Source organism: Staurois parvus, unplaced genomic scaffold (assembly GCF_062004578.1).
Source record: "Staurois parvus isolate SC_StPar_1 unplaced genomic scaffold, SC_StPar_1.0 ptg000624l, whole genome shotgun sequence".
Taxonomy (NCBI): domain Eukaryota; kingdom Metazoa; phylum Chordata; class Amphibia; order Anura; family Ranidae; genus Staurois; species Staurois parvus.
Window position 1 is genome coordinate 1716274 of NW_028318420.1, and position 144179 is coordinate 1860452.

General features: G+C 41.4%; 2 protein-coding genes across 2 annotated transcripts; both read right to left on the reverse strand.

Moving 5' to 3' along the window:
- Window positions 1-9295: 9295 nt before the first annotated feature.
- On the reverse strand, window positions 9296-118298 carry LOC149449370 (potassium voltage-gated channel subfamily A member 3-like). Its single transcript, XM_089693325.1, has 2 exons — window positions 115154-118298; window positions 9296-13244 (listed from the first exon to the last, which is right to left on the reverse strand). Exon 1 carries the CDS (start codon window positions 118029-118031, stop codon window positions 116448-116450), a length of 1584 nt encoding a protein of 527 aa, XP_089549451.1. The 5' UTR covers window positions 118032-118298; the 3' UTR covers window positions 9296-13244; window positions 115154-116447.
- Window positions 118299-130211: 11913 nt separating this feature from the next.
- Window positions 130212-131042, reverse strand: LOC149449371 (protein ZBED11-like). Its single transcript, XM_089693319.1, has one exon. The coding sequence runs from the start codon at window positions 131040-131042 to the stop codon at window positions 130212-130214; it is 831 nt and encodes a 276-aa protein (XP_089549445.1).
- Between the last annotated feature and the right edge of the window lie 13137 nt (window positions 131043-144179).

A 144179-nucleotide genomic window follows, 5' to 3' on the forward strand; every position in this document is an offset into this window, starting at 1 on the left:
AATTACTATGGGAGATGAATTACTACGGGGGATGAATTACTATAGGGGGGATGAATTACTATATGGGGGATGAATTACTATAGGGGGGATGAATTACTATGGGGGATGAATTACTATATGAGGGATGAATTACTATATGGGGGATGAATTACTATGGGGGATGAATTACTATGGGGGATGAATTACTATAGGGGGGATGACTTACTATAGGGGGGATGAATTACTATATGGGGGATGAATTACTATTTGGGGGATGAATTACTATATGGGGGATGAATTACTATATGGGGGATGAATTACTATATGGGGGGATGAATTACTATAGGGGGGATGAATTACTATAGGGGGGATGAATTACTATAGGGGGGATGAATTACTATGGGGGATGAATTACTATATGGGGGATGAATTACTATAGGGGGGATGAATTACTATGGGGGATGAATTACTATATGAGGGATGAATTACTATATGGGGGATGAATTACTATGGGGGATGAATTACTATGGGGGATGAATTACTATGGGGGATGAATTACTATATGGGGGATGAATTACTATATGGGGGATGTATTTTCAGTTTTAAAAATGTTTCTCTCAAAATAAATTTCAATTGTGGTTTTGGCGAGATTTGGCTCAGTCGAAAAAAAAGGTTGCCCACCACTGACCTAAGGCTATGATTGTGATTATGACGGTACACTGTGGCCCTGATTAACCCTTTGCTTACTGGGCCCTTAAACCCCCTTCATGACCAGAGCGTTTTTTGCAATATATGCAGTGTCAGATTTGTTTTAAATGTTGCAATGGTTTTGCGGCTCCCAGTCTTTTTTTCCCTCTTGGAAACGGGTCCAAGTGGCTCTTTATGTCTTAAAGGTTGCAGACCCCTGATCTAGAGGAAGGCGAAAAAACCCCCAGCAAATTCCTTCCTGATCCCCTGAGAGGCAATCGGATATTCCCTGGATCAACTTTACCTATGTTAGTGTCCAGTTATATTCTGTGTATCTAAAAAACAATCCAGGCCTTTTTTGAAGCAATCCACTGTGCTGGCCAGAACCGACTCTTGAGGAAGTCTATTCCACATTTTCACAGCTCTCACTGTGAAGAAACCTTTTATATGTTTGGAGATTTTCTTATCCTCCAGACGTAAAGAGTGCCCCCTTGTCCTCTGTGATGACCTCAAGGTGAAAAGCTCTACACTGAGTTCACAATATGAACCACTGATGTATTTATACACGTTGATCATATCCCCCTTTAATCTCCTCTTCTCAAGAGAGAATAAATTCAGTTCCTCTAATCTCTCCTCATAGCTGATCAACTCCATGCCTCGTATCAGTTTGGTTGCCCTTCTCTGTACTTTCTCCAGTTCCCCAATGTTCTTTTAGTGAATTGGTGCCCAAAACTGAACTGCATATTCCAGATGAGGTCTTACTAATGATTTGTACAGGGATAATACGATATTTTCTCTTTGGAGTCTATACCTCTTTTATTACAAGAGAGGATTTTGCTCGCAAAACCGCAGCTTGGAATTGCATACATTTATTAAGCTTGTGAGATCCTTCTCCACCATTGATTCCCCCAGTTGTGCTCCCCCTAGTATGTATCATGCATGCATATTCTTAGCCCTAAAGTGCATAACCTTACATTTATCAACATTAAACCTCATTTGCACATAGTTGCCCAATTAAACAGTGCATTGAGGTCGGCTTGTAAGTTGGGGACATCCTGTAAGAAAGTTATTCCACTGCACAGCTTGGTGTCGTCTGCAAAGGCTAAAATGATTTGTAATCTCAGACCCTATATCGTTTATAAATATATTAAAAAGTAAGGGTCCCAACACTGATCCTTGGGGTACACCACTGACAACACTAGACCATTCAGAGTATGAATCATTAACCACTACTCTCTGAATACGATCTCTTAGCCAGTTTTCTATCCATTTACATAAGGATTTTTCCAAGCCCGTAGACTTTACCATACACATTGGCCGTGTGTGGGGAACTGTGTCAAATGCTTTTGCAAAATCCAAGTATGCCACGTCCACCGCCACCCCTCTGTCCAAGGTTTTGCTCACCTCCTCATAAAAAGAAATCATATTTGTTTGACAACTTCTGTCTTTCATGAATCCATGCTGTCTGTTGCTTAAAAACATTTTTTCCAGCAAGAACTCATCTATGTGGTCTTTTTTAAACTCTTCAGTATCTTCCCAACTATAGAAGTTAAACTAACAGGTCTATAATTACTTGGTAAAGATTTTGACCCCTTTTTAAATATAGGCACCACATTGGCCTTACGCCAATCCAGTGGTACTATGCCAGTCATTAAAGAGTCCCTAAAAATTAGAAATAATGGCTTTGAAATGACAGATTGATTGTTACTAATTACTAACATATACATTGTGACCTGGATAAATGAGAATCTTCACTGACACACTTTCATGCCACTCTTTTCTTCTCTCTGGAGAATGCTTTTGTGTTTGCCCAGTACTACATTTGCTCAGTTGTAACCATTTATAGCTGTGTAATGAGAATTTTGCAGCTTTCCCAAAACAAACCATGCAATAAGATAATCCCAAAGAGCCCTTTGTTTTGTTTAAGGAACAACCTTTTTGTTTACTGCCTGCTCACATATGATAGATCAGTAGTATTCAGCTGGGTAATAGATCTGTGAAGAGCGGAAGGCATTTCCACAAACAAAAACAATAAAGATTTGAAATAACGTAACAACTGAAAAAGCTCAGGAACATTGTTTATTTTGATATGACGCTGTGAATACATTATTTAAACACATATAACAGTTTATGTTCAAACATTCCTGCATAAACATAAAAACAAGAAAATGATTCATGATTTCATATGAGGCGCTGTAAAAAAATAAATAAAAATGTTTCCCATTTAAGAAACAACCCAGGGATTGAAAACTGTAGGCCAATATTCCAAATATCTCTTAATGGAGAAATGTAGTTTAAATATATCTGTATAATACATTCATTATTTCTGTGACATCACAATTCATGATATTTTCACTACCACGCTGAACCAGACATAATAATTGCACTGAAATGTGTCCATATAAAGTTAACCTGCTACCAAGGCTGAGCAAAAAACTGGGGAATAGAAGATGGTTTGCCATATACAATATGGTAACTGCTGGGATTTCTAAGGGACACGTAAGGCTGTAACATTAAAAGTTACTGCATTGCTGGCTAAGTGTACTAACATGTTTTTAACAAGAGCTATTGAAAAATGTTACTGGATACAGGTTACATCATTAGATATTTAAAGGAGGACGTTTTTTTAAAGTGGAGGGAGTTAAGTGGATGATAGAAACCTGCCACCTTTGTCTGTTGCTCTTGTGATTTACAGTATCTTAATGTTGAGATCCCTTTTCTCAGTCGCTTTGCAACCAGAGCTTGGAAACAAAGAGACCTGTAGCAGAAATGAAGGCAGAGAAGCTTGATAAAAGGATGTCCATATCAAATGACAGAATCAAGCGTGAACAGGGTTGTCACACCACCTAAAGGTGTTCCCTGATGCCTTGCTCTAAACATTGAAAATCATTGGACTGATTCACCCACCAGAAGCTTACGCCCCTAAAACATGGTAATGACACTGATGTAATCACTTTACCTATGCTCTCACCATGAAAAATAAATGCCATAAGACACAATAAACAAGTTAGGTTCTACCAACCAAAGCCATCCATAGATGGTTCGAATCTTGGATGGTTCGAATCTCGGCCAGTTCAGCAGGGATTCTCCGCCAGCACCCAGTGATCGCTGAGTAACATTGACAGGGGAGAGACCTGTGAGCAGACAACACAGGTCTCTCTCCTGCCAGCAACAACATGCTGCTGTGTATTTCTCTGCACAGCAGAAAAATACACGGCAGCATGTTTTCCTAGTATAACACACACAGCACATGTTGTAAAACAGCACACAGTTAACCCTTTGATCACCCAGATGTTAACCCTTTCCTGCCCAGTGTCAGTGCTTTTTATTAGCACTGATCACTGTAATAGTGCCATTGGGATGTCAGTGGCAGTTAGTCAGTTCCCACCCAGTGTCAGAATGTCTGCCGCAGTCCTGCAATAAGTCACTGATCACAATCATTACTAGTATAAAAAAACTAAAATTCCAGTATATATACTGCCATTTGTAGACGCTATAACTCTCACATAAACCAATAAATTTACACATATTGGGATTTTTTTTAGCAAAGACATGTAGCAGAATAGACTTTGTCCTAAATTTATGCCGAAATTTGATTTTTAAAATTTATTTACTGGATATGTTTTATAGCAAAAAGTCCAAAATATAGTTTTTTTTCCAAAAGTGTTGATCTTTTTTGTTTATAGCACAAAAAATAAAAAATGCACCGGTGATCAAACACCACCAAAAGAAAGCTCCACTTGTGGGAAAAAAAGACATACATTTAATTGGGTGCAGTATTGCATGACCGCGCAATTGTCAGTTAAAGTACTGCAGCACCGTATCGCAAAAAATGGCCTGGTCAGGAAGGGGGGTAAAGGGCAAGTGGTTAATGGTAAACAATAATTTTTAGATCTGACTGTATATAACAATCTTTTTAGCTTTTTGAGTTAACAAAGAAGAAATGGATTTGATCCATTTTGACTGGTATTTTCACTAGCACTGACTGTCTTATTTGATGAAACATTTATTAAATAAAGCTGAACGCCAGGTATGATCTTTATGGCATACTTGCATTTGTCCAGCTTGGCACAATGCAGGTATATCTCATACCTGAGTAGCTGCTGGGGAAGCTGAAAATCACTGTAGTAGTCAACGATACTGCAGATATAGATGCAATCTCCAGATCCTGCTCAGATTCTGTGCAATTGGCTTCTCCTCTGCACATTGACCAATGAGGGTCACTTGCTTGACACTGCCATTCTTAAAACGCCTTGTGTTTTTTAATGAACACAAAGCATTCTCTCATTGAAAAAGGTAGCAAGGAAGAGAGGTGACGTGTTCTTGTGTGCAGAGAAGCAGCCGCCCATATAAAACCCAAGAAAGACCCGGAAGATCACAGCTATCACTGTAGTAGTGCCAACCACTACAGTCATTTTCAGCATCCTCAGTGGCCCATCAGGCATGAGAGTTGCATACACATGGTAAATTGTGCCAAGCTGGAACAATGCAAGTATGCAATACAGATAATTCCTTGAAGTCAGCTAATGGCCTAACGGGTGATGAGACACATAAAACGTGAATAAGGCATTTGTTTATGTGGCTGGAACTGCCTGAAGCTGCATGCAGGCAGCCGATGACAGTGAGTGTAGTTGCAGCATCTATATGGCCACAACCGCATGTAGGCATGCAGGGGCTGGTGTGCAGCTGTGTCTTTACAGCCACTGTCTGCATTCACTTACATCCAGCTCCAACCACATCAACAAACACCTCATGCAGGCGGTATGGGTTTCAACACCCATGTGTCCTTAAGCCACCTATTTTGAAAGACTTATTTCTGAAAAATTATTCTTTCATATATTGAATATTGCTACTTGTATGGCCAGTGTTAGACTTGTGATCAAGTTTACAATCTGCTTAGATTTAATACAAAAACTTGTTTTATCACTTTTTATACAGGAATAGATTGGATATTATGTACGTCCTAAGAGATTTAGAGCTCCATAAATTTCTAAAATTAGTAGATTGTATAATTAGATTGTAGCATACATAGCCAGCTAAAGACTGGTCATAGAAAGACAGATGTTTCCGAGAACACATCTGGGTCCTGGTGCATATAGTCTGACTTGCTCAGCAAAAGCAAACAGCACATGTCCTGTCTACCATTTCCAATGTTTAGCAAGAACAGCCAGAACATATCCAATGGTTCACATAGGTTTATCAGGTTTGGGGGTGAAAATAATTATTCCTCCATCCAGAGAGGCCAGAAGCACATTTTTGCAATGTTGTATTCCACATTTGCATGAAATCAACTGAAATGTCACGGTTCTTATTGGCAGATTAACAACCAAGACGTGTTTATAGCAAGCCTGACATTATTCATAAGATGTCATACGTGCAAAATAGAGCCTCAGTGTCTGTCAATACCGTATTTTAGAGCTTATCAACATGAGAGGTATTTATTGCTATACAGACTGAAGAAAAGTTACCAAAAGTTTACCATGAATTAAAGTTATGTGAACTTCAGTATAAAAAGCTAAGTTGTGCTGCTAACCAAAGCTAGGCTCTCCACAATTTGAAATGGCTTTTAAAATAATTGTCAGGGTCCAAAAACTATAAAAAAAAACCTGACAAATGTGTGCACATTCATTAATTAGGTAATGTAATCTGGGTGGGAGAGGAGATTTATATATCACTGAGTCATGGAAACCAGATAAGTAGGAAGGACACACTTGATGTTGTATGGAAAAACATACCACAGAAAGGACTGCCTTTTACACCCCAGTCACATCAAAGCCAATTGTGAAGTCACACGAATTCAAAATCAGATGACCTGCCAATTTCACTGCGATTTGCAAGACATCTGACACAGATGTCTATGCAAACCACAACAAAAGTAGTGCACACACTACTTTAGAAGTTGGTGTGGCTCTGATCAAGTTGTAACAGCACCGATATGACCGTTCTAATAGCAGACAATAGGGTGCGACTTGGCATACAATTTTCAAGTTGCACAGCATGCAAATTGCATGCCAAGTCGCACCTGATGTGACTGTGGGCTTAGACAATGTAGATATCAAGTGCTAAAGATGCTGGAGCACAAAGTTAGCAACAAACCAGAAGCTGGAGGGCTCCAAGCTCACAGATGTTCAAGGCAAAACTCCAGAAGGGGTGGAATCAGGGAAATGGCACAAGACATTTATGTCTGGTGCCAAAGTCTTTCAGCAATAAACCAAGAAAATGCTAAATATCTGTAATATACTGAGGGCTGAGCCCCACTTGTGATGAGTAGATGGTAAGGGCTGATTACTGAGCTCCAAGGCTGACAATCACAGGAATCATCAGGTTATTTGTATGTGATTCATCACTACTGGCCACATTATTTAGGAATCTTACATTATGCTAATTCGCTTGAATATACTGAATAAATGGGGGTAAATGAAATGTACATATTCACTCAAACCAAATTAAAAAATTCTGAGACATACACTTAATGAAATGTTTATTGCTTACATTTTGCTGCTTGTATAGTCTAATGCCACTTTATCTACAGGCATCATAACAGAGCACAAATAAACAGTACTGGGATTGCTTATGTCTAATGAAAACAACATTCACCATGCTGGGCTCAATCCTATTGGTCAGGACCCCTTTTTAACATGAGACAAGGACCCACTGGCATGTACCTACTATGGCAGGATGTGGGGGAAACAAAGGCTAATGGCTCCTGAGAGTGGATGCACTGAGAATTTAAACTGTCAGACAAAAAAAAAACCCAAAAAGGTTTTATCTATATTCAACACTCAGCCAACACAGCTCCACCGATGTGAGCTACAGTATGTGGAGTCCTTTAATCCAGTACTGTGAACACTGCCAAATTAGCAGAGAACTTTTCAATTAGTGTATAATATATGCCAACATCCCAGCTGCATTCTTCTGTGCTATGTTCAAATGAGCTGTACTTGCATATAAAACAGAAGGTCAGTTACAGCACTAACCATGGCTGTCCCAAATATGCAAGTGTGGGGGCAAAGTTTACCTAAGGTAATCCAAACAGTAGCTTACTCAAACAGAAATCCCTCTTTTTTATGATTGCCATGATCGTGCCCTATTAAAAAATACTTACTGTAAAAGAAATATACAGGAAAAAAATTGGAATTTTTGTTTCCCTCTAATTTCCAGCCTAATATAGAGATTGCAAGTTCAAAAAAATATGAGACTGGATTGGTAGTATAGGGAGTGATGCATGTAATTCAAATAAAACACCTTGAAGGTAAATGAAGTCAAGGATACAATTGGTTGTTGGACTCACCCTTTCCCTCCCTCCTACCGTGATGATCTAAGCCCCCCCCCCCCCCCCCCCTCCACTGGATACTCACAATTCTGACAACCAGTCCACCGGTGTTCTTCTGCATTGTTTATCAGGTTAGAGGAGGTCAGCAGCAAAGTAACTACTCTGTGGGTAGTGCAGAGTCTTTGGGATAACCCAAAATGTAGCCAATACATGGCACTTGTGCAGTAGTGGCAGCAAGGTAATAACATTGTGTTATTATTTTGACGTTTAAATATAGACCAGCTGCACCCACAACAACATTTGGAGGCTCAGAAAGCTGTAATTTACTTGGTAATGCAGGTGCTGATTTCTAAGCAATGATGTTACTTACTGATATAAGCAATAAATTGTTTAAAAAGGTACATTATATTCACAATTACTGTTTGCTAAGCAGGACTTGGACACAGGTTCACTTTAAATGTATTACAAATGAGGTGATTGTCAATAAACAACTAAATTACCCAACAGCATGAATTAAAATTCCACCTGTAGATTAGCCCTAACAGTTAGGCTAAAATACATTTGGGTAATGTATACAGTTTGTGAAAAATGCTACATGCTACATACACCACATTGACAATCCTATGCACTATCTTATTCCGTGTTCTAAGTGCCAGTTACAAAACAGTTAAGAACTTTAAAGCAAAAGTGTGAGGATAGACATATAAGAGCTGTCATTACTTATTTGTTTTTTTAAGGCACAGGCTCCTGAGCTGCAATTGCCTGATACTGACTTTACCAATTAGTGAGTTATGCTGCATTCGTGTACTATCATAGAGATTGAGTTTCTGAGTCAGACGTTCCAACAAACTTAGAGCTACAAGTTGGAGAATTTGGGGAAATTGTGCTTCCTTGATTCTCCGACCTGTAGTTCCAAGTTCAGCATATTATCTATACAACAGCACATGACATCGTCATAACTGACCTGAAACAATGCAAGACATAAGTTTGGACTTCATTGCTTGCTTATCTCAGTGACTCACTAAGAAGTGAAGTCAGGTTTAGGATGACATCTCTGAAGCCTTTACCATTACAAAAATAACAGCAATGGTAGCTGCCATATTTCTTCACCCACAAATTCACTTTAAAGTTGAAGTTTAGGTATGATTTTTCTTGCATATTGTCATTGGTTCAACTTGGACCAATGCATGTATTCATATCTCATACCTGACTGATCCCTGTGGCAGCTGCAAATAACTGCTTTAGTTACAGATACTACAGTGATAGCAGTAGTCTGCCAGGTCCAGTCCAAACGGCTTCTGTTCTGCAGAGTAGCCACAGGAGGTTGCTCACTTGGCACTGCCAGCAATCAGGGAATGTCTTGTATTTTTTCAGTGAATACGAGATGTGACAATTTAGTTCCCGGTATGCCCACGAGAGAGTCACACAGCCATTCACACTTATATTCTAACTTGTTTGCACTCACTGTGCACTTGCTGATTTGACTCGTATGTGTGTTACACTGTTTGTGGAAAATGAGTGACAGGAATCTGGAGCAGCACATTAACATCAAATTTTGCATGAAAATTGGCAAAAGTGCAAGTGAAAGGTTAGCTTCATGATGAAAGCAAGTGTTTTTAAATGGCATAGGCAGTTTAGGGGGGGGGGGGGAGATGTCCACGATGACACATGAAGTGGGAAACCAAAACTGCATCGCATCGTGGACAGAGTGTGAGCCCTCGTATGCTCAGATTGAAGACCGAGTGTGCGAATGATGCAAAAGAATTGAACATGAACAGGCAAACAGTGCAGCAGATCCTAACAGAGGATTTGGGAATGAGCATTTCTGCAAAGATGATACATCGAATAGTGACAAAACAGCAGAGAGAACGTTGTCTTCGCATTTCATCTAAACTTTTGAAGAATGCAGAGGCCTTTGACAGGGTTCTGGGAATTTAATTGTCACACCTCATACAAAGCATTCACTGACTAGACAAAGCGGAGAGGGGGTGATGATGTCATGCTCTAAAACTCTTTCAATCAAAGGATGCCTTGGATTTATTGAAAAAAATACAGAGTTCTCTGAATGGTGGCAGTGGTGTTCTAGAAGCCACTCGGCAATGGACCGGACAACTGCTGCTATCACTGTAGTAGGCAGGGGCGTATTTACCACAAGCGGAAGGCTCTCCCAGGTGGGGGTCAGGGGTGTTGTTGGTCAATGTAAGGCTCTCTCCATGGGAGGGGAAAGGGGGGGTTGGTGTTGGTAGGTGTCCGTGGGAGCAGACGATTTTTGTGTTGCCTAGGGCAGCACACAACCTAAATACACCAATGGTAGTAGGGGTGACTAGAGTGATTTGCAGCTTTTATAGGGATCAATCAGATATGAGATATACATACTTACATTTGTCCAAGCTGGACTAAAGTAACTATGCAAGATAAATAATACCTAAACTTAATTGTTTTGTTCTCTAAATTAGTACAGTAGGTCACAACCAGAAACTGCTTACATCCATTACAAACACAGGCAAGATACGTTTTTACTGACAACACATAAAACTTGAGTATTTTGTTCAAGCAAAACATAATTTACTAAAGCATTAGACAAAGTGTTTTGAATATCCATAAAAAAAGGCGGCTCATGTAACCACCTGATGAAACACTGATTTGTACACTTATCTTTATAATCTTTGTTGTCCCAATGGGTGCTCATTAGTCATTTGGTACAACCACTGATATCACTGAGCTGATTTAATGTAGAAGTATTTATGAGGGCCAGCAAATCTATGTTAATGTTCTGACAGTTTGGGGTAAATCAACTAAAATAAAGCCAGAGTTTCAGTACAACTTCTACAGTATTTAGAGCTTGTGTTAGATGTATCAGAAGGCAGATATGCCTACTGTATGTACGTACATAGTTCATTCTGTTTCTAGACTGAACAAAAAAGGTAAATGCAGTCTGAAAGTTCAGCAGCCCTTGTATGCACTGCACATGTACTGTAGCTGGTAATACTTGTCTATGAGAGTCTCAAGAGCAGAAGATTTTTGCATGACTTTGCTCTGAATTTTTAGGGAAATCTTAATGGAGCATTGGCAGTAAATAGTAAAACACCTGTCTGCACCTACCCTAAAGCTAGGGCCACGCAGGCGATTAAATTTCAATGTTACTATGTTTCAATGCATATGAGCAGTAGCAATAGCAAAGAGATTTACTCACCGGTGTAGCCGTGTACTAACATGTCCTAAAAACTCAAATAAAGAAAATAATTCCGACTGTTACTGCAGGAGAATGTTGGGAGATGAATCGCTCAGTCACGCTGCTGGTAATCCCTTGTGTAACTGCTTATATTAATGTGGTTGTAAACCTCGGACATGAAATATGAACAAATCACATCCCTCGATAGTGTGTACTCGTCTCAATTCAGAGCACTAAGTGTCATTTCTGTGTGCTGCTTCATTCCTCTGCTATAAGCATGAGTCACTTCTGACAGGTTTTCCTGACACCAAGAGAAAAATTGTGACAGGGGATGGACCTACAGCAGATTGACAGCCCCAGCTCTGTTTCTATAAGCTTGTGTGTGTGTGTGTGGGGGGGGGGGGTCTCTTCCCTCTAATCAGCTCTCAGAGCTCTCCTCACTGAGCTCTGCAGTGTGTGATTTCAGCTCTCCGCCCCCTTTTTCTGAACTTTCAGATGAGCTTTATAAATTCAGCACTTTGAACAGATGCAGAGGAGAGAAATTAAAGAAAAACAGGTCCAACTTATGCAGAAAGATTTGTTTAATCTCTGAGTATCACCTGAGGCTAGTAACTTCAATGCATACACTGTATGTTTGCAACCAGTTTAAATCCCATAATATTTTTAGTGTGTGACTGAGCTATTAAAATCCCCAGTATAGCCCTAGCATGTCAAAATTGTGCAATGAAAAACTAAAATGAACACAAGCGGGCTTATTTAATAAGGCAAACACTAGTAATTCAATTGATGTAGTTCACAGCAACTAGTCGGCATACATTGTACTTGGTTCTGATTGTTCTAAGCCAACTATAGGTGAAAAATGATCAACTGCTATAAGCAAGGTATACCATTCTTGTAAGGTGACCGTCCCTTTCTAAAATAAATTACTACTACTACTAATCAGTAGGGATGAGCTCAGGTATTTATGGATCCTATTCTGAACCCACATGAGCGATCCCACCAGGAAGCTGTCCCTGTAGTGGGCCAATTATAAGTGGCCAAGGTATTCCCCTACCCTTGTGTACATGTGTATGTGGGGACTGGGAATGCCATGACTGCCTATGATTGGCCCACTACAGTGACAGCTTGCTGGTGAGCTCACTCACGTAGGTTTATAGTAGAATCTGAACACGCCCAAGCTCATCCCAACTAACCACCCCAGCTGTTGTTCTCAACCCAATGAAATAATAAAATCATTATTGTCTCTCTGGAAAGGGGCTCAATCTATTATTAGCAGCAATATATTTCCCAGCATGCTAGGAAACACTTCCTTATTAAACACACCCAAAAGATTAGAAAAAAAAAATATTTTTGTGTTTTATAAGGAACAAAATATTGTGCTTATGGACAAAAAATCAACAGAACTTTGATCCTAAATGTGTCTTGTGTATTACTGCAGTGCAATACATATATATAAATGTGACGGCTAAATGGAGGAAACAGGACATACATTAAAGCCTTTGGTACAGTACACTTAAATCCCAATGTTGCACATATATACGTAAAAAAAATATATATTAAGTAACACGGTAAAAAATAAAGCTTGCAGCGTAATCTGAGATAGGACAGTGATATGATGACAATGCTGAGCTGGTAACTGATACAAAAGGATGCACAGTTTAAATTTTCCCAGTCCATCACAACATCAATTAGCAGCACTGAGACAAGTTACAGACTTCTACTTACAGGATGCCAAAGACCAAAAAAAATATTTTTGCATCTAGATTGTGTCTTTTCCCTCTAAGACATATTGCACTGAATCTGTGTATGTTTCAGATTTTAACAGAACTTCTTCAACATAATGCACTTGTGTAGAACAGAAGACTAAAAACACACTTTTATAAAAATAGAAATCAAATATTCCTAAGAGACCAAGTCTTTCATTGGTCAACGTACTGCAATATCTCTTGATATAGAGTCTTTCACATTTTTTTCACTCCATTCTTCTGTGTAGAGCTGTCATTTGAGGCTTCTTCTACCACATGGATTTCTTTGTGGAGTTACATGTTCCTACATTTTCCAGTTCCTGGAAAATGTCTAAGGCAAAGCAATCTTGCATCTGGTACAATGCAGGCCTTTGGAAATCTTCTTTTGCTGAAAAAAATATAAGACACGTAAGAAAGAAAGAAAGAAAGAAAAAAGGAATGCTACTATCAAGAACAACTGAAGAAATAAATATATCAACAGTATATTCACCGTGCAAAACCACACACCAAAAAAATTTATTAAATAACTAATTTTAAATTGCCTAAACACTTAATGAGTAAATAGCAAATAACTCACATAAATTAATGAATAAATGGAACATGTATAGTGCTGCTGCCTTAGATAGTAAATAACTCAATAATCACCCCATAAATCTTTACAATGACCTATGACCAGTGAAATCAGCGCAAAAAATCTAGTATAACATAGTGACACAAATAAATATACAATTAAATATTGTGTTATAACAGATAAATGTAAGTATATAAAAATCAATGAAATTAAAATAAATTAGAAAAGTCCAATTCATCAAACGCATAAGTCCTCAAAAAAAAAATGTGATTGAATAAAAAGTCCTTCTAATCCACTAAAGTCACCATGTGAGCAAATGAAATAATTAAGTGCATGAAATTTCACTCAAGTGTCACCACGTTCTCCAGAGGAAAACCTCCCCCAATTCAGTGGCACTCACCAGATATCATGGCCCATCTAAACTTGATAGGCAATCGCGCTTATGGTGAGTGTCAGATGTTATAAGGATCCTCAATCACTTAGCTCCTCGGCAATTAGAGGCTGATCAGATGGCTGGACATCCTCCAAAATATTTACTCCTCCTGGGAACTGGTCACCGATGTCATATACATCTGGAAGATGTATATGACATAGGTGACCAGTACTGCCATCTAATCAGTTCCAGGAGTCAGGTCTACTCCTTTCAGGGTGTCAGGAGAACCCCAAATTCATAGGACAGCAGGGCGCTGTGACTAAAGGCTAGAGAGCCAAGTATCCAAGAGAGCTGGACAACACAGTCAGAGAAACTAGTAAGAGGAGCAGCATGATACTGCAGTTGAAACTGAGTGAGCTTATGAGCCAGGTGGCTCTGCATTTTCCAGTGTGTTTATTTCTGCTGAAGTTGCAGAAGATCCCCTGCGTGGGAAGTCTTTCACTTGTGAAATTTTGCTTTCTTTCAAATAACAGCGGGCTACCAAGCACTTAAAAATAGTTCCTGTCTGCTATGGATTCACTAAAATAACGCTTACTACCCCATGTGACTATATAACATATCCTTATCATGAATGTGTCCACATATTTATATATTTATGTGCCACTTACATATCATACAGCAATTTACAGAGTAAAGTAGACATGAACATACAAAAAAAATACTTAAAGCACAACTAAATGTAATATGCAAACTGTGCACCTTGTACATAGTGCACTCCTGAGCCCTGTACCCTGCACATAGCACACATTTGAGCCCTGCACCCTGTAAACAGTGCACTCCTGAGTCCTGCACCCTATATATTGTGCACTCCTGAGTCCTGCGCCATGTACGTAGTGCACGCTGGAGTCCTCCACCCTGGAAATAGGGCACTTCTGAACCCTGTACTTTGTATGTAGCACACTCTTTAGCCCAGCACTCTCTACATTGCGCACTCCTGAACTCTGTACGTAGCACACTCCTAAACTCTGCATTCTGTACATAGCGCACTCCTAAAACCTGCACTCTGTACATAGCACAGTTCTTCACTCTGTACATGGTACACTCCGGCACTTTGTACATGGCACACTCCTGAACCCTGCACCCTGTATGTAGCACACTTCTAATTTTTCCACTCTGTATGTAGCGAATTCCTGAACTGTACACTCTGCATCCTGTACATAGCGCACTCCGGAATTTTGCACCCTGTACACAGCACACTCCTGAACCCTGCACTCTGTACATAGCACATTTCTAAACCCCTTACTCTGTATGTAGTGTACGCCTGAACCCTGTGCATAACACACTCATGGTATTTAACAATGCCTGCATAAGCCCCCCCCCACTATGCAATTTGACCATACCGCAAGTAGTGATCAGGAGCTTTCTGTTAGGCGCCAATAACTGTGCTGGGAGTGTGCAGGCTGCATGTTCTTGACAAAGATTTATTTACATTTGGGTACGCAAATATGCGGCATCAAGGCCCACCCGCCGTGAGGCCACATATTTGCGTACTCTGCCGCAAAGGGGTTAATATTCAATATTAGCATACCAGTACAAAACAAATACATATTCACACTTTCTTCCTTCCTCTTCTCTATTCTGTACTTGGTCCCTTTCATGGAGCACCAGGCCCAGCTGGTGGTGTCCACCATGAAGTTACCTATTGGCATCAATGAATCATTATTTATCCCTGATAAGAGATCACAATATCTTCCCAGTGTACAAAAAGTCAAGTTTAGAACTGCTTTCTTTCAAGAGATGGACAGCTCATACGACGGATCTCAAACCAGATACTTTCGTAATCGGTTTCACAGTATATATGCACACTCCAAATCCAGAGGGGTCTTTGTCACCTTCCATAAGTCTCTGGCTTACCAAATCATATAAACTAAGGTCGACCCAGACAATAGAATTTTGGTTTCTCAAACTCTTCATTGCTGGCAATAAATATGCATTTTCTACTTTGTATATTCTCAGTCAAGACCAAATTGCCTCCAGCAAAAAATATGTTACAGATATGATGGAATTTGCAGAAGGGATAATGATCTTAGCAGGAAATTTTAACGGTACTAAGGATCCTCTTTTGGTATCCTCTACTGCCATTTCTCACTCTCAAATTAATAGATTTAAAATTTAAGTTTGCAAAATATTTACAAAAACATTATTTACAACAATATAAATCCCACGGCTCTATTTATAATAAACTATAAATAAGTGTATGAACCAATAAATAACCAATAAAGCAATATGATGCATATACAGGACCTACTGAGGAAGTCACGTGGTGTGACGACACGCGCTTAGGTGGAGCCGGGTATCAGAATTGCCAAAACTGGAAGTGATGCGGGAGCAATGCCGTCTGTAAGCAATGCTTGCATTTTAGTCTTTTCTTGTACGTGCAATTTAATTGATAAATTTTACAAGTTTTAAATTATACTACACTATGGGGTATTTCTATTTTACATGCGCATAACACCGAAGAAAGGAGATTGTGAATTAAAGGACCAGAGCACTGCATATGGGGACACATTAATCCCAAACCCAAGATCCATAAGAGTACTAGTTCTTCTGGCGTATGGAAGTGTAGCCACCAGGAGAAAATGCGCTTTGAGACCTGAAAGTGACAGGTCATTCTTTTGAGATGAGTATAGTGGTGAAAGGTGGCAGGTATCACTACGCAGGCATCTAAGAATCACGAGAGTTGTGATACAGTGGAAAGGACTGCACGGTTTAAATTTATTGTTAACCACTTTCCCACTACCCTATAGCAGAAATACTGCTACAGGGCTGCGCAAAATCACGTATATATATATACATGATCTTGCATTCCCGGTTAGGGGGCACGTACGTGCCCTACCCGTGCCGCTATTGGGGGCTTCAGCTGTCGATCACCAGGTCCCAGCTGGTGATTCCCCGCCAGCACCCAGCAAGCACCAAGTATCACTGACGGGAGAGAGACCTGTATGAAAACAATACAGATCTCTCCCCTGTCAGCTCTTGCATATAGCTTTATATGGCTCAGCATAGCTGACACAGTAAAGCACATACAGTAAAACAACACACAGCTAACCCTTTGATCGCCCCAGATGTTAACTCCTGCTTGTCCAGTGTCATTAGTACAGTGTCAGTGCTTTTTATTAGCACTGATCACTGTATTAGTGGATGTCAGTAACAGTCAGTTCTCCCCCAGTGTAAGAATGCCTGCCACAGTCACGCAAGTCGCTGATCATAGCCATTACTAGTTTAACCCCTTGACGCAGACGTAACACAAATATGCGGCCTCATGGAACTTGGCTTTTTTCCGTGGGGCCGCAAATTTGCATACCTGTCTTTGAGCAGTGAGCGTGCCGCACTGCTAGCTCCCAGCACAAAGACCACTGTGTCACTGAGAGCCCCGAGTCCCGTTCTAATAATCGGGACCCGGGACTCCTGATTCCGGGTCACATGATCGCTGTGACAGCCTCTGATTGGCTATCACAGTGATCAGTCACTGTGCAGCCCGGCCCCTTGTTTTTTTCTCTCTCTATGAATGGAGAAGAGAGATACATATTATCTCTCTAACTCTTGGCATAGAAAGAAAAAAAAATGTTTGTTTAAAAAAAAAAAAAAAAAAAGAATAAAAAGATAAATAAATAAATATTAAAAAATAAGGAAAAAATACCTAGATCAAGGTTTGATCTAGTTCAGTGCCAGGGTTATTGTTTGGGTCAAGGTCAGGGGTCAAGGTCAAAGGGTCAGGGTCAAAGGTCAGGATTTAAAAAAAATTGGTATCAGTGTCAGTTAGTGTCAATGTCAGTGTCAGTGTGTTTTAGGTAGAAAAAAAAAAAAGACAAAAACATAATGCGCATTATTTTTTCTGGGCTGTACTACGGGTACAAACAACAAATAACATACACATATATGGTATCGCATGATCGTCAAGAGCTGGAGAATTTATTTTGTGTTGATCTTTGGTGGTAGGTTATGGTAGTAACAAGAAACACACAGCTAAATAAAAAATTTTTTTTTTTTACTATTTTGGGCCAGTGTTCCTTTGATAATGAAACAAAATCAGGAGATATCCATTACCATTTACCACCAAATAAAAGCCAAATTTGTCCTGAAAAAAACGCAGTATAATTCACCTGGATGTACAAAGTAGTTGTGATGATATGTACGAATTTACTAACACATGTCAACATTGCAAAATTGTGCTTAGGCATTTAGATTTGTTTTACCCTTAGGCTTGAAGGGGTTAAACGAAAAAAAATTACAGTATATATACCACCATTTTTAGTTGCTCTAACTTTCAAGTAAACCAATTAATTTACACATATTTAGATTTTTTTAGCAACGACATGTAGCAGAATACATTTTTTCCTAAATTTATGCCGAAATTCGATTTTTGAAATTTGGTTTACTGGATATGTTTAATAGCAAAAAGTCAAAAATATAGTTTTTTTCTCAAAATTGTTGATCTTTTTTTGTCTATAGTGCAAAAAATAAAAAAAAACACACAGGAGTTCAAATACCACTGAAAGAAAGCTCCATTTGTGGGAAAAAAAGAACATAAATTTCATTTGGGTGCAGTGTTGCATGACCGCACAGTTGTCAGTTAAAGTAATGCAGTGCCGTATTGCGAAAAATGACCTGGTCAGGAAGAGGGGTAACTTCTCTGAAGGGCAAGTGGTAAAGATAAACACATATTTATATGGACATATATATTTTTTGTATTATAAGTGGACATTTATTCATAATTTGATATTATGCACAGTGGATAAAAGTATTGGATGATTAATATATTTTGGGAAGGCGCAACAATATTTCCTTATATTATAAAGTTTACGTTTCCTTAAGTTTTTTTTAAAATCAGCACAAGGGCCAGTACTTCATTCGCTGCAAAGTTTCTGGTGTTGCTGGATGCTCTCTTAGTTGGAAATCCGAAGTCCTCCACTCCCTCACGCCCCCATAGCCTCAAGCTTCTGCTGCTGCAGGGGTTAAATGATCGGCTGGACCTGTCACAGGCACTTGTCAAGAGTGCCAACTATGCTGCTATTTTTGCCTCCCTCCTCCATTTATAGAAGCTGCACTATACCGCAGCTTCCATCAATGAAAAGCATTCTATGAATAGAGGAGGCTGACCTTTCTTCATTCATACAGCATTTTTTATTTTGATTGAAGCTACAGTACAGTGTTTGTGAGTAAAGGAGGAAGCCAAAAGGGTTGTCATAAGTGACAGGTCAACTGGCTGTAATAACACCAGCACCAGAATATTACAGCTGTCCGGATATAGAGGGAGGGCAGAGGACTTCAGATTCCAACTAAGACAGTAGCCAGCCCCACAAGGGACATTGCACATTGAATATATGTACCATCCCTTGTGCTAATTTAAAAAGAAAAGGTTAAAACTAAGCTTATTTATCACTCTCTTCCTGACCAACCACAATGAGCATGGTCCTGGAGGTTGACAATCAAATAGCGAATCTAAAGAGAACACATAAAGATACTCCGATAATACCTCCTAATTAAATCTATCCAAAGCTAGACAATCTCTTCTACAGAACCTTATCCAGAAGACTCTATAACCGCAGGGACCATACTCTTCTGTTTTTCTATGAAGCAGACAATTGATGGAGAAAATGTATTATTTCCATAGTTATGGCTCACTAATACATAAGAATGCATCCCAATCCTGGTTTAGGCTTATATAGAGATGGTTTTACCTTAACTGACCTAATACTACAGTCAGACCTTTTTTTCTCAGCGAATAGGTGCAGGAACTCAACTATGCCCCCACACAAACAATCTTCCCTCTCACTTACAGGGAGATCATCAAACGGGGTGCATTAGTATCTGGGCACCAAAGAAAAAATGGAGATCAGACAGGGTGCAGCCTACCACGCATCCTTTCCTGCCCATGAGGGCACTGCACCCCGGGCACCTGCATTTCCTTTGGGAGCCACTGGAAGACAAGCTGTCACTTGTAAACACAGAAGCCAGACTTCTTGGTTGCACAGGCAGTCCAAATCCTCCAGGATGGCACATCAATACGTGCCATTGCCAGAAGGTTTGCTGTGTCTCCCAGCACAGTCTCAAGAGCAAGGAGGAGAATCCAGGAGACAGGCAGCTACTCTAGAAGAGCTTGACAGGGCCATAGAAGGTCCTTAACCCATCAGCAGGACTGTTATCTGCTCCTTTGTGCAAGGAAGAACAGGATAAGCACTGCCAGAGCCCTACAAAATGACCTCCAGCAGGCCACTGGTGTGAATGTCTCTGAGCAATCAGAAACAGACTTCATGAGGATAGCCTGAGGGACCAATGTCCTCTAGTGGCCCCTGCTATAACTGCCTGGCACCATAGAGATCGATTGGCATTTGCCACTGAACAGCAGAATTGGCAGGTCTGCCACTGGCGCCCTGTGTTTTTCACATGAGAGCAGGTTCACTCTCAGCACATGTGACAGACGTGAAAGGGTCTGGAGAAGCCATGGAGAACGTTATGCAGCCTATAACATCATTCAGCATGACCGTTTTGGTGGTGGGTCAGTGATGGTCTAGGGAGGCATATCCATGAAGGAACACACAGACCTTTACAGACTAGACAATGGCAAATCGTTGGACCCATTGTCAGACCCTACACTGGGTACTGGATTCCTCCTGGTGCATGAGAATGCCCGGCCTCATGTGGGGAGAGTATGCCGGCAGTTCCTAGAGGATGAAGGAATTGATACTACTGAATGGCCCACATGCTCGCCTGACCTAAATCCAATAGAACACCTCTGGGATATCATGTTTCGGTCCATCCAACACCACCAGGTTACAACTTAGACTGTCCAGGAGCTCAGTGAAGCCCTGGTCCAGATCTGGGAGGAAATACCCCAGGACACCATCCGTTGTCTCATTAGGAGTATGCCCCAATGTTGTCAGGTATGCATACAAGCACATGGGGGCCATACAAACTACTGAGTACCATTGAGTTGTTGCAATGAAATTTCAGCAAAATATACTAGCCTACTGCATTATCTTTTTGCTTTGATTTTTGGGCTGTCTTTGAATCCAGTCCTCTGTAGGTTGATCACTTTCATTTCCATCAAACAATGGGGCATCCTTATGTTCCTAACACATTACCCAGTCCATATCAGTATAGATATCCAGCATGATATGTTTCCCCATTATTGAGATCTGATGTGTTTTCAAAGTGTACCTTTAATTTTTTTTAAGCAGTATATAATATATATATATATATATACAGTGGGGATCGAAAGTTTGGGCACCCCAGCTAAAAATTTGTATTAATGTGCATAAAGAAGCCAAGGAAAGATGGAAAAATCTCCAAAAGGCATCAAATTACAGATTAGACATTCTTATAATATGTCAACAAAAGTTAGATTTTATTTTCATCATTTACACTTTCAAAATAACAGAAAACAAAAAAATGGCGTCTGCAAAAGTTTGGGCACCCTGCACCATTTATAGCATGCACTGCCCCCTTTGCAAAGCTGAGACCTGCCAGTGTCATGGATTGTTCTCAATCATCGTCTGGGAAGACCAGGTTATGTCAATCTCAAAGGTTTTAAATGCCCAGACTCATCTGACCTTGCCCCAAAAATCAGCACCATGGGTTCTTTTAAGCAGTTGTCTAGAAAACTGAAACTGAAAATAGTTGACGCTCACAAAGCTGGAGAAGGCTATAAGAAGATAGCAAAGCGTTTTCAGATGTCAATATCCTCTGTTCGGAATGTAATTAAGAAATGGCAGTCATCAGGAACAGTGGAAGTTAAAGCAAGATCTGGAAGACCAAGAAAAATATCAGACAGAACAGATCGCATGATTGTTAGAAAAACTATTCAAAACCCATGTTTGACTGCACGATCCCTCCAGAAAGATCTGGCAGACACTGGAGTTGTAGTACACTATTCCACTATAAAGAGATACTTGTACAAATATGGTCTTCATGGAAGAGTCATCAGAAGAAAACCTCTTCTACGTCCTCACCACAAAAATCATCGTTTGAACTTTGCAAATGAACATATAGACAAGCCTGATGCATTTTGGAAACAAGTTCTGTGGACCGATGAGGTTAAAATTGAACTTTTTGGCCGGAATGAGCAAAGGTACGTTTGGAGAAGAAGCGGCACAGAATTTAATGAAAAGAACCTCTGTCCAACTGTTAAGCATGGGGTTGGATCAATCATGCTTTGGGGTTGTGTTGCAGCCAGTGGCACAGGGAACATCTCACGAGTAGAAGGAAAAATGGATTCAATAAAATTTCAGCAAATTTTGGATGGTAACTTGAAGCCATCTGTGAAAAAGCTGAAGTTAAAGAGATTTGTAGAAGGCTTCTACAAATGGATAATGATCCTAAACACACCTCGAAATCCACGGGGGATTACATCAAGAGGCGTAAACTGAAGGTTTTGCCATGGCCTTCACAATCTCCTGACCTCAACATAATTGAAAATCTATGGATAGACCTTAAAAGAGCAGTGCGTGACAGACAGCCCAGAAATCTCAAAGAACTGGAAGACTTTTGTAAGGAAGAATGGGCAAAGATACCTCAAACAAGAATTGAAAGACTCTTGGCTGGCTACAAAAAGCGTTTACAAGCTGTGATACTTGCCAAAGGGGGCAGTACAAGATATTAACTCTGCAGGGTGCCCAAACTTTTGCAGACGCCATTTTTTTGTTTTCTGTTATTTTGAAAGTGTAAATGATGGAAATAAAAGCTAACTTTTGTTGACATATTATAAGAATGTCTAATCTGTAATTTGATGCCTTTTGGAGATTTTTCCATCTTTCCTTGGCTTCTTTATGCACATTAATACAAATTTTTAGCTGGGGTGCCCAAACTTTCGATCCCCACTGTATATATATATATATATATATATATATATATATATATATATATCAAATGGATCAGAACCACTGTGGAGAGTAGGAAAGTGTTGCAGGCCCACAAAATGGGCATGATGATGTGATGTGTGATGTTGATCAACATGGTTATGCTGTGGACTATGAAAGAAAGAGGATCAGAGAAGAAAGGATCAAACAGCCTTTTTACACAATGCGGAGAATTAATCCCTGAGGTTCCACAGTGAGTATAACAAGCATGCTTTACTGCATATGCAGACTGATTTTACTGTTGTGGGTTTAGTAACACTTTAATCTCCTGAGTCTAATCGCTTAGCAATCACCCAAACATTTCCTGCTGTAGCACTAAAGCTGTACAATCATTTGGCAATTTTCAGTCAATTTCAACCACTTTACATACATTAGGAAACAAGAATACAATTACAAGCAATTGCCAGAACATAATAAACCACAAGTCTGAATTGACCACCAAATGTCACCAAATGTCAGCTATGAAATAATGCCATCCCCCCTAACTGTAAACTATCCAACCAAAAATTGCTATTTCCTATACCTTACATGAACTAGTGATTTACTAGCAATTGTGGTACAATATACACTGCTGGTCATGTACTATTGGAATGCCACATAGAAATATTGGAGCCCCTTACACAGCTTTAGGCCTGGTTCCCCTCACGCCTGACCGTTAACATTTCCCAGGGTCCGCCCACTGGCTGTACCACCAAGTCTGCCCACTGACCATACCACCTATGTCCTATCCAATGTCCTCTTCCTTCTCCATCCCATATCCTCCTGCTTTTCCTCCTCCCGTCCCATCTCCTCCAGCCCACATCCTCTTCCTCCAGCAGTCCCATCTCATCCATCCTATGATGTCTTCCTTCAGTCCCATCTCCTCCATCCCATGTCCTCCTCCAGTCCCATCTCCTCCTCCTCCAGTCCCATCTTCTCCATCCTGTGTCCTCCTCCTTCAGTCCCATCTCCTCCATCCTAAGTCCTCCTCCTCCATCCCATGCCCTCCTCCAGTCCCATCTCCTCCTTCCCATGTCCTCCTCCAGTCCCATCTCCTACATCCCATGTCCTCCTGTTCCTCCAGTCCTATCTCCTCAACCCCATGTCCTCCTGCTTTTCCAGTCCCATCTCCTTCATATCATCTCCTCCTCCTCCCCCTCCAACCCGCCATCTCATGTTCTCCATACCATGTCCTTCTCCATCCCATCTCCTCCTCCTCCAGTCCCATCCCCCTCATCCCATGTCCTCTTCCTCCTCCAGTCCCATCTCCTCCATCCCATGTCCTCCTCCAGTCCCATCCCCCGTTCCATGGCCTCCTATTCCAGGAGGATAATTCTGCAAAGACATAATGAACAGACACAATCAGCAGTGTATGAGCACTGCGTCAGATCTCAGGATCACACTATAGATGTTTAGAAACCCATAATTTTAAAGTAAAACTAAAACCACATTTTATTTTAGTTTTGGATGGGGCAGTGAAGGGTTAGAACCCCCTACCTATTCTGATGACAGCTACATTTTTTTCCCTTTGAGTTACCAGGACAAAGAGCTCCTTGTCCCAGTGACCCCATATGGAAAATCCAAACCTTTGAGATCTCCCCAGAACAGGAAAATACAGGAAACCTTCCAATGGGGACATCCGTTCTAGTGAAAACTGTCTCCGATGGCATTTCCTTCTCACTTCCTGTTGTGTCTATGGGACTTCAAATGGGACAAAGATGAGGGAAAAATGACATAAGGGAAAATAGCCAGTAATTATATATATATATATATATATATATATATATATATATATATATATTGTATAATATATACATTTCAAGGCAACAATTGCAAGTTATGTCTAAACAAGGAGATTCCCCCACTTCCTGTCCTGGTGACACCAGGACCAGCAGCCTCCGGCGCTTCTCCCACCTCATATCTCCTCTGGCTCCTCTCCTCAACAGGTCAACACTTACCGGTACTTGCCTGGGAAACGCCAAACTCTCTTGATTTGATACCCTGAGATGCGCTTCTGCTGTGATTGTCGGAGGGGGGAGGCCTGCAGTCAGCAGATATAGATACCTCTGGACCCCCTCCATGTGTATGGGCTGTCCCCTCCTGATGGCGGCCCTGATTGTCTGGCTAACAGAAGAGTGGAAGTATCTTCTTGAAGACTGCAGAAATTTTCTATAAACACAGATCAGCATCTCTTGAAACATGAATATTGATAAAGTCAAACAGCCAGCATCAAGAGACCCTCCAGCACACCCCAGCACCCCTTGCCATTACATACATGAAGTGTATGAAGTTCCTGCTGAAAAAAAAGTCAAGTTTATAATACCACTGTGCAAAAAAACCACTGCTTCATTTTTGGCACCGCGCATCTCATAAGTCTGAGAGGAGATACGAGGCGAAGTGCTCTATTTAACATCTTTATAAATATCATGCATTGTAGAACATGGTACAAAACAGCTGTAAAATATGATAATTCCTATAAATTTTCATATTACATCTACAGTATATTTATCAGGATGCCCTAAATGTGTCTTTAGAATTTTCGGGGCTGATTTTAACAGAGTGAATATTGCTCTCTGTCCTATACTCAGCTCAGCTTTGCATATTGCATCCTGCATTTTAAAGGATAAGTTCACCTTGGGAACGTTACATGTTCCATCCATTTTTAGGGTGGAACATGTAACATGTTCTAATAGCTACCACTGTGCCCCCCCTTACAGATAGCACAGAAAACTTCTCCCTATCCTATCTGTCAGATTGGACTACATGTCCACATGGCCGCATCACTCATTTATAGAGTTCTGTGAATGAGTGCCTATAAGTCCCGGCAGCCCTAGTGGCTGTAGGCTGGAAGTCTTTCAATGAGCACCGTGGTAGTTCATTGAAGCTTCCTGTCAGGATATCTGCTTGCTCGTACATCCCGTACGGCAAGCAGATATTCTGACAGATCTGCAGAAGACTTGCATTGCATCAGTGTTGCTTTCCAGGCTCCTGCTGGCTCCTAACAAATGCACATTTGTTTACCTGCAAAAAAATGTGCATATATTATTTTTGTCAAAAAGGTGAACGGATCCTTTAAGACCCATTCATCAAAGGAGCCCCTAAAAGCCTTTACCACTGCCATTGTATATTGCATGTTGTTGGTGCTTGTATGAGCTAAGCACTTCACCGCGTACCTGCACTGACCTTTGTGACTCATTGTGTCAGTTAAAAAAAAATAGAAGAATTGTGACATTATGATTTATGAGTGGTTGGAATTGGATGGCAGGTCTGTAATGTCTTGGAGACTTGCTTGGGTGTTAAGTGTTACAGTACTTGCTTACTGAATGACTGCTTACTCAGCTGAGTGAAAGGTACACTGTTTTCCCCCTTTTCATTCATACATGCAATTTTGAGGCACATGTATTCTTTGAATTTTTCATTAGTCGGTCGTTTTTTATCATTTACATTTTTTTAATTATTTTTTTAAATAAAATAAATATACCTATATTATGGTTGGATACCATTTTATTATATCCTACTTTTGGAGGCTTTTTATTATATAATAATGTTTCTATGGGGATATTTTATGATGTTTTAGCACTATTATCATGTGTTTCCAGCACATTTCTAAATGTGCACTAGATGTCACTGTGGAGGTGCACCAATAACTCCTTAGGGATTGGTACATTAGCATTGTCTTGGGGTTAAAACAACGATCCGCCCACTTTAGTTTCCTTGTCCTATTATGTTTCAATCCTCCCTGTGGTAGTGGCGTGCATCCTGAACCCGATGAAATGTGTAGGGCTGAGCCAGGACGTACGACGCACCACACATGTATGACACACACCTGGCCATCTTGGATATTGGCTTTTGGAATTCCTTTCCCTGTATATTCGTATATGCGTTTTACATGCTGGAATCTGTAAGTGCATTAGTTTAATAAATCTTTTTGTTTTTATTAGGCTCTTCACTATGGAGGGTATTCCTTTTTTCTCCTCATATATGATGTCCGGTGCATGTCTATGATGTTGCTATGAGCGGATGTATTTTTGACAAGTGGAAGATTATATGGCTATCCATTAGACATTACAAGGCTGTTGATGGAAGTGGAGGAACACTGTGGGGCTACAAAAGCCCATTACCATTTAAAGTGTGCACTATACATTAGTGGTCATATACCTCTGGTAAGTCTTTGCCTGTTGCTCCTTGGTGGCATGGTACAAAGTGGTACCAAAGTTTCGAGACTAGCTTTGTAACACATAATAGTACAACATTAACCGTGTTTGGATACCTAAAAGCACCCAGCATAAACTCAATAGATCACGAATAAAGCTCATAAAATATAAACATGCAGCAACAAACAAGCTCTGTAATAATAAATCAAGTCCATATACTGAACAAATACTCTCATCCAGGAGAAAAGGAAAACTCCAGACACCAGCTTGAGAGTGGAGATATTCATACACAACATCACAGTGATAGAGCCAAGAAGCTTACCAGATCCCAAGACCCTCAAATTATAGAGTGGTCTTATACACTTGATGAGATAATAAACTACATGGCTTCACATCACTTATTCCATATCCATCACTATACTCTTCAGATTAAAGGTACTTGTGCCTTATAAATTGATCCTCTTAAAATTCCCACACTATGGCTCAATGAGTGTCACTCTGGGATAATAGCATGAATGAGAACAAGGACAGTCCTCACACAAACGAAATAGAAATAAAAAGAACTCCCATAGTGTAGTATGCTCAATAAAAGTTTAAACTTATTCCAAATATTACACTCATATGAAATCCAAGCGCTTATAGAGAAACATCAAGATGCCCGTGGCATTCAGCATGCTGAACTCAAGAGAGACCTTTCCATTGCAGTAATGCATGCCTAGAATGCACCTTTTATTGCATGTTATCACAATGCACAAATACCCAAAGTACTTATTAAGAAAAAAAATTAGCTGTTATATGCAACTCAAAGGATATATTCAGTAACAAATTCATCAGCACTATAGCGGGACACCAATGGACAGGTAGACGGGACAGAGTTGCATATGTCCTGTATTGACTTCCAAGTCAAAAATTCCCTTTTCTCAATTGTACAGTACCAGACACATGCTCCATAGCAGGGGTATGGGAATTTAAAAAAAAAAAAAACTACGTATCCAAGGACTAAATGGGGGTCCCAATCTACTTGTCCCTCATGACAATCTATTTGTCCTGACAAAATAGAAAAAATGTCGAACCAAGCCATATTGAAATCTGAGGTGCTTTTAGGAATGTCTGGGGCTTTTAAAAACTAAAGGGGCTTTATGACGACTTAAACTTTGAGGGCCAGTTCACACTACATGCATTTCAGTGTGCTTTTTTTTCTGCATCCAAAAAGCACAGAAAATAGGTTATATGGTTGTCAATGTCATGGTTCACATCAGTGCTTGCTTGCAGTTCCAGTGCGTTCCACTTTTTTTCTGCAACCGGAACTGCAAGCACTATGACACCGATAACCATATAACCTACTTTCTGTGCATTTTGGATGCAGAAAAAAAGCAACTGAAATGCATGTAGTGTGAACTGGCCCTGATGTTTTTAACATTGCTGTTGATCTCCTCCTTACCTCCCTGCCTGTCTCTAGCACCGAACCTGGGGACTAGCAGGGAGGAGAGAGACTTTGCAGTGCAATGAGCACCGATTGAGTTCTCATCAGAAAAGGGGAGTCTCGGGCGCTCTTAACGCTCAGCAGAAGCACATTTGCTGAGTAAAGGAGGTGCCGACCCCAATGAGAAAAAACCCCAAAAAAACCTTTATTCCTTCAGGTTACCCTCACATGCGTAAACACTTGGCTGCTCGGTACAAGTGCATGCTGAGCAGCCAGTCAAGCTCCATTGTCTGCTCCATTAAAGGATAAGTTCACATTTAATTTAAAAAGCGTTTTTTTGCAGGTAAAAAACCGTGCATTTAATTTTTTTTTTGTAATAGGAGCCTGTAAAGCATTGCACCAGCGATCCACAGATCACTGGTTCCATGCAGGACTTCAGCAGACTGTCAGTATAATCTGTCTGTCCGTACATTGTACATACGGCAGACAGTTTCACACTGACAGGAAGAATCAATGAACTACCAGATCTCTCAACAGCGTCGTAGTAGTTCATTGAGAACTACAAAATGGTATTCACAAATAATGTTGGTACTCATAATCTATTCATTCACAGAACTCTGTGAATGGATGATGCAGCCATGTTGGCGGAGCCCTGCACAGCTGCACTCTTTTCAAAAAGTGACAGTTTAGTCAGGGAACTTCTCCCCATACTGCTGTCACACAGAGGGCTCAGATAGCTGAATCACTGCAGGAGTGGGAACATGCTACATGTTCCACCTAAAGCGGGTAGAACAAGTAACACATTCCCGAAGGTTAACTTATCCTTTATCCCTTTCGCTGCTAGAGCTATTTTTGTGTTTTTTGCACAAATGTTAAAAAAAATCATTTTAGGCCCCAAAATATTATATATTTTCTGAAAGCAGATGCCCTAGAGAATAAAATATTGGTAGTTCCAATTTTTTTATGCCACACGATATTACCACAAAGATCTAAAATGCAACATTTCAGTAAAAAACACACTTAAGTTAATATTAGGGCACAAAAAGGCAATACATTACCCATTTTTGGTAGAATATAAAAGATGAGGTTGCACCAAGTATATAGATACCCAACATGACAAGCCTTACATTTGCATACCCTATATTTTTTATAGCCGACACTTTTAAAGCCCCCTTTAGTGTTATGGAAGAGGTCTAGTGTTACAATTACTGCTCTCATTCCGGCATGCGTGGCGATGTGTAACGTGTATCACAACTGACGTTTTCATGCGTAGGCACCCAACGTGTGCGTTTACGTTATATATGTGTGTATATGTAGGGGGGCCTCAAAACTTTCGGGGAAGGGGGGGGTGCTTGGGTGTGACTTTAATTAACAAATAAAAAAATTTCTTTTTTTTACTTAACTTTTTTTTCCCCATTATTTTTTGGTGTCTGGTTCTCTTTATTAAGACATGAAGGGTCAAAAAGATCCTGAATGTCTCCTCTGGGCTCCATGTAATGCCGTGCATATTGTATTGCATTACATTCTTTCCTGCCCCTTGATAGCTCGGAATCTGTCAATGGGGACACATCACTTCCAGGTCAGGAAAAGGGGAGAAGATGTGTGTTCACTCAACTCTGTCCCCCCTGACGTTGGCACTTGCTATAACGATGGGCAAGCAGAGCTTGGGGTAAATGCGGGGGAGGGGGGACCTGAGCACATGGGGGGAATGGGGGGGGGCAAAAAAAAGAAACCTGCTTGTCCGCTGCAGGGCTAAAGAAAAAATCCACCCTGCCCGGCGCCCGAAACTACATGTCCTGGGCATCGGGCGATATAAATCCCCTGCATAGTAATAGATAGTGATTGGTCGAACAGCCCGGTGTGCGGTTCGCAAATGAACATGAATCGGGAACTTCAAACTCAATGCAAGTCTAAGGGACTCGAACTTGTACATTCAAAAGTGCCTATTTTGAAGGCTTATATGCACGTTATTGGCCATAACAGGGGTATGGGGACTCAGGTACTGCCCTGAGGGACAGGAATCAGTGAAAAAAACAAATCAAAAAGTACTGTTTTTTTAAAAGGGCAGTCATTTTTGATTGCTTATTGAAAAAAAAAAATCCTAATATTATGCCTGGGGGTTCCCCTTAAAACTACCTGAAAAGTTGCACATCTGTACAATGTATAGAACCTGCTGCAGCACGACTGACAAATTTTTCTTTAAATTTAATTTTTCTAAAAAAAGCAGCATTGTGTCCCCTCCTAATCCATACCAGACTCTTTAGGCCTGGTAGGACTTTTAAGGGGAACCCCACCTCCCAAAAATGGGGGGAGCGCGTGGGATTCCCCCTAAATGCCACTTTTAAGTGGAACCCGATCCAGTTTTGAATTAGGGGAGCAAAGTTGCAACTGGGAGAACCAACAGTGGAGCAGGATTTGGATAACTAGCTGATGTCTAGATATAAATGTAGCTTTTAGTGTTATTTCCCTGTAATTAAAGTGAGCTAAAATTACCTATTCTGTAATGGTCTGGGTTCCTCATTGGCATTTTCTCCTGGGTGCCAGTCTTCACGGATCAGCATGGGATGTCGTTATTCTTGCGCATGTGCAGGAAGCAGTCATCCCTGCACACAGGGGCAGCACCAGTGATATAAGCTGAGCTGCACATACGCAGCTCAGTTTACATGCCAGAGAAGAAAGAAATAGGCAGGTAGGTGTATTTTATTGATGGATATTCTAATTGCACCTACTTTTAATATTTTATAAAACCTTAGGCTTTAAAACCCAGCAGCCACTCTATGTACATCGTAAAATTGCACTCTAAATTGACTAAAACAAAGAAAAAAGAGCAATGGGTGTCAGTGCATGTGATGTTATCTACCGGAAGTCCCACCTGTATGTGTGTCATCAGTAAGCAATTTTTTTTTTGTGTGATTCACTTGCACAGACAGATGAAGTACCGTATTTTTTGCTCCATAAGACGCACCTGACCATAAGATGCACCTAGGTTTTAGAGGAGAAAAACAAGAAAAAAATATTCTGAACCAATGGATTGCAGACATAGTACAGGAGATGACCAGAGACTGCGGACACAGTACAGGAGATGACCAGAGACTGCAGACACAGTACAGGAGATGACCAGAGACTGCAGACACAGTACAGGAGATGACCACAGACTGCGGACACAGTACAGGGGATGACCAGAGACTGCGGACATAGTACAGGGGATGACCAGAGACTGCGGACACAGTACAGGGGATGACCAGAGACTGCAGACACAGTACAGGGGATGACCAGAGACTGCGGACACAGTACAGGGGATGACCAGAGACTGCAGACACAGTACAGGGGATGACTAGAGACTGCAGTCATAGTACAGGAGATGACCAGAGACTGCAGACATAGTACAGGGGATGACCAAAGACTGCGGACATAGTACAGGAGATGACCAGAAACTGCAGACACAGTACAGGGGATGACCAGAGACTGCAGACATAGTACAGGAGATGACCAGAGACTGCAGACACAGTACAGGGGATGACCAGAGACTGCAGTCATAGTACAGGAGATGACCAGAGACTGCGGACATAGTACAGGGGATGACCAAAGACTGCGGACATAGTACAGGGGATGACCAGAGACTGCGGACACAGTACAGGGGATGACCAGAGACTGCGGACACAGTACAGGGGATGACCAGAGACTGCGGACACAGTACAGGGGATGACCAGAGACTGCGGACACAGTACAGGGAATGCCCAGAGACTGCAGAGAGTACAAGGGATGACCAGAGACTACAGACAGTACAGGGGATGACCAGAGACTGCGGACACAGTACAGGGGATGACCAGAGACTGCGGACACAGTACAGGGGATGACCAGAGACTGGGGACACAGTACAAGGGATGACCAGAGACTGCGGACACAGGACAGGGGATGACCAGAGACTGCGGACACAGTACAGGGGATGACCAGAGACTGCGGACAAAGTACAGGGGATGACCAGAGACTGCAGACAGTACAGGGAATGACCAAGAGACTGCGGACCTTTAGGGAGGGTATGGGAGCGGGTACCTGAATTTGACAGGTACCCGCTCCCACTTCCACGGAGTTGTCCTCCCTTTAGTGTGGGCACTCGGCTGTGACAGCCGGGTGCCCACTGCGCATGCACGAGAAGCGCTGCACTTTGTGAATGGCCCGGCGTCTTCTGGGACACGACAGGTCCCAGAAGACGCCGGGCTATTCACAAAGTGTAGCGCTTCTCGCGCATGTGCCTTGGGCACCCGGCTGTCACAGCCTAGGTTCCCACACTAAAGATGCTGGCGCGGGAAGACTGTACAGCGCTGGACTGAGGATCAGGTAAGGTCCTGCTGCAGAGAAGAGCTGAGCGTCCTGCCCGGAATTCTGACACAGTGTCGGCAGCGGAAATACCAGACCGGCCGCTCCATATTCGCTCCATTGGACGCACTGACATTTCCGCCCCCTTTATTGGGGGGAAAAAAGTGCATCTTATGGAGTGAAAAATATGATACTTTTGTTGGATTGTCACATAATATTTTGGCACATATATATATGATTGTTATTTATGCACAGTGCACTTTCATGGATCACAGGCAAGCCACATACTGAATACTTAAAATGTACTTGTTATATATAAAATGTAATTGTTATTTAGCACTTTGGGGTTGATTTACTAAAGCCACATAGACTGTGCACTTTGCAAAGTGCAGTTACACTCTGCAAGAGCAGTTGCTCCAGAGCTTAGTAAATGACATGAGTCTTCACTTTGCAAAGAATACCTAAAATTTAAAAAACAGTATTTTTGTTTGCACATGATTGGATGGTGGAAGTCAACAGAGCTTCTGCTCACTTACTAAGCTCTGGAGCAATTGCCCTTGCAGAGTTTAAATGCACTTTGCAAAGTGCACAGTCCATTTGCCTTTAGTAAATCAACAGCTTTATCCATATCTAGGTAGCACTGCTCTTTTTCTTTGTTTCAGGTGTATTTTATTGCAGAAGACACATTGCAGTGCTGAAGCAAATGCATTCAACTTCCTAAGATGCTAGCAAAAAAAACTGAGGCATGATAGTAGATGTGGATATACAGGGGATGGCTTAATGTTTTTTGTATGCCATTGTCAGTGTCTCAACCTCTTGTATAACTCGACTGTTTAAAAATCCTTAAATTCTTGTGCCCCTCAATGGATAGTAAAGAACAAAAGTCCTGCTTGGGACCTGTAACTTCAAAAACTCTGAAAAGGCCAATACTGAAAAATCAGATTTTGATATGGTACATGCCCGGGAAAATCAAATTATGCATAAGCATAACCCTCTGTCAAAACAATCAGTCAATCCAAAAATAAAGAAAGCTGCAATAATATGCAAATCTCAGATTGTTCCACTAAAAAGTGAACATGGCTGTGCCCTCTTCTACCTTTAGCCTCTTTACTGGTCTATAAGGCTGGCCATCACTTTTTTGTCCAACAAGAAAACCAATGTGGCAGGATCAAGGCCGACCTTTACACAAAAAATCAGAGCAGGTTTTATGACAACCATTAACCACTTAAAGACCGCCAGCAATGTACTGATGATGGGTGGCAGCTACAGAAACCCCCCCCCCCCCCAGCGACCGATGTGTCCACCAGAAATGTGGATCACGGTAATCAAGACCCAGTGGTCACGTGATCGCATAGCGATCACATGATCACAATGTTAGCAAAACTGTTATGAATCTATCTGATTCATAATAGTTTTGCTTCTCTTCGTTGTGAGCTGTGATTATCCCACAGCTCTTACGTGGTACATGGGCCGATCACATCACCCTGTACCATGTGATCAGCTGTAGCCAATCACAGATCACTGTATTTTGAACTGTCATGAACAGAACCCATTCATGACAGTTCAAAGCAAGCATTGCATTGCAGGAGCAATAATCTTTACTGCTCCTGCAATGCAAAGTGCAATAAAAAAAAAAAAACCCTGATCACCACCCACAGTAATATAATGTTACTATGGTAACATTATACTACTCTGATGAAAGCATTTAAAAAAATAGTAAAAAAAAAAGAAAACTAATGTTAAAAAAATAAATAGATATTTTATCTTTTTTTTTTTTTTCTTAACTACTTGTCAACTGCCTGCCCGGGAGAGCGATGGTTCTGGGAAAATGGACATACCCTTACGTCGCTTTCTATTTCCTGGTTTGCCCCCCGCTGCCCCTATGCCAGTCCAGGGAGAGAAGAGAGAACACAACACTGTGAATAAAACCACTACATTGTACACACACACGTTAGATGAGCACATTTAACCCTTTGATTGCCTCCATTAACTCTTTGATTACTCCGTCACCCAGCCAGTGCCATTAATACAGTATCAGTATATAGACTTTTTTACTGATCACTGTATTACTGCCACTAGTGACATCAGATAGAATCAGGGTCTGTAAGCTCCCCTCCCAGCCAGGATCAGCTAGTGTTACAGTGCCCGCATACTATCGCACTCACGCTATAGGTCGCTGATCACCCCATTACTATAAGAGTGTTTGTACAGATCAATATATTGATCACAAACAGAACTATACTAGTGCCTCCTTAGTATAGTCTCCTCAAAAACACAGTGTTAGCAGGAACAGCCCCGTTTGCTGCCAGCACTAACGTTTAGCCCCTCCACTGTTTTTCATGGAAGATTGTGGGCCAAAGCAACTTATACACACACAACAATACATGGCCACCCACTCAAATTTGGCTCTTGCCAAACAATGCGCATGGAAACCTATCCCGGTTTCTGAATTTAAAACTTTTTTGGACTTAACCCTCAACATAAGCATTACAAAAAAGAATAAATTGCAGTCATGTTGCCCAAGTTCTCTGTTGTTACTGGCATTTTAGCACTTCAAGACACGTGCTAGTCAGTCAGAAAGTAAAAGCTGCGTAAATTCCAATATATATACTATAGTTTGTAAACGCTATAACTTTCACACAAATCAATTGATATACCGTATTTTCCGGCGTATAAGATGACTTTTTACCCCTTGAAAATCTTCTCAAAAGTCGGGGGTCGTCTTATACGCCGGTAACGGCATGCTGACAGTTTTTATTCCTCCCACTGACACAAATGATGGGGCACTATTCCTCCCACTGACACCAATGATGGGGCACTATTCCTCCCACTGACACCAATGATGGGGCACTATTCCTCCCACTGACACCAATGATGGGGCACTATTCCTCCCACTGACACCAATGATAGGGCACTATTCCTCCCACTGACACCAATGATGGGGCACTATTCCTCCCACTGACACCAATGATGGGGCACGATTCTTCCCACTGACACCAATGATGGGGCACTATTCCCCCCACTAATACCAATGATGGGGCACTATTCCTCCCACTGATACCAATGATGGAGCACTATTCCTCCCACTAATACCAATGATGGGGCACTATTCCTCCCACTGACACCAATGATGGGGCACGATTCTTCCCACTGGTGTGCACTGGAAGAGGGGTAGTCTTATACGGCGAGTATAGCCCAAACACTACATTTTAAACAGGAAAAGTAGGGGGTCGTCTTATACGCCGGAAAATACGGTACATGTATTGGGATTTTTTTTACTAAAGACATGTAACAGAATACATTTTGGCCTAAATTTATGACTAAATTTGAGTTTATTGGATATTTTTTATAACAGAAAGTAGAAAATATTGGTAGGGTTTTTCAAAATTTTTTGGTCTTTTTTCCTTTATATCACAAAAAATAAAAAACCCAGTGGCAATCAAATACCACTAAAAGGAAGCTCAATCTGTGTGAACAAAGGACACAAGTTGAAATAGTGCAGTGCCGAATAGCAAAAAGTGGCCTGGTCATGAAGGGGAGAAAATCTTCTGGAGCTGAAATGGTTCAACTATATGAGTTATTACAGCTACCCTCCCCCCCCCCCACACACACACACACATACACTTAGCTTTACACATTCTGAAGTGTCACCATATAAAACCCTAGGGAGTTTTTTCTTCCACAAGACCTGGTACAGTTCAAATAAGCTAGAAGGCCTCAGTCGTAGGGTTTCTTTTTTACTTTGTGTTCATATTTTCTTTGTAAAGGTAAGAACAAGTAAGTCCAAAGCACTACGTTAACAACTTAATTGGGAGGGGGCAGTCTCTTCATCATATCACCAGATATATTGCAAAATAAATCCATTGCCATTCCCACATATCCTTCTTTGTAAAGATATGAACAAAACGTCCAATGACCTGAATTTTATATAGGGGTCATTTTTGGAACTTGGCTCTAAACAAATCTTGTATCTGGTATCAGTATGGTTAGGGACATTCTGGTTCTTGTCAAAGGGATAAAAAATCTATTGGGGTTCATTTACTAAAACTGGAGAATGCCAAATCTGGTGCAGCTGTGCATGGTGGCCAATCAGCTTGTGCATGGTAGCCAATCAACAAACTAAATTCATTTTGTTCAATTAAGGTTTGTTAATAAGACATGGAAGCTGATTGGTTTCCATGAGGAGCTGCTCCAGATTTTGAATGCTCCAATTTTAATAAATCCCATCCATTGTGTCTAAAGGTTTCTATAGGGGAATGGGAAAGGTGGGGAGAGCAGGCTTTTTTAAGCATGTTTAGAAGAAAACCTACAAGAAAAAAAAGGTTAGTGGTTGTAAACTCCATGAACAGAATGAATTGGGCAGACTGGGAAAACTGCCAGAAGACCCGGTTTTGGATTACTCAAGTGTCTACATTCTGCATACAATACTATTTTTACATTATGTAATGCTGATGTGGTTTATCTTGACACATAATGGAGAAAAAGTTTGGTAGTACTGCCATCTAGTGGTTAAAGTCATTATGATATCACTAGCAATACAGAAAACAATAATGCACACTTTGTTTAGAATTAGATCAACAATATAAAAGCTTAGAAAATATCACTCCTTGTGTCATTTTCCTATAACGTCATATAAGATGCAAGACCCTAGTTTGACATTTTTTTTTACAGGCAGTTCATAGATAATCCTAGAGCTTGGTCATACAGTTATATCCAACTATTTAAAATATGACTTAGGATTTATAAAGTACCTTAACATATATTGTTACTAACAAGCATTCTATCTGTACTGATTCAATTGCAGCTGAAAAAAAAAATGGTCAGATACAAAGTTCGAGTATACATGTTACTTTATGACCCCATGTTACTATAGACTCAGAATGGGAAGCATGAAGCTGATCTCTCTTTCAGGGTTCATTACATCCTAAGTTAGGGTCCACTGCATAGCACATTAAATCACAAGTGACATCTGAGCACCCTCAGTACCTTATGTTAGAGTAGAAGATAAACATAAAAAGGGTACACAAACCAAAACCCACATACTTAAAGGATAATTTTGCCTTTGGGAATATGTTGCATGTCCACCAGTTTTGAAGGTGGAACATACAATATGTTCCCACTCCTGCAGCTCTTCCCTCCATCCCACCTTCATTGTGACAGCGGGACGCGGATCTTTTCCCCACACTCGCTGTCACTGTTATAGGGTTACCTGTAGGTACAAGCTGTAAAGCCGAGTTTAATACTGCTTTAACATATTCTTTTAATAAATAGTTGAGCATAGGTTTATTTGAAATAAATACATATTCTAAAAAATCAGTAAAATGTATAGCCTTGGTCTAAGGTCAAGGTGGGTGAAGCTTCACAGAGAATGGAAGACTAACTCAGATAGCGGAAGGTGCCTAGATTTAGAGTGTAGCTAAAATAAAAAACAGAAAAATCAGCACAAGAGACATAACTTGCAGTCAGAAGGATGTGTCCCTAGTGCTTATGTCTCTTCTGTTAGTAGAAATCCTCTTCCATTCATGCCCCCCCCTCACAATCTTCCAGTGTGGCAGGGGTCAATACTGCTAAGAGGCTATCACAGGCTCTCACCAAGAGTGCCTGGCTATGCCCAGCCTTTCTGCCCAGCTGCTCCTTTCATAGTAGCCTTAATATAGCTTCTATAAATAAAACTCAATCCATAAAATGGAGGGGGTGGACCTTTTAATCATCCGCCCATCCTCCATCCGTAGATCAAGTTTCATTCATAGTAGCTGTAGTACAGCTTGGGTGGAGGAGAATTTCAACTAACAGAAAGGATTCAACACAAGGGGCACATTCTACTAATTGTAAGTTATGTCCCTTTTGCTGATCTTCCTGTTTTGTTTTATTTTCTAATTTAAGCCATACTTAGGTTGTAAGCAAGTTTTAAAAGTTTTAGGTCAGGTCAGGTTTACTTTAACCGCTTCCTGACTGAGCTACAGCTGAAAGACAGCTACAGCATGGCTCTCCAGTTCTGGGATGATGTCCATGGATGTCCTCCCATGTGCTCGCCTGTCATGTGCCCCCTGGGATGCACATTGGACACAATGATTGCTGTGTCCTTCGGACAGGGCCAATCACAGTGGTCCTTTACCATGTGATCACCTCAGGGCTTTTTTTCTCAGCAAATATGTGCAAGAACTCCTCCTTTCATAGTCACCATTTGTCTTTTCCCCTACCCACCTCTGAGCACAGTTCCTTGGTTCCACCCCCTACCCACCTCCAAGCACCGTTCCTTGGTTCCACCCCCTACCCACCTCCGAGCACCGTTCCTTGTTTCCACCCCCACCCACCTCAGAGCACCGTTCCTTGGTTCCACCCCCTACCCACTTCCGAGCACCGTTCCTTGGTTCCACCCCTTACCCACCTCCAAGCACCGTTTCTTGGTTCCAACCCCAACCCACCTCCAAGCACCGTTCCTTGGTTCCACTCCCTACCCCCCTGCCAGTACCACCCCTTTTAGAGAATACATAACCAATCATCATTTTGTAGTACTAAGTAGTTTGTATGGAATTTGTTAATGATAAAAAGAAAAGCAGTAAATAAGATCCCCTGCACCTAGGAACAATAAACCCCCCCCCCCCCAACAACAATGGAACACCAGTAACAAAATATCCCTGAACAACAACAAACCCCAGGAAGCAACAACAGATTTCCCTGCAGCCAGCATCAATGGATCCTCCAGCAGACAGCAAAATTAGATCCCTCCCTCAACAGTAGATCTCTCCCAGCAACAATTGACCCGCTGCAATATAAGATCCACTCCCAGCTAATATAGACAATAGATCCCCCTCCAGCATTAATAGACCCTGCAGCACACCTCAGTACCCCTTGCCATTGTATACATCATTCAGTGTTGGAGGTGCTGGAACAGCATTCCCCCAATGAAAAAAAGCCCTGACTCAGCTGTGTCCAATCACATGTAAAGAGACTTGCCGGTTATCAGTATTCCTTCCTCACACATTTTCTCTTTGTGAGGAAAGGAGAGCCAATACCTGGCCAGTCTGACAGGGCACAGTGAGTACATTGTTTACACTGACAATCATGGCACGGATCATCAGTGCCCTGATTATCAGTGCAGCCCTACCAGTGCCAATCAGTGCAGTTTATCATTGCCACCTCATCAGTGCCTCCTTATCAGTGCCCATCTGTGCAGCTTATGAGTGCATATCAGTGCCATCTCATCAATGTCCATCAGTGTCACCTCATCATTGCCCATTAATATACATCAGTGCACATCAGGGAAGACTCATCAGTGTCAATCAATGCAGCCTCATCCGCACACACCAGTGAAGAAGAAAATTTTCTTTTTTATTCTTCAAATTTTTCAGCCTTTTTTGTGTTTAGCAAAAAATAAAACCTCACTGGGGATTAAATACCACCAAAGGAAAGCTCTGTCTGTCTCACAAAATGTTAAAAATTTAATTTGGGTACCGTGTTGCATACCGCGCATTTGTCATTGAATGTACAACAGAGCTAAAATCTGAAAATTGGGATGGCCAGGAAAGGGATGAAAGTGTCTGGTATTGAAGTGGTTAATCACTTGTGAGCATGCAAAATAATAACGAAAATGATGCCTCTTTTGCAATCGATTTCACATCAACAAGGGAATATATCTTTGTATGAGATCAACAAAGATGAGGGAAAGAACCCTGCAGATGCTTTGGGTGGAATTTAAAAGGAATATATCATTTTTCACAGCTTTTTTAGTAGGGATGCACTGATACTTGTGAAAATGCTTCCGATATCAGAAACCAATACTATGCGGTGCGATTTACGTCAATACAAATTGCACTGCAAAGATTAGTATGCGATTTGAACAGGAATGCGATTCTTGTCCAAACTGCATGCAGTTTCCCTACTGTTCCTGTGTGAACCCAGGCTTGTCATAGCGTCATAGAGTTCACACAGGAGCAGTGCTGGAAACCGCCCTGTAGGCATGCCATGCTGAGCAGAGAGTGGGCGTGTGGGATGTATACTATGTAAGCAAATGATCCATATTCTCAGCAGGAGAGCAGAGAAAGCAGCGGGGATTCAAAATCCTCCCTGCTTTCTCTCCTCTCCTTACAGGGATGACAGTTCAGGTTACAGAGCTTTTGATTAGTCACCACCGTCACATGGACGGTATTGATCAATCAAATGCCATCTAGCCCGTACGGTCATCGCTGCAAGGAGAGGAAAGAAAGGCGCGGAAATTACAAATCTCCAGACTTGTGAAGTGGCTTTCTCTCCTCTCCCTGCAGTGCTGACAGTACAGGCTAGAGGGCATCTGATTGGTCAGAACAGTCCATGTGGCAGTACTGACCAATCAAAAGCCCTCTAGCCCTAACTTTCATCCCTGCAGGGAGAGGAGAGAAAGCGGCAGGGATTTGAAATCCCCGTCTCTTTCTCTCCTTTCCTACTACTGAAAATATGGAACCTCTGCCTCCATAGTATACTTCCCCACACACCCCCTCTCCGCTGTGGGAAACCTCCCTGCACCACTCCTGTGTGAAATCATGCCATGTATGACAGCCTGGGTTCACACAGGAGCTGTGGAGAAACCACATGCGATTTAGAGAGAAATCGCATTTCTGTTCAAATTACGTGCTATTCTTTGCGATGCAATTTGCATTCACACATTTTGTATTGATGCAAATCGCACCGCAAAATATTGGTAAACAGTATCAGTGAGTACTTGACCAAAAGTATCGGTACTCATGCTCACCAATAAAAAAAGGATATCGGTGTGTGACGAACGCGGCGTCAGACCCCTGACCTTCTCACCAAACTCCTGACTGAAGGACTGGCCAATCTAAAACCGCGATGTCACATGCGTAACAATGCCATGCCCAGCTGCACCCTGCACAATGAGTTTCCAGCTAATTGGACCACAATCGATGTACCAGCAGCCTGGGAGCGATTGTTATTAGGTCAGGTTAATTACGCAATTAACCCTTCACACTGCCACCACCTCCTTTTTGTACAGAGAAAGAGGAAACTCGGCGATATCAGCAATAACACTATAATGGTTGAGATAATCGTCTGTATAACATGGTCACCGCAGGCCGGTTATACAGAGGGTTAGTTATACAGAGACAGCCAGGCGCTCAGCTCAGGGAGGTGTATAGCTCTGGGCTGCTTGCTGGGCTCTGGCCGGCCTATGACACTCCTAACACACAGGCCATATGTCAATGTGTATGAACAGAGAGGAAGGGGGAGAATGAGGGGAGAACATGGAGAATTCTTAAAAAAATGGAGGGTTGGAGAAAAATGGCTGAACCGCGTCCATCTCTGTGTTCACGCTTGTTACACAGTGCATCTCTAATTTTTAGAAAAACATGTAAAGAAGTCAGCTTGACTAAAACAATTTAAACATTTTTAGTTTAATATGCAGCCAAGAGGTGGAGCTTTCATCTCCTTTTGTTTTTCAGCCTTGTGATGCCTGTTCTTTATAGCTCTCAATTCCCCTCCCTCCTTCTCTTCAGACAGTTCCCTGCAAAGTTTCAATCATAGAGACACTGCACTGAATCCTCATACTTAAAAGTAACAATTCTGTGCTGAAAGACCCTAGGATCCAGTTAACAGTAGTAAAAATAGCAAAATTGTTGATACATTCGTTCTGTGTGAGCAGGGCACATTCGATGTACTCAGGAGATTTCCTTTACAAGTCAAATGGTATTCAGTCATGAAAAAAGTGTGTAAAGTATTTCAAACAGAACTATAGGCAACATTTTTTTTTTCATTTTGGATAGAGCAAGGGGGGGTTATAACCCGTCAGATTTTGTTTTTGCCATCTGTGTCCCATTGCAGAGATTTCCCTTCTCTTCCTGTCAAAACAGGAAGCGAGAGGAAATCCCTTCAAATCCCAGGTCACCAGAATTAGTGTCCCCATTGGAAGATTTCCGCTCTATTACTTTTCTGGGGACAACCCAAAATTTGGGATTTTCTTTTCCTTTCAATTTCAATGATAATGGTAAACAGAACAAATGGAGTGGGTGAATCTCCCTAACGGGGGTACAGACAGATGAGGTTTGAACCGTATCCAATTCGTATGACATGTGAAATAACATTGCTTCCCATGGTGCCTTTTCACATGTCTGGTACACTGGCAGTGCAGATTCAGTGCGGATTGAAAAAGTGTCCTGTCCTATTTCTGAGCAAGCCATTGACTTCTATGGAAACTGCTTCTGAATCGCACATGTCATGAGTTGTGAACAGGATTTCAGTTCAGGATAAGGTTTCAGCACAGTTTGCTGTCCTCCCCCTTCTCAGCAAAAACCAAAAAAGTCTTGCAAGACCGCATCCAAACTAGCTCTGAACTAGTGAACTAGTCCTGAACTGGCCCTGAACCCCTGAACAAGTAGACTGCAATCCGCACTGAAATGGGACCTCAAAAGTCGGACTGCAATGTGTGAATTGGCACATAGTATTGGAATGCTGATGGTAAGCCAGGCCTTCTCATCAAAAATCCATAACTCATTTATAAAAAATAATGACAAACATTTTACTGACCAGGACAGAAGGCTCAAACTGAGGAAATGGTGCTAAGATGTGTACTTTGTATCCAGCATTGCCCTAACATCCCAAAGGACAATTCAAACTTTATACTGGCTGTGTAATGAGAACATGAGTTTTCAACATTGCGCTTCAATCTCAAAGCAGCTTATGAGTCCACATTCCATACTCTCAGGACCGATGCAAATAATTGGACCACATTGTTTTGTACAAAACAATGCAAACTACATTCTGGTTATGGACTATTAAAGCAGTCTATCATTTTCAGCACACAAATTAAAATCCTATTTTACAAGAGGAGCATCTAATCATGATGCAAGAAACACAGCTGCCAAACCATGTAACCTCTAAACTAAACTGGGCAAGAAAAAAAAAAAAAGTAATGCAAGCTTTACTTCATCTTTTTAGTAGTCCTTAGAAACTGAGAAGCTGAAAAGCGTGCAGAGAATCTGGGAAGTTGTGAAAAGAGATCACCAGCAGGCAGACAGCATTCAAAACATGAAATGAAAAGATTTCCTCCTCCATACTAGCACATTATGAAAGACTTACCTTGTAGCAAAGACCTCCAGCGACGCGCTGTCACCAGTGCAGAGGCTTCCATGTTCACCTGATCTTCCTTCCGGGTTCACAGGCTGCGGAAACTTGAATGACTGAGCCACGATTATGTCACTCCTTTGCATGCGCGCGGTAGTCACAGCGGCAGCATGGAGCTCTGAAGGAACAGCATGGGTATGCCATTCCTTCAGATCGTATGCGCTGGTGACGTCACCAGCTGTCGCTCATTAGCATGCAAAGGTTCACGTTAAGGAGATATTCATTTTACCTAAAAGCTTTATTATAAGCTTGGCTGTAGGTAAAAATTAAAAAAAATAGAGTTTACCATTTTAAATCTACTCCACCCCATTCTAAGCCTATTCTGCCTACCCTGTAAAAGGAAATATGCCTATACTTACCTATTGGTCACATCACTGGCTTCCAGCACCAGCTTTACTCCAGAGGGAAAGCCAACAACATATAACCCATTGTAAGCAAATGGATGGCGTCATCGACCAGGCTCTGCAGCCATTGTTCGCTGTCCCTTCTCTACACTTCAGCTGCCATTTGAAGCAGTCGTTTGAACGAACCAGAGTGATTTCAGAAAAGTTAAGTATACACATATTTCCTTTTACAGGGTAGATAGAATAGGCTTAGAATGGAAGTGGTAGTAGATGTAAGCTTAGTTAGGTTTTAACTTACCTTCTATTTTAACTTCCTCCCTGACACTAACCCACCCTGTAACTCCTAGTCTAAAACACTATCCTGTCCTAATGTATACTCAGCACCTTGTTTGCATACTCACCTCTCCAGCGCTGGATTTGTCTGCTAAAAAAACAAATATTCTTGCTAAATTTTATCATTGCCTGGATTTCAACAATAGAATTTACGGTTTCACTCAATAAGGTGCATAGAATCAAAGGTCATGTACTGTAGATGTTGATGGACACATTAAAAGAAATGGTCTTTGCTCTCTGTAAAAGTAAAATAAATGTATGAACAATTAAACACCTTTCAATGCTTGATGGTTGGAACAATCCAAGGTAAAATCTCCTAAGAATTAGTATTCCTTACCAACATAGGAAAAGATGCACAGGGGAAACCAAGCATGCAATGAGAGAACATCCCAATGCAATTAAGTAGTTATTTATCATACAAAGTCAAATGAGCAGTCCCCTGGGTTCTGCCTACAGAAGACAGAATGTTATGAATTCATCATTCCACTTGTTATGTAGGTGTCCTGAATAATATACTGTTGCTATACAATGCACTGTTTCTATTTATCAAGCTGATGCAATAAAGGCCAGTGCAACTGGCAATTCAACATTTATTTGGTTAGTATTCAATGTTTGAAACCTCAGTACAATATCCAATCAGACCCCCCTTCCCCCCCCCAAAAAAATAAAAAAATAAAAAATGGACCGAAATATGATATCCCAGAAGTGTTCTATTGGATTTAGGTCAGGCGCGCGTGGGGGCCATTCAATGGTATCAATTCCTTCATCCTCCAGGAGCTGCCTGCATACTCTCGCCACAGGAGGCTGGGCATTGTTGTGCACCAGGAGGAACCCAGGACCCACTGCACCAGTGTAGGGTTTGACAATGAGTCCAAGGATTTCATCTGGATACCTAATGGCAGTCAGGGTACCATTATCTAGCCTATAGAGGTTTGTGCTGCCCTCCATGGATATGCCTCCCCAGACCATCACTGACCCACCAGCAAAACAGTCATGCTGAACAGTGTCAGAGACAGCATAACGTTCTCTATGGCTTCTTCAGATTTCACATCTGTTACATGTGCTCAGGGTGAACCTGCCCTCATCCAGAAAAAGCACAGAGCACCGGTGGCAGACCTGCCAATTCTGGTGTGCAATGGCAAATGCCAATTGAGCTCTATGGTGATGGGCAGTGAGCACAGGGCTCACTAGAGGACGTTGGGCCCTCAGGCCACCCTCATGAAGTCTGTTTCTGATTGTTTGGTCAGAGACATTCACACCAGTGGCCTGCTGGAGGTAATTTTGTAAGGCTCTGGCAGTGCTCATCCTGTTCCTCCTTGCACAAAGGAGCAGATAACGGTCCTTCTGATGGGTTAAGGACCTTCTACGGCCCTGTCCAGCTCTCCTAGAGTAACTGCCTGTCTCCTGAAATCTCCTCCGTGCTCTTAAGACTTTGCTGGGAGACACAGCAAACCTTCTGGCAATGGCATGTATTGATGTGCCATCCTGGAGGAGTTGGACTGCCTGTGCCACCTCTGTAGGGTCCAGATATCGCCTCATGCTACCAGTAGTGACACTGACCCTAGCCAAATGCAAAACTAGTGAAAAACAGTCAAAAATATAAGTAAGGAAAAAAATTTCCATGGCCTCACCTGTAAAAACCATTTCTGCTTTAGGGGTTGTCTCATTGTTGCCCATCTAGTGCACCTGTGAATTTAATTAACACCAAAGCAGCTGGCGGCCATCTTTACTATTGTCTCCATTGCCAGATGTGAGTAAATTACCTTTTATGTATGAAATATACCTATTTAAATAAAAATGACTGCACTATTAGGCACTCTTTCTCTGGCTGGTTCATTTATGAGCCCTTTAAGGTGAATTCCTGGTTTCTCCTATTGCCCAAAACTGGTCCATTTACACTGGATGGGATTTATCCTGGAACCTGGAGAGTAGCAGCCGGATGATCACCTGATGTGCTGATGTATACCAGATGATCCCCTGAGTTGCCTTTAGGATACAGATGACCTTGAGTGGTGTAATGTACTCAAATGCGCATATAATTACGCTTTTTGGTTAGTGCAATATATACTCGTTTTTCCATCCACCGCAGTCACCCATATATGTTTTATTGGACGTTTTACCTATTTATTTATTTATATTTGTGTCACCATTGCACTTTATGCGTCATATTAAGATGCTACTTTCACCAATATCCTTAGCGCTCCACAGCGCACGTTTTTAACGTTTATTAATTATTATAATTATTTTACTCATTATTTGATTAGCGCTGTATTTTACAATTATAGCTGAAACTGATTAACAACCCCCTTAACTGACCAAATCAATATTCCCGGAGTTGATGCTATACTCTGATTAAAAAGTGGTTTCTTTAATTTTTTTGAGCAGTGTATATATATATATATATATATTACAGTAATCAACAACAAAAAATCAGAAATCAACAACCCCGTAGTTTGCTGTACTTTGCTCATCATTAATACTCTTTGCATTTTGTGTTATTATAAAATGGCTCAAATGTATTTGAAAGGAAAAGAGGGGATGATGATCACTGAAACATATTGTATGTTGAGTCATATTGATAGAATATTATGCTTGGCTTGGATCCCACTTTTTCAGCCCATACTGTGTTTACTCCTGTTCCAAGCTGATGGTGTTATGACTGAACAGTGTTGGACTGAGAATCCTGTCTAGGTCCTATGGAATTTCAGAATAATTGTCTTTTTGCATTATAAACAATGCAGAAGGCACTGCCAGACCTAATATAAAGATTTTTCTTACTTATAATCAAATCCATTTCTTGGAGCTCAATAAGAGACACAGTACTCAGGCCCCGTTCACACTTGAGCATTTTGTAGCTTGTACCTTGAAGCTTAAAAATGCTCAACGAGCAAAAACCTATTGTTTTCAATAGCCCTTGTTCGCATCTAAGCATTGTCGCTTGTAGCAAAACACCTAAAAAAAGTACATGAGATTAATTTCAGGTGAAATTGAGCATTTTTATCCCCACAGACCAATTAACATGAGCATTTGCAAGACTTTTTTTCAAGCGTTTTGTGGTGTGTTTTCTGCTCAAACAGCAGCTTTCCGCCACTTTTTCTGCAGCACTCCACACGCCTAGTTGAAAAAGACCCGAAAAAAGCTGCAAAAATGTGCAATTCTGCTCCAAAAAACATTCACAAACACTTGAATAAACGCTTGGAAATGTGACGCTTAGGTGTGAATGTAGCCTCAGAGACAATTCAGTTATAGCGCTGCCTCCAGGTGGATTTGGACACTTGCAACAACAAAAAAAAAGTGACCAGTCTTGCATAACCTTCTCCCACTCCCCGCATGCCTCAAATTGTAGAGAAGCAGTTATAGGAGTAAGATCACAAAACACCGAATTCTGTTTAGGGACAGGATAAGACAGGGAGAGGAGGTGAGGAAGTGGACATTTAGATTGGAAAGGGGCGAGGAGGGAATAGTAGGAAGGGATAGTGGTGTCGGGCAGAAGAGACCAATGTTTGACATGAAGGGCATTAACCTACTGAATTAGAGAAGTACAAGGGGGACAAGGATGGAACAGGAAAGTAAAAAAAAAATGGAATGAAATTAAAATAGGGCCAATAAGTAGTGAGGGCTGAATTAAATAAGGTGTGGTGGGTTATTTGGATATGCATCCCTGTTAGTCTGTTTTTCCCCTTTTGTATCTTGTCCGTGTGTAAAAATACTAAACAAGTGTAAATGTAGGTTGATTGATATTTTTTGTATGTTTACTGGAATAATACAATTTTAAAGATAAAATATACATTAACCTCCCTGGCGGTATGATTATTTCAGATTTTTGGTGCTGAAAGCGGTACCATTATTTTGCATGGAAATATGTAGTTTTTTATTGTAGGCCTGTAATTTTTAGGAATAACTCACTGAAATCTGTCCGAACAAGAGTCTAGTAAACATCCCGGGTAGGATAAAATTTGAAACACGAAATCATAAATTATAATTTAATAAATAATCATAAAAAATAATAATATAATAATAATACATTTAATTCAATAATATAATCAAACCAAAAACACTGAAATTTGAAATAGAGCGCCAAGTTCGCACATTGCTGAGCAAAGTCGCAAAATCGTTTTCAGTGTCTGATGACAAATTTCCCCACGAATCATTATCACTCAATTCTGCAAGTGGTTCTGATTTACTATCGCTGTTCTCTAGCTGATCTAAAACCGCTTTTGACCTAAAGGGACACTTTTTGGACGCCATGGACTTTTCTAAGTTTCCAGGCAGAAAGAACAGTCGAAATGCAGGCAGGGCACAGGACAAAGCAGTAGGGACAAAATGTATGTGAAATGGTTTGAAACAGCAATGTTTTACTATGTAAAATTTGTTTGGAAAAAAATTAAATTTTTTAAAATTTTCAAATTTCCTGCCGCCGGCGGCGCCCGTACGTCCCGACGTCACAGAGACCGGAACACAGAAGCCGGATGCCGGCATCAGCCAGAGGAGATGGCCGGGGACGCTGCAGGGGACACATCGCGGGAGCGCAGGACAAGGTAAGCTCTGCAGGGAATCCCTATGCAGCACCGCATGGTAAGCCCGAGTGTAGCTCGGGGTTACCGCTTTTGGTACTGACATTTTACCCCGAGCTACACTCGGGAATACCGCTAGGGAGGTTAAAGCTGAAAAAACACAGTTCTGTGTCCCATAAAGTAGTATTAAACCCAAAACTAAAAATGTAATAGATTACAGTTTACCAGTCTTTAGATGTGGTGGCTGCATTCGTTTTTTAGGCTTTTTTCTTCTGTTTTCACCTGGTGATATGGTTAGTAACACACCTCCAGGATTACAGTGCCCCTACTCTAGGTGATGAAGCACAGGGGACAACTTTGGACAGCAGCATTGTTAATGGGGGGGGAGGGGAGGAGAGTGTTAGAAGTACTAGTAGATTACACTAACAAATTGAAGCTAACACTTTATAATCAGTTACAGCTGTTTTTTTTTCTTTTTTGGATAAATTGTTTACATAAATAAATATAAATCCAACCATTGTAAGCACCCTTGTCAGTGGTAAATGGTTTTGTTTCATTTCTGTATATATCTGTAGGAGGGCTTGTTCTGTTGAAAAACAACAGACTTACTGGTCAGATCACCAGGCGAAAATAAACGAAAAGAAGCCTGAAAGAAAAAAACGAATGTAGCCATCATATCTAAGAATTGGTAAACTGCAATATACTAAATGTTTTTTTTGTGTGTATTACTGTTTTAATTACTTAAGCTCTGGAATGTTTTACCCCCTTCACGACCAGGTCATTCTTTGCATTTTTTCACACATATACATATGTGTGACATTTTTTTCACACATATAGAACTTTCTTTTGGTGCTATTTGATCACCACAATGAAAATATATATATATATATATTTTCAGCTTTAAAACATATCTAATAAAAATATATTAAAAATTCAATTTCCTCATATGTTTAGGCCAAAATGTATGCTGCTACATGTCTTTGATAATGCAAATTCCAGTTAGTGTATATTATTTGGTTTGCGTGAAAGTTAGCGTTTTATATATATATATATATATATATATATACAGTTGCAAGAAAAAGTATGTGAACCCTTTGGGATTACGTGGAGTTTTGCATGAATTGGGCATAAAATGTGCTCTGAACGTCATCTAAGTCACAACAATAGAAGAACACAGTCTGCTGAACATAATACTACACAAACATTAGATGTTGCCATGGTTTAATTGCACATAACATGTAAACATTCACAGTGCAGGGAGGAAAAAGTATGTGAACCTTTGGACTTAATAACTGGTTGACCCTCCTTTGGCAGCAATAACCTCAACCAAACGTTTCCTGTAGTTGCAGATCAGACCTGCACAATGATCTGGAGTCATTTTGGACCACTCCTCTTCACAAAACTGTTTCAGTGTAGCAATATTCTTGGGATGTCTGGTGTGAATCACTCTCTTAAGGTCATGCCACAGCATTTCAATTGGGTTGAGGTCAGGACTCTGACTGGGCCACTCCAGAAGGCGTATTCTCTGCTGTTGCAGCCATTGTTTTGTTGAATTACTTGTATGCTTTGGGTCATTGTCCTGTTGCATCACCCATCCTCTGCGGAGCTTCAGTTGGCGGACAGATGGTCGTACGTTTTCCTGCAAAATGTCTTCATAAACTCTGGAATTCATTTTCCCATCAATGACAACAATCCGTCCAGGCCCTGAGGCAGCAAAGCAGCCCCAAACCATGATGCTCTCTCCGCCATGTTTTACAGTGGGGATGAGGTTTTGATGTTGGTGTTCTGTGCCTTTTTTTCTCCACACATAGTGTTGTGTGTTCTTCCCAAACAACTCAATCTTGGTTTCATCTGTCCACAGTATATTTTGCCAGTAGTGCTGTGGAACATCCAGGTGCTCTTTTGCAAACTTCAAACGTGCTGCAATATTCTTTTTGGACAGCAATGGCTTCCTCCGTGGTGTCCTCCCATGTACTCCATTCTTGTTTAATGTTTTCCTTATTGTAGATGTGTCAACAAAAATGTTAGCATGTGCCAGAGATTTCTGTAGGTCTTTAGCTGACACTCTGGGATTCTTCTTTACCTCATGCAGCATTCTGCACTGTGCTCTTGCAGTCATTTTTACAGGACGACCACGCCTAGGCAGAGTAGCAACACTGCTAAACTTTTTCCATTTGTAGACAGTCTGTCTTACCGTGGACACATGAACATCAAGGCTTTTGGAGATACTTTTGTAACCCTTTCCAGCTTCATGCAAGTCAACAATTCTTGATCGTAGGTCTTCTGAGAGCTCTTTTCTGCAAGGCATGGTTCACATCAGACAGTGCTTCTTGAAACCAGTAAACCCAAAACAGGTGTGTGTTTTTTAAGGGCAGGACAGCTGTCAGCAACACATCCAATATCATCAAACTGATTGCAGTCAAGGTTGGCTCACTCCTGGCTCCAATTAGCTCTGGGAGAAGTCATTAAGCTAGGGCTTCACATACTTTTTCCTCCCTGCACTGTGAATGTTTACATGTTATGTGCAATTAAACCATGGCAACATCTAATTTTTGTGTAGTATTATGTTCAGCAGACTGTGTTCTTCTATTGTTGTGACTTAGATGACATTCAGAGCACATTTTATGCCCAATTCATGCAAAACTCCACGTAATCACAAGGGGTTCACATACTTTTTCTTGCAACTGTATATATATATATATATATATATATACACATACTGGAATTTTCTTTTTAATGCTAGTAATGGCAGCGATTAGGGACTTATAATAGGACTGAGATAATGCAGAGGGCAATCTGACATTGATGCTGGGTGGGAACTGACTACATGACACTAATACAGTGATCAGTGGTAATAATATACATTATCGCTGTACTGACACTGACTGGGAAAGGGTTAACATTAGGGGCACTTAAGGGGTTAACTGTGTGCCTAAAAAAATATTTACTGTGTGGTGTTTTCACTAAGCAATATGTCGGTTTTTACTCCCTGCTTTGCAGGAAGGATCAAAGCGGCATATTGCCGCTGTCTGTAGAGAGCCCTGGGTTCTTTACCAACAAAGCAGGTACCGGCCATAAATCATTGGTTGGGACCCATTGACTGGCATGTGTTGGAGCAAATGGCAGCACCCCCAGGGCAGTGTGCAGGCCCCCTACCTGGAAAGGCCGGAGCACATACATGTACGTGATCTGGCGAAGTAGGGCTGCTCTGCTGCAGTATACCTGCGGTAGGCAGTTGCCAGGTGGTTACCATGAAAATGTAGAATATGATCCTTAACACCATATCCTTGAAGAAAGGCTCATAAAGACAATTAAGCTATTTTATGCAGAACAAAGATATTTATCAGACTAGGACACTAGCAAAAAAATAAATGCATGCTGGGAATGTAAGGGGTTCTACCTGAACAGCTACTCTTTTTTGTCGACAATGTCCAAATCCTCCTGTAGGCAGCAGTATATGTCAATTTCTCTGAAGCATATGTCCCTTAAAGTGTATCCAAACCCAAAAGCAACAATGTAACATATTGCAGTTTACCAATCCAAAAATGTGGTGGCTCCATTTGTTTTCTTTTTTAGGCTTTTTTTCTTCATTTTAACATGTTGATCCTGCCAGTAATTCAGTTTTTTCCCCAACTTCCATTAACAGACCAAGCTGTCCAGCAAATATAGAAGTTGGAGGGCTGGGAAAAAACATTTGTCCACTGACAGAGATTCTTACAATGGTTAGGTTTTATTAATTTATCTCAAAAAGAAAAAAAAACTGTTACTGTAGATGATTAAAAAGTATTATCTGGAGTTTGGCTTTAATTTATCAGTCAATTCCAACTAAATCTGCTAGTCAACCTAACACTGGCATCTCCCCAGATTGACAATGGTGCTGTTCACAGGTGTCTCTGTTGCTCCCCCATTCAAAGTGGAGGCACCCTAAGAAATTAAATGTGTCAATTGCCAGATCACCAAAGCAAAATAAAGAAAAAAACTTATAAAAGGAGTGCAACCATCAAATTTATAGACTGGAAAGCTGCAATATATTACATTTGTTTGGCGAGTTTAGATATGCTTTAATGAGAAAGAAAGTTAGTTTTATGGTGATACATTTCCTCCTGTTGAAAGCTGCCACCTAAAAACCGCTGATAGGTTGATGACAACCTCCTAGTTCATGGGAAAAGAGAAACATCTTGAATCCGGTGTGTTTTCTCTGTCAGTTTATGTTTCTTCTGTTTTATATTTTACTGTTTGTTGCTATTTAGGTACTCACCCTCTCCAGTCAGTGCTCAATCTGCCTGGGCTAGCCTGTAAAGCCCTGTTCAGATATCGTGTTGTGGGAACGAGCATACCCACTCGTGATTTCAAAAGCTTGGTTTACGTGTGTTTCTGCATAAACCAAGGGAGGCTCATTCACTTCAATAGGCTGCTCTATGCACCTTTATCGCCCTAAAGAAATCCCTGCTCCTTTTTAGGCAACAAACTTGGTGAGATTTTTAAATGTGCATCTTGCTGCGGTTGCCGTGCAATTCTGTCGCACGACAATCATGGTAGAATTGCACAGCATTCTGTATATCATGGTCTGACCTTTTTTTTTACTTCAGCTACTGATTCGGCTTGTCTGTATTAGAAGCAGTCACCCTTTTAACAGCTATGATGAAGATTGGACACTCAAGAGTGAGGGGCAGAGTGACATGGATGGTGTTGCTGGTAGTTTCCAATGCTGATTGCTAGACAACTAGAAAGTTGACAGAAGTCAAACATGGTGCTAGGTGCATATGCTTTATGGATGTTTAATGTTCCTAGAGTAATTACAGGGTGAGCTTCTACTTTAAAGCTAATTTACTTTATACTTTAGATCCATAACCATACAACAGATCTACAGAAAATGCTATTGTGATTGTACTACATAAGGTTGTAGGTCACTTAGAACATTGGGGGAGTTATGGAAGGATGCTATTCATAGATTATAGTTCAGGCTTTAATGCAGTTATGCCACATATACTACTTGGTAAATTGTTTGATCTTGCCCTTCATCTATCCAAATAAAATACTTTGTTATGAATCCCCTACAAGTTGTCCAGATGGACATTCATTCTTTTCACACCCTTATGTTAAAGGTGAATCTGAGTTTTTTTTATAAGAAATAATGTAGCTGCTGACTTTTAAAACACCAGGTACTTACCAATGCATGGAGTCCAGCGCTGTCTTCCAGCCGCGGTTCTTCTTACCACTGCAGGTCCCTGGCACCAAAATCTTGGATATGTGAGCTGACTATGGCTTCCTGAGGAATCACAGCCAGCTCTCCATTGCTCATGCACAAACTCAGAGAGCACTCTGTGAACAGTCCTGGAGCCTTCTGGGACATGTGATGTGCCACAGGAGGTGAGGGGAGGGGTGGGGAAAATTGTGTCATGTTCACCTAGCCAGGGTTGTGAAAGTGCTTCCTCAAATGAAAAAAATATATAACTCAATTAGAAGCTGGTGGAGCAAACCAGTGGTACTTCACTTTTTGAGTGAAGCTTTGCTGTAGCAAAGGCTGTGTGTTGAGTTCATTACTTAAGCTCTTTCCACCTACGACTGTACCCAAATTCATCATTACTCCTACCATCATTAAATGTATGGATGATGGCTGGTCTTTTTTCTGGGGCAGATGAGTTGGCTTACAAAAAAAAAAAAGAGGTTCAGAAATGAATGGTGTGGTGCTTAATAAACACTAAACATCACAAACCATTATTGATCTTGGGAAGCACAGCGTAAATGTAGCCCCACTCTATATTAAAGAGGTTTGCGTGAAGAGGGTTACCACTTTTAGATTTTTACGAAACTGTGTGGACTTATCCTTGTCTGCTAATCCTACTGTAATTATTTAGAAAGAACAGAAGTGACTACATTTCCTGTGAATGATCTGGAAGAGGAATTGCTGGTGTCGTTGTACCACTCTTCCATCAAGAGTGTACTGGCATACTTGTATTTGTATTTCAGTGTGTTATGCCAGTTGCTCAGTAGTATTCTCCAGAAAAATGTTGAACACCACACAATTACTGGTTGTCAACAGCCTTCTCTGGATGATATTTTTGCAGCTCCTGTTGCCAGGGCTTTTTTGTCAGTTGGAACTTGGTGGAACTCAGTTCCACCACCTCTGGCTCAATCCCTCTGCTCCCTGATATCACTATCACTTGTAAACACAGAAGTCCAGCTTCTGTGTTTACAGGTGATAGCTTAGCTTGTCTACCAGATTGGATCTCCAGAGCAGATCACACTGAGTGCAGGGCAGGGACAAGGGAAATGCAGGTGCCGGGGTGCAGTGCAATCACAGGCAGGAAAGGACACTTGGTAGACCACATCCTCTGCGATCTCCATTTTTTCTTTGGTGCCAGGATGCTGATTCCCCCACTGGAAGATTTCCCTAAAAGTGAGAGAGGCACAGTCACCTACAGTGTGGGGGAGGATTGTGTGTGGGAAAGGGGGGGGGGCATGGTTGAGTTCCTGCATCTATTCTTTAAGAAAAAAACTGCCTGTTATCAGAGAGAAAAAAGTATTTTGAAAGACTCTTTGCTTCTGGCTCAATATGTGACCTGTTGCCCTCTGGCAGGTGCTACAGGAACATTAAAATATGGATAAATAGATTTAGAGTTTCTTTCAAAGGTTTAAAAAGCACTTACTGCTACTAAATAGAGAATAATCCCCTTTATGTAATACAATGACTAGTTAAATCACTGCATAGCAATGGGATTAGCGCATCAGTTATATGAAATGGCCTATAAGTGGCATAGTCTAGTACAAAATGTAAGAGTGTTGGTTAGTGTATCAAATATGTATCATTTATTTTTCTTGTTGGTGGTGTTTTTTTTTTTATTATTGTTGTGTTTATTTTTCTTGCGTATTGTCTTTTTAGGTCAGTTCACAGTAGAATGCAGCATGGAAAACTCGTATTTTGTGCACGTTTCCAGTACCACGTTCAAAATGCACTGCAGTTGCAATCTTCAGCAGGTTTCAGTTAAAGACATCTCAAACGTAGGTCAATTTGCCTGCACTGGATTGCAGGGTACAATAGTATAATGCGATCCAGTTCCTGTTTGTCTTATAAAGTAGTAGTGCTGCACTACTTTTGGTGCAGTCCAATACGATTTCAGCCCATTTTTTTAAAATATTTCGAAAGACCACAAACATTGCAGAATTTTGAACAGAAAACAGTCTGAAGTGTTAAACTGTGAATGTTTTAAACATTTGTAATTAATGGTTTTATACTGTGTTAGGGTTGCCTAAAACTGAAGCAATAAAATAAAAAATAAAATGAAAATATATTAAAAATTTTGTTTCTAGTTGGGTTTTTTTTCAGTGTTTTATCTATATAAACAAGTGATGATGCTTTAATTTGTGTTATACTATTCCTCCTATACATAAGAACACCTCATAAGTAAGTCATTTAGTGATAATGTAACACAGAACAGAGACAATGGAGTGTATTCTGGCTCTCAATGGTTGAGAACTGCCACATTAGTTTTTTGCAGGGTGGATTTGATTTAAATCAAACTGATTTTAAATCACTAGTCAGTAAGGCTTGATTTAAATCATAGTTTTCTACGTAAAGACTAATTCTTGCTGGTATAACTTTAATATGCAAGTAGATGAAGATTTTTAGAATAACAACTTTTCATATTAGGTTTTTTATCCCCAGTTTAATAGGTTAATCATTCATATTTGGACAACTTTTCTGTTGTACTTAGGAAAGAGAAAAATAATCATTACCTTAATAATAACAATTTAAATAGATTTATTCAACTGAAACAATAACATTACAGCATATGTTATTTGCTTAAACAAACATCCATGTTTGTTAACTAATTTTATGTTAAGCCCCTTCCTCCTCACACTTAGTTTCACTTTCTTCTTGTGCAGATCTATTCCACTCCAAACAATCAGAAAAATATTGTTTCTATTCTATTCACTGAACTTCTTGAAACTTAGCACTGAAGGGGTTGATTCTGTATTCATAGGTTTGTAGAAGTTAGGATTAAGGTCTTTTTCTTAACTCTGTTCATGTTATAACATTTTTGCTGTGAAGAAGAGGCATGTGATCTCCGCTGAGTCCAATTCAGTTTTGAAAACTGCAAAAGTAAATCAAGCATCTGTGATAATATCTTGTAGGCAGAGAAACTGCCCAATAATCTTACAAAAACCTCTGGAAGAGCATGACATTGTGAATGGATTAATGGAATTTATTTACCAAAACAATTAAACATCTACAGCCTTATTCTACATAATTAACCGCTTGCCGCCCTGCCACTGTGTATATACGTGTGCAGGGCGGCAGTGGAGCGCAAAACCACGTTTTAAAACGGGTTCCGCACTCCCGACACTTTCGCCGGCAGGGGGCGCGCGCGCGCACTCCCGCCGACCCGCGGGTGACACTATTTGATCCAGGAGGGATCAATCATTAGATTTCAGCCAGTGATTTCTGGCTGAAATCACATGATCGGTCCCTGTCCTATCCTGTCCTGTGTTGACATACACACAGGGCAGGATATGATGTCATTCTTCTCTGCCTGGACACATTCCGTTCCAGACAGAGAAGAAGACATCCAAAAAGTGAGTACACAAGCACTACACTACAGTTAGAACACTCTAGGACACATTTAACCCCCTGATCACCCCCCCCCTCCCCCTCCAGTTAACCCTTCACTGCCCTGTCACCAGTGTTACTGATCAGTGAAGCGATTTTTACTGATCAGTGTCGCTGGCGACTTCCGATAGAGTTAGCGCCCCTCCCAGATAGAGCCAGTTTGCCCGCCAGTACACCAGTAATCCCGTTTAACCCCTTGATCGCCCCCCCTCCAGTTAACCCCTTCACTGCCCTGTCACCCAGTGTCACTGATCAGTGAACCAATTTTTACAGATCACTGTATCAGTGTCACTGGCGACTTCCGATAGAGTTAGCGCCCCTCCCAGATAGCGCCAGATTGCCCGCCAGTACACCAGTAATCCCGTTTAACCCCTTGATCGCCCCCCCCCTCCAGTTAAACCCTTCACTGCCTGTCACCCAGTGTCACTGATCAGTGAACCAATTTTTACTGATCACTGTATCAGTGTCGCTGGCGACTTCCGATAGAGTTAGCGCTCCTCCCAGATAGCGCCAGTTTGCCCGCCAGTACACCAGTAATCCCGTTTAACCCCTTGATCGCCCCCCCCCCAGTTAACCCCTGCACTGCCCTGTCACCAGTGTCACTGATCAGTGAACCAATTTTTACTGATCACTGTATCAGTGTCGCTGGCGACTTCCGATAGAGTTAGCGCCCCTCCCAGATAGCGCCAGCTTGCCCGCCAGTACACCAGTAATCCCGTTTAACCCCTTGATCGCCCCCCCCCAGTTAACCCCTTCACTGCCCTGTCACCAGTGTCACTGATCAGTGAACCAATTTTTACTGATCACTGTATCAGTGTCACTGGCGACTTCCGATAGTGTTAGCGCCCCTCCCAGATAGGGCCAGTTTGCTCGCCAGTACACCAGTAATCCCGTTTAACCCCTTGATCACCCCCCCCCCCAGTTAACCCCTTCACTGCCCTGTCACCAGTGTCACTGATCAGTGAACCAATTTTTACTGATCACTGTATCAGTGTCGCTGGCGACTTCCGATAGTGTTAACGCCCCTCCCAGATAGCGCCAGATTGCCCGCTAGTACACCAGTAATCCCATTTAACCCCTTAATCTCCCCCCCTAGTTAACCCATTCACTGCCCTGTCACCAGTGTCACTGATCAGTGAACCGATTTTTACAGATCACTGTATCAGTGTCGCTGGCGACTTCCGATAGTGTTAGCGCCCCTCCCAGATAGCGCCAGATTGCCCGCCAGTACACCAGTAATCCCGTTTAACCCCTTGATCACCCCCCCTCCAGTTAACCCCTTCACTGCCCTGTCACCCAGTGTCACTGATCAGTGAACCAATTTTTACTGATCACTGTATCAGTGTCGCTGGCGACTTCCGATAGTGTTAGCGCCCCTCCCAGATAGTGCCAGTTTGCCCGCTAGTGCACCAGAAATCCCATTTAACCCCTTGATCGCCCCCCTCCCCCCCCCAGTTAACCCCTTCACTGCCCTGTCACCAGTGTCATTGATTACAGTGAACAGATTTTTACTGATCACTGTATTAGTGTCACTGGTGACTTCCGATAGTGTTAGCGCCCCTCCTAGATAGCGCCAGTTTGCCCGCTAATGCACGGGATTTTTTTTACCAAAAACATGTAGCAGAAAACATTTTGGCTTAAATTTATGACTAACTTTGAGTTTACGATATATTTTTTATAGCTGAAAGTAGAAAATATTGTTTTTTTTCAAAATTTTTGTGGTTTTTTTGTTTATAGCGCAAAAAATAAAAAGCGCACAGGTGATCAAATACCACCAAAAGAAAGCTCTATTTGTGTGAAAAAAAGGACGTAATTTTCGTTTGGATGCAGCATTGCATGACCGCGCAATTATCATTTGAGTTAGTGCAGCGCTGTATAGCAAAAAAAGGCATAAATTACAGTATCTATACCATAGTTTGTAGACGCTATAACTTTCACACAAAGCAATCAATATACACTTCTTGGGATTTTTTTTACCAAAAACATGTAGCAGAATACATTTTGGCTTAAATTTATGACTAACTTTGAGTTTACGATATATTTTTTATAGCTGAAAGTAGAAAATATTGTTTTTTTTCAAAATTTTCGTGGTTTTTTTGTTTATAGTGCAAAAAATAAAAAGCGCACAGGTGATCAAATACCACCAAAAGAAAGCTCTATTTGTGTGAAAAAAAGGACGTAAATTTCGTTTGGGTACAGCATTGCATGACCGTGCAATTATCATTTGAATTAGTGCAGCGCTGTATAGCAAAAAAAGGCATAAATTACAGCATCTATACGATAGTTTGTAGACGCTATAACTTTCACACAAAGCAATCAATATACACTTATTGGGATTTTTTTTTTACCAAAAACATGTAGCAGAATACATTTTGGCTTAAATTTATGACTAACTTTGAGTTTACGATATATTTTTTATAGCTGAAAGTAGAAAATATTGTTTTTTTTCAAAATTTTCGTGGTTTTTTTGTTTATAGCGCAAAAAATAAAAAGCGCACAGGTGATCAAATACCACCAAAAGAAAGCTCTATTTGTGTGAAAAAAAGGACGTAAATTTTGTTTGGGTACAGCATTGCATTACCGCGCAATTATTATTTGAATTAGTGCAGCGCCAAACAGCAAAAAAAGGCCTGGTCATTAAGGGGGGTAAATCCTCTGGGGCTCAAGTGGTTAAAAAACTAATCTTTATTTCATGATGGAATAACCTTTGGATGGTAATATATATTCCTCAAAAAGCATTTTATTTTTAAAAATCCGATTTAAATGACAAAAATCCGATTTAAATCAAAAAAAATCCGATTTTTTAATTTTTTGTAAAAAAATCATTGATTTTTATCCACCCTGTTTTTTGGCACTCTACTGCAATTACAGTGGCTCAGAAGTGTTACGACACCAAAAACGACACCAAAATAATGCTTTTTAGAAAGGTAGATCCCTCGGGGCTCCTGGCATGAGTTAAAACTACAATTTTTTAGAATGCACTTGAAAATTTCAATGTCAGTCTTTTTGGCACTGAACTGTATTTGCAATGGCTCAGACGTGGCAGGAGACCTTGTTTCCTCAATGTCTTGTGCAACTTTCTTGTAATGTAGTGGAATAGTAAAGCTCAAAGTGAACACATGCGTTTTACTTTAGGAGAGCTTTATCTCCTTTTCAACACTACATTGCGATACATGCAAAACAATAATTGTAAATTGTTAGTGTAACCTTAAAATGGAACTAAATCCTTATCTCCTTGACAGCCAAAGAAGCTTCCATCTTAGCCTCTGGTGATCTGCACTTGCCATGGAGCTACACATGTGATCAGTTACAATATCAGCCATTTGATGATTTCAGTCTGATTGGGAGTACAAGCAAATGTGACAGTTCTCATTCATGTCATGCCCTGAATTTAACGGTTTTGGGAAACAGTTAAATCGATGCCTTAATATACCATTAAAGTGGTTGTAAATTTCAGAAATAAAATATGAACAAAGCATATCCTTCTATACGGTGTACTTGTCTCTATCCAAAGCACTGAGTGTGATTTCTCTCTGCTGCCTCATCCCTCTGCTTTAAGCATGAGTCACTTCTGACAGTTTTCCCGATACAAGAGATTAAAAAAGGTGATGGGGAAGGAGAGCTCCAGCACGCAGTCTGTGTCTGATATCCTCAGTTCTGCATTTTCATCATGTACTGTAAGGAGGGGAGGTGCGCCCCTTCGCTCCATCAGGGCTCAGCTATCCTCACTGAGATTCGCACTATGAGACATCAGATGCCCACTCCCTATTTTTCAGAACTGTGAGACCCTGTGTAAATTCTGGACTTTGCATGGATGTAGTGGACAGATGGCTCAAATAAACAGGTACAACATATGTAGGAGGATTTGTTTAATCTCTGTGTATCACCTGATGCTAGTCACTTCACTGGTTATATGTGAGAGATTTCAACCACTTTATGTCAGGCTGACAAAGCACAAATTAGCACAATGGTGACTTTTTCATGGGTTTGCAATCACTAGAGATTTAAATGAACTTGTATTCACTTACGAGAGTATCTGATGCTTGTGCGGAGAAAGCAAATGTCATCCCAATCATTCAACATCAGTGTTGTGACTCGGGGAATAATTTGCGGAGTGAATATTCCTATTTAGCCTCATGCTCATGTATGCTTTTGCTTGTACAAAGTAAATTGTGGGTGTTCTTCCATACCATGGAAAAGCAGGTGCGTATACAGATGTCAACAGAAATGAAAGACTATGCACAACTGTATGCCGGTATGTGTCGGTACTTGTGTAAGCACACATATATCGTATAGGCATATTCCCTGAGAAATGAATGGCAGTGTGCAGCTGTATGCAACTATATGCTGGTACGCATGTAAATATGCGTATAGCTTATGGGAATGCGCCTTTATGCTATACTCATGTTTACACAACTACTGGAGAATACCCACGTACAGCGTCACACAGCCATTCATTTCTATGGGCAGCTAGTACTGATGTTACTAGTATAAAAAAGAAATAAATTCCAGTATATATACCATTGTACACTTATTGGGGTTTATTTTACCAAAGACATGTAGCAGAATAAATGTTGGCCTAAATTTATGAAAACATTTCATTTTTTTTTTTATTGAATATGTTTTATAGTAGAAAGTAAAAAATATTTTTTTTCTAAATTTTCAGTCTTTTTTCATTTATACAAAAACAAAATCAAAAACCCAGTGGTGATCAAATATTTCCAGTTATAGTAGCGAAGTGCTGAACAGCCAAAAAAAAATGACCTTGTCATAAAGGGGGGTAAAATCTTCTGGAGCATAAGTGATTAATGTAGGGAATGTATTAAGGTGAAAACCACCAAGGCTTTAGAACGAACCACTTTAATATATTTACCTTTAATATATTAAAAGCAAATAAGGTGAGTTTTTCAGTGAAAAGTAAATTTTTATTTAAAAAGAGCAAGGCAGCAAAAAATAATAAAGGTAACTAGAGTGCCGCATTAATTAAAGTAATACTAAAGGTCCTTTTTCTTTCTTTTTGTAAAATAACAAACATGTCTATACTTACCTGCTCTGTATAGTGGTTTTGCACAGAGCAGCCTGGATCCTCCTCTTCTTAGGTCCCCCGCAGCAAGCAGCTTGCTATGGGGTCACCTGCTGCTGTGTGTGTCCATTCACACATGGAGCCATGGCTTGGCCCTGCCCCCTCTATCTCCTCATTGGCTGATTGGCTGTGATTGACTGCAGCAGGAGCCTACGGCTTCTGCTTGTTGTCTCAGCCAATGAGGAGGCAGCAACTCGGAACAGCTGAGGCTGTCATGCAAATCGCTGGATCTGGGGCTTAGGTAAGTATTGAAGGGCCGGGTGCATTGTGGCACACAGAAAGTTTTTACCTTCATGCATAGAATGCATGACGGTAAAAAACCTTGAGCCTTTACAACTGCTTTAAAGAAGGAAAAAATCCTTTCCTCTGCTTTTCTATCAGATTAATTTATCACTTCCAAATGCTAAACCGAATTTAAATGAAAACTCTGATTAGGATAAATACGACCAATAAAATGACATAATACCAGGTTGTGTACACTTAGCCTCGGTTCACACAGCTGAGACATAGGATCTGACTTGTAAGACCCCAAGTTGGATGACATGTGAAATTCAATGTTTCCCTATAACAGCCGTTTTAACTGATAATACATAAGTCTGTCCCACTTTAGTAAAAGTTCCTGCACTACTTTGGGCCAACTCCAATACAACTTCAATGCCACAGAGTGTAAAAAGTCACATCAAAATTGGACTCCAAAGTTGTACTGAAAGTCATGTGCCTTTGAAGTCGGGCTAGTGTGAAACAAGGCTTAACGCTTGTATGCTGAGCTACAGCTATATCTGGAACCAGCAGCAGGAGGCTAATTTTGCAATCAAGGGATTTTCTGGATTGACATCTGTTTGAGACAGTTCTGAGATCATTCAAAATTTACTGACAGGAGGTGCATTTGACCTAGCATTGACTTTCTTCTGACTTGCATTTGGCCTCTTTTAAGCTGCTTTTGTGTTCCACTGACTTGTACATGGAGAGAAGCAATGCTGACATGAACAAAAGCCTAATGATACAGGTCCTTATAAAGTCTCTGCTTCCAGATACGGTTGGCTAAAGGCTGCTTTCTCCCTGCTCATGGAAACACTGATCGCATCATTAAGAACAGAAGACAAAAGACTGACATAATCATGTTCTGACTTTAACAAAGTTATTTTCTACAAGCAGGAATAAAATCTACAATTACAATGACACGTGAGAAGCATTACCTCCTATAGACAACATCAGTAGCTATTTTTGGTGTCTATTGATAAAATGTTTTTTCATCTTGTGGTGCCAAATAAATCAATGTGAACTTGTAAACTGAAGGTCACATCAATATTAAACCAGGTCAACAGAGCAAACCCCATTTACTTTTAGAAGGACTACTGCCTTAAAATATATAGAACATTATCTATTGTGTTGTTTTTTCTAGATTTTTACTTACTTTTAATGATTGACTAAAGTAGGTAAAACAGGCCTTCATCTGAATTTTAAAGTTATCTTTTTTTTCCTCCTCCTCTTCCCCACCCTCTTGGGAAATAGCAGGTCTTTTTTTCTCTTCAGGGAGAGAGTAGCTTTTTTGGTCTTACCTGTTCCCACTAACTCACCAAGACAAGGAAGACATCGTCTAAAGTCACCTGCAGCCTCCTGGAATAATGTGCCATGAGGCTGAAGGACCATCTCATGGCAGACCGAGTCTCGCACCTGTAGGGAGCTTACTGATGGAGATGCAAAGGACCAAGAAGCCCAGGAAACATTGGCTGCATGGAAAACAGCACTGGACTGCATGGGCTGGGGACTGTTTCTCAAAAATAAGCAGCTACGGTACTTAAAGCTGCTGTCTTTTAAATGTTTCTTACTCAGGAGAAGTTACTCTTTAACCTCTTGGTGCCGGCGCCTCGGGGCCTTTAAGAATTTTAGAAGCCAGGAGTTGTGGCGGAGTTTTAGGGTCACGTGACCCCCGTGATTCGCTGTCACGGCAGTCACGTGATCGGAAAAGGTTCTGATCGAAAGGGGAGATTGTGACCTTTCCTGGAGTAGCGGACGTATGCGCTGGGAGCACGCAGGGCGCGCGCTCTCAACACATATGTATTTTTTAATTGCACGCAAATATGCGGTCACTCGGTGTCAAGGCCCAGGCGACAAGAGGCCGCATATTTGCGTGCAATCGGCATCAAGGGGTTAAGTAATGTACATTTACTAACAGATATAAAAATAGGAAGATTTGTACTGGGACAGTAGGGTTTGATAAACCCTAAACTGAGTAGGGAGAATGGGGAAGTCGTACTGAGAAATGTGCTACCCTCATTTCTCCAAAATTTGTAAGTCAGCAATAGAAACAGTCAAATTGAACTATGATACCTGAGGTGGACAACCAAAGAGGGTAAGACACTTGGCATACCCTAAAGTAGGCCATAGATGGATCACATCTCAGCAGGAACCGGATGAAATTCGATAATCTATAATCAGGCTGATTGTAACCAAGTTGTTCCATTGATTGTCTTGGTTACAGCCTGCATGTCAGATTTGTAGCATGCAATTACTGCCAGTGGCTACAGCTGCTAGCAGTACTCACTGTGTTCTCCTGGCCGGGACAGCTCCCTGCCAGGAGAACACAATAGCCCCACAGGAAGGATTCCCTCCAGTGTTGATGGGGGAATCAAGTGATTTTCTTTTTTGCAACGCATGCTTGCATGAAAGAAAATCACATCATCTTTGGCCTGCCTAAGACACATCTAACAAAACATGAGCATCATAAATCCTAATAAACATTCCATTATCTTTGACAGGACATGGGCAGATAAGAGAAGGTAACATGGTCATTAACCCCTTGACGCCGATGCTTTTTTCCGTGGGGCTGAATATTTGCGTACCTGTCTTTGTGCTGGGAGCACGCCACACAGCACGCTCCCAGTATGAAGACCACAGTGTCACTGAGAGCACCGGGTCATGTTCTAACGATCGGGACCCAGAACTCCCGATTCCGGGTCACATGATTGCTCTAATAGCCTCTGATTGGCTATCAAAGTGATCAGTCACTGTGCAGCCCGGCCCCCTTGTTTTTTTCTCTCTGTATAAATGGAGGAGAGAGATACATTGTATCTCTCTAACTCCTGGCATAGAGGGGGGAAAACATGTTTGTAAAAAAAAAAAAAAGAGATAAATATAAAAAAAATAAAATAAAAAATAAAGAAAAAATACCTAGATCAAGGTTTGATCTAGTACAGTGCCAGGGTTAGTGTTTGGGTCAAAGGTCAGGGGCAAAGTCAAGATTTAAAAAAAAAATTGGTATCATTGTCAGTTAGTGTCAATATCAATGTCAGTGTGTTTTAGGTAATAAAAAAAAAAAAAACACAAAAACAAAATGTGCACTATTGTTTCTGGGCTTTACTATGGGTAAAAACAACAAATAACATACACATATGGTATCGCTGCGATCATCATGAGCTGGAGAATTTATTTTGGGTTGTTCTTTGGTGGAAGGTTATGGTAGTAACAAGAAACACACAGCTAAATAAAAAAAAAATGATTTTTTTTTTTACTATTTTGGGCCAGTTTTCCTTTGATAATAAAATAAATCAGGAGATATCCATTACCATTTACCACCAAATGAAAGCCCAATTTGTCCTAAAAAAAACAAGGTATAATTCACCTGGATGTACAAAGTAGTTGTGATGATATGTATGGTTTTACTAACACATGTCAACTTTGAAAAATTGTGCTTAGGCTTTTAGATTTGTTTTACCCTTAGGCTTGAAGGGGTTAAACTCAATTAGCAAAATATTGTAACACTCTATTAAGCCAAAGTCTTCTAATGGAATCATGTTGTAAATGTCGTGTCTGTTACATGACTCTCAATTGTGCATTTGCGAGCCTCGTAATACATTGTAGCAGTGACGATTTGATCTTTCACGGGCTATCTATGGACAGAGTATTTGTTGCACTATGATTCTCAAGATGCAAGCTAACGGGACAATGGTTTGCAACATACAACTACTGCACAAACTCATTTGACCTACATTTATATGGGAACAACAGCTAGGGGTCAGTATACGTATATCTATTGTATTTACATATGTGATTACTGTATGCTCTTTGCCTCTTTTTTTATTTATGGGGGTATACATTGATTGGCCATAACATTATGACCACTGGCCGTTAAAGTGAATAACATTGATTATCTTGTTACAAAGGCATCAAAAAGAGGGTGGGATATCGGAGGCAGCAAGTAAACATGTCCCTCAATTTGATATGTTGAAAATGGAAAAAAAGGGCAAGCAAAAGGATTTGAGCAATTCTGACAAGAGCCAAATTTTAATGGCTCTTAAAATGTGTTTCTCAACCTTTTTTCAGACAAGGCACCCTTTAAAATTATGGATAATCTCAGGGCACCCTTTAAAATTCTGCACAATCTTAAGGTACCCCAATCTAAAATGTAAAAACCTATTCTACACACAACCAGTACGCCCAACGTTAGAGGTGATTTATTCTTCCAAAGCAAATACACCTTTGCACACTGATACTAACTTGTATTCCAGTGTATCTTTCTCATTTTATCTCCCTCATTCTGCTAATGTCACCCCAGTGCTGTCAGAGAAGGAGAGGGCCAAACAAGATTGATGTGCATGCACCTGATGTCCTCCTTATCATCTGATGATGTCACTGGTTGTTAAGATATTGGCGGCTGGAAGGTCAAAAAAGTGCACAATGAAAACCTGTGGCTTTGTGTACTAAAAGGCAGAATTGGTCCACCTGATGGCTTGTATACAATTTGGGGTATTTTGCCAAGGCACCCCTGAAGAAGCCTGAAGAAACCCTGGTTAAAAAAGGCTCAGCTAGACAAATGCATCGGGCATCTCCAAAACTGCAGCTCTTGTGGGATGTATTTGGTCTGCAGTGGTCAGGACCTACCAAAAATGGAAGGAAAGAAACCAATAAATCTGCAACAGGGTCATGGGCGGCCAAAGCTCACTGATGCACATGGGAAGTGAAGGCTGGACTTTGTAGTCTGATCCAACTGAAGATATACTACAGCTCAAAAGTTCATGCTGGTTCTGATAGAAAGGTGTCAGAACACAGTGCATCGCAGTTTGTTGTATATGGGACTGCATAGCTGCAGACCGGTCAGGATGCCCATGCTGACTCGTGTTCAGTAAGCACCTACAATGGCAGGTGAGCATCAGAACTGGACCACAAAACAATGGAAGAAGGTGAGAATATAAATGTGAAAAGCTCCGCACCAAAGATAGAATAAATAATTATCCAGCTGCAGTCACTAAACTCACTGTGGAGTGTGCAAAGAAACAAATATGTGCATGACCGTGCTCAAAATATCATGTGTCTCCTCAAACCCCCCACACTTCCCTTCTCTTCCTCAGACCACCCAACACTTCCCTTCTCCTCCTCAGACCACCCACCACCCTTCTCCTCCTCAGAATCCCCCCCCCACACACACACACCTCCCTTCTTCTCAGACCACCCCACACCTCCCTGCTCCTCTTCAGACCCACCTCACACCTTCCTTCTCCTCCTTAGACCTCCACCACACACACACACCTCTCTTCTCCTCAAACACCCCACACTTCCCTTCTCCTCAAACATCCCACACTTCCCTTCTCCTCCTCAGACCACCCCACACCTGCCTTCTCCTCCTCAAACACCTCACACTTCCCTTTTCCTCAGACCACCCCACACCTCCCTTCTCAAACCCCCCACAATTCCCTTCTCCTCAAACCCCCCACACTTCACTTCTCCTCCTCAGACCCACCCCACACCTTCCTTCTCCTCCTCAGATTCCCCCCCCCCCCCCACACACACACACCTCCCTTCTCCTCTTCAAACCCCCCATACTTCCCTTCTCATCTTCAGACCACCCCACACCTCCCTTTTTTATTAGGGAGAGCTGCTTTTAGGAATGCCTGGAGCTTTTAAAAATGAAAGGGACCAGGGGCGGACTGACAACTCATGGGGCCCCCGGGCAATAGGGGATCATGGGGCCCCTGTGTCCTTGCCAAAACTCAAAAAAGCCTATGATAAAAGGTACCAGGGGCATCTCATGGGGCCCCTTACTGACCCCGGGCCCTTGGGCAGTGCCCGAGTTTCCAAATGGTCAGTCCGCCCCTGAAAGGAACTTTATGGTGAACTAAACTTTTATTATTTTTAACATTGTACTGTGTATGTCCTACTACCTCCCTGCCTGTCTCCAGCACCGAATCCAGGAACTAACAAGGAGGAGAGAGACCTTGTAGTGTAATGAGCACTGATTGGGTGCTTATAAGGAAAGGGAAATGTCGGTCTCCCTCTCACACAAAGCACTTGGTTACCCAGTACAAATGCATGCTGAGCAAAGAAATCAAGCTTCGGTGTCCATCAGGGTAGGATCATATTTTTAGTTCAATCTGCTGGTTGAATTAAAAATATGACTAATGTATGGACTGCCATGCTGAGCCTACCTTAAAGAAGAATTTCATTAATATCAGCAACTGTTGGGACAATGAGCATCTTAGTCAAGTCTATGTACAGTATACTGTATAGAGTACAGGGGTCAGGAGTAAGTAAAAAAGAACATATGGAGTTCCCAGCATTACCTCTATACATTGGAGTGCACCATTACATCAGACAGTGGTGGAGTGCGCCCTTATATCAGACCGTTGAAGAGTGCGCTCATCATGTCAGACTGTGGCAGAGTGCGCCCTTATATCACGTCAGATTGTGGCAGAGTACACCCCTACATCACATCAACCACGGTGGAGTGTGCCCTTACATCAAACCGTGGTGGAGTGCGCCCTTCCATCACATCAGACCACGGCAGAGTGTGCCCTTACATCAGACCATGGCGGAGTGCGCCCTTCCAACACGTTAGACCATAGCAGAATGCGCCCTTACATCACATGAGACCGTGGCAGAGTGCGCCCTTACATCACATGAGACCATGGCAGAGTGTGCCCTTACATCAGACCATGGCGGAGTGCGCCCTTCCAACACGTTAGACCATAGCAGAATGCGCCCTTACATCACATGAGACCGTGGCAGAGTGCGCCCTTACATCACATGAGACCGTGGCAGAGTGTGCCCTTACATCACATCAGACCGTGGCGGAGTGCGCCCTTACATCACAGTTCAGTTGCTAACTGGACATGCAACAGTTAAGTGTGTGAAGCTCCTAACAGAACAGAGGGGGAGGGAGATAGATGGGGAGAGAAGGGAAGGAGATGGGAAAGCTCCATTAGTGCAGAGGTCATTCACTCCAGGCTGCTCACTGGCCAAAGTTGGATTGTGGGTGGGGCAGACACAGAGGAGAAGGGCGGGAAGAGGAAGAGCAAAAGGATACCCGTTTCCTCTCCTCTCCTGTCTGTGCGGGGAGGGAGGGGGGAAGGGGAGAGGGAGTGTGCTCACTGGACGAGTGTTACACAAACCGCACACAGCTGCAGCTATTCTGGCCATGTTTACCAACAGTCCTGCAGCAGGGCAAAGTAAAAGAAAAAAATAACTTGCCCAGCTCCTCGAACTACATGTCCTGGGTGTCGGGGATTTGCACATCCCTGTGGCTCCCTGGACCGCTAGACTGGCTGCAGTGGTGCAAACAGCTCAGCAACCCCAGAGGTAAGTACAGCGGGCACTACTAATACTTACCCCTCTAGGGTATTACCTAAAACTTTAAGCTGAATTTTTGAATGCTGTAACTCAAAAACACAAAAACCTCTGTCTACCATATTTAAAAACTCTGTTACATTCCTGTCTGGGCGTGGCAACGAGTACAACAGAAATTTCAAGATCAGAATAGCTACAGAAAATTCTGTGAACAGCATGTGTTACACATGGCGGAGACTACCATTTGTGTGTAAAGCGTTAACTGTGGAGCTAACCGACCCCAGTGATGATCACTCTTAGTCTGCTTGTGCCTAGATTGTTGTTCCAGGAACTGGAAAATTTCTGCACAGGGTGAGCCTGAGAGCACAATCATCACACCCACTGCTTTCTTTCTTTAACAACAAAATATCTGTAATTACCTTTATACAGCTTACCTTGGCATGAAATATACATAGTTACCATCTCAGCACTCCAGCAATATGTATAAACAGCACCAGAGCAGATTTGTTTGATTGGGCTTTTTGATTAAGATTCCTTTTGACTAAAATTACTATGCATTTCATCTGCTATCCTATAGTTACCACACCAAAACTACCAATTAAAAAAGGAATAATTGGTTCCTATAGGGACTTCATATATAATGTAGATTAATGTGCTCACAGTCACTGCTGGACAAGACCATAGCTACTAACTTTCCTTTCATTCTGTCATTCATGATTTGTTTCGGTATTTATCAAACACAGAATGGGGCTTATTTATGAAAACAGGATCAGTGATAAGAGGAGCTGTAAACCAAAGCAACCAAATCCCTTCTGTCATTTGTCCTTTGCTGGTAAGTAAAGGACAAACAACAGCTGGTTAAAGGTAAAATGACCTTAATTTTTTTTAATTGCTTTTATTGCTGTCATGAGGAATGTGAACATCCCCTGTGACAGCAAGAGGCAGTGATAGGTACTCTATGGAGAGATCTGGGGTCAGCAAGACTCCATATCCCTCCTCTGCCCTGAAAAAACATTTGATCACACCAAGATCAGTGTGATCAAATGCTTTCCATTTTTAAAATGGCGCTGTTTCCAATAAAATTGAATTGACTGCTATAAGAAAGTGTATTTTTTGCTTTTGCACAAAATTATTATCAGTGAAGTCTACTGGTCCTCTGTTATGGAAACTAGTGAAGGAAATCAGATAATAGCAGCCAATAAGATAGTGGAAGTAATTTTTCTAGAACAAACTAGAAGGCAAAGGGGGGTTATTTACTAAAACTAGACAGTGCAAAACCTGGTGCAACTCTGCATAGAAACCAATCAGCTTCCAGGTTTTATCGCCAAAGCTGAATTGAACAAGCTGAGGTTTGAAGCGGATTAGCTATTGTGCCTGGGTTCACATATATGCGGCGCGGTATATCGTATGTGATTCGCACAGGAACCGCACCGCATTCCTGTGCAAATCACATGTGAATTGTGTGCGGTGCAATTGGCGCCATACATTTTGTATGGCTCTAATCGCACCGCACCAAAAAGTTGCAGGACTCTTTTTTGTGTCCGCACTAGAATCGGATCGCATGGGTATTCACACCCATGCGATCCAATTCTGCACATCACACCATGTTTTGCGGACCACTTTCGGGGTGTTGTTAACTTAACATAAACACACGCAGCGGTTCGCATGAAGGGGGAGCGATTCTGATGGGGTGCGGAATTTGCACAGAAAATGCTGCAAATTCCGCACCGCATCAGTGTGAACAAGGGCTAAATCTACCCCAATGTCTACCTGTTACAGATAACACAAATATTCTGGTCTTTCCAATGGTAAATGGCTGAAAACATTTTTCATTTTTAAGGCTCCATGCACACTAGAGTGTTTTATAAGCTCCAAAAATGCTGGATAAAAAATGCTGGATAAAAAACGCTGGTAGTAGCATTTTAGTAGCGTTCAGGAGCATTAGCGTTTTATTAGCATTTTTACAGTACAGGAAGAAAAGAAAAAAAGTTACAAAAATACTGTTAAGAGCATTTTAGTAGCATTTAGCACCGTCTAGGAGCGTTTAGAAGTGTTTAGGAGCATTTAGGGTTTTTTCTGCTGGAAAAATGCTCCAAAAAACTGTACAAAAAGCATTTTGTTTTCTGTTCCTAGACACTGCAGCTCAAAAAATGCTAATAGCCTAAAGTAGTGGACACATAGGATAACACTATTTAGCTTCTAGGAGCAGAAAAAAATGTGCATGGAGCCTGAGGCAACTTTAACATGAAGCGGAGCCCACTCCACTTTCTTAGAACTCCCAAACATTTTTTTTTTAAAGCAGAAGCCCTAAAGAATTAATTGGTGGGTTTTGCAATTTTTGTTTTCTTTATGTCTCACGGCATTTGCACAGCAGTTTTTTTAAACACAATACAAGCCCCATTTTTTTTTCTTGTCAAATATAAAAGATGATGTTACGCCAAGTAAACAGATACCAAACATGTCATGCTTTAAGATTGCACATGCCCATGCAACGGCAACAAATGGCATACATTTTACTATCCATAGGTGACACTTTAAAAGCTTTTACAGGTTACCACTTCAGATTTACACAGGAGGTCTGGTGCAAAATTACTGCCGTTGATCTGACGTGCACTTTGATACCTCACATGTGTGACAATCACAGTTTGCATGCAGGCAGGACTGATGCATGCATTCGGGAGGACAGGTGTGCTTCTTTTTTTTTTAATTATAATTTATTTATTTTGACACTGTCGCTTTAATTTTTTTAATTGCTTTTATTGCTGTCATGAGGAATGTGAACATCCCCTGTGATAGAAAGAGGCCAAGAGGTAGTGATAGGTACTCCATGGAGAGATCTGGGGCCAATAAGACTCCATATCCCTCCTCTGCCCTGAAAAACATTTGATCACACCAAGATCAGTGTGATCAAATGCTTTCCATTTTAAAATGGCACTGTTTCCATCTGGGAAAGTGATATATGCTCATCGTTTCCTGTTTCCTATATCATGTTTCATATATCATGGTGCTGGTCTTTGTTCGCCTCTAGGATCAGCCAGCAGAAGCACTGCATGGCTGTTCGGGTGTCCCAGATTGGACAGGCTCTGTCTCCCCTGCCAGTGGATGGGACTCAGACAGTACAAGGCTGCAGATAACAATAACTGAATTATAATAACAAAAATTAAAAATGTAAATAAAAAAAAAATTTAAAAAAATTTAAATAAAAATATATAATAATCTGCACATAATAATCAGATACTATTACCAAGAAAAATAATAAGTATATATAAAAAATGTAAGTAAAATAAAAACAACAATATAACAATATTCAGATTACAAAAACAAAAATAAATAGAAAATAAAAATATCAAAATAAATAAAAAAATCAATAAAAAATGTATTAATACAATAATCTGCAGATTACAATAATAAACAAGATTAATTCAATAAAATTAAAAAAAATAAATAAAATAAATAAATAAAAGAAAAGATATATAATTTAAATATATATGTATTTATTCTGCAGAGAACTGTAATCAGATAATGACTACTACAATAAATAAAAATATAAAATCTAAATAAATATGTTTATTTAAAAAAAAAAAAAAAAAAGCCCCGCCTCCCACTGGTCCAGTCCGGCCCCAACCCCCGCCGATAGTAAGAGTCAGATGTTCTCTGTATGGCCGACCAGCCCTGATTGCATTCTTATAGAGAGCTGCAGGACACAGAGGACACCTGCCTCTTGACTGGCGGAGCTAATGGGCAGCAGGGGGGGGTTGTGGACTGGACTGGAGCATGCCTCAGCCAAGCGGGAGAGGGAATTCACAGACGTTCGAACAACCTGCAGCCGATTGGATCCCTTTAGACCGTTGGTTCTACACCGTGCTGCTTGCAGGAATTCAACATCCCTGTGTGTGTGTGTGTGTATATATATATATATATTTATACACATACATACAGGTGAAACTCAAAAAATTAGAATATTGTGCAAAAGTTCATTTTTTCAGTAATGCAACTTAAAAGGTGAAACTAATTTATGAGATAGACTCATTACATGCAAAGCAAGATAGTTCAAGACGTGATTTGTCATAATTGTGATGATTATAGCTTACAGCTCATGAAAACCCAAATCCACAATCTCAAAAAATTTGAATATTACATGCAATCAATAAAACAAGGATTGTACATACAGTTGTGGCCAAAATTATTCAACCCCCACTGAAATTGAGTGTTTTGGCCAGTTTGACATTGCTTTTGATCATTCAGTCATCTTGCTTACATTTACATTAAAGAGGCACTTGTAGGTCAGACAAATATAACATAACAGTTATAATGAAATAACCACAAATGTCTTTTCTGTGCTCACAGCATTATCAGTTTTATTCAACCCCCAAGTGACATTCAATCTTAGTACTTAGTACAGCATCCTTTTACAGTTATAACAGCTTTTAAACGTGAAGCATAGCTTGACACAAGTGTCTTGCAGCGATCTACGGGTATCTTCGCCCATTCTTCATGGGCAAAGGCCTCCAGTTCAGTCACATTCTTAGGCTTGCGCACTGCAACTGCTTTCTTTAAGTCCCACCAGAGGTTCTCAATCGGATTTAAGTCTGGTGACTGCGATGGCCACTCCAAAATGTTCCAGCCTTTCCTCTGCAACCATGCTCTAGTGGACTTGGAGGTATGCTTGGGATCATTGTCCTGTTGAAAGGTCCAACGTCTCCCAAGCCTCAGGTGTGTGACGGACTGCATCACGTTTCCATCCAATATCTCCTGGTACTGAAGAGAATTCATGGTACCTTGCACACGCTGAAGCTTCCCTGTACCTGCAGAAGCAAAACAGCCCCAAAGCATGATTGACCCTCCACCATGCTTCACAGTAGGCAAGGTGTTCTTTTCATCATAGGCCTTGTTCTTCCTCCTCCAAACATAGCGTTGATCCATGGGCCCAAACAGTTCTAATTTTGTTTCATCAGTCCACAGAACACTATCCCACAACTTTTGTGGTTTGTCCACATGGCTTTTGGCATACTGCAGTCGACTCTTCTTATTCTTTGGAGACAGCAAGGGGGTACGCCTGGGAGTTCTGGCACGGAGGCCTTCATTACGCAGTGTGCGTCTTATTGTCTGGGCTGAAACTTCTGTACCCACATCTGACAAATCTTTTCTCAGTTCCTCAGCAGTCACACGGGGACTTCTCTCCACTCTACGCTTCAGGTAGCGCACAGCAGTCGAAGTCAGCATCTTCTTTCTGCCACGACCAGGTAGCGTTTCAACAGTGCCCTTTGCCTTGAATTTGCGAATGATGCTTCCTAAGGTGTCTCTTGGTATGTTTAACATCTTTGCAATCTTCTTATAGCCATTGCCCTTCCTGTGAAGAGAAATCACCTCTTCTCTTGTCTTCCTGGACCATTCTCTTGCCTTCACCATGTTTGTAACCACACCAGTAAATGTCTAGAAGGAGCTGAGTATCACAGTCATTTTAAAGCTGCCTAATTGGTGCTTATTATGCTTGATTGCTGCTCGGTGACATCCACAGGTGTTTTCAATACCTGATGGAAAGCACCTGTATGAACCTCTGTTCTTCAGAGTGGTAGTCTTTAAGGGGTTGAATAATTGTGGCAATGAAGAAACCACATAAGAACCATTTACTACTGTATTACATAAACAATTGATGTCATTTTAGTTGCATTTGGGTAGTTACAACGTCCTTGTAGGATTTGATTCTGAATACAATTCCAAATGTACACTATAGTCCCTAAACCCCTTTACAGCATTGGGGGTTGAATAATTTTGGCCACAACTGTAGAACAATATCGGACCTCTGAAAAGTATAAGCATGCATATGTACTCAGTACTTGGTTTGGGCCCCTTTTGCAGCAATTACTGCCTCAATGCGGCGTGGCATGGAAGCTATCAGCTTGTGGCACTGCTGAGGTGTTATGGGAGACCAGGATGCTTCAATAGCGGCCTTCAGCTCTTCTGCTTATAAACGGCCTCCTGTTTGCGTGCGCTCCCTGAAAGCGCACTCCCTGGGAGCGCGCAGCACCGCGATCCGGTGCCAGATGTGTCCTCCGGACACAGTGGAACACCGATCGTCGTACGGGACCTCTCTGCGAGGTCCCGATCAAGTGATCACTGATTGGCCAATCAGTGATCACATGAACAGTAGTAACCAAGATGTCACTTGTGACATCATTGCTTACTACGTGTGAAATCAGTGAATGATCACAGAGGTCACATGGTACAAGGCTATTCACAACAGCCTTGTACCATGTGACAAGCTGTGACCAATCACAGCTCACACAGTATTTCTCAATGGCTGCAAGAATGCAGCCAGAGAGAAGGAGAAATGATTGCTTTTACAGCCTTTATGGGTGTAAAATCAATCAGTGTAAAAAAAAAAAAAAAATCTTCATCACCACCCACAAGTACTACAGTGTCATTGTGACACTGTACTGCTAGGGTGACAGTATGCAAAAAAAAAACAAAAAAAACAAATAATAATATACAAAAATAAAATATAATAAATAAAAATTAAAAAAAAAAATTGCAAAAAATTATAATTTTTGGTCATAAACTAATTTGGGTTATTTTTTTTTACTATAAAGATAACTGAATACATTTTGGCCAATATTTATGGTGAAATATTATTTATTTGCAAAATTTTATAAGAAAAACACTTTTTTCAAAATTTTTGGACTTTTTCATTTATATAGCACAAAAAATAAAAATCCCAGTGGTGAATAAATACCACCAAATTAAAACTTTATCTGTCTCAAAAAAATGCTAAAAAAATTCATATGAGTACAGTGTTGCATGACCGCGCAATTGTCATTCAAAGTGTGATAGCGCTGAAAGCTGAAAATTGGCCTAGACAGGAAGGGGGTAAAAGTGTCCGGACTTGAAGTGGTTTATTTACACAATTTAATTGCTTATAGCAAAGAATTTATTTGCTATAAGCAAGCATTTACCTGAATGAAATTGATTCAGTCAGCTTTTTTTGTTGTGATTAGCTGTGATTGGCCATGGCTAATCACATGACACAGATGACTGCCCCAGCCTGTGCATGTGATCACTGTTGACCATTCACAGCTAGACACACTTGTATACAATGGATGGCATGAAAGGAAGCCATCCATTGTATACAACTGTCATGTGACCTGTTGTGATTGGTCACAGTGATGGTACTGGCAACGGGGCCGGTACACAGATCTGTCATCGGCCGTGTCCGTGGTAAACAGCCGGTGACAGATCTCGCCACAGCGCGGCTCTGTGGGCATGTGCAAAACGCGATCTGGGAAGGATGTCATATGATGCCCTCCTGAAGGGACAAGAGATATGCCCGGCCATCATTTGACTATAAACTGGGCGGGAAGTGGTTAAACTGAATGGGTTGTTTCACAAGGTGAGGGTTTACAATCACTTTAATCCCAGCTAAGCAAACATGCCTGAACACCAGTGAGTGATGGAAACTAAAACATAAAACATAATCTGTCACAACATATAAATTCATTTGCATATACCAGCTTTATGCGGTTTTAGGCTAGTGTCAGGCCCCAGACTACTGTAAAATTAATAATTACTTTAAAAATACAAGTTTCTTTATATAAAAGACCTGATGATGGCACACATTTTGAAATCAGCTACTTAGCAAATAAGTATATGATTCTGACTTTTTAATTTTTTTATGTTTAGAATTCAAAGTAAGCTGTTGTACCCATGTACTTCTACATGAGATAAAGTGATTGATGAATGTACATTTAAAAAAAAAATAACTGAGCAAAGAAATTGCATAGAGCACCTCCAAACCTCCTCTTCTCGGGTCCCCCTGCCAGAGATCTTGGCTCTTACTTTTCTGGCGCCTTTTTCCTGAGCCGCGATGCCTGTGTCCATAGACACAGATAGCATGGCTCAATCCCGCCCCCCTGCTCCCTTGTCACAGGATTTGACTGACCGCAAAGCCTGTGGGACTTGGAAGTTGGAGGAGAGAGCTGCTGCAGACGGGACAGACCTAGATCAAGTGAGGACTCAGGTGGCAAGTGGTGAGAGGGCAGTGCTGCTACTTAAACATTTTTTACATGAATTTCTTGGTGCCGGGTCGTATGCACAAAAAGTTGTTTTAACAGGGCTGCATATATGCGGCCACTCGGCATTAAGGCTCCCTGCATGCTCCCAGCATGGTATGGTAGCAGGCAGGAATTGGTAAGATGCATACTTACAATTGGGAGCTTTCTGATCATGTGACTGCTGTGACAGCCAATAACAGTGGTCACATAAGCGGAATGCTCAACTCTGCTTCTCAGATTTTTGAACTCTTAAGGAGCCGGAGGCGGTCAGTAGGGCAGTTAAGGGAGGGGTTCAGGACAAATAAGAGACATTCAGGACAGTAATGGGGGGACTGAGGACAGTAATGGCGGAACTCAAGACAGTGAAGGGGGGGGTTTGAGACAGTAATAGGGGGGGCTCAGGACAGTTAAGGGAGAGAGCTCAGGACAGTAATGAGGATCAGAGGACATTAATGGGGTCACTGGGGCAGTAATGGGGGGGGGCTCAGGACAGTACTGAAAGGGGATTAGCACAGTAATGGTAGGGCATAAGACAGTAATGGGGTCAATGAGGACAGTAATGGGGGGGGGCTCAGGACAGTAATGAGAGGCTGAAGACATGAATAGGATCAATGAGGACATTAATGGGGTTGCTGAGGACTGTAATGGGGGAAGCAGAGGACTGGTTGAGAGGTCACTGAGGACAGTAATGGGAGGGGCTCAGGACAGTAATGGGGGGGCTTAGGACATTAATGGGGTTGCTGAGGACTGTAATAGGGGGAAGCTGAGGACAGTAATGTGAGGGGGGCTCAGAACAGTAATCGGGGGCTAAGGACAGTAATGTAAGTAATATGAGGGGGGGGCTGAGGATTGTAATGTGAGAGGGGCTGAGGACAGTAATAGGGGGCTAAAGACAGTAATGTAAGGGTGGACTGAGGACAGTAATGTGAAGGGGGCGGTGCTGCAGCACCTTGTGGTTTGGTGTGCATGAAAATGTGCTGTAGGTGCAGATGTGTGAGGGTGCCATTAAGAATTAATGGCACCCCAACGCATCTGCTAAAGTTCAGTGCATTTCTCTGTGGGTCAGGAACGCATGCAATTTCGCACATGTTCCTCAGCCACAGAGATGTGAACCTAGCCTAAAATGAGATGGGGGCCGTGATGTAAAGGATCTGAGTCATAGCACAAACATGAAAATTCAGACCTATGCTGGAAGAAAAGTTTACTGACTGGACCTCGGTGAATTTTAATCCAATACCCCAATCTATATATTCCCTGAATCATCTATACCAGCATTGTTCATGTAAGTTTATTTCCTAAAAATACCCAAGATGTCCATTTGGCCATACAACAATATTACTATCATACATGATATATCAAATTGCTGCCTGTTTTCTCAATACATAAAAGTTTCGGTTTCAGGTCTATAGTCATTCACTGTGCACTGTATTTTTAGGATCCATTCTGCAAGTCTTCTCTTTCACTTGTTACTCAGAAATGTGAGCCAAAAACTTATGGCAAGTAAGGTCACTTGATACATCACAATAGTTTTTGTGTTTGGGCAAGGTTTTGGAGCAGAGAAATTTGGATATATCTCCTTGGGTATCTTATATTTTATTTATACATCATAAAATATGCAGCATAAGACAGCACTAGAGGAGGAGTAACAGAATTCCATAATGCAACGCTTAACTTAGAATTGCTCATATTTTAATCTGACGTCTAAGTTAGGACCTTGTGTCCTAGGTATTAAGTTCGCTTTATGAGTTTTCAGATAGAAGTTAGTAAAAATGCAACTGTTTTCTAAATTAGAAGAAAGATAAAAGGAATCATGTTTTTTTAAGAAATGACGAAAGCCATTCACTGCCAGAGCTTTTTTTGCACAAGTTTAAAAAATCATTTTAGGCCTGAAGACTGTAAAAACCGCAAAGACATTATATATTTTCTGAAAGCAGACACCCTAGAAAATAAAAAAGTGGTAGTTACATTTTTTTTATGTCTCATTATATTATCACAAAGGTCTAGGAAATACAAAATTTCTGAAAAAATATACTAAACATAATATTAGGGTACACAAACGCACTAAATTACCTATTTCTTAGTAAAATATGAAAAATGAGGTTGCACTGAGTAAATAAATACCCAACATGTCAAACCTTAAATTTGCATGTATAATCAAAGAATAAATGGTGAGCTCAATACAAAAAAGGAAAAAGTAAAGCAGCTAGCACAAAGTGGCAAACCCTTTGTCTCCACCAAAACAAAACACTATATCAATGTACAGGTACAGTGCTAATAAAAATGTGTGTTATAATCAATGATGACCAGTGTGATAGTAAAATAGAAAGGAAACTTCATAAAAGAGAAATAGAGAATAGTGAATACTGCAATGAAGAAACAAAATAGATGGTATAACAAATGAAAATATATAAGTCCTCTAAATATCATAATAGTCCCAAAAATAGTGATGTGATCAAATCAACAAAATGCAGTGACTTCCGCACTGCACCTCCACCATAATGCACTCACCAGAAGTAAGTAGCAAGCAAGCCCAGAGCGGAATGACACTAAGGGGTGTTCCTGCTTGTTCCTCCAGCCAGTGACCCAGTTGAAGGTGGGATCTTTTCAGAAGCCAGTGATACACCAAATGAACAATCAAAAGTAGAGTAGCCAAGTCTCCATCTCCAGCCCATGGTGAACCAGGGAAAGGGATTCCTTCTAGAAGGCAAGCTCATAGACCGAGCCCGGAGACAGTATCATATAGTGTAGTATGTTTTAATAAAAAGATAACAACCACGTGGAGCATAAAATCATCAATGAATAAAAAGCACTTACAAAGATGGCCACGGGACCATCACGTGGACGTGGCAGAGTGACGTCAGCATGTAGGCTCCATCTGACACGTTTCAGGGATCCCTTTGAGAATGTGCGTGCGCACGAAACTCGTCAGAGAGGAGCCTACGTGCTGATGTTATGCCACCGCGTCCACATTATGGTCTGGCAGCAATCTTTGTAAGTGCTTTTTATCCATTAATGATCTAAAAGACCTGGATGTCTCCCTGGGCCCCACTGAATGTACTGCAATGCAGATCGGTTCCGGATCAGCAACAAGAGGGGGAGGAGAGCGGATGTGTGTCCTCTCAGCTCCCGCCACCCAGCGGTACCCTCTATGCCGGTTACAAGCTCGTAGATAGGAAAGCAGAGCCTGGCATACATGGTGGGGGGGGGCTGTTACTGGAGGGTGTGAAAGCAATCCAGCACCTCCGGAGGTACTGGACTGCTTTCATCTGACAGACAGAAGTCAGCTTGTCAAATTTACACACAGTGTGTGTAAACCCCCACTGTCAGGTCCATATGATGTACGGACCTGGCAGCGTAAGCGTTAATGTCTGTCACCCTTCTCTTAAAGTGGTAAAGTCAGTTTTTTTAAATTAAAATAAAAAGGATGTTATACTTCATTGCAAAAGGGTATTGCACAAAGAATCTCCTCTTCTGGGGACCCCCTCCAGCACTCTTTTCTCCGCTTCTTCTTCCACCATGGGAAGTCGATTCCTATGGGGGCATACCTGCAGGTGCTCTCCCAAGTCACGCTGTGTGCATCCCAGACACATACAGTGCAGCTCGGGCCAACTCCTTTTCACTCCCCACAGGATTTGATTGACAGGAGCAGGAGCTAATGGCTCCCATTGCTCTCAGCCAAACTTGTGAGAGCTGGGAGAGGGGAGAAAATAAATGCAGATGGGTACAGAGCTGGATCAATACAGGACACAGATAAGTATTTAGGAAGGAGGGGGAGGAACAGTAACTGGAAGTTTTTTTTACCTCAATGCATAGAATAAGTTAAAGTGATACTAAAGGCTTTTTTTTTTTAAATAATAAACATGTTATACTTACCGTCTCTATGCAGTTTCTCTATGCAGTGGTTTTGCACAGGGTAGCCCCAATCCTCCTCTTCTGGGGTCCCCCATTGGAGCTCCTGGCCCCTCCCTCCTGTTGGTTGCCCCTATAGCAAACAGCTTGCTATAGGGGCACCGGAGCAGGCACGCTCCCGAGCCGCTGCTCTGTGTGTCTATTCACACATGGAGCAGCGGCTCGACCCCCCCTTTCTTTTCATTGGCTCACTGGCTGTGATTGACAACCAATGAGGAGGGAGAGTCCCCGGCAAGCTCTTGTGGACATGGCTAGATCACGATGGGGCTCAGGTGAGTATTAGGGGGGCTGGGGGGACTGTCGCACTCAGAAGATTTTTTACCTTCACGCATAGAATGCAAGAAGATAAAAAACCTTGAACCTTTAGAACCACTTTAAGGCAAAAACCTTTTTTTACTTCAGAACCACTTTAATCTTATTTTCTTCAAAGGGACATTAGAGCTTTAAAGCGTATCTAAACCAAGGAACAAAAAGTGATTGTATTGTAGTACACCAGTCCTTAGAAGTGATGGCTACATTAGTTTTCTTCTTCACACCTTTTTCTCTTTATTATTAATTCTGCCATTTTCACACTTACTCTCTAAGGCTCCATGCACACTGGGCGTTTTAGAACGTTGGTAACGTTAGTTGTGTAAAGTCACGTTAAAAACATGAGGTTTTCAGCGTTTTTGCATTAGCGTTTAGCCGCGTTTGCAGTTTTTAGCGTAGTGCATGAGGACTAAGGGTGATAACCGTATTGAGCAGTGTTATCGCTCTAGGAAAAGGAGTGTGTTAGGACTAAATAACACTGAGTTTGGACTACATAACACCTCCCCCTCTTCTCCATAGATTTGGAAGGTGCTTTTGCAAATGTGGAAGGAAAGAAAATTGCTTGATTTGCTCAACTTGGGTACAACCAGCCTGCCCATAGATGGATCAAATCCTGCTGAACCATCCAACTGTGAACAGCTTTAGAACTGCACTACACAAAGACTTGGTAAGGCAATGCAGCTTCCACCTATATTTGCAAATGTGTGAAACTATACCCTCTGTTTTTAATTTGTATTGTTTGACAGGGTCAATTGTTTTTGCAGGTTAGCTGGTAAGTGTGCTGGGGAATTTTTTGTTTGTTTGAAATATGTAAAGCCCTTCCATGTGCACATTACTGCAAATGCTAGTTAGAGACTGGGGTAGGTGTTCTCTGGTGTGGGCACACCTTCAGCTGTCATTGTGCTTTTTCTGGGCTCCTAATGTGTCCCCACCTTTAAAGTAGTTCTGAAGGTTGAACATTTTTAACCGTAATGCTTTCTCTGCATTAAGGTAAAGAAACATTTTGCCATTTGCTGTGTCCTGCATGGATACAGCACTGTGCCTGTCTGCTGCTCTTCTCTCTCCCTGCTCTCACAAGCTTGGCTGAGAGCAGCGGGAATCATTGGCTCCTGCTGCTGTCAGTCAAATCCTGTGACCAGAAAGTAGAGGAGCCACGCTAAGTGTGTCCATGGATGCACACAGTCCGGCTCAGGAGAAAACCTACATGTCTGCCCCCACAGCAAGTGCTTGCTATGGGGGCAGACACAGAAGAGCAGAGGCCAAGAGCGCTGGCAGGAGACCTCAGAAGAGGAGATATGAAGCTGCTCTGTACCATTGCACTTTTACCATTAAGTATAGTATATTTACTATTTTATAAATGTGCCTTTATAAATTTTTTAAGGAGGGGTGGGCTCCCTCCAGGCATGCCTACCCTCAATTCATCCACAGCTATATATGCTTCAACTTAGAAACTCTCAAACGTTAGGAGTTATGGCCACACTATGCAGACGAGCCTTGGCAAGGCAGTGCAGCTTCCACAGTTGCAAATGTTTGCAACTAATCACTCTGTTTTTAATGTGTATTGTTAGACAGGGCCAATTTGTTTTTTGTTTTTTATGCAGGTTAGCTGGTAAGTGTGCTGGGAAATTTTTGTTGTTGAAATCTAAAAGCTGCCTACGACCCTTAGCGCTGCCTGAAAGACCTTATGCCCAAAGCTGACATCAGATGAAGGCTGAAAACCCACCTACTAAAACTTAAGATAGCGTGTGAACAGAAAACCAGGTGGAAGCCTTGAAAATCTGGGAGACAATTGCCTGATGCCGAAAAGCCCAAGAGGCACTCACAAATCTAGTATAGTGAGTGTTAACAGAGTGTAACCTGATCCTTAAAGTATAACTAAAGGCAAAACTTTTTTTGAGTTGAGAGGGTTAGAATCCCTGTCAGTTTTTATTGCTGCCTATGTCCCCATTAAGGAGATTCACCCTCTCTATTTGTCCTGTTTACTACTATCATTGAAAGTGAAAGTAAAAAAAATCCCAAATTTTGGGCTGTACCCAGAAAATAGAGAGGAAATCTACTCCAAGGGATTCCCTTAATTTGGAGGGATTTTCCTGTTTTGGCTATGGGCCAGGAAGTGAAAGAGTCTCCACAATGAGATATGGATGGCGCAAAAATATTTGATGGTTGTTATAACAATTTCTTGCTCTATCCAAAATTAAAAAAATTAAAAAAAGGTTTTGCCCATAGTTCTACTTCAAGACCATAAGCCTGAACAATTGATCCACTCTATCCAAAACAAAAAAGTGTTGCCTTATGTTATAAGTTAAGGTCTGGACAGTCCACATTGCATTTTTGGTAAAAATGTGTGCGGACTGTTCCCTCAAATGAAGGTCATCCAGATATACCACTGTAAAGCACAGAAAACAGGTAGTGAATGGTGCCCAACTGTTCTAATAAATGTTGAAGCTTCCAATGCTCAGTCCACATGACCCACTCAAGGAAGTCGGTCTTCACAGACTGGGTCACACCAGAGGCTGTGCCACGGCTCTGGACCTGGAAAGTAAACTGTGGCTAAGTAAACAAAGGTCTAGAATATGCCACAAGCAGAGCCCTATGCCTAAAAGTCATATTTGAGGTGGGTCATGAAAATTATGGTTCAGACTCTAAGGATATTGAGAATACACGGTCCTGATGGCTGCATGAAGAGACCAGCTCAAGAAGTGTGCAGATGAAGTCCTAATTGAAGCAAAAAATATTCTTGAAAAATAGATGAAATGGTTAATAAAAAAAAGGTTGAAATTTTCTCAGTAGAGGAAAGACATCTATCCTCCTAGAACACTAGCAAAAAGCTGAAGCATGCTGGGAGGGGTTATACCAGTTGATCACTGTTTTCTGGTCACTGGCAGTATAACCCATTTGTATCTAAATGCTATGTCCTGCATGAATGAAAAACAAAACACATATCCAGTTAGAATTTCTCTCTTTTTTTTTCAAAAAATTACAGAAATTTTAAGTTGTCTCCACTCTATCCCAAACTACAAGAGGGCAATTTTGGTTGGAGTTAGGTCAAACTTTTTTCTTTTATGGATATTGTTGATCTTGATAATGTTAAGAAGAATATACAGATCTATAGATTCCACTGAAAATGTGCCCAAAGCAAATAGACAATAGTTTACTGTTAGTGTTTTGTGCTCTTAGCTTGGAGGTAATCAGATTTAGACAGATACAAGTCCACTTACATCCATGTGCCCATAGACTTACACCAGCCATACATAGATCGAAATTTGGCTGGTTCAGCAGGAACTAGTCAAATTGTATTCCATGTATGGGCAAGCTGGTTGCACACGGGTCGATTTAACCAGCCTATTGGGCTTTTCCCGAACAATCATTGTTGCCGGCTATAGCAGGCAACATTGGTCACTGTTTTCTGCTCACAGGGAGTTCTCCCCGTCGGCAAAATACAATAGTTCAGCAGGAAGGATTCACCCATCCACAACGAATGTGTGGAGGGGGGAATTGGCTCTTTATTTTTTTTTATTTTGTTCATTCCTAGATTGTATTGAACTGTATTGTTGCTGTATTGTCTCCCGTTATATTGTAAAGCACTGAGCAAACTGTTGGCGCTATGAAAATCCTGTATAATATTATAATAATAACCTGCCGGTTGAATAAAAAAAATTATCATGTATAGCCTGCCTAATACACAGCCTCTGATTAGGTCTGCTTGAATAACTGACAGGTCAGGTAAGTGTGAAAAAGAGAGAAGATAAACAGTTAGGCTAGGTTCACACTGTTGCGTTTTGTGCAGCTCGCGTTTGCTTGGGCAGAGCAGTCTATTCATTTCAATGAGCTGCTGTACCTGTGGGAAAATGCAGAATAACGATCCCCATCTTTCTAAACTCAGCTGCACATAAATCGCATGGTAGTTTTGCTTGCAATTTTCCATGTGATTTACTGTTTTGGCTGTGGGTGTCGATGCAAAAACACATGTGATTTACACATTGTCCTGCATCCGCAACAGTATGAACCTAGCCTAATGTTCTGAGGTCAAGTCCTGTCAATATTATGGCTCTTGTGAATCCATATTCTTATAACTGTAATTCATTGTTATCTTATTTTAGCTGGAGTTCTGCTGTAACAATGTACACCTTATAATGTTGTAGCTTTGGCTTTAACTAGAAATCCTGTTTAACTAATTATCTATTTTTTTTTGCTTTCAGAGTTTAGAAATGATGTTATTCCTTTATACGAATGAAATATTAGTAGCAGATAATAATTGTTGTACAAGACTTGTAGAGGGTGTCACCCCAAAACCTAGAGCACTAAAAGTCTCCCACTTTTAAAAAGTGGATCTTTTTTAGATGCACCCCATCACTAATCTGAGACAAATCCCACAATGGGTGAATTAATCTGCCTATCACTGGTTCTCACTTTAACAGAAAAGGCTTTCTCCTTCAGAATCATTATTTTAATCCTCTTTCTGCAAGGGTGCTCCAAGTGCAAGCTGGTATAACAGCTTGCGAGAGCTGTAGCAGTGGCTGTGAGAGATGTTGTGCACTATAAAAAAGAATAAAGCAATATGTTAAATGACTCCGTTGTTGATGAACATATATTTCTCTTAAAGATGCAAAGAAGTGCAGAATATTTTCACATTTCTTTTTGGTCCTCTGATCTGGTAAACGTATTTACAAATACAGATAATAATTTGGCTGGGCTTCAGTTAATTGCCAAATTGACCTAGTTATAATCCACTTCAGTGACAGTCAAAAAAAGAAAGTAGGTTGAAGTAGGTTAATTTTGAATTAATTGCTGAATGTAAAAGCAGATATAGCAACTTTTGTGTTTTTCAACAGTTACTGTAATTCAGAAGGGACCTATTTCATACCAAATTATTTAACTGTTATACACCTGGCTAAGGGACTTGGCACAAGTAAGTTATAGGTGGTAACACCAAAGGGAAGCAAGTATACAATGTTAATAGCTGTATTGCAACTGTGTGATGGCCCATTCATGCAGAGGTTCAAATAGTGCAGCACCCACCCCAAAGTAAGCCAATTACTACAATACATTTCCTAGGCTATTGACAAAACTAAAGGTAAATCACCTCGAAGTTCCACAAACATCTTAGTAGCCTAGAGAAATGCAAGAAACTCAGATATGAACATTTCAACTCAGCTCTAATAGCAAAGTTCTGGCCCTTTCTACTTTTTTCAAGTTAAGTAGTCCTTTTCCACCACATGCACCTGACTATTTGTCCCTCATTTTGATGTTTAGCCTCACTGACTAACATAGCATAACTAAATTGTCTGGATTTCATTTCAGGGCTTTTTAGACCTTCTGGATACTACCTAAATATATTTGCAGGCACTACAAATGCCTGATTTTCATTAACATCTAAATATCTAAATTCAAAACCCAAAAAAATATATATTGCAGCTTACCAGTTGAAGTCTTACCATTCTGAAGTCCTGGGGGGAATGGGGGGTTAGGGGGCTCCCAGTAGGGAATGGGGGGGATGTGGGGAGTGGCAGCTTTCTGGCAAGGGGGGGGTAGTGGAATCAGCACTGTGAAAATCATCAGTGGCTATATAACAGCTAAGCATGACTTTTACTTTACAGCCATCAGCTTGTGCTTAACCCTTCACTGTTTGGCACATATTACATATATCCAAAGAGCTAAACTGGGTAACTGTGTAAACTACTAGTCTCATAAATCCACCACGTAGTGGAGATAAACTAGGGCAAACATGTTTGAAACCCAACCTTTGTGATAATGTTGGCTGCCACCAGAGATACAGTGGAGAGAAAAGCATAGAAATTAATGGACAGAAGGCGCACTATTTTCAAGAGAAGCAGGTGAGAACAAAAAGTAAAAAGGTTTTCCTATTTTACAAGCACACAAGATTTTGAACATAAACATATTTGGTATAATTGACATACCAGAATCTCATCTTTTATATATAATGAAAAATGTAGGGCGCATATACTGTTTGCAAGCACTATAAAATAATTTTTTTAACAGGTTTACTGTAAAAAAAAAAAACATTGATGTATGCAGTTGGGATAATAATTTTAAAAATGGCATGATTTAACTTTTACTGAGTAAAACGTAGCAACAAAATAACATTTTCTTCCTAAAAATACACTGCATTCAATATACATTATAAAAAAAAGAACACTATGGTAATCCTTCTAGCAGTTCTTATTAAGCCTTAGTAAGGGCTTAGTATATACAAGTCATACAAAATTATAGCTCTCACAATATAGTTTTACTTGCTATCCCTGCTTATTAAAGAAAAGAAGATTATACTATGTGGGTCATTTACAACACAAAAGCCAACTCCAAAAGTGCAGTTCTTTATGCTATGTTGTGCTTCACTGAAGTTAATTCAATAAGACAAAAAAGCAATGTGTAAATTATTGTAATCCATAGATGCTATCAGAATACATCATTTTCACATGGAGTTCTGAAATCTACACATCATTACTGCCTTTTCCTACTGTAAATTTAATAAGCTTGATGGTATACATTACCCACACCTCACTGTGCATGGGCATCTCCTTGTGAAAGTAGTGGCCACCTTAATTTAATAAGTCAGTATTGAAGTTAACCAACGTGCTTTTGCCATTTCACTTTAAAATTCCAAACGATCTCTAATGTTTTAAACCAGCGGTCTCCAAACTTTCTAAAGAAAGGGCCAGTTTTCTGTCCTTCAGGCTTCAGGGGGGCAAGGCTGTGCACAGTGAGAGTAAATAATAACCAATCTTTGGTATTAGGGGGATAAATAGTTGGGGTCAGTGGAAGGAATAGTGCCCCATTGTTAGTGCAAGTGGGAAAAATAGTGCCCCATCGTTGGAATAATGCCCGATTGTTGGATTCAGTGGGAGGAATAGTGCCTCATACTTGGTGTCAGTGGCAGGAATAATGTCTCAAGGGCCAGATAAAGGCAAGCAAAGGGCCACATATGGCCCCAGGGCCACAGTTTGTAGTCCACTGTTTTAAACAATGGAACCTGCCTTCTACCTGTAGAAACAAGCCTACAAACTGTATGCACTTCTCTACGGACTTGTACTCAAAGAGACTGTGAGGCCCCTTTCAGATGCGGCAGATTCCTTTTTGATCAGCAGGGGATCAGCTCACAGATCCCTTGCTGATCAGAGCAGACTGAGGAGGATGACAGGTCCATGTCTGATCAGTTCCTGCACAGCGGACATGGACAAAGCCCACTCTGTTCTATGGGCGGCCAGGAGTAAATGGATTCCGCTGTCCATTTACACCTGACTACCCTCTGATCCATCCACCCAAACAAAGAGGATGGATCCTCTTCCGTTTTTATTAAGCAGACTGGATTGGACCCGGAGGTAGACGAGTGTGAAAAGACACATGTCTATTTACACTCACCTGTCCATAGGGATGAATGCACCTTCCCATAAGGTCAGCCTGAAAAACTTACAGACGGACCTGATTGGAACAGCTATCTGAAAGCGGTCTAGAGGATAGATCCGCTTCCTTTTTTTAAGTGGACTGGATTGGATCAGGAGGTAGACGGGTGTGAAAAGACACAATTCTTTTTACACCCACCTGTCCATTGGGTTGAATGGACCTTCCCATAAGGTCCATCTTAAAAACGAACAGGCTGACCTGATTGGAACAGCCATCTAAAAATAACACTGCATGCAACCCTAAAGGTACACCAAATACTCAACAGACTATCCATGTAGGTAACAGCTGTTTTTATGTTCCATACTTTATACCTACTTTCAGGAAGTAAAGGAAGATTGCTTATATGGTCCTAGACCAAGTTTTATGCTCCTGATTTCAAGCTTTATCATATTTTTCAGACCACATAGATGTCACCCAAAGTCTGTGGATTTTCACTATACAGCTGTTAGGGGAAGGCAGTGATCTGTTTTATTGTGCAGTGCTAGGAGCAACAATCTTACCAGGCAACAATGGCAGGAATAACATCACACATATTCGCCTATGGAATTTGCCATGCTATGGCCAACCAAAAACTAGTGTATTTGTAAGATCCACCAATACTTCTCACAAAAGGAAATACAAATGTATGTTGTTTCTGTCATATACATGTTTTTTACATGACGCAGTGATCGATTATAACATTTAATGAAAACTAGATAGCCACTTGACATGGCATCAAGTCAAATGGCTGTGGTTCGTACTACCATTGCCCTTATACCTTCATTTTGTTCATAAGCCATAAAGGTCAATGATCCTCATATCACCCCTCACTTGTATGAGAGCATTTCACTCACTGAAATTGGAACATTTTACATTAGAGTATTTGTCTGGGGATCATATAATCATTTAGTAGTTTAATTCAGAAAATTAAAAAGTCACTATTAACCATTTCTCAACCTGAGCAATTTTTCCATTTTTTGCACACATGTTAAAATCTGCATTTTTTGCTAGGAACTGCTGTGTACCCCCCAAAAGAGTATATATTTTCTGAAATCAGATACCTTGGAGAATAAAATGGTGGTAGCTTCAATTTTTTATGTTGTACAATTTATGAGCAGTTATTTATCAAACGTATATTTTCAGGAAAAAATAAACTAAAAGTAATTTTAGTGCAAACAAACATGGTTTTATGCCCAATTTTTGGTGAAATATAAATGAAAGGGTTGCATTGAGTAAATAGATACAAACATGTCAAGTCTTAAACTTGCTCACTTCAGTGGAATCACAAAAAATATGGTGGCCAAAATTCTCCATAGGTGATGATTTAAAAGCCTTCACAGGTCATCAGTTTTAGGGATACATGTGAATTATGGTCCAAGAATTATCGCTCTCAGGGTCGACACACACACACTGGGCTTAAAAAACGCTGCTTCTACAGGAGTTTTGCATTTTACCTGTAGAATCAGCTCAATGTTATCCTATGTCCATGCACATTTGGCCATTTAGAGACATATGTTAAGCTCAACGTTTAAAGGGAAAAAAAAACCCTTCTGGCTTGTGTTTTTGAGAGGAGCGTTTTTGCAGAAAAAAATGCTAAACACTTTTAAATGCCTGTACAAAAACACTCTATATGAGTGTTTTTTCTGCCAACAGAACTGCCATTTTTTTAAGCCCAGTGTGCATGGACCCTCACTGGGATGTTTGCAACAATACCTCACATGTGCAGTGTAATTCATGGTTTACATATACATGCTCGCCCTATATTGAACTTTTGATATGGGGTGTGTATGGGGTGAAGGGGGTACTTTCATATTTTTTTTATTGTTGTATGTAATCCTTTTTATTTTTTTATACATTTTAACTTATTTTTACTTTTAATGCTATCACGGGGGGGGGGGGGGGCTAACAAGCAGGTGGCAGGTACTCTTTATGGAGAGACTGGGGGTTTATTAGACCCCCAGGGTCTCCCCTGCCCCCCATACAGCTATTCAAACACAGATTGTGGGATGGCAACTGGAACACCAGAAGTCCCTTGACAAATTATTCATACCCCTTGAAATTTTCCACATTTTGTCATGTTACAACCAAAAATGCAAATGTATTTTATTGGGAATTTATGTGATAGACCAACACAAAGTGCCACATAATTGTGAAAAGGAAGGAAAATGATGAATGGTTTTCACATTTTTTTGCAAATAAATATCTGAAAAGTGTGGCGTGCATTTGTATTCAGCCCTCTTTACTCTGATACCCCTAACTAAAATCTAGTGGAACCAATTGCCTTCAGAAGTCACCCAATTAGTAAATTGTGTGTAATTTAATCTCAGTATAAATACAGCTGTTCTATGCAGCCCTCAGAGGTTTGTTAGAGAACATTAGTGAGCAAACAGCATCTTGAAGGCCAAGGAACACACCAGACAGGTCAGGGATAAAGTTGTGGAGAAGTTTAAAGCAGGGTTACGTTCTAAAAAAAAAACATCCCAAGCTTTGAACATCTCGCGGAACACTGTTCAATCCATCATCGGAAAATGGAAAGAGTATGGCACAACTGCAAACCTACCAAGACATGGACTTGCACCTAAACTGACAGGCTAGGCAAGGACAGCATTAGGCCCCCTGTACACGGGACACTTCTGAATGATGGAAACTGACTGCTGGAAAACGTAGGTTCATTTATGCACGTTTATGTGCGTTTGTGTTTAGAAGCGTTTTTTAAAGATAAGCACAGGGGAACCTCCCAAATTCCCAGAATGCACTGAAAAGTGGTAAATTATTAACTATTTCAGACTGTTTCAGAGAAATACAAAGAGTAGAAGCAGACACAGCAGTATGTGTTGACATTAGCTAGGTGTGAGTTGCTCATTAACATTTCTTTTGTTTCCAAGGGTGGGAAAGGTGTCTGGTGGAGTGAGTCATTAAGGCCACCTGGCAGGGGGTCTTCATGAGGAATTTGAGGTGTGAATGGTCATTAACATATCTTTTGTTTCCAAGGGTGGGAGAAGTCTGAGGTGTGAATTGGTCATTCCAATGTGTGACAAGCTTGGTAGGAACATCCTGTGAGCAGTGTTTTGTCCATCTGAGTACCTTGAAAATGCTTTGCATGCATTTTTCATGATGAAAAAAGGCGCTGGACAGCATCGGGAACTGGAAGAGTTACAAAAATGTTTAAAACACAAACGCTTATAAACGCAATTTGCCACGTTTACAAGTGTTTTGTGTTTGAAACGCTGATAAAATCAACTGCTGAACATAAGTTTGGTGCGTTCAAAAAAACAACTGTAAACTCAAATGCCTGTAAACGACTGTAAACGAAGATGTGTACATGGACACATAGGAAAACATTAGGGTGAGTTCAGAGGTCGCTGAAAAAGACGCTGAACAGCTCCTAAACGTGAGCTTATCAGCTGCAGTGTACATGAGCCTTTAATCAGAGAAGCAGCCAAGAGGCCCATGGTAATTCTGGAGAAGCTGCAGAGATCCACAGCTCAGGTGGGAGAATCTGTTCACAGGACAACTATTAGTCATGCACAGGGCTGTGGATAAGGGGGTACCACCATTCCTCATGTACGGGGCTCACCGGATGTAGGAAGGGAGGGTGATTGGCATGGTGGGGTGGGAGGGGCTAATTACTAGAACTGATCCTCTGTAGGACTCTCTGCAGCAGCTGAAAGCTGGCTTCTTCTCATCTCCCTCCTACTGGATTTTAGCTTCCTCAGAGAGAGCCAAACAGGGGATCAGTTCCAGTAACTGCTCCCCCTGCTGCCCAGACCCCCTTTGTGTGCTCACCCCCACAGTGCTGCCAGCTTCCCTCCTCTCCTTTCAGCAGCTTCAAGCACACAATAAGATCTTTCAGGATGAAGAGTGGGGGAAGGGTCCGGTAAATACATCACATTCACCAACCCCTTCCTTTCACATATGAACACGAGTGATCGGTACCAATCCCTAACATTCATAACTGAAGCCTAGTATACTTTGGGGGGTTTTTGGAACGGGGGCCCTGCCGGGTTGGCTGTATGGGGCCCCATGGTTTCTAACAGCAGCCCTGGTCATGCACTCCCCAAATCTGGCCTTTATGGAAGAGTGGCAAGAAGAAAGCCATTGTTGAAAGAAAGCCATAATAAGTTCCGTTTGCAGTTTGTGAGAAGCCATGGGGGATATAGCAAATATATGATAGAAGGTGCTGTGGTCAGATGAGATCAAAATTGAACTTTGTGGCCTAAAAGCAAAATGCTATGTGTGGCGGAGAACTAACACTGCACATCACCCTGAACACACCATCCCCACCGTGAAACATGGTAGTGGCAGCATCATGTTGTGGGGGGTTCTTTTCATCAGCAGGGACAGGGAAGCTGGTCAGAGTTGATAGGAAGATGGATGAAGCCAAATACAGGGCAATCTTAGAAGAAAATATGTTAAGAGTCTGCAATAACACTTGAGACTGGGGCGGAGGTTCACCTTCCAGCAGGACAACGACTCTAAACATACAGCCAGAGCTACAATGTAATGGCTTAGATCAAAGCATATTCATGTATTAGAATGGCCCAGTCAAAGTCTAGACCTAAATCCAATTGAGAATTTGTGGCTGGACTCGAAAGTCGCTGTTCACAGATGCTCTCCATCCAATCTGACAGAGCTTGAGCTATGTTGCAAAGAAGAATGGGAAAAAATTTCACTCTAGATGTGCAAAGCTGAGACATACCCAAAAAGACTTGCAGCTCTAATCGCAGTGAAAGGTGGTTCTACAAAGTATTGACTCAGGGGGGCTGAATACAAAAGCATGCCACACTTTTCTTTTCTTTTTATTTATTCGTAAAAAATGTTGAAAATTATTTATCATTTTCCTTCCACTTCACAATTATGTGCCACTTTCTGTTGGTCTATCACATAAAATCCCAATAAAATACTTTTCCGTTTTTGGTTGTAAGATGACAAAATGTGGAAAATGTCAAGGTTGTTTCCAAGGTCATTAGATTCAGGAGGGATGAGGGAAGTGATGAATCCTGAGTCTCTCGTTTTCTCTGGGGAAACTGTTTGCCACAGTCCCAGTCTCACTGGAGAAATGGTAGTGCCCAGGAACCACCGCAGAAGCCGCTGGCATTCCCTTTGAGAGACCTGTAAATGTGATTGGGCAGCTATAGAGTTGTCCAACCAATTTTATTGGCCAGTACTGAGCCCACAACTGCAACATGAGCTTGATTTAACCACTTGTCAACTATGGTGTTTATAAATGTACCTTGATAGATAGACAAGTGATTCCTTTTTTTCTTTAGCCCGGGCAGTTATTGTGTATGCAAATACATCAGACTGGAATAATCTTCTAAAGTTCAAAATGCAAAATAAAATAACATAAAGTCATCAAAAGTGTGGCAATGATATTCATGTCTCACCCCTATCTGTAGACATATGTATAATTCTCTTCACCCCCTACCTCCAAACACACATACATGCCAACAACCATATATACAGTTTTCTTCTAAACCCTCCCACTAGCAGCCTTATGAACAGCAGTTTTATCCCCCCCCCCCCCCCCCAACAGCCATTATACACTATATTGTGAAAAGTATTAGGACACCCCTCCAAATGAATGGATTCAGGTGTTCCAATCACCTCCATGGCCACAGGTGTTGTATAAAATCAAGAACCTAGGCATGCAGACTGCTTCTACAAACATTTGTGAAAGAATGGGTCAGTAAATTCAAGCGTCTTACCGTGATAGGTTGCTACCTGTGCAATAAGTCCATCCATGAAATTTCTTTGCTACTAAATATTCTACGGTCAACTGTTAGTGGTATTCTAACAAAGTGGAAGCAACTGGGAACAAAAGTCATGAAAGTGGTGGGCCACTTAAAATGACAGAGTGGGGTCAGCGCATGCTGAAGTACACACTGCGCAGAAATTGCCAACTGTCTGCAGAATCAATAGCTAAAGACCTCCAAACTTTCTGTGGCCTTCAGATTAGCACAACAGTGTGTATAGAGCTTTATAGGATAAAGCTTCATAGGGTTTCCATGGTCGAGCAGCTGCATCAAAGCCTTACATCAGTAATTGCAGTGCAAAGCACTGTAAGCAGTGGTGTAAAGCACGCCACCACTAGACTCTAGAGCACTGGAGACATGTTCTCTAGAGTGATAAATCACACTTCTCTGTCTGGCAATCTGATGGACATGTCTGGGTTTGGCAGTTGCCAGGAGAAGGGTACTTGCCTGACTGCATTGTGCCAACTGTAAAGTTTAGTGGAAGGGGAATTTTGGTGTGGGGTTATTTTTCAGGGGAAGGGCTTGGCCCCTTTGTTCCAATCAAGGGAACTCTTAAGGTGTCAGCATACCAAGACAATTTTGGACAATTTCATGCTCCTAACTTTTTGGGAACAGTTTGGAGATAGTCCCTTCCTGTTCCAACATGACTGTGCACCAGTGCACAAAGCGAGGTCCATAAAGACATGGATGAGCGAGTTTGGGGTGGAGGAACTTGACTGGCCTGCACCAGATTCCTGACCTCAACCTGATAGAACACCTTTGGGATGAATTAGAGCGGAGACTGCGAGCCAGGTCTTCTTATCCGACATCAGTGCCTGACCTCACAAAAGCGATTCTGGAAGGATCACGGGTGGACTGACCATTTGGGAACTCGGGCACCGCCCAAGGGCCCGGGGTCAGTAGGGGGCCCCATGAGATGCCCCTGGTACCTTTCATAGGCTTTTTAGGGTGTGGTTTGAGTGTGGGTGAGGACACAGGGACTCCATGATCCCCTATTGCCTGGGGGCCCAATGAGTTGTCAGTCCACCCCTGGGAAGGATGGTCAAAAATGCCCATAGGCACACAACTAAATCTTGTGCACAGCCTTCCCAGAGGAGTTGAAGCTGTATAGCTGCAAAGGGTGGGCCAACTCAATTATGAACCCTACGGACTAAGACTGCGATGCCATTAAAGTTCATATGCATGTAAAGGCAGGCGTCCCAATACTTTTGACAATATAATGTATATGCAGTCCTTTACCCCCTCTCATAATAATAATAATTACTCTCTGCAAACAAGCATAGCAGCAATAACATCTACTTACCATCATACAGATCACTTGCCCACCAAAATATATGGAAACTTTTGATTCCATTTAAAACTTTCAAGGTTACCAAAAAGCAGCTGAAACTGATTAACAACCCCCCTCTGCTACTTAACTGACCAGATCAATATCCCAGGAGTTTAATTGACTTGATGCTATACTCTGATTAAAAAGTGTTAATTTATTTTTTTGAACAGTGTATATATATATTGCAGTAATCAACAAAACAAAAAAATTAGAAATCAACAACCCCGTAGTTTGCTGTACTTTGCTTATCATTAATACTCTTTGCATTTCATGTTATTATAAAATGGCTGAAATGTATTGAAAACATTTGTGTCCAGAGCAGGGGCGGACTAACCATTTGAGCACTCGGGCACTGCCCGAGGGCCCGGGGTCAGTAGGGGGCCCCATGAGATGCCCCTGGTACCTTTTATTGGCTTTTTCGGGTTTAGGCGAGGACACAGGGGCCCCATTATCCCTCATTGCCCAATGCCCATTGAGTTGTCAGTCCGCCCCTGGTCCAGAGTTCAGCTTTAAGCATGGGTGGGGGTTACTATAACTGGTACACTCAAAATCTGGAGCAGCTGTGCAATGGTAGCCAATCTACCTTCTTCTAACTTCAGCTTGTTCAATTAAGCTTTGGCAATAAAACCTGGAAGCTGATTGAGAGCTGCATCAGATTTTGCACACTCCAGGTTTAGTAAATAACCCCCAATGAGTCTGCCATAAGGCTAGGTTCACATGTGCGGGTGGTGCGGCTGCGGATCTGCAAGAAAATCCGTGCAGCCGCACTACCCGCACAGAAGAATGCGGACCGGCGGGCAGGTGCCATTAGTTCTAGCACAGTAAAACGCAACCATACTGGGAACTGAGGTTCCCGTGCGGACTGCATTTTTAGAAGTGCAGGGACTTCTTCCCTGCATGTCACGTGGGAATGGAAGTCCATTCAAATGAATGGGTTCTCGTGCCCATGCAAAACGCGGGCCGCATATATGTGAACCAGGGGTAAAATGAAAAATGCTAAAAGAGGGCTCACTTCAGGATACAATTCTTATTATCACTGAATTCTAGGCAGATGTAAAAGACAATAATTAACACAGCTCTGTAATCTTTAAAGTAGAACTAAAGGCAAAGCAATTTTTTCTTCGTTTTGGATAGTGTCAGGGAGGGTTATAACCCAGTCAGGATTTTATGCCATCTGTGTCCCATTGGGAAGTTTTCTTTTTACTTCCTGTACCAAAGCCAAATCAGGAAATGAGAGGAAATCCCTCCAATATCAGGGAATCCCTTGCTGCCACTAGGGTCACCAAATCGAGTTTCACCGTTGGAAGATGTGTCCCACTAATCCTGGTCTAGTGGTTTTCCAAAATTTGGCACTCTTTCACAGGACAAATGGACAGGGTATATTTCTCTAACAGGAACACAGGAAGCAAAAAAACATAAAACAAATGACAGGTGATCAAATCCTGCTCCACTCTATCCAAAACTAAAATAAAAGTGTTGCCTTCAATTATACTTTAAACATAATTAAATATATTTTTACTGCAAGCAGTCTAAATACCTAAATCTGACCTGGTATCAGCCATTAGTTGTACACAAAGCAGTACAAGGAGCCAATGAATTCATGTGCTGACAAGTAATTTAGAGTGACAGAGAGATGAGCTCCTTAAAGTGGAACTACAATACATCTGAGCACCACAAACCAAAACTACTATTTCATTCATGTTTAATATTCAAAGAAAATGCACCCATCCATCCATGCTTCCATTATTTATTTTGCTGAGAAATCACTTTGAAAACACCTCCTAGAATTTATAGTTATGGCCTTCTTGAGTAAGGGCAGATGATTTATGTAGCATTTACTTCCTGAAATCCATCAGCCCTTAGCTCAGGCATGCTGGCATGTGCTGCTTAGCTGAAAAACCCTTTCCTCTCCTCCTAAAGATTCCTGGGATGTATAACATCATTTGCATAGGCCTAGAGATCAGGAAGTAACTTAAATGTAAAAAAAAAACCAGGTAAAAACTGGCAAATATGATATACTTTCCTATCTATTTACTAATGCTAGCAGAACAAGTATTATATATAGTCAATGTTGATTGAGAGAGTGAAGTTCCACTTTAAGTGCTGCTTCTCATTCCGATGTCCACTTACAGGCTGGAACAGGTCCAGGATAACCTAGGCTCAGAGGAAGTAGGTCAAATGATGCTGGCCATCAAACTAAATACATCTAGCAGCAGAAAAAAAAGGTACTGTAGAGAAAATCTTTTTATCTTTAACCACCTTCCGCCCGCCCTATAGTACAATGACATGCGGAAGGTGGTTCTCTCGTTCTGATATGACGTCCCACCATTCTCACTGTGCATGCGCGGCTCAGGGAGCGCGCAGCGCGGCGATCGCCGGTGCGCTGTGTCCCTCGGACACAGCGGATCACGGAAAGAGCCAAAGATGTCGGCTCGGTTATGTGATCAGCTGTGTCCAATCACAGCTGATCACATGTAAACATGGAAATGCCGGTAATCAGCTTTCCGTGCAGGGGACATGTACACTGATCATCAGGGCACTGATGATCAGTGTGCCCTGATGATCAGTGTGGCCCCAGAAGTGCCACCTGTCAGTGCTCATCAGTGCCACCTGTCAGTGCTCATCAGTGCCACATCAATGCCACATATCAGTGCATACCAGTGCACATCAATGCCACATATCAGTGCCCATCTTAGCTATCAGTGCCACCTATCAATGCCAATCAGTGCCACCTATCAGTGCCAGTCAGTGTCGCCTATCAGTGCGCATCAGTGCCGCCTATCATAGCGCATCAGTGCCACCTAACAGTGCCAGTCAGTGCCGCCTAACAGTGCCAGTCAGTGCCATGTATTAGTGCCGCCTTTTAGTGCCCATCAGTGATACCTGTCAATGCCCATCAGTGCAACCTACCAGTGCCCATCAGTGCCACCTATCAGTGTCCATCACTGCAGCCTCATTAGCGCACATCAGTGAAGGAGAAAAATCACTTATTTACAAAATTGTATAACAAAAACTAAGAAAAAACTTTTTTTTTTCAAAATTTTCTGTGGTTTTTGGTTTAAGAAAAAATAAAAAACCCAGAGGTGATTAAATACCACCAAAAGAAAGCTCTGTCACAAAAAAATTATAAAATTTTCATATGGGTACAGTGTTGCATGACCGTGCAATTGTCATTCAAAGTGTGACAGCGCTGAAAGCTGGAAATTGGCCTGGGCAGGAAGGGGGTATAAGTGCCCTGTAGGCTAGTAGTTAAAATTGGATTTTATGTTTACATTGATTTAGCCTAGAATTCTACATTAATACAGAGACCAACAATTATGGTAAAAAAATAATTGGGTATCAGCTATTCTGGTTTTGCAGCTTTAGCTTCCTGCTGTACAGTTATGGCTAGGAAACTATGGCTTGTATGGGCCAGCGACTTTAAAAACACCTACATAGGTACAATGAACAGACATCACTAATTTCTGGATTTCCAAGTTTGTAAAGTACTGAAGGTCACCTTGTGTTTTCAGCACTGTCACAAATTTGTAAAATGTAAAGTGACCCAGGGGGCATTTGCTTTCTTTCATCCCTTGGATATTTTGTGTATGTTAAATGCTTAGGATCTTTGGTTGTGTACAGTTCCTCCAAAGTCTAAAGAGGTCACAAAAGCTACTGCAGCCATGAGTTTGTTTTAGTATTACTCAGCAGGTTCCCAGCATTTGTGTAAAAGTGATCTAGGTAACTTTTATAGAAGACACATGTGCCGCCCCTGGCCCTTTCCTATGTGGTTCCTGGGCTCTGTCACTCTTCCTGGGAGCCTGGTACCACAACAAATGATGTCAGGATGGCTAGGAGGAGCATCTTTTACTTACTGTGAACTCAGACAAGCTCAGCTCTGAGCATTTCCAGGTTCAGAGCTGTCAAAATTCTGTCTCAAATGTCAGATACACAGCAAGCGTAGTCTAAGCTTAATTGGTTGGAGCAGAGGGCAGGGAAGACGTTAGAAAATGTTAAATATAATAAAAATTTTCAAACATCTCTGTTGCTCTTAGTACACACATACAAATGCACCATTTGAGTGCACACATGCATGTAGATGATTGCACAACATATGCACTGAGCCTCTTCTTCTAATGTCCCCTGCCAGTGCTCCAAGCTCCTACCATTGACCAGCGCTCCCATAGCAAGCCGCTTGCTACGGGGACACTGGTGCGTGCTCACTCCCGAGACCTGCATGTGTACATGCATAGCTCAGTGTACAATCTAAAGAAGATTGCAAGCAGACAGGCAAGTTTGTTTAATTACAGAAGAGACACACCATGTATCTTCTGCAGTCAGGAGCGTACCTGCTAGCAATTTTTTAATGTTTAACTTTAGATTTACTTTAACCCCCTGTCTACCAAGTAACATTTATAAACATTCTGATTTTAAAAAGGGTTAAAATAAGTTGTCAGCTTGGTATTGATTTTTTCAGCTGACTCCTTGCTTTCAAGTAAAAGTGATCACTTTTACAGAACTTAAAAAATATTAAATTATATAATTTAATAAATTATAAAATAAATTAAAATTTTAAAAAATATTTAAAATCACTGCTGTCGCCCCTGTACACACCCAAATGCAAGTAAATTGTGCAACAAATGTGAGGTATCATTCTGAAGATAAACTGACAACAATAATTCTAGGGCAAAAACGAAGCCTTGTATCTCAGGACAACCTTATTCTTGTGCAACACCAGGCAAGGCTCTTTACAAGATAATGCTGTCAGCTCCAAAACTTGCCTAGCAAACGTGATCGTGACAAGAATAGCATGACGTATTTCCGGTATGACAGCTGCTCTAGCGCCTCCTCCAACAGCCATCTTGGCGTTTATTTGTGCACCACAGCAATTTTCCATGCGACTCCATTGTGTATATGACATTTGCAAATATATGTTTGCAGTTCTATTGTGGATTTGGCATTGGTGAATATATGTTTGTGGCTCTATTGTGTATATGACATTGGTGAATATATGTTTGCAGTTCTATTGTGTATTTGGCATTTGAGAATATATGTTTGCAGTCTACTGTGTATATGACATTGGTGAATATATGTTTGCAGCTCTATTGTGTATATGACATTGGTGAATATATGTTTGCAGCTCTATTGTGTATTTGGCATTGGTGAATATATGTTTGCCGGTAAAGGCCCAAAGACAACATAAATTGGGGGCCTAATTTATTACTGTTAAGAGGATTATAGAAAAAGAATAGCTAGCTGCACATTGAACACGACCTATTCATTGGTACATAACATGGTCTTGTGGTGCAATAGGGGGCTTTTGGTTTGTTAGTTTGGACATACTTGCATATGTGCACTCTACAAGCTAGATTTGGGCATATTATATAGCTCACAAAATATAAGTGTTAGGGGTGCTAGTATATGTAACTTGAACATGAAATAACCCCCAAAAAAATATACATAGTCCAAATGTTTATTGATCAAATACATATTCCACATTTATTTGGACAGCAGCAACAAGTAGGTAGTCAATTTCTTGGTGGGGAAAAAAAAAAAAAAGCAGAATTGATGCTGCTAAAATAGAATGGTCCTGCTCATAAGAGCTTACAATTTAAAAGATTAAACTTCTAATAAATTGTGCTTTCACAGGTTACAGCAGGAAACAAATGGTTAATATGAATCACTTAGTAGGATCATCTATCCACAAAACAGGCTGCAGATCAAAATATCAATATAAAAATACATACGTGGCAAAATAACAAACACCTCCCACCTCCCCAAATCCCCCATACATACATTTCTCATGAGGTTTGTCCGAAAACTGCATTTCAGTCTAAATAAGCAAGCAAACTATAGCCGAGTGCAGATTTGGAAGAGCAGAGCAATTGACGTGTTAGGATTACAATGCAAAGATAATAAACACACAATCATTATACAATAACACACAAACACACCTTAGAAAAAACAAAATTCAAAACATTTACAGCCCACATCAAAACACAGCGTGAGTGTGGTCTGGGGCAATTCACCACAATATTTCTTCCTCCCCAAACCACCACAGGTAAGGACTTGCTAAAAATAGCCTATACAAGGCAAATCACCCACTACTACAACTCTTTATACAACATAGGCCACACCCACCACTGTCATTCATTTGGTCAGAGAAAGTGTTTGCATCTGATTAATCCTCTTCCCACCTTTGTTAACCCTTGGTATATAGGCCCCACAAATCAGAGTCAGGAAAAAAAGCCACATTGAATTATACCTGTGCAGCATACAACAGAACATTTCCCATAAATCGGAAAAACACTCAGGAAATCAAACATAAAAAGGCCTTACACCCCGGTCACATCAAAGCCGATTTAGAAATCATGGAACTTACAGTGAAGATGCTGATTTCCTTGCGATTTGCAAGACATCTGACACAGATATCTATGCAAATCGCCACAAAAGTAGTACATGTACTACTTTAGAAATTAGTGCCAGAAACGCACCCATGTGACCGCTCTCATAGCAGACAATAGGGTGCAACTTGGCATACAATTTGCAAGTCGCATGCCATGCAAATCACATGCCAAGTCGCACTCAATGTGACCGCTATTAAAGTGTTCATATTGGTGTGGTTCAAACTTGGTTGGAGCTGCAACAATTTCTAAAGTAATGAATACACTACTTTTCATGCGATTTGCAGAGAGATCTGTGTCCGATGTCTTGCAAATCGCACTTTAAATCAGCATGTTACCCGACTTTGAAATCATGCGACTTCACTGTAAGTCACATGGTGTGACCGTAGTGTAAGTGACACCAATTCAAAATCCACTTTGGTTGCCCCCAGTCACATCTGGTGCAATTTGGCATGTGATTTGCATGCCAGGAGACTTGCAAATCATAGGCCAAGTCGCACCCTATTGTCTACTATAGGCTCCATTCACATGCAATCTGATTTAGAAATCGTGCAACTTCACTGTAAGTTGCCTGTGGTGTTAGCCCCCGGTCACATCGGGTACAATTTGGCATGTGATTTGCAAGTCTCGGCATGCAAATCGCATGCCAAGTCGCATCCAGGGTGCGCGATTTCAGGTGCGATTTGGGAATTGAAATTGTACCCGATATCTGATCTAATGAATGTGGATGTGAGTGTCTTAACATACACGATTTGCTGCAGCACAATTTCAAAAGTAGTTGTTGTTTAATTGTTTCTGCATTTTGTAGCGATTTCACATATACAGTCAGGTCCATAAATATTGGGACATTGACACAATTCTAACATTTTTGGCTCTATACACCACCACAATGGATTTGAAATGAAACAAACAAAATGTACTTTAACTGCAGACTGTCAGCTTTAACTTGAGGGTATTTACATCCAAATCAGGTGAACGGTGTAGGAATTACAGCAGTTTGCATATGTGCCTCCCACTTGTTAAGGGACCAAAAGTAATGGGACAATTGGCTTCTCAGCTGTTCCATGGCCAGGTGTGTGTTATTCCCTCATTATCCCAATTACAATGAGCAGATAAAAGGTCCAGAGTTCATTTCAAATGTGCTATTTGCATTTGGAATCTGTTGCTGTCAACTCTCAAGATGAGATCCAAAGAGCTGTCACTATCAGTGAAGCAAGCCATCATCAGGCTGAAAAAACAAAACAAACCCATCAGAGAGATCGCAAAAACCTTAGGCGTGGCCAAAACAACTGTTTGGAACATTCTTAAAAAGAAGGAACGCACCGGTGCGCTCAGCAACACCAAAAGACCCGAAAGACCACGGAAAACAACTGTGGTGGATGACCGAAGAATTCTTTCCCTGGTGAAGAAAACACCCTTTACAACAGTTGGCCAGATCAAGAACACTCTCCAGGAGGTAGGTGTATGTGTGTCAAAGTCAACAATCAAGAGAAGACTTCACCAGAGTGAATACAGAGGGTTCACCACAAGATGGAAACCATTGGTGAGCCTCAAAAACAGGAAGGCCAGATTAGAGTTTGCCAAACGACATCTAAAGAAGCCTTCACAGTTCTGGAACAACATCCTATGGACAGATGAGACCAAGATCAACTTGTACCAGAGTGATGGGAAGAGAAGAGTATGGAGAAGGAAAGGAACTGCTCATGATCCTAAGCATACCACCTCATCAGTGAAGCATGGTGGTGGTAGTGTCATGGCGTGGGCATGTATGGCTGCCAATGGAACTGCTTCTCTTGTATTTATTGATGATGTGACTGCTGACAAAAGCAGCAGGATGAATTCTGAAGTGTTTCGGGCAATATTATCTGCTCATATTCAGCCAAATGCTTCACAACTCATTGGACGCCGCTTCACAGTGCAGATGGACAATGACCCAAAGCATACTGCAAAAGCAACCAAAGAGTTTTTTAAGGGAAAGAAGTGGAATGTTATGCAATGGCCAAGTCAATCACCTGACCTGAATCCGATTGAGCATGCATTTCACTTGCTGAAGACAAAACTGAAGGGAAAATGCCCCAAGAACAAACAGGAACTGAAGACAGTTGCAGTAGAGGCCTGGCAGAGCATCACCAGGGATGAAACCCAGCATCTGGTGATGTCTTTGCGTTCCAGACTTCAGGCTGTAATTGACTGCAAAGGATTTGCAACCAAGTATTAAAAAGTGAAAGTTTGATTTATGATTATTATTCTGTCCCATTACTTTTGGTCCCTTAACAAGTGGGAGGCACATTTGCAAACTGTTGTAATTCCTACACCGTTCACCTGATTTGGATGTAAATACCCTCAAATTAAAGCTGACAGTCTGCAATTAAAGCACATCTTGTTCGTTTCATTTCAAATCCATTGTGGTGGTGTATAGAGTCAAAAATGTTAGAATTGTGTTGATGTCCCAATATTTATGGACCTGACTGTAGACTACAACAGAAATTGCAATGCAAAACACAATTGAAAACGCAATAACTCATTGGTAAATCTACAGAAAACACGGTGAAATTGCCAACAAAAAGCACAATTTTAAATCACATTTAGTGTGAACCAAGCAGGCAATTCAACAAAGGAAATAAATCTTTGAAGGCATGCAGTATTTGCATGCTCGGATAAGGGTCTGTTATAGATTTGGAGGGGGACTCATGCCATTTTTTTTTTTAATCCTTTTCTCTATCTCTCAGCTTGACAAATCCTTCCCATTAGTCCAGGCCCTTATCTCATCCCATCGTTTGACATTCACATAAGGTGCAGCTTTAAAGGTGTTTGAACAGACAAGGCTTCATTCTAATTCACATTCTAGGGATCATTTAGACAGAAAGCAAAGGCTGCCACCAGCACATGTATGTTAGTGTAGTCACCCAGGAGATCATGCAACTTCATTGCCGTGGTTGGGATTCAAACTGACAACCCTAGTGCTGTGAGGCAGTAGTGCTAACCACTTATCCACTGAGCTGTGATACTAATCCAGCCTGTATTTCTGTGGTGTGAATCAAGCCTAAATCCCTGGGCAAGGTCAGTGTAACTAAACAGATATCTCAAATGTGACACAAATGTTGTACTATGTTGTCAATTCAGATGTATGTTGGTTCTATGTATCCAAATACAAAGGATTGCAATACTAATACAGGCGTACCTCGGTTTACCAACGCCTCGGTTAACGTAATTTTCGGTTTACGAATAAAAATCCATCGAAAATAATGCCTCGGTTTACACAATTGTTAATAATTTTTTTTGCAATACAAAGTGTATGTCGGTGCTGATTTTTAAATGCAAATGCCAGCCTTTTTTTTTCTTCACTATAGTTCACAAGCTTAGATGTCACTTTCCCCAAAGTTACAGAAAACTTTGTATCTTTTAATAAACTAAAAGTAAACATTGTTTCCTTTAGGGATATAAATTCAAAGAAAACTTTCTCTTTTATCTGGGGGAAGTGACCACTGAATTTCTGAGCTAGAGTGAAGAAAAAAAAAAGCAGGAATTACATTTAAAAACCGGCACCATAATAAATAAAAAAGAGGCATGGGGTCCCCCCTCCCATCCACACCAGGCCCTTCAGGTCTGATATAGATTTAAAGGGGAACTTACACGCCAAAATTTTAAAACATTGGTGTGGGGTCCCCCCCAAAATCCATACCAGACCCTTATCCGAGCATGCAGGTCAGGGAAGGAGGGGGGGCAAGCGAGTGCCTCCTGAACCATACCAGGCCACATGCCCTCAACATGGGGGGGTGCTCCCCCCCAAAGCATCTTGTCCCCATGTTGATGGGGACAAGGGCCTCTTTCCCACAACCCTGGCTGGGAGTTATGGGGGTCTGTGGGCGGGGGGCTTATCGAAATCTGGGAACCACCTTTAACAAGGGGGCCCCCAGATCCTGCCCCCCCATGTGAATGAGTATGGGGTACATGGTACCGCTACTCATTCACAAAAAACACAAAGTGTAGTGTAAAAAAAGACAGGACACGGTCTTTGACATGTCCTTTAATAAAAGAAAAATCTAAAAGAATGTTCCCCGAAGTAGATCCAATGTCAATCACGGTGTAAGCCGCTGGCAACCCAAAAAAAAAAAAAAGAAGAAGGTTACAGAGATTTACTAGATTAAATAGATTTACTATTAAACAGCGTCTAAAAAGAAAGTGCCCATGGCAGATGGCTAAAATGTGTTCTGCACATGCGCATTTATATCTGTGCATAGACGCTGGAAAAGTGTCTAGTTCTTGACTGTCATGAATTCCAGTAAAAAACTATTTTTTACACATTTTAACATTTTTTTGAAATGTAAGATATTGTTTAAAGTGAAGTCCCGATATTTGTGAAAGCAAATTTCAATGTGAACATGTCTCTGCAGTGATTTTTCGTTGTGTTAGATGTGCTTCTTAGCACGTCTGCTTTCTTAGACAGATTCCTGGATTGTGCCTGGTTAGTAAATTCGCTTTCGCGTCTACTTGTTGACGCTTTCTTTAGTAAATGTCTTTGCCGTCTAAAAGTAGACAGTCGCTATTGAAAAGTAGACGTTAGCCCACGGAAATGCACCTAGGCACATTAGTAAATCAGGGCCTATATGTCAGTGCAGGTTTTTAAATGTAATTACCGACTTTTTTTCTTTACTATAGTTCAGAGAATCAGCTGTCACTTTCCCCCCAACTAAAGGAAACAAAATGTCCTTTTAGTTTATTTCCCTGAGTTAAAAGAAGCAATGTTTTCTTTTAGTTCCTTTCCTGAGATAAAAAAACAAAGTTTCTTTTAAACAAAGAAAAAAAAAAGCCAGCATCTGAATTTAAAAATCGGCAATGACATATAGTGACAGCCAGTGAGGGAGTCTCTGTATATGCTGCTCCTCTCCCCACCCCTTCCCTCCTACAAAGAGGACCTGTCACTCATATGCTATCACATAGAGGACTATTGGTCCCCTATGTAATAGCAATAACATCATAAGGTAAAAATAAATAAATAAAAATATACATGAAAGTAGAAAAAAATACAAAAAAAATTGGAGCCTCCCCACCCCCACATATGCAGACATTTCGGGTTTCGGCCACATGCATTCTGAATTTTCGGTATCGGTTTCGGCTCCAGAAATTTCATTTCGGTGCACTACTAATAGCAGGCTGTCCAAGTAGCCCACAGTGTGGACACCCTGAGAGCAAAGAAGAACCAGACCTTTGTAAAGACCCAGGGAGAAGTGGATAAGCTGAATAGCAAGGCCACAAACTGAAAATGACAGCTGCCCACCGCAAAAGGTAAAAATTGCTGGAGTGGGGAAAAATGGGATTGTGCAAGTAGATGTCCTTATGCCAACAGACTCTATAATGCAGTGGGGAAATGACTAGCCTTGCTGATTCCATCCAAAATTTCTAAATCCAAAGAAAGAAACGTAGGCACTTTAGGTCCAGGGTAGGAAGAATGCCACCCTTTGCTTTCGGCACAGTGAAAAGGTTGCAGTAAAAACCTTGGGACCACTCCCCTGCAGGAACAGGAACTTTGGTGTCCGTTAATGAACCAGAGGTAAATGATCGCTGCTCAGTTCTCCAGGATTCTCGGAAAACACAGTTCTCCTGTGAATGCCTTTTATGAAGCGGTGTAGATCAGTTCTCCGAACGAAAGGAGAATGGTCTACAAACGCTGGAAAACGGCTGCTTTTACTATAATCTCGCGAGATTACAGTAAAAGATCAGTTTACTAAGCAGAGTAAATTATCGCTGCTTAGTTTACGGTTCCTCTGATTCTCCAGCTCTGGGCTGGAGAATCTGGAGGGAGAACACAGATCTTCAGTGAAGGGCTGAACATGTTCTCCGCTGATCTCCTGAGTGTCAAACTGTGAATGACCAGAGAATAACTGCGATCCTCTGAATCGCAGCTATTCTCTGTGTCATAATCAGACACCTATGACCTGTGAAGTGAGCAACTGCTGAAGAGCAGCATGCAGATTTTCCAACATTTGCAAAGAAGAAGACAGATTTGGAGGCATAAATCGGAGAAAGGAGAGAGAGTGAAACTCCAGCCTTTATCCCCTGGAGACAACATCCCTGACCCAGGGGTTTGCCATGTCTCAAACCCAGATGTATGAGAAAGCAAACAGACATCTCCCCACTTGAAGAAGTGGGGGTGCCCCAACAATGAGAGGGGGCTTTGAGCCAGGCTTTGCCAGCTTGAGAGTCAAGGGTTTACAGCGAAAGGGGGTGCTGGGCTTGGATTTGGAGGAACAAATCCAGAAGGCCAAAAAGAACTCTTTCTAAACCCAGCAGACAAGGAAATGTTTGCAGGAGCCATACCTTTTTTTCTTGCTAGGTAAATGTGTGCTTTTTCCACCAGTGATATGCTTAATAACTTAGTCCAGATGTTCCCCAAAGAGAAATCGATCAGCAAAGGGCATATGATCCAAGCACTTCTTATATGTCAGTCCAGCAGACCAGTACTTGAGCCAGAGAAACATTTGAATGGACAGAAGTCCTAACTTAGAAATATGCAGGAGAGAATCCCCAAGACTATCCACACAAGGTATTTGCAAACGGTTCCAAGTGCTGACAGTACAGTCTGAGGGAATCGAGCCAGAGTCACATGCCATCCGTTTGAACCAGACTGTGAGAGTCTCACAGATTTCCATAAAGGCAGCAACAGGCTGCATGGAAGGGAAAACCAACATTTAAAGAAGCCTTAAAAAGGGATTCAGGTTTATTGCCCACTGCATCCTTAAAGACTGGGACATCCTTAATGGGAACCATAAGGGAACTGTTGAGGTAGGTAACATCAGGATCCACAGAAGGACCTGCCCAGTTTAAAAAAAAACTGCTCTTCCATGAGATATTGCTGCAAAACACATTTTGTAGGTATAAAAACCTTTTTAGGATGCAACCAGTCACCTTATATAACAGGTGTGCTCAATCTGTGGCCCTCGGAGCCCTCTGATGTGGTCCTCAGCCTCAAACCAGGGTAGAAAACTTCTATTATATCCCGTGGGTTTGGTGCGCTTGCTGAAAGAGCACCAAAACTACTGAATGGGGTTTGGTGCGCTTTCTGAAAGAGCACCAAAATTCCTGAATGCAGGAGTTTTGGAGCATCTTATGAAAGTGCACCACACCTGCTGCAAGATATATTAGAAGTCTATGGCAAAAAGAAGCTAACCCACAGGAAAACCACAGGTGCACTGCACTGCACCCTCATTCCGGGTAAACCGCAGCACATCATTGTGAAAGCAGCCTAACAGAGGGCTCAGGACAGTAAGGGCTTGTTTACATTTGCAATTTGAGGCATGGTAAAATCCCATAGCTGAGCAGTGTTTTTACCACACACCCCCAAACACTGGTGTAGCATCAGGGTCGCAATAGTGACCCTGTCCCATGCTCCAGAACACCCATGCTGCCTCCCTGTCAAATTCTGTTTTACACTTAGACAGGAGAGGCAGAATATACAATAACTGATCCTCTCCATTTTCTTCCTGCAACTGCTGAAAGCTGGCTCTTCCTGCTCTTCCTCCCACTGACATTCAGTGGCTGCAGGAGAAAAATGTTCATGATGTTATTCAAAACAAATTCAAAATTCTGAACTATTTCAATTTATTGTGGCCTGCAACCGGTTACCATAAATGGACCTCACTCTTCAAAAATGTGAACACCCCTGGTATAAAGCCTCCTCTGCCACAAAATGGATAGGAAAGGTCTTGGGTGGCTCTGAAGCCTTCTTAGAGCCTACACTCATAACGTTTGGTTGGACAGTGCCATAGCCCCAGCTTTAAACAGGGGCTAACCTCATGCGTCATTGCATCTTTTTGTGCAGATTTCTCTGAATCAGAAATGTACACTCTCTATCTGTTTAGCAAGTAACAAAACCTCCTCCTCTTCTCTGTCCTCCAGCAGGACAGGAGCCAAACCAGAGTCTATGAGGAAACGAGATAGAGAAACTAATGGCTTCTGTGGCTGAGAAGTTCCAACATGGTATTGAGATTCCCAATCAAATTTGCCATAGAGACTCAAACAGAAGAAACCCTAATTGCTCCCCAGAGCAATGTCTAATTAACCACTTGCCCTCAGGAAGATTTACCCCCTTTCCTGACCAGGCCATTTTTTGCTATACAGCGCTGCTCTAATTTAACTGACAATTGTGCAGTCATGCAACACTGTACACAAATGAAATTCATATCATTTTTTTTTGCACAAATAGAGCTTTCTTTTGGATGTATTCAAACATCTCTGTTTTTTTGTTTGCCCTATAAATGAAAAAAGACTGATATTTTTTTTTAAAAAAGCAATATTGTTTAATTTTTGCTATAAACATATCCAATTGTTTTTAAAAAAATCTTCATAAATGTAGGCTTAAATGTATTCTGTTTCATGTCTTTGGTAAAAAAAAAAATCCCATTGGTTTGATTGAAAGTTGTAGCTTCTACAAATGGCAGTATATATACTGGATTTTTTTTTCATACTAGTAAGAGCGGCGATCAGCGACTTATAGTGGGACTGATATAGTACGGCCGGAATTCTGACACTAACTGACACTGGGTGGGAACTGACTAACTGCTACTGACATCTCCAGCGACACTAATACAGTGATCATTGCTAATAAAAAGCACTGACATGGTACTAATGACATTAGGCAGGAAGGGGTTAATATCTGGGGAGATCAAAGGGTTAACTGTGTGTTGGGGAGTGTCATTACATTGTACTGTGTAGTGTTTTACTAGGGGATGTGCTGGTTTTTATCTCCCTGTTTGCAGAGATAAAAAACAGAACATCCCCATTGACAAGAGAGGGATCTGTGTTTTGTACACTCCTGTAAACAGATGAGGTCTGGTATTAGAATTATTGCTCTCACTCTGACGTTCGCGGTGATAGTTCACATGTGTGCTGTGATCACTCTTTACATGTGTGCAGGACCAATGTGTGCGGATCACTTGCTATCAGAAGAGATGAACAACATCCCTTGTGATAGCATGGGCCATGACAGGTCCTCTTTATGGAGAGATGTGGGGTCTATTAGAGGTCTGGCCTCCAATGCAGCTGATCAGACACAGATTGGTCTGATCAGCTGCTTCACTGGCCGGTAACCAGCCAGTAAACACAGAGCTAAAACTGGAAGTGACTAAATCCTTGTTGCTTCCAGTTTCTGATGTCACACAGTGGGAGGAACAACATCAGTTCCTGCCATTGTGTCCAGAGGAGCCTTTGCTGCCAGTCGCATCTTTACTGGGCTCCCCTATTGCACAGGAGAGCCCAGTAAAGGCGGAGGCAGCGGCTGCAGGAGAGGGGTGGGACCCCCTTCAGCCACCTGTAAAAGTAATCCAGCGGCTGCACAGCCGCTCTGATTATTTTTTTATAAAAGAGAATCGCCTGCTTGATAAAATGATATGGGATCATGGTTGTAGCCTCAACCATGATCCCGTTATAACTGCTTCTATACCAGGCCGTGTATATATATTTACAGAGGGATTGAAGCAGCAAAAACTAGAAAAAACAGGTCACTTGACCATCCCTAGTCTTTTCCATCCTGCTTAGCACTGACTGGTGTGAGGAGTCAGGTGGAGACAGCACATCACTTCAGTAACTTCCACTGCAACAGCAATTGGTATTTTGCAGATATTATGCCTATCTGGGCCAATTCACACAGCATTGCCTAAATTTGTGCCTAAATTTGAATAGTACAAAACTGCAAATTAAATATTGTTTGCAGTCCAGATCAGAGTACACTCCAAAAGACACTAGTCTGAGCTACCTTTCTATACTCCTTACTGCTCATGTATAAGTTGATAAAACAGCACATATTATCACCTAATAATGTAAAAACACATTGGAGGAGATTTACTAAAACTGGAGCACTCAGAATCTAGTGCAGCTGTGTATGGTAGCCATTCAGCTTCTAACTTCAGCTTATTCAATTAAGCTTTGGCAATAAAACATAGAAGTTGCTTGGTTTTTATGCAGAGCTGCACCAGATTTTGCATGCTCCAATTTTAAGCCTCGTACACAAAGACCAAATATTGGCTGCTTTAACAGAAACTGGTCACATTTGGCGAGTGTGTACACTGTCTGTCAAACATGCTGTCAAACGGGCAAGCTGGAAAACCAGCATCCGAACAGCATCTGATCACTGCTGGCAACCAATGGCTGCGAGAGCTGACTGGTGTGTTCTGGTAAGGGGGCATTCCCCCTGTCAGAACACAATAGCTCATCAGGGAGATCACTATACTAACAACCTCTTCAGTTTTTCTTTTTTATTTGGCCCACTGGGTTGAACGAAATAAAAACTGATAATGTGTATCCAACAGTAGTAAATCTCCCCCATCATGTCAGTTGTACTCACTGAGAAAAGGACCTGCATTCACACACAAAGGAAACACAACAGCATATAGTACACTGTCAGTTGAAGAGAGGTTTGTGAGTCCCAGGATTCAGTGTGCACAGAAAGGATGCTCTTTCTAGTTCTGAATAAACTGACACTACAGAAATGACTTGCATCATATAGGACACAGCAGCAGTGATTAGGAACCCCTGCAGTCCAGGGGGCGTGTTTATGACAGTCAGTGGCGGATGTGGGAGACTGAATGTCACACAGATAAGAAGTGTTTCTGCTGTAATGCCCTTCAAAGAAAATTCAGAAGCATACAGGGAGACAGGAGGCGAAAAAACAGTAGCACAGTTCTCCACCAAGTACCAAAGAAGCATATGGGACAGAAAAGGATGAGGCTGGAGTTCTCCTTTAAGTTGTTTGATTATAGCCAAAAAATTTTTGAGCACACACTGATAAGCCACTAGAACTAAACACTAAAATTGAAAAGAAATACATTGGATTTCAATTAGCTCTGAATAATTGGACCTCTGTTGGTAATTGAAACTTTCTGCAGTCCCAATAAAAAAGTACAATGCTCCTGTAGTATATTGAATGTCTCATACAGCTACATTTCCTTTGCACAACAAAACTAGATACTGAGCAGATCTGAACAGTGAAGTTCTGGTCTCAATTAATCTATAAGTGAGATCAAAAGTGAAATCTGGGGGTCCTGTTTGTGTGGTTATATTATGGGATGAGCCAAATCAAAGTTCCCAATAAAGCCACATTTAGATGTCAAACCCTCCCTTATGTTGTAAGACACATTAAAGCCAATCAAAACTGATGTGAACTGATGTGAACTAATGAAAACTGATGTGAACTAATGAAAAACTGATGAAAAACTGATGTAAACTGATGTGAACTGATGAGAACTGATGAGAACTAATGAGAACTAATGAGAACTGATGTGAACTAATGAAAACTGATGTGAACTAATGAAAACTGATGAGAACTGATGTAAACTGATGAAAACTGATGAGAATTAATGAAAACTGATGTGAACTGATGTGAACTGATGTGAACTGATGAAAACTGATGAAAAACTGATGAAAACTGATGTGAACTGATGTGAACTGATGTGAACTAATGAGAACTGATGAAAACTGATGAAAACTGATGAAAACTGATGAAAACTGATGAAAACTGATGTGAACTGGTGTGAACTGATGTGAACTAATGAAAACTAATGAAAAACTGATGAAAACTAATGAAAAACTGATGTGAACTGATGAAAAACTGATGTGAACTGATGTGAACTGATCCATTTTTTCTTGGAAAAAACATGACTGAATAAAAAAAAAAAAAAAAAAAGAACGCCCATGTGAAAGGGGTCCAAGAAGAAAGCAGTGTTTACCTAGATATCATAACTAATGTTATAGGCATGCAGCAAAATGTAGCAATATTATTTCAAATGGAAAGCCCAGCCTAGATATGTTTAAATGACAACATGAAACATTTCAGAGAAAAGACAAAATGTAACATTTCATAAATTTCACTTCTCACCTTTCTAAGGTTCCATCACTCCCTGGTGACCGGGTCTAGCAAAACCAGGCTGACACTTGTAGTGCTAGTTGCCTTAAGACCCTCTTATTGTTCTTCATAAGGCGTGATCATTTGCTATAAAAAGTCATGTAAGTGCTGATGTGTTTTCCACTTGTAAAGTGCTTTATTGTAATGCTACAGCTGATTTTATCTGGACAAAGACCTGTTGTTTGTTTTGCTCCTCACTGCAGACTTGATATAACTGAGAATTTTTTCCATTAGAATTAATTGACTTCCTTTTCTGTTTGCTATATATATTTTTCTCCATTATTATTTCCATTGCCGTTTTTGGAAGCATTATCGTGCCCTTCACAGTGTGGTTTGGTTTGGCTCCACATCTCCTTGTTCGCAGGTGAGGTTCCCATTTTTCATACCTAGTTTGCAAATCTCCCTGGAATTAACTTTCTCTGAGCGTTTTCCCAACAGCAGCAGTGTCTCTGTAAGTTGGAAACCATCTGGATGGTTGTTATAGAAACAAGGATGCCATGACAACTGGGTTTCTCAGGAAACCTATGTTGCTATGGAAACTGCATCACTCAGGTCAGAATTAGTAACTTCCGATGAAAAGCAAGTCCAGCAGTTTAATCTTCTTCTGGCATGTAGACTGTCACACATAACAGCATCCACAGAAGGCAGAAAGATTCCTCTGCTTTAGGATTTACACAATAGAAATTGGCACTATCAGAGAAGGATTTCTACACAGTTTTGCAGTTCAGGTTTACCTAGGCTATATATTCATCATTTGTTATCAGAAACCTAATTAAAACGAATTCGCTTACGGCGCACACCTACTGAATGCTGCGAAAGAGCTAATAGAATAAAAGATTTGTTCACAGATACAACTTCTGTGCTTTGATGTAGTGTCCACAAAAAGAGTGACATGATGATCAGAATAAGAATCCGAATTTAAAAAAGTGCAATTAAATCAATAAAAAAGAGGCTTTGGAGGTAAATGTTGATCTGTTGAAAGCAACTGTTTGCTTCTTAGTTCGTAGACTACAAGCAGCACTTCATCTGATGGCAAACAATAAAAAGAATCGGGACTTTCCCTTGTTTGTAAAAACGTAATAAAAGAGAGATGTGCAGCCTCCTGGCACGACTTTGCCTTCTAGCACCACTTTGATCTCCTCCTATAGAGTGTGAGCACAGCTGCCTTACCCTAAAAATGAAAAAGTGGGACACACTGATGTCGATGGTGGTGACATTTCTCCAGCGGCTGGTTGGTGGACCCTTCCATCTTTTGGTCGTGCATTGATTACACATCGGTGAAGATCTTCTTGATGTTCACACAGTTGGGGTTGTTGGTGGTACAGTTGGCAGTCTTAAAGCTGGGCTGCTTGAAGGGCCCAGGGCTCACCCCTTCCTCAATTACCATGTACTCCGACTTGCTAAGAGTGGAATTACTACGGGTCTTTTTGAGGTCCTCGTTAGAGGACAGGTGCTGGCAGCTGCCTACATGTAGGTACTGGGCTTGCTCCTCACCTTCGGTCTCCCGGTGGTAGAAGTAGTTGAAGTTGGACACTATGACAGGCACGGGTAGAGCGATGGTGAGCACCCCGGCGATGGCACACAAGGAGCCCACGATCTTCCCACCAATGGTGACCGGGTGCATGTCCCCGTAGCCCACTGTGGTCATGGTGACCACTGCCCACCAGAAGGCATCGGGGATGCTGTTGAAGCCTGAGGAGGGGTCATCAGCCTCGGCAAAGTAGACAGCGCTAGAGAAGAGGATGACCCCGATGAAGAGGAAGAAGATGAGCAGCCCCAGCTCCCTCATGCTGGCCTTCAAGGTTTGCCCCAGGATCTGCAACCCCTTGGAGTGCCTGGACAGCTTGAAGATGCGGAAGACCCTGACCAGCCGGATGACCCTGAGGATGGCCAGAGACATGGCCTGCTGACCATTCCCCTGTCGCTCGGCCAGCTCGGTGCCCAAGGTGATGAAGTAAGGGATGATGGCCACAATGTCAATGATGTTCATGATGTTCTTGGAGAAGGTGGCTTTGCTGGGGCAGGCAAAGAACCGGACCAGGAGCTCGAAGGAGAACCAGATGATGCACAGGGTCTCCACCACGAAGAACGGGTCGGTAAAGGAGCTGCTAAGGAAGGGGCCGGTGGCATTGAGCTGGGGCAGCACCGCCGGCCCGTTGTATTCCTTGTCGTCCCGGAACTCGGGCAAAGTCTCCAGGCAGAAGATGACGATGGAGATGAGGATGACCAGCACAGAGACAATGGCGATGCCCCGAGCGGGACCCGAACTCTCCGGGTACTCGAAGAGCAGCCAGACCTGGCGCTGGAAATCATTGGCAGGCAGGGGTCTCTCCTCCTCCTTGATGAAGCCCTCGTCCTCGCGGAACTTCTCCATGGCCTCCTCGCCCAGCTCGTAGAAGCGGATCTCCTCGGAGAAGATGTCGATGGGCACATTGACGGGTCGGCGGATGCGGCCCCCGGACTGGTAGTAGTAGAGGATGGCATCGAAGCTGGGTCGGTTCCGGTCGAAGAAGTACTCGTTGCGGAGCGGGTCGAAGTATCTCATCCTCTTCTTGGGGTCACCCAGTAGGGTGTCGGGGAACTGGGCTAAAGTCTTCAGCTGGGTCTCGAAGCGGAGCCCGGAGATGTTGATGACCACCCGCTCACAGCACTCGTGGTCGTCCTGCTCGTACACCTCGGAGGAGTGTTGTCCAGGCAGGGCGGCCGCCTCCTCCAGGAGGTTATCACACGCCACCACCGTCATGCTCTCCTGCTCCGCGTCCGTGTAGCCCGGGTTGACGATGTTGCTGTTGGTGCGGTGCCTGGTGGAGGACGGCGGAGGGGAGTGCAGGAGGCTGAGGTGCTCGTCCATAAAGGTGAGCGGAGGGGAGGGCGGGCAGGGGAAGCGGCGCCGGCGGCCTCCTCCTCCTCCTTCAGCCCCGCTAGTAGAGCCGCCGGCTCCCCTCCCCGCGCTGCCTCTTGTTGCTTCTTCCCCCCACTTCCTTCTTTTCTTTTTTACATGAATGCCAACCTGATGCTCTCCGCTCACTCAGCCCAGGGAGCCGAGCAGCCTGCGTGCGCACCCCGTTATATAGCTCCGGCCCCTCCCACAGACCTCAGCGCACATGTCCCGCCCACAGAGAACGCGCGGCTCGCTGCCAGTAATCACCTGCGAGACACAGGAGGGCGAGCGCCAAACAGGGGGGTTGTGTCCGCCCTGAGCTCATGGCACACAGGCTCCAGTGGGGGCTCAAGGTGCCCCCAGTGCACAGCCAGTGTCCTTCAGGGGCCCCTCCTGACAGGCTTCCGTTCATACAGCCAACTGCTGCACGATATATTAGTTCTGCTAGGGGACGTCTGTGTCTTCATATCACAAGGCAGCCGAGGTGACAGCTCTGCCTGTGTGACAGCTGACTCATATTAATGTGACTCATTGATAGAACTGCTGAGCATGTTTACATTGGGGGAGACTTGATCCTGCTCAGCACAGACATGTACCATGTATCCATCACTCTCATCCCTACTGCCCTGATTTCCAGGGTCTGACCCTCTGGTGGAACCTCACAGACCCCCAGCCAGAGGCGGACTGACCATTTGGAAACTCGGGCACTGCCCAAGGGCCCGGGGTCAGTAGGAGGCCCCATGAGATGCCCCTGGTACCTTTTTTCATAGGCTTTTTTGAGTTTGGGCAAGGACACAGGGGCCCCATGATCCCCTATTGCCCGGGGGCCCCATGAGTTGTCAGTCCGCCCCTGCCCCCAGCTGTCCTTGATCTGGAGCTTTCTCTACATAATCAAGGTTATTTCAAATGCCAATCAGGAAGTGATTGTAAAGGGTTTTTTGTTTGTTTTTTGTTTGGTTTTTGTTTTTTTTTTATATTAATCACTTGCCGTCCAGAGGATTTGCCCCCCTTCCTGACCAGGCCACTTTTTGCATTACTGCGCTGCTTTACTTTAACTGACAATTGCGCAGTCATGCAACGCTGCACCCAAATTAAATTTACATCCTTTTCCCCCCCACAAATAGAGCTTTCTTTTGGTGGTATTTGATCAACTGTGTGCTTTTTATTTTTTTGCGCTATAAAAAAGCCTGACAATTTTGAGAAAAATAAGTGACTTTTTGCTATTCAACACGTCCAGTAAAAAAATGTAAAAAATCAAATTTCATTATAAATGTATGCTAAAATGTATTTTGCGACATGTCTTTGCTAAAACAAAATCCCAATACGTGTAAATTAATTGGTTTATGTGAAAGTTATAGCATTTACAAATGGCGGTATATACATTGGGATTTTTATTTTTGTTATTTTTACTAGTAATGGTGGTGATCAGCGACTTATAGCGGGACTGCGGCAGTCATTCTGACACTGGGGGAAACTGACTTGGTGTCACTGACATCCCCAGTGACACCAATACAGTGATCAGTGCTAATAAAAAGCACTGACACTGTACTAATGGCACTGGGCAGGAAGGGGTTAACATGAGGGACGATAAAAGGGTTACCTGTGTGCTGTCTTTGTTTTACTGTTGGGCTGTGTGTGTGATTCACTGTATGTACACTGCTTTGTATGACTCTGCTATGCAAAGCAGTGTGCAGGAGCTGAGAGGGGAGATGACTGTTTTGTTTACATACAATTCTCCCCCCACCCGCCCTCAGAGATGCTCGGCAATCACCAGGTTCCAGCGAGTAATCAACAGCTGGGATCTGGTGATTGACAGCTGTGAATGGCGGTGCGGGTAGGGCGCACACGCGCTTTTCAAATTGTACCACACACAAATCGCATGTGATTTGCGCAGGAATGCAGTGCGAATTGCATGTGATGTGCCGCACCGCATCAGTGTGAACCCGGGCTGATGGTCGGGACCACCTGTCAGCTTTTCAGGTGGACCTGATCGGACCATCCATAGAACTCTATGGAGAGGTGGGTGCCAGCAGACAAGTGGGTGCCAGCGGACAAGTGTCCGCTGATCCCCACCAGCATCTGATCCTGTACACCAAAAACAGATGGTTGGTGATCCATTCTACCTTTTGTCTGTCGGATCGGATGACTGTCAGGTGGAAACGGACAGGTGGTCCATACAAAAAAGCAGGCTGTGTCTGTGTCCAGTCTGCAGCAGCGGAGCGAACACAGACCTTGAATCCAAGGGGGCACTCTTTACGTCTGGAGGAAAAGATATTTAATCTCCAAACACGGAAAGGTTTCTTCACAGTAAGAGCTGTGAAAATATGGAATAGACTCCCTAAAGAGCTGGCTCTGGCCAGCTCAGTGGATTGCTTTAAAAAAGGCCTGGATTCTTTCCTAGATACACAGAATATAACTGGTTACTAACATTTATAGGTAATTTGATCTAGGAAATATATGATTGCTTCTAGGGGGATCAGGAAGGAATTTTTTTTCCCAGCAGGAGCAAATTGGATCATGCTTTGCTGGTTTTTTTTGCCTTCCTCTGGATCAACTGTGGGTATAGGATTATAACTTTTTTTTTTTTATGGTTGAACTGGATGGACTTTTGTCTTTTTTCAGCCAGACTAACTATATAACTATATCCACATCAGTGGAGAGCTCCCCTGCTGAGCAAAGAGATCCGCTGGCGGGCCTACCCCATCTGAAAGGGGCCTAATGTTAACCGCCGGAAGCTTTTACCCCCCTTCATGACGAGGGCATTTTTTGCTATTCAGCACTGTGCTATTTTACTTGGTAATTGCACGGTCACGCAACACTGTACCCAAACAATATTTATAACTTTTTTTCTTGCAAATAGAGCTTTCTTTTGGTAGTAAGTGATCACCGCAGGGATTTTTTATTTTTTTTGTGATACAAGCAAACAAACAAGAAAAAAAACGAAACTTTTGAAAAAAAAAAATTTTTTTTACTTTCTGCTATAAAACATATCCAACAAAAAAGAGAATTTCAATTAAAAATGGATTCTGCTACATGTCTTTGATTAAAAAAAATCCCAAAAAGTGTATATTGATTGATTTGTGTGAAAGTTATAGCATCTACAAACTATGGTACAAACACTGGATTTTTTTTTATACTATGAATGGCAGAGATCAGCGACTTTTAATGAGACTGTGGGAGTGCGGTGGGCAATCTGACACTAATTGCCACTGACATCACTGGTGACATTAATTCAGTGATAATACTATACACTTTCACTGTACCAATGACACTGGCATGGAAGAGGTTATTATCTAGGGCAATCAAGGGGTTAAGGTCACTTTGCCTACAGCAGCCACCTGTGCATTGCGGGTGGGCAGTCTTAAAGTGGTTAATGTAATTATAAAGGTTCTTTTTTGGGGGGGCTTTTTTGGCTTTGTTTTTGTAATAATAAACATGTTATGCTTATCTGCTCCGTGCATTGGTTTTGCACAGAGAAGTCCCTTATCTCCTCTTCTGGGCTCCTCCTCACTTCTGAATGCCCCCATAGCAAGCTGCTTGCTATGGGGTCACTCGTGCAGGCTCAATCCTGAGCTAGGCTGTGTGAATCTATTAACACACACAGCGTGGCTCAGCCTTTCCCTCCTCACAGGATTTGATTGACAGCAGCTGGAGCTAATGGCTCCCGCTGATGCTCCATGTCATGGGGCATACAGAGCGGTGATCAGTGGTGAGCTGTGTCCCTCAGACACAGCACATCATTGATCAGGGTAAGAAGACAATGAAAACGTCTCTTTACCATGTGATCGGCTGTGTCCAGTCGCAGCCGATCACATGATATCAATAGACAGTGATAGCTCGCTGTTTCCCGCATCTCCTCACACATAGATCCTGTGTGAAAAGGAGAACACAGGAACAAGGAGTTACCACTTTAACCCCTTCAGTACTGTGCCCTGATTGCCTGATCAACCATGTAATAAAAGCACCTGTCACAGCAGCAGCCATCAGTGCAGCCATAATCAGTGTACCTGTCTCAGCAGCCCATTAGTGCAGCCTATCAGTGTACCTATCACCACAGCCATCAGTTCAGCCTTTCAGTATACCTGTCACCATAGCCATCAGTGCAACCTATCAGTGTAGTTGTCACTGCAGCCATCAATGCAGCCTATCTGTGTATCTGTCACAGCAGACCACCAGTGCAGCCTATCATGCTCCTAAACTGCCTGAAGGATGTTTGGCCTCTCTATGTGGAAAGGTTGTGAAAAAGTCTCACATAAGTGGAATCTCCATACTCAGGAAGAGTATCACAATGTCTTTTGGAGTGTAGTTGCAAGTATGCATATGCCGTGAATGAGAACTTGTTAAAATGACAAATTTGTGAAAATAATATATTTAATTTCCCAAAGAATTGTGGGGAAAACAATTACAACTTCAAAAAACTCGCCATTCCTCTTACTAAATACCTTGTACTGTCTACTTTCTAAAAAAGGGTCATTTGGCAGGTATTTCATGGTATTTTAGGGCCTCAAGAAATTAAAGTCAGTACATCAGGATTGATCAATTTTGAATGATACATACCAAAGCTTGTAGACTTGATAATTTTCACACAGACTAAATAATATACACTGATTTGGGTTATTTTTACCAAAGATATGTAGCAGTATAACGTTTGGCCTTAATTTATGAACAAATACTATTTATTTACTAAATTTTATAATAGTAAGAAAAATGCTGTTTTAAAAAAACATTTTCGGTATGTTTTCGCTTATATCACAAAAGATTAAAAAAAACCCAGTGGTGATTAAATACCACTAAAAGAAAGCTCTGTCTGTCTAAAAAAAGTGATAATAATTTAGTTTGGGTACAGTGCTGCATGACTGAGTAATTGTCATTCAAAGTGTGACAGCGCTGAAAGCTGAAAATTGGCCTGATGGTAAAAGTGCCCTTTATGGAAGTGAGTAAACTTTTTTTTTTGTTTTTGTTTTTTTTGTTAATATTATTTTTACACATTTGCCATATATTTATACATTTCCAGTCATAATTTTAGTGTCATTTTAAACAAAACAAATGATAGAATAAAATATGCACTTTTTATGTGCAGTAACACTATTTATTTTTAAACAAACACTGCTTACAAAAAGAAGTGTGTTTTGTTTAGTTTTGTTGCATTTTATTGTCTAAGGATTGCAAAAACAATTAAAAAAATCATTGTTGTAAGACAATATCAAGCTTTGTTTATCCTTTTAGAAAACAATATATTTGTTACCTTGTTATTTTTAGTAATGACAGTGTTCTTGCCAAATAAACAGGTCCATAGCAGAAATGAAAAAAAATGCTCTGGTCCTTTACAACCACTTTAAAGTGACACTAAATTCTGGATTTAAAAAAATCTATTCAAGTATGTATTGATAAAATGGAACAGATGTTCTGATGTAAGGCTGCTTTCACACTGATCCATAGTTCTTCCATTTTTGCATTAAAAAAAGTGGAAGAAAAACACATGACTGGTAAATCCTATGGAACTCTTCACACTGGTCAGTTGCAGGTCCACTGTGTTTTTCAGAGTCCTACTTGCTGCATTTTTGGTGCATGTTTTGTGTGGTAAAAAAAAACAAAGAAAAGCACCTCCTTTTTGACCCATGGTTGCCTTTTTGGTGCATTTTTTGAGTTACATGTCAGGTGAAAAACACACCAGAAACTCAAAAGTCCCTATTACTCTCAGCCTCCTCCAAATCTTCAAAATCCTTTTATTATGATCTGACTTCCTGTTAGAGGGTGGCTACTTTTATTCTCCATGGTCCCACAATATATAGGTTTGTAGCCACCCTATCCTGCCTGCTCCCCAGAAAAAACTATGGACTATGGGATTTGTAGTGTGCATGGACAAGTATACATGATTGTGAACTGCTTGTCCAGACAAATGGAAGTGAGGGGGAAAATGAAAGGTTTGGAAGCTCACAGAGGATATTACAAGGGGGCAGAAAAACACAGCAAGAAATTCTTACCTGAAAAATAGATTGCAGGGCTATCAGTAAGTGGATGGGTATGGATTATTTCTGGAGAATGGTTTTAAAGAGAAAAGGTTTTTTTTTCCTTAATGCTGTCTGCGGGGGGGGGGAAACCATGCAGTGCTGTCTGTGTCTATGGATGCACACAGCCTGGTTAAGGAGTGTTCCTGCACGTCGACCCCTATAGCACATAGCTTGCTATGGGGACACACGAAGAAGAGGAGGTGCATTCAGTGCCAGCGGGTGATTCCAGAAGAGGTAAGGGGCTTCTCTGTGCACTGCTTTGTGCATAACCATTGCACAGAGCAAGTTATGATAAACCTTTTTTAAATTAAATATTTGACTTTACAACCACTTTAACTATCACTTAAGAGCTGAAAAAAATGATGGAATCCGGTGACATCACAGGGGGTAATCCTGCCCCTTGTGATGTCATTAACCATTGACATCACGGGTGGCTCCGCCCCTTAGTTTATTTCACTGCTGGACGTGGTGGAGCTGTCAGACAACAGGAGCCAGCGTTGGGTGCAGAGCTCTTTTTTTTTGTGGGGTGGAGGGTCGGCGGCGGCGTTCATTGATTGATGCTGCATTTACTTCAGGGGACATTGGTTTTTGTTTTTTTCTTAAAACTGTCTGCGTGTTTATATATTTTTGGTGAATGAGTAGGGGCACAATGTGCTCCATACTCATTCACATGGGGGACCAGGATCTGGGGCCCCCTTGTTAAAGGGGGCTTCCAGATCCTGATAAGCCCCCTGCTTGCAGACTCCCACAACAACCGCCCAGGGTTTTGGGGAATTTGTTTTTTTTAATTTTGGCATGGAGTTCCCCTCAAAATCAATACCAGATGTAAGGGTCTGGTATGGATTTGGGGTGGAACTAAATGCAGTTTTTTAAATTTAATGTTGGCGTGGTATGGACTTGAAGGGCATGGTATGGATTGGGGGGACCCTCTCGCTGTTATTTTTCAAACATTTTAATTGATGGCAATTCTTTTGTTTACAGTCTGCTGTCAGAGGAGAATCCCACTGACAGCTGATGAGTCATCCATTGTTAAAGACATGGTGGCTGGCTTGCTGGGCCGATCCTTAACAACCAGCTAGTCACTGGTTGTTAAGGATGTTGGCAGCTAGCCACTAAGAAAAAAAAAGGTAAAAACACTGGAAACCAGTGCTTAGCTCCGGTTAGCAGCATTTATGAATGTTTATTTTCTGATGGCAAATAGCTCCAAAAAACACAAAAAAAAATTTTTTCTATCTGCTCCTAAATGATGAAGCCTAAAAAATGCCTCTAGACTAAAACAGTGTACATGGCCACTTAATATAACACTATTTGCTTCTAGAAGCAGAAAAAAATGTTTAAAAGCTGCTGCTAGGAGTGTTTTTTTAAGCTAGTGTGCATGGAGCCTAAATCAGGTCAAAATAACATAACTCACATGCATTGATTTTTTTTTTTTATTAATTTCCTCCTTCCTTGGTGCTTTCTTTTTTATTTGTCCCCTGACCATGCCATTATATTCCCATTCTCTCTGTTCCACCTTTTGCTATAGTGGACCACATGCCCTCCAGAGTATTTACCCCCCCCCCCCTTTTGACCAGACCATTTTTTTGGGACACGGCGCTGCGTTACTTAAACTGACAATTGCAGAGTCATGCAACACTGCACCCAAATTAAATTTCTTTTAGTGCTATTTGATCACCTGTGGATTTTTTCTTTTTTGCGCTATAAACAAAAGAAAGACTGACAATTTTGAGAAAAAAAACAATACATTTGACTTTTTGCTATTAAACATGTTCAGTATAAAAATTAAAAAAATTAAATTTAGGCCAACATGTATTCTTCTACGTCTTTGATAGAAAAAAAAATCCCAACACGTGTAAATTAATTGGTTTACAAGAAAGTTATAGCGTTTACAAATAGCGGTATAGATACTGGAATCTTTTTTTTCTACTAGTAATGGCAGCAATCAGCGACTTATAGCGGGACTGCGGTGGGTATTCTGACACTGGGGAGAACTGACTTGGTGTCACTGACATCCCCAATGACACCAATACAGCGATCAGTGTTAATAAAAAGCACCGACGCTGTACTAATGGCACTGGGCAGGAAGAGGTTAACATGAGGGGCAATCAAAGGGTTAACTGTGTGCTGTTTCACTATGTGTGCTGTGTGTGTGTGCTTCACTGTAAGCACTCTGCTTTGTATGGCTGTGCTATGCAGAGCCATACAAAGCAGTGTGCAGGAGCTGACATGGGAGAGATCTGTGTTGTTTATAAACAGGTCTCTCCCCCGCCGGAGATACTTGGCGATCACCAGGTGCCAGCGAGTAATCACCGTACCCAGAACTGCAAAATCACGTATATATATATATCTCTTCAGGGAAGCCTACCCCGACCCCGGCTAATTACTGGATTACCCTACTCCCCCAACCACTCCATCCCCCACAGCTAATTACCTCTTGTACCACTATCCCTCCCTCTTAGATTGTAAGCTCCAAGGAGCAGGGCCCTCTAATCCCTCTTGTATTGAACTGTATTGTTACTATACTGTCTCCCTCCATAATGTAAAGCGCTGAGCAAACTGTCAGCGCTATATAAGTCCTGTATAATAATAATAATAATTTTGAACACCCGTGCCACTTTGTAGCAGTATTTCTGCTATAGGGCGGCACGGAACCGGTTAAATTACACTTTTTCTATGTTATTTTGCTTTAATAAACATTTATTAAAACTTACATTTTTGGTTTTGGTTAAAAGTATTGCATATTCTTATTTTTTGTAAATAATCCACAGAAGTGGATCCACTGGAGTCTGCTGTAGTAACTGAGGGCAGACAAGATCAGCACCATGGCCAGCACACTTGCCTTTCTGTTTTATGTGTGTTTTACTAACAGGCATCAGTGTATTCAATCTTTTTACAAATGAATTGTGTCTCCGTTTCGCCTTGGTACTAGTGTAAATCCTTTTGGATGTTTTGTGAACTGTCATGTGTAACTATACAGTATGCACCCATTTGTTGTATTTGCAATGAGCAGCTGGTTTAATTAAACAACTTACTTTCAAATGAACAAGTCAATGAAATTATCTAGAATATTAAAGTGGGTGCAAAGGCTCAAGGTTTTTTACCTTCATGCATTCAAGGTTAAAAACCTGTGTGCAGCAGTGCCCCCAACCCCCTCAATATTTACCATAGCCCCATCGCGATCCAGCGATGTGCACGACAGCCTCTGCTGTCCCGGATCTCTGCCTCCTCATTGGCTGAGACAACATGTAGGAGCCATTGGTTCCCACTGCTGTCAATCACAGGCAGTCAGCCAATGAGGAGAGGGGGGGGGCAAGCCATGGCTGTGTGCGTAAATGGAGCAGCTGGTGCTCCCATAGCAAGCTGCTTGCCGTTGGGGTGTAGTATGTTATATTAACTCCCAAATAATAATAACTCCCCAGTCATTTTTATATTGGTAATAATAACTCCCCTAGTTTTAAAGAAGCTAAATGACATAAAAGTTGAAAGTAAGAGCTTAAATTAATATGCCTTATCTGTTAATATATACGTAGGAGTGTTAACAGGTTTTAATTATTGAAAGTTATCATTAATTATTTGGTGGATCAATTCTTTAAAGTGCCAAATTCTTTAAAATGCCAAATTCCAAGTTATAAATGCACTCATTTATTTAATAATAAACATTTAATTCAAAAATTTAATTTCTTTTAGATAACTTACACCTTTTTCTGTTTGGGAGTTATTAATACATATATAAAAATGACTGGGGAGTTATTATTACATATAAAAAAATGACTGGGGAGTTATTATTACATATATAAAAATGACTGGGGAGTTATTATTACATGTATAAAAATGACTGGGGAGTTATTATTATTTGGGAGTTGATATAACATACTGCAGGGGCACCCGACAGAAGGGAGGGGCCAAGAGAGCCTGCAGGGGACCAGAGAAGAGGACTCAGGCCGCTCTGTGCAAAACCACTACACTTTTATTTTAGGAAAAAAAAGGTTTTCAAACACTTTAACATTTTTGTTTATCAAGGTGTCACACATTTTACATTTGATGAATGAAACAATTGTTACAAATTTACTGGGCAGCAATTTACAATGAATAAAAAAAAACATTTGCAGTAATTCCCTGATATATATATATATATATATATATATATATATACTGTATATATATATATATATATATCATAAAAAAAAAAATTGTAGGGCAGTGTATCTTTTCTCAGCTGCATCTAGCAAAAAGCTCAATACATGGAGTTGGTTAACTGTTTTTCTCAATGTATCACATGATAATATTTTTCATTAAAGAATTAAATTAACTTATGCAAATATTGCACAGGTGCATGATGATTTTTGTTCACAAGAAATGGCTATTTTACAACAGAAAGCCTATTTGTCACCTCAATTAGCCCTGCTTTCTGTTCTCCTTATTGGAGACCCCATAGAACCTCACAGTTAATACAAGACAGAAAACAGCAGTGTTTTATCACACATAACCCACGCATTAATCTTTGTGAATTTACGTTTTTATGCAAAATATCATACAATTCACAGTATAAGGTGCATGCTGTAAATTAAGAAACCACATCCAATAAAACCAGCAAACTAAAATTTAATTTGTGATTGCAAAACCATAAATATTGCACAATATGAAAATACTGTATGTGTAATGCTTTAGGCTCACTTCACACTTATGCATTGTGGTAATGCACATCATTCTGTCCTCCCCTTCAACAGCATTGGTGTGGAAACCAGAACCCAGCACTGTCACATGTAGGTAGGGTGAAAGTTCTCAGCCTTATGTAAACTCTGTCATGACTTGCAGTAAATATAGTCCTCCTTTTCTTCACTCTCATTGGTGAACAGAGCAATAAGGGAGTGAAAGGTAAGTTAAAAATAAAGTTGCTTTGCTCTGCATGGGCAAAGAACTGGGTATATAGGAAAGTTAAAGCGTTATTAAATCCCAAACCAGAAATGTACGATATTGCAGTTTACCAATCATTAGAGGTGGTAGCTGCATTTGTTTTCTTTTTTAGTCCTTTCCCCCTCTGTTTTCACCTGATGATCTGTCTAGTCACACACTTCCTATATTCGATTGCTTAAACCAGGGGTATTGAATTAAAATTCAAGGAGGTCACTAAAATTTACTTCTGGCCGAGGTCCGAATCTCATGTTTCTGCTATGACTCAGAGTGTAGTCACTGTGGGGTTTATTTACTAAAGCTGGAGAGTCCAAAATCAGACTCCCTTCTGCAAAGAAACCAATCAGCTTCCAGGTTTCATTGCCAAAGCTTCATTGAACAAGCTGAGGTTAGAAGCTGATTGGTTTCTATGCAGAAGGGAGTCTGATTTTGGACTCTCCAGCTTTAGTAAATAAACCCCTGTATGTCTATAAAAAATGACAAATGTACAATTTCCATAGCATGTCAACAATATTTATTGTCCAGATTCAGTTACGACATTAAACATGTGGACAGTTAGAACTACAATGGCTTCACATTTGTCTTTGTATGAAATACAATCAACTGTCTTTAGCAGAAACAACATGGAAACAAGTAAATAACTCTTTAATAAAACATAAAAAGCACATCCATATTTCAAGTAAAAGAAAATAGCACCTTCTGAGTTGTATAACTGAAGGTGTCAATCTGAACTTGCACACATTATCCTGTTTTCTTTCAGTTTTTTCCCTGCCAAAAATCTTAAACTTCTCTGTCTAGTGAGAGAAATGGCCTTTTGATTGTCCTTCCAATAGTTTGAATCTTGGCTTAGATGGAGTTACTGCCATTTTTATGCACATTTGTAGATGCTCACTGGTGAGCCTGGAAGGATACTTAGTTTTAATAATGTTCACAAAGGAGAAAGTCAACTCACAGTTGTACGTAGATCCAAACATGGTCAAGGTGTGTAATGCTACCTTGGTTAGACAAGGGAATTCAGTTTCAGACATGGCCTGTAGCCAGAAGTTAGCAGAATCAGTTCATTCAAAGTGCTCTCTTAGTGCAACATTTGTTTGCATATCAATAATTTCAGTCTGTAGCGATCCTTCATGTGCCCACTTGAAGGTCTGCATCACCTCCTTTGAAAACATTCTGATATCTTTATGGAGGAATAGATTGTGGATGAGCAGGAGGAGCTGCTGTTCAAGATTTAAGATGTCAAACCGTTTACTGAATTTCCAATCAGTTTATTTATGAAGTCATCAAAAGGAGAAACATCTCTCTTTCCTTGAATCTGTTCTTTCACCTTCGTAAAATGCAAGCACTCTCCTTGAAGATCTTCCTTCAACAAATCCAGTTTTCTCTGGAGGGAGTGGACAGTGGTCATCAAATCACAAATTGAATTGTTCTTGTCTTGCAGCTGTAAATTCAGTTCATTAAGGTGTGATATTATGTCTACTAGGAAAGCAATACTATAAATTGTGCTTTCATCTTGTAAAAACGGTGGAAACTGTTCTGCTTTCTGACTTTTGAGTTGTACTAGGAAAGCTGCTACTTCTGTTCCAATGGACCACAAGCGTTCCAATACGCTGCCTTTACTCAGCCATCTAGCATTGTTGTGCAGTAAAAGGTCATTTGCATTTGCCTCAACTTCTCTAAGAAACTCTCTTAGTAAATGGTGTTGATGGGATGAGGATACCCTGAGGAAGTTGATGAGTTTCATCATCGTGTCTGTTATTTCTGCAAACTTTTCTGATAGAATGGTACACATGACAGTCTGGTGAATGACGCAGTGGTATGCAATAAGGTCAGAGTTGTCCTCTTTCAGCCATGCCACAGCTCCTCTCTCCTTTTCTACTATGGCAGGGACACCAGTGGTGACTGAGACAACCTTTTTCAGATCTATCCTCCTCTTTCTCAGAATCTCCTTAATGGCCTCATAGATGTCTTGTCCTCTTGTATGTGTCTCAAGTGGTGTTAGACCTAACAGGTTTTTGCTTCTTTGTAAAAAAAAATCTTGCATACACCAAAAGCTGGGCATTATCAGCTATATCTGTTGATTTATCAGACGCATACTGCACTCTGAAAAGCTGTGCCAATACATCCTCTGTTAATAATTGAGTCTTTTTTTTTGCTGTTGAAGCTGACCATGGGGATTTGGTTGATTTTTTTCACACAGCTTTTTGTTTACCCTCAAGTAAAGTTTCAGCAACAGCATTCAAGCACTCCTTTACTAACGTACTATCAGTAAATAGTCTTTTGTGTTGCCCCAAAATCCACGTGAACGTTCATTTGCACGCTGCTGGGCTGTAAATGAATGTGAGAGGACCTTGGTTGATCTGTCATGCTGGGCTCTCAGTTCAGTTATTTTATGTGCCCTCACCTCAGAATGATCTGGATATGTTTGCTCAAACGAACCGTGTTTTGTTTTGTAGTGGCACTTCACATTGCTACTTTGTATTATCTCCACTGTTTCACAACAAATGAGACAAACTGGTTTTAAACTTCCCATAGGAAGAATAAACATATATTGGTCTGTCCATTCATCTTTGAAGGCTCGGTTTTCGGCGTCTACTTTCCTTTTTTTGGCACAAGCCATGCTCTCTAGCGGTTTTGTTACTGTTTCCTCCACACACTCTGTAAATGTAAATGTCCCCATTAGTGTTCCCACTTACGTCAGGTTCTCCTTCCAGAGTAATTTAATATATTGGGTGCCACTATCAGACTTCTCCCATACATCAGTTACCACCATCAGAGTACCCCCTGATATCAGGTATCCCCATCAGAGCGCCCCCTTAAGTAATGTGTTCCCACCAGAGTGTCTCCATACATCAGGCATTCCCATCAGAGTGCTCCGCTACATCAGGAATTTCCATCAGAGTGCCCCTTACATCAGGCAATCCCATCAAAGTGTCCCCTTACATCAGGCAATCCCATCAGAGTGTCCCCTTACATCAGGCATTCCCATCAGAGTGCCCCCGTACATCAGGTTTCTGCATCAGAAGGCCCCCTTACATTTGTTGTCTCCCATCAGTGTGCCCCCTTACATTAGTTGTCCCCATTAGAGTACCCCATTATATAAGGTTCCCCCATCATGGTGACATCTTGCATAGGGTGTGCCCATCAGTGTGTCCCCTTACATTAGGTGTCACCATCAGAGTGCAACTTTACATTATGTATCCCCATCACATCAGGTGTGCCTATAAGAGTGCTCCTTTACATCAGTTGTCCCCATCAGAGTGCCCCTTTACATCAGGTATCTCCATAACAGTGCTACCTTTCATCAGGTATTCCCATCAGAGTGCCTCCTTTCCCTCAAAGTATCCCTTTCCTCGTGTTTCCCCATCAGAGTTCCCCATTCCATCAGTTGTCCCCATCAGAGTGCCCCTTTCCACAGTATGTGGCCCCTTAATAGAACATGTGCCTATCAGAGTGCCCCTTAACATAAAATATGCTGTCAGAGTGCCTCTTAACATAAAATATGCTGTAAGAGTGCCCCTTAACATAAAATGTGCCCATCAGGGTGCCCCCTTAACATAAAATGTTCCCATCAGAGTACCCCTTAACATAAAATGTGCCTGTCAGAGTGCCCCTTAACATAACATGTGCCCATCAGAGTGCCCCTTAACATAAACTGTGCCTGTCAGAGTGCCCTTTAACATAAGATGTGCCCATCAGAGTGCCCCTTAACAAAAAATGTGCCCATCAAGATGACCCTTTAACATTAAATGTGCCCATCAGAGTGCCCCTGTAAGAACACACCCTACCTTGAAGGCAGACAGGAGCGGGAGGCAGGAGCTGTGCCGGGATCCTTGCTAAAGGGGGCGAGGTGCACATTTGTGGACAGGAAGGGACTGGGATCTGGGAGAGACCACGAGCTGCAAGGGGTGGGGCACCAGTTGCCAGGATGACCACCCTGTGAGCGGTGAATCTGTCACTCTAGTCTGGCGGGCCAGACGGGAGTGCTGCTCAGGCTGTTCTCCGACCGTCGTCCGCCATTTGGTGACCGCTGGCCTACTCTCTGAATGAAGGAGCACAGGAGGCACCTTTGGACAGCAGCATCATCAGTCTGGGGGAAGATGGAGTGTTAGATACACTAGCAGATTTAAATACACTAACACATTTAAGCCAAACTGCAGCTAGCTACTTTTTAGGCAGTTACAGCAAATAGTTTTTCCCTTTTGGGATAAAGGTTTTACGTAAATACATAAAAGCTGATCATTGTAACCACCACTCCTAGTGTTTTATAGTTTGTCTCATCCCAGTAACTGCTACATCTGCAAGAGAGCTTGTTCTTTTGAACAACAGACATACTGGCTGGATCACTGGGTGAAAAAAAAAAGAAAGAAAGCCTAAAAAAGAAAACAAATGCAGCAATCACATCTAGGAAATGGTAAGCTGAAATATAATAAAAGTTTGCTTTTGGGTTTATTACTGCTTTAAGCCATATGTAGTTGCAACCTGGTACTATCATTTTCCCCTACCCCTTTTTGTAAAAGACTTTATTTTCTATGTAAGGGTGAGGTCACACACAAGCCCACAAAATGCATTGGGTCTGGGAGAGATTTTTTTTTTTTTTCATATCACTCTGCAGACATGCAGAGACTGCAATCTACATAGAGAGCGGTAAATTGCACCAACAGTGACTCTAAGCCTTCTATGCGGTTATGGTGTGTCCTATTGGGGAGATGTGAGAGGAAATCTTCCGAAAGTGCAGCAATCCCTGGTAGTTACCAGGGTCACCAGAACTAGTGTCCACATTGGAAGATTTCCCCTGTATTCTGGTTCTGGTGACAACCCAAAATTTGGATATATATAACAGGACAGTTATAGAGGGTGAATCTCCCTAGGGGCACAGACAGATAAAAACGGATGTTCTAATGCCTCTCCAATCTGTCCAAAATTGAAAAAAAGTTTTGCCTTTAGTTATATATTAATTCTAATTAATCTTTCAGCAACAATCACTTTATTATTATTATTATTATTAGGGATTTTTTGGGCTCTGATTAATTTTGTGGTTGATTTTAGGGCAGAGGTCACTTGTGCCATCAATAGCAAACCGCTTTTGTTTGCTGCAAGGTGGAAAAAAAATCACCTTTTTGGCCTCTAGACACTGAAATGGGGGGCATGTTCCAATGCAACAAAAAAATAAAAACACTATAAGCTAAGCTAACAGTAGAAAAAATATTTTTCACAGCCAAATACTCAATGGCAGTGTACACTGTCAGTGAGGATGTATGTGGAAATTGTACTGCTTTGCAACACCATTCACAGCTTTAAGGCATCCCTAATGCGTGGTATTTTAAATGATTTGTGTATTTTAAATGGTAACTCTAAACTATAACAATACATGAAATGAACCAGATTCTTTGATTATCTGTTCTTTTGCAAACGTTCAGTAGATAATAATGATATTTTGGTAAAAGTAATAATAATAATTGTCACCATTATTAGTAGCATCATCACAGCAAATTATAAGCCCATCTTGTCAGAATTTATCTGGGTTCTATAAAAAGGCTATCACATTGGAGGTTTGAAGCTTAATTAGAACACTCATTAAGATCAGATATGCTTCTGTTAGTTTTACAGGGTCACACCTAAAATAAGTGTCGTTTTTTTCTTTCTTTAGCATTTACTTGGTATTACCACATAAACTGCTTCTCGGTGTGAAATATGGGTACTCTTTAGTGTCTTTTATACAGCAGAAGCCCCTTGTGAAACTTACTTCAGATTATTGCTGTCAGAATTTTTACCACAGCAGTTTTGTATGTTTTATTGCTTTTATTCAATGCAAGTTTTTTTTATTTGTAATTAAATGAACGATAGACCATACCAGACAGAGAGAAAGGATATAACAAAAAGTCAACAAACATAACTTGCTTTCCTGCAAACTGTAGATTAACCACATATTATAGCCCAAAGTTTACATGTATGGAATTCCAAAATTCCAAAAATCGTAGGTGCACACCCTTGTAACTTGTAACTGTTGGTAATGAAAGAATATGTAAACATGTAAACTCAGCATTTCATATTTCTGATATGTGCCTGCTGAAACATGTACTTGTATGAAAAATTATCCTGTCCTCTTTGTATTACTTCCTTTGTGTGAAATCCTTGGGGATCCTGCCAGTCCCCCTGCGTTCCCATTAAAATATGACCACACTAGGCATGAGAGCCCAGCATGGTCAGTTTTCCAAAGGTCAGGCTTGTGCTGACCCCCCCCCCCCCCCCCCCACACACACACACACACACACACACACACACAGCCATTCACTGGAAAAATCAGCTGCTATTTTTCATCCCCCAGTTCTTATGCAGCTGAGAACAGAGAATATGTGATCACTTATAAAAGGGAAAAAATGTGTTTATAAGGTTTTTTCTACAACAACACATAAATGTTTTGCCTTTCATTTGCATTTTAAACTCAATTAGTTGTTTTACAAGGTGAGGGTTTACATATACTTTAAATAGAGCAGAACATTTCTTTTCAATTTTGGATAGAATAAGGGATGATCATATCCCCTGTCAGTTTTTTCCATCCAATTGGTGAGCTTTTGTTCAATTCCTGTCCCATAGCCAAAATAGAAAGTGAGAGGAGATCCCTCCATAGTAAGTGTATCTCTGGTTGTCACCAGAACGAGTGTCCCCATTGTAAGGTTTCCTCTCTATTCCTTGTGACAATCCAGACTTTGGGATTTTCTTTCACATTCACTCACCATGATAACATATAGAGAAGGTGAATTTCTCTAATGGGGGCACAGGCAGCAATAAAAACTTGACTGATGTTCTAATCCGTCTCCACTCTAAACCTAAAAAAATGCCTTTAGTTATACGTTTAATACAATAAAAAGTGCAATAGAGAAAAAAGTTGAACACATGAAATGATTGATGATAATAGTTGTAAAATGATAAAGATTGGTCATTTTTAATTCCACGATCACCATTTCATAATCCTTCTAGACCTTGAAATGTATTATTCCAACAGATTGCTTTATTTTTCATTTTATTATTATTATACAGTATTTATATAGCGCCGAAAAATTTGCTCAGCGATGTACATTATAGTGGGAGACAGTACATGAGACAATACAGTAACAATACAATACACGAGGGGTTCAAGGGCCCTGCTCCTCGGAACTTACAGTCTAGGAGGGAGGGGATAGTGGTACAGGAGGAAGTGGCTGTGGGGGATGGAGTGGTAGGAGGAGTGGAGGAGATCAGCAGTTAGATGAGGGCAGGGTAGGCTTCCCTGAAGAGATGGGTTTTCAGGGTGCGCTTAAAGGTGAGGAGGGTAGGTGACAGTCTGATGGATTGGGGTAGTGAGTTCCAGAGGATGGGGGAAGACCTGGAGAAGTCCTGGAGTCGGGCATGGGAGGAGGAGACCAGGGAGCTAGAGAGTAGGAGGTCTTGTGAGGAGCGAAGAGTACGTGTGGGGTGGTATTTGGATATCAGGTCGGTGAGGTAGTTTGGGGCAGTATTATGAATAGCTTTGTACGTCACTGTTAGAAGTTTGAATCTAATGCGTCGGGCAATCGGAAGCCAGTGGAGGGAATGACAGAGGGGGGTGGCGGATACAGAGCGGTTGGTAAGGTGGATGAGTCTGGCCGCAGAGTTCAGGATAGACTGAAGCGGGGATAGTCTGTGATGAGGTAAACCGGTGAGGAGGGAGTTGCAGTAGTCGAGTCGTGAGATAATAAGGGAGTGAATGAGTTGTTTAGTAGTGTCTGGGGTTAGGAACGTACATATTTTGGAGATGTTGTGGAGGTGGAGCCTGCATGAATTTGCCAGCGATTGGACATGGGTCTGGAAGAACAGATTGGAGTCTAGAGTGACACCTAGAACTTTGGCTTGCAGGGTGGGACGGATGATGGCGTTATTGGTCATGATGTCGAGGTTAGGGGGGGGGGGCGCGGGCTGGGGGGAAAACTAGGAGCTCAGTTTTGAAAAGGTTTAGTTTGAGGAAGTGGAGTGACATCCAGGGGTGGACTGACAACTCATGGGGCCCCCGGGCAATAGGGGATCATGGGGCCCCTGTGTCCTTGCCCAAACTCAAAAAAGCCTATGAAAAAGGTACCAGGGGCATCTCATGGGGCCCCCTACTGAGTTTCCAAATGGTCAGTCCGCCCCTGGTGACATCCAATCTGATATGTCGTTCAGTAGGTGGGTGATTCGGAGACTGAAGGGGTGAGGCAAGGGGTAGAGAGGTAGATTTGCGTGTCATTGGCGTAGAGGTGGTAGTTGAAGCCATGGGAGTGTATCAGTTGGCCAAAGGAGGAGGTGTAGATGGAGAAGAGAAGGGGCCCGAGGACAGAGCCTTGGGGGACCCCAACAGAGAGGGGGAGAGAGGGGGAGGTGGCAGCGTTATAGGTAACACTGAAGGAGTGCTGGGATAGATAGGAGGAAAGCCAGGAGAGAGCGGAGTCTCTGAGTCCAAGGGAATTTAGAATGCATATAAAGCATTCTAAATTAACTTAATATTGTATACTGTTTGGTACTTTTTTCAAGGTCCTCATTTAATACATCCTGCATTGTTTGCTACAATTATTCTTTGTCTGTTGCATCATTTGATACTTTTGCCTAGTTAGGTTTTATTCCAGTAATACATTTTGCAACAACTTCCATCTGTTATATTTTCCAGCCTTTTAATCCATGCTTCATTATAAATGTCACTAGTAAACCCCATTCTTTATATCCTCTCTTCTTTTTTTTTCTACCAGCAGTCACCCCAATTATATTGTTATTGGCTGTACACACAGCTTAACTAATACTTTGTTGATTTAACTTCAGTTAATTCTTATTGCATCTTATTTCAGGTTGGTGTAATGATATTTTTACCCCTATTAATTATAGCTTTATGTGAGAAAACTTTGACAGTGATACATTGATAAACTCAAACCTTGAATTAAGGCTAGCCATTTGTTGCTGTTATGGCATTTTTTGGCATCATTTTGTTAACGTATTTATTTTATCCGTGTTAAATGGGATCAGTTGTTACTCCCCACTGGGGTTTTACATTTCCTGTAGGTGGAACACACTGTAATGTGGAGGTGGTTTAATTCCTGCCTCTATCTTCCAATTTGAGGTGCTGTTTCCGGTCTGTGGAATGCTCTTCAATAAGGGGGAGTGTCTGTCCTGGCTCTATTTATATCGCACAATGCATCATGCAGGCCACGCCCCTGATGACATCTGTTGATGACGAAACACGTAGGATGGAGCCACAATATGAGACGTCATCATGCTTTGGAGGGACAGTGGCCATCTTGACGGTTAAAAACTTAACAGTGCCATTTGATATGCTGATTTCTTTTGCTTGCTAGGTAAGTGCAATTCAATAAATCGTTTTTTAACTTTGAATTTACTACACTATGAGTCGGCAATTCTTCTTTTCATGTGGTGCTTTGGTGGCCTGATGGGGAGTTTGCCATTTGAAACTCTTTTTGGAGGAATATCCTGGATGACCCTGTGAACATTTACTATGCAAGAACCAGCTGCAGCACCTGCTGGATTTATGATACTGCTTATGTTGACCGACCTGTGTGGCAGTCAACACTTTTGGTAAAAGGCCAATCTATTTGGTTGTATAGTGGTGGTCCCCTTGTTAGACTGGAACCCCTTTCCTTTGCACAACTCTTCATTTCTTTATGCGGGAAACCTACATGGACTTTGTTGTCATCTACATTATTGTGTATAGGACTTTATGTTCTAGCTAGTGCTAAATTTTTCCACTATATTTTTCTGTATGCCTATATGTGCAAGCTGCTCTATTTATATAGTAATTCTGAGCGCAGTGTCTGTGTTGTACAAGCTGATATCTGTATCTATTTTATTCTATCTTATACATTTAATGGATATATAAGCACAAGTACATCTGTATGTGTATTTTTATGTAAATATTCAGTGTCTATGTATTTTTATAAAACAATATAAGTGCAGCGCTACAAACAATATCCAAATGGCAATTGAAATATAAACGATTGTCAAATATAAAAATGTTGGAGATGATAAACAGTTCAGTGATGGGGGACTCGCAGGGAGTATAGGTGTAATCCAATCCCAGGAATAGATAAATTGCCTGCTTACCAGAAGCGCAATTAGAATGCGCATATACAGGTTACATATAGCCGGGGTCCCATGTAGGCGCTGCTTTATAGTACCCAGATGGTCCGTCGGTGGTAAGACGATGCTGGCCTGGTCGGATCACACTGCTCCTTGGATCCACACAGAGAACCTAAAAATGCTGGGGCTGAGGTATGGGAACTCAGTGCCAGGTGTAAGGAGTAAAAATACTCATAGTGTAGTATGTTTTAAAAATTATTTATTAAATCCAATACGTAAAACCATATAAATTTACAAAATGCATGCCTGCAGCCTGTAGCCAGTATAAGCAGCTTGAAAAAGAGATTCTATACACTGACCAGTGAAAACCATGGGTGGGCCGCCGGACCTCCTGACCCGGCGGCGTGACGTCAAGGCGTGCGAAGGCTCCTCCTATGTATTTTTATGTGTATATATTGTGAGGCACTGACTGGAAGGATTGTGCACAGCGCATATGTGTCACCTAGGTTTCTCAGCTACACTTGGTTAAAGGCTCCAAGCTTTGGGGGAGAATTACTAAAACTGGAGCACTCAGAATTTGATGCAGCTGTGCATGCAAGCCAATCAGCTTCTAACTTCAGCTTGTTCAATTAAGCTTTGATAAAAAAAAATGGAAGTTGATTGGTTTCTGTGCTGAGCTGCACCAGATTTTGCACTCTCTGGTTCTAGTAAATAACCCCCTTTGTGTCTGCTATGGAGGAAATAAAAACCTTTTTTTTTATTCGTTATTTTTTCAGATCTTAAAGGATAAGTTCACTTTTCCTAACATGTTATAGGCTACACCCATATTCAGGGAGTTAAATGTAACACGCTACAATCAGACCGGCCACCAATCCCCCCGCCACCCCCACCCCGATCCCTGCTTTTACAGCTAGCGGGGGATCTTCTCCCCCTTTGCTAGCTGTCAAATTTTTAAAAAATGTGGCCGTGCGGGGCTCCACCCACATGGCCACCTCACTTATTCGCAGTCATCTGTGAATGAGAGACTACAAGTCCTGACAGTCTTAGCAGCTGTCAGCTTGTAGTCATCAATGAACTACCACACTGTGGAGTGCCATGGTAGTTCATTCATTCTTCCTGTCAGTATATCTGCTTGCTTGTACATCCCGTACGGGAAAGCAGATAAACTGACAGATCTGCAGAAGACCTGCATGGCACCAGTGATCTGTTGATCGCTGGTGCAATGCTTTATAGGCTCCTGCAGACAAAAATAACAAATACACATTTTTTACCTGCAAAAAAAGTGCTTTTTTTTTCCGAAAAGCTTATAATTTAAGGCTAGTTTCATACTGATCCTTTGTGGTTTGGCCATAGCACAGGTATACTGGTATTTTTGTTCAGTTAATCCACTTTCCTACAGACTGCTATTTGATTGGGAGGTTTTAGTGCTTTTTCTGCAAGCATGCCACATGTCCTATATTCAGCCTCCAGTCCTAGGTCCCTGTTATAACCTCTTAGTCAGACCTCACTAATTAGTCAGTTGTCCACAGGCATTTTTGTATGCAAGGCGCTCTCTCTTTCAGGGCCAGTTCACACCAGGGGCAGACTGAGAACTCATGGGGCCCCCGGGCAATAGGGGATTATGAGGCCCCTGTGTCCTTGCCCAAACTCAAAAAAACCTATGAAATGTACCAGGGGCATCTCATGGGGCCCCCTACTGACCCAGGCCCTCGGGCAGTGCCCTAGTTTCCAAATGGTCAGTCCGCCCCTGGTTCACACCATAAAAATGTTTCCATGCAGTGCATTTTTTAATATTCATTTCAAAAGGCTGCCAAATATGCGGGAATGCACAAAAGTCTGGCAGGCATAACACTTTGTACTTCTGCATTTTGGTGACCATGAACTCGTCCTTGTCTGCAAAATGCATGGGGGAGCCATTAAGAATTATTGGGACCTGCGTGCTCCTACAGCAGGCAGCATTTAACCACCTCAATAGGAAGATCCATCGTAAATACTAAAAATTTCAGGTTAAATTTGTAGGCCTTGATTAGGTATATCTTGGAGGGGACTTTGACCACCATCTGTTACAATGTGACATAATGTTAACTTATTCATTCTAGGCAAATTATTGGCCTGGACTGAATGAAATTATTAGTTTCAATTTTTATAGGCAAATAAAAGTCTGATAACCCCAGTGGTTGGTTAGATTGATACATACAGTAAGGGGTTATTTGCTAAAGGTAAAGGTGGTGAAAAATATGGTAGAGCTCTGCATAGACACCAAACAGCTTCCAGGTTTTATTGTCAAAGCTTAACTGAACAAGCTGAAGTTAAAAACTGTGTGGCTACCATGTACAGCTTCACCAGATTCTGAGTACACCAGTTTTAGCAAATCTACCCCATAGTTTTCATGTTGCTGGTGGTTTTATGAATTGCTACATACTCCACATGTCCTTTTTTCAGTTAGAATACCTATGGATGGACAGAATCTGTTCGCTTCTTAGGTACAACATTTGTTCCCAACCACTTGCCCTCCAGAGGATTTACCCCCCTTCCTGACCAGGCCATTTTTTGCGATACAGCACTGCATTACTTTAACTGACAATTGCACAGTCATGCAAAGCTGTACATAAATTATATTTACTTCCTTTTTTCCCACAAATTGAGCTTTCTTTCTGTGGTATTTGATCGCCTGTGCATTTTTTATTTTTTGCGATATAAAAAATAAAAAAAAACAATTTTGAGAAAAAAACAATATTTTTCTTTTTTTGCTATTAAACATATCCAGTAAAAAAAATTAAAAAATCAAATTTCATCATAAATTTATGCCAAAATGTATTCTGCGACATGTCTTTGCTAAGAAAAAAATCTCAATACATGTACATTATTTGGTTTACATGAACGTTATGGCGTTTACAAATGGTGGTATGTATACTGGGATTTTTTTTTCTGTAGTGGCGGCGATCAATGACTTATAGCGAGACTGCAGGACTTCGATGGGCATTCTGACACTAGGGAGAACACTGACATCCCCAATGACACCAATACAGTGATCAGTGCTAATAAAAAGCACTGACACTGTACTAATGACACTGTGCAGGAAGGGGTTAACATGTGGGGTGATCAAAGGGTTAATTATGTGCTGTTTTACTGTAAGCTGTGTGTGTGCTTTCAACTGTTAACACACTGCTTTGCACAGCCATGCAAACCAGTGTGCAGAAGCTGACGGGAGAGAACTGTATTGTTTACATACAGTTCTCTCACCCGTTGGTAGTGCTCGGTGATCACCGGGTGCTGGTGAGTAATCACCGGCCAGGACCCAGTGGTTGACACCCAAGGCCGTGAATAGGGGCACGGGTAGAGTACGCACGGCTCCCCTGTGCCCCCTACCCAGAACTGCATAATCACGTATATATACATGCTTTTGCGCACCCCTGCAGGAAAGTGGTTAAAGGTGACGGTGGTACGATGGTGTGAGAAAGGTGTGGCAAAACAAGGTTTCTGGCTTGCTCACCTGTACCTGATGTTATTGGTGTATGTGCATGGCAACAATGTGGTTTGCATGTGTCATGTGTGACGTTATTCCATCATGCAGAAAATACTGTGGGAGTGATATGCATAAGCACATGTTGAGAGATATAATGGAGGACAATATGCTGGAGATTCCACTCTTGCAGTGCTGTCCACAGAGAGGAGGATTACTTTGGATGGCCAGACGCTGGATACAGTGAGGTGCTTACCCAACCATGAATATGCTGAAATAGATCTGGAGGGAGTTATACAATCATCATTCTTGTTATATTCTTGTGTGCTCCATTTTATGAACCCCTAAAAAAATCCTGTGGTATTGCCATTCTCGGATTTATGCTCCCCTCCACTGTGGTTAGGTTGATGGGATTTGATAGACTATATATATATATATATATATATATACACTGTATATATATATATATATATACAGTGTGTATATATATATATATATATATACAGTGTATATATATATATATATATATGTACACTGTGTATATATATATATATATATGTGTATATATATATATATATTATATAACAATATATAGAATTTGATCTTATTGTGTGTATGGTTACAGTTAAGAGCCTGGCTAGGCTACCATACTGTATATCCTCCGATGTATCCCTTAGGGACTCCTATGCATGTTGGGACTGACAGGTGCGTGAGAACATTGGCACAAGCTTTTTAACTAGTTGTGTTACATATCTGATGCTGCTGAAAAATACATGAGAATATTATGTTTATGAGTTGACGTACGCAGGGATATATATTTATAAATTGTCATATTAGTTTTATATACTAGATCCTTCCATTCCTGTTCCCTCCACAGAAGTGGGCTATGTGTCTGAGAAATGCATAGAGAAAGGATTGTATTCTCTCTCTGAGATCGCCCTGTTTTACTGATCATAACAATTTGCTGCTTTAATCATATGTGATGTTTTGAACAATATCAGTTACACTACAGGGTGGGAGAGACTAGGAGGGAACAACTGTGCATCTATGCATGAACCTATATTGTAACCACCAGTAACAAAATCATTTTAATTCTGATTGTCTAATTAAAAAAACATTTTATATAATTCTAACAGTTGATATCAGATTTGACTTATATTGTTAACAAAAATATTGATGTAGTGCTTGTTATACCTTATTGTATGTACGTGATAGATGGGATGTGGGCACCTACTTAAAGAGTTGCTCATTGCATCCATACAAAATATATTACTAGATCTGTTGTTTTGGGGAAAGCAATAGGGGTCAGGAACTGACATACATTTAGTTCATGGCTACGGCAAGTAAATGTTTTGTTTTATGCTATGGGCTTGCTGTACAAATTCTTCCTGTATTTAAATGTGTTTGTTTACTGCCTTGCTAAAACAGTGCAGAACAAACCTTACTGGACTGTTCCTGGTGTCCCTGGTTTATCAATGCCACTATCAGTTAAGATGGTTACAATATATATACAGTATTCTGTATTTGTAAATATGTAAACAATGTGTTGCGCTAATTTTAGAACATACAATGTGCAGACTAACAATATTCAAAAATACCCAAATAACTGCATAATTGTAAAAAAAAATTCTTATAAATAACAAAATTCATTCATGAATT

Coding starts and splice junctions, on each gene's coding strand:
- LOC149449370 (XM_089693325.1), bottom strand. CDS start 118,031: ATGGACGAGCACCTCAGCCTCCTGCACTCCCCTCCGCCGTCCTCCACC.
- LOC149449371 (XM_089693319.1), bottom strand. CDS start 131,042: ATGCCCAGCTTTTGGTGTATGCAAGATTTTTTTTTACAAAGAAGCAAA.